The sequence below is a fragment of the Schistosoma haematobium genome, chromosome 4 (assembly GCF_000699445.3).
Source record: "Schistosoma haematobium chromosome 4, whole genome shotgun sequence".
In the NCBI taxonomy this organism is placed as follows: domain Eukaryota; kingdom Metazoa; phylum Platyhelminthes; class Trematoda; order Strigeidida; family Schistosomatidae; genus Schistosoma; species Schistosoma haematobium.
In genome coordinates, this window is record NC_067199.1 from 22,714,756 (window position 1) to 22,842,081 (window position 127,326).

General features: G+C 32.7%; 3 protein-coding genes across 7 annotated transcripts; 2 read left to right on the plus strand and 1 right to left on the minus strand.

The window, feature by feature from the left end:
• Window positions 1-51,207: 51,207 nt before the first annotated feature.
• MS3_00007676 (uncharacterized protein) lies at window positions 51,208-91,908 on the minus strand (the record flags this gene model as incomplete). The annotated part of the gene is made up of 3 exons (XM_012940520.3): window positions 91,129-91,908; window positions 53,802-54,386; window positions 51,208-52,236 (listed from the first exon to the last, which is right to left on the minus strand). Exons 1-3 carry the CDS (start codon window positions 91,639-91,641, stop codon window positions 51,208-51,210), a joined length of 2,127 nt encoding a protein of 708 aa, XP_012795974.3. The 5' UTR covers window positions 91,642-91,908.
• Window positions 62,216-68,180, plus strand: MS3_00007677 (uncharacterized protein; the record flags this gene model as incomplete). Its single annotated transcript, XM_035729822.1, has 3 exons — window positions 62,216-62,247; window positions 67,371-67,607; window positions 68,120-68,180. 3 exons carry the CDS (start codon window positions 62,216-62,218, stop codon window positions 68,178-68,180), a joined length of 330 nt encoding a protein of 109 aa, XP_035585307.1.
• Window positions 91,909-103,978: 12,070 nt separating the features above from the next.
• On the plus strand, window positions 103,979-110,796 carry NDUFS8_1 (NADH dehydrogenase Fe-S protein subunit 8 ndufs8). 5 transcript variants are annotated; one of them, XM_051215992.1, is made up of 6 exons: window positions 103,979-104,053; window positions 104,094-104,301; window positions 104,340-104,429; window positions 104,466-104,641; window positions 107,620-107,891; window positions 110,659-110,796. In XM_051215992.1, exons 1-5 carry the CDS (start codon window positions 104,027-104,029, stop codon window positions 107,749-107,751), a joined length of 633 nt encoding a protein of 210 aa, XP_051066539.1. In that variant the 5' UTR covers window positions 103,979-104,026; the 3' UTR covers window positions 107,752-107,891; window positions 110,659-110,796. The 5 variants fall into 5 exon arrangements, with proteins under 5 accessions (XP_051066539.1, XP_051066538.1, XP_051066542.1 ...); XM_051215991.1 differs by having other exon boundaries at window positions 104,340-104,641; window positions 110,206-110,796; XM_051215995.1 differs by lacking the exons at window positions 103,979-104,053; window positions 110,659-110,796 and having other exon boundaries at window positions 104,088-104,301; window positions 107,620-107,752; window positions 107,796-107,934.
• The last annotated feature ends 16,530 nt before the right edge of the window (window positions 110,797-127,326 follow it).

A 127,326-nucleotide genomic window follows, 5' to 3' on the forward strand; every position in this document is an offset into this window, starting at 1 on the left:
TACCATAGAACAAGTAATAATGTTAATAATAATGATAATAATAATAGTAATCATCATAGTTACTATTATCTAAATAACGGTAGTAAATAAAGTTCATGAAATAATATTCATTGCTTTCCATCTTTTTATATGACAAATATGTCCTTAAAAAACTTATAGAAATTAAAAGGATAAGAACATACTTGTAATGGATTAAAATTTCATAAAACAAGAAGAGTTCATTTAACATATTATTGGTGTTTGTATATAAGAGTTTTTGTTTTTCTTTAGTGTTGATTTTAGGAACTAAATTTGATCAATATCTGCTGGTATATATCCTATATAAGTATATTAGCTCGATATTTCAGTATGTTACAAGTCTTGATAAAATTGATTGTTAGCTATCATTAGGATTGTGAACACTGGTCTTATCTGGTTTAGGACTCGTTAGTTTAATTTACTTGAATCCAGGAGTTAGTGTTCACATAGGGATTCGTGATAATTTTTAGATTTTTTTCAATGACAAGTACTAACTGATATCAAATCTCTGAAAATGAACAAAAGAATTTTTATTATTACTACCACTAGTTTACTACATGTCCAACTGTACTAACCGACATAAAAATTTTGTGTTATAATAAGTTTGTAAAGAATTTATGAAATTTGTTCTTGTGCTCGTTGTCACTGATGTGGAGAGCCAAGCAGCAATAGAAAAATGTCGATTGATGGCAACCAGAAGTAATCTAAACATCAAGTGAGTTTTATCGGGGTCAACAGCTCGATTTCCTAAGGATAGAGTGGTAGATATATGAATGAGTATTCGCGCATTTCATTCGGTAGTCCAATACACTTTCTCACTAAATCTAGTGTTGTCGCTCAAGTAGTCAGGTGGGGCGTTAGCATACCAGATTTCGGACACTGCACGTCACAACAGCTACCTATCAGTAAACGATGTATTCAATTTTGGTTCTACTGATGGCGTTTATAGGACTCGAATTCCTATTCAGAAGTGTCAGGTTCATGAAAATTATCACACAGATAGTTCATAAATGATCTGTTGAAAAGAGAGATTTAAACTTTTTAGTTACTGAGTAGTGACCAGTATTATGCAGTCGTTTGTAGAGCTGAGCAAACTCTATCCAATAGATTAAAATAAGGTCAGTCGTCCGAGTGACGCAATATCAGTTCAATTCGTTGAATAAAAACGACAATATTTAAATATCAATAAGCCTTGGATGTAGGTGTTTTGTTAAGTTGCGCTCATCAGCAAGGTATTTTTACATTTATAAGGTCATTGGTGTTCTGCATAATAGTTAAGCCCAAATCAATTTCCAAACACGTTCCCTTGGCTATCCTTACCACCTAGTAGAAGTAAGAACCTTATATATTTACAAATTTCTACCTAATGAATAATGAATAGGACAATAATACTTCAAAAATTGGCTCATGAGAGACAAACTGTCTAGTTTTTGCTTTAAAAAATGATAATTTTTAAAAACGTACAAACCTTCAAAGTACTATGCATAAGAGTTCTATTAAATGTTTAGTTATTTAACTGTATTTACCATGAACAATAACGCAATAACATAAATAAGATCAAAACTTACACCTTACAATCATGAAATAAGCTCGATCACCATAAAGCATTGAATTGAAATTTAATAACCAAACAATCTGAAATTTAAATAAACATATTTCCATTAAAAATATTATTAATCAATAGATTTATACAAGTCATGTAAACTATCTCTTTTTCTATGTAGAACAATTTTTTTGTTTTCTATATTTAACAAACTAATAAATCATACTAGTTGTCCTTCTATTAGTTTGACTATTTTCAAAATATCTCTTTGTTATCCTATGATAAACAATTTTTTTTCAATTATAATAGATACTTTTATACGAATATTCGTCAAGATTAGAACGAATAGTTTGATAGAAATTGGGCGCCGAGTAAAGACAAGTCATTATATGTGAAAATTATATTTGAAATAATCTCACCGATTGAAATTTAAGTAATCCCAACGTTTCGTCCAGTTAACTTGTCTGGACTTCTTCAGGGTAATAATCAACATCAAAATCATCGAAGAAATACATAGCTTTTAACAATCAGAACTATACTGTGTTACAGCAATCAAATTTGGATGTTGATTTTTGTAAAATAGGATAATATGAGTCAGTTAACTACAATTTACGTGAAAAAATTAACTGAATAGAAATAATTAACTGTATGATTAACTGTATGTTTGTGAGTGTGTAGGTATGTACGTATGTGTGAGGTTAATTATTGATGTTCCGTGTTATGTTATATATGAAGGAATAAATAAATAAATAAAAGTGCAATTCAAGGATGATAAAATTGTTAATGAATCATCTTTGTACATGTCAAACAAATACCTAAATTGTATTGCTAAAAACTCATTGAAATCAATCAAAAATAACGATGAGGTTCAAATTACTTGTCATAATGAAATTTGCCAGGTAGTAGCTAGTTGAATACCATCTTTTCGGTTCAGGCTGTTCTTGTTCGCCCATATATACAGAACTTCTGTTGTCAATCTTTCTTTATGGGTGTTAAAACATTTCTGAAGTATTTTGGTCCCTTCAAAATCAATCCTACGTCCTGTTTCTAACGCATGTAACGCTATCTCAGACTTATTCTCAAGTTTCTTCAAATCAACCGAGGATTTGGGAACATTTTTCAAACATTGTTTGTGTTCCTTCAGTTGCTGAGATTATTTCAAATATAATTTTCACATATAATAGATACTTTTTTCTATAATCTATTTTTTTATTTTTTATTATCTTTTGATAACCATTAACAAATATATGTTTATAAATAGAATGATGTAAACTACCTAATTTATTAAATGTTGATGATAATTTGATCTGATAATTTATGAGCTGAAAATGATTTCGGACATTTTATTTTTAAAATAAAAAAATAATTAAAAAGTATTTCAATAGTTGAGATCATGAGTCAATTGAAGCTAGACCACCATGGAAAGCCTGGAAGCACTGGACAGCCGTTTCGTCCTATTGTGGGACTCCTCATCAGTGCACATCCACGACCCCGCCCCGCGGGATTCGAACCCAGGACCCATCAGCTTCGCTCCAGGCGCTTAACCAACTAGACCACTTGGCCGGCTGGCATCCAACCGTGGTAATGTCTAATTTCAACTAATCCACGAAATATTTTCTAAATTTATTTTAAAACTTTTTTAATTATTAAATCAGTAGTATCTTCTATAATTGATGTATATATCATTATTCCTTTGATAGTTTCATAAAGTTATGAAATATAAATTGATTAGATATTATTGCATAGTTTATTGTTATTTAGTGTACAAGTATTCTATTTGAGAAGTATAATATAAAGCACTACAATCATTTGAACATTGTTTAAAACAATAAATGATAATAATTAAACAAATTAATAACTCAATGAAATACTATTTTACCTTTTATACTGACATACTTAAAAATTAATTTAAAAAACTGAAAAATATGAATTTGTGTTTTAAAAAGGTAACTAATTATTAAGCAAAGATGCATAGTGGTTAGCAGTGGAATCCAGGATGCGCGTTTCGTTCTGTTTGGGACTCATCAGTTGGATGTACTTGTATCCCAGAGTTAGCTACTGAGTCCATCTTTGCTTAAAAAGCTTGTGACTTAAGGCTATATCTAGGCAATCCTCATGAAATGCACATATGCCAACAAGAGACTGATCAATTACAGTCCTAAATAACAATGAGAAGATACAAGTAAAACAACACCAAGCGAATGTAAAAAATTATTTATTATCACTGATCCCGTCCCGCGATTTTCGAATCCAGGACCAATCGTGAATACAAACTGCTGAGCAGTCACATATTAAGATGAAACGGCTGTTCAGTGCTTCCAGATTTTCCATGGTGATCTAACTTCAATTGACTCATGAATTCAATTATTAAATAATTATTTACACTAAAATATTTTTTTTCTTGAACTTCAGAATGATAAACATGGTCTATCTGAATAGTTCCAGATGTTCAGTGAATAAATAAGTAAACAATTGATTGTCATTTCAAGAAATAATTTAATTTATTAAATTAATTAATTGTTAATAAATGATATTTTTATGCAGAATAAATTTTGGAATATTTCATCTTTTTTATTGTGTTTTATGAATAACCACACGTTCCCTCACTCTATGCCTGTTGACCATTTTCATATCATTCTTTTTATTCACTCTATTATAATGTTGAACATAAAATATTTTAAACTGAACATATTTAAATGAAATGTTTGTTTATATGAAGTGATGTTTAAAGTTCAGTATTGTTAGTTCTTTTCTATATTCATTTTATTTATTCAAGTGATGATACATTATTGTTCAGCTATTTGATATTGTTTAACTTTAACTCTTGTCTTTCTTATTCTGTTTACTTCTTTTTACAATGAAAGAAAAAACTGTTTTCCTTCGTTTGTTTGCTTGTTCATTTGTTTATTTATCTATCAATTCAAATGTCAATGAAACAATGTAGCTGATATGATTGTTTCTGTTTGACCGAATGAGAATTCTTTTAAAACTTCATTTATTCATCCATATATACATCCTATTCTCATATATATATATATATATATATATATATATATATATATATATATATATATATATATATATATAAACGTGAAAATGCAAAGATTCAGTGGATATAGAAGCTTAGTTTTCCTATCGTTAAAATAAAATTTATCAAGATTAAGTTTAAATGAGGATTATTCTTCTTCTACCCTAATTACCACAAAAAATTCTTGGTCGATTATTTTAATAAGCAATAAACTCTAGAACATTGCATAGTAATTTTTTTCCTTTTTTTACAGTGTATCCTTATATACAGAAACCAAAATTAATCTATACTAATAAGTGTGCAATTAATGTAGAATCTTAGTTTAAAAAATTTTTGCCATTTTTAAAAAAATTTATTGATCCAATAAAAACTATATAATGTTAACCTTACTTACTTACGCCTGTTACTCCTAATGGAGCATAGGCCGCCGACCAGCATTCACCAACCCACTCTGTCCTGAGCCTTCATTTCTAGTTCAATCCAATTCTTGTTCATGTTCATGTTAACCTGCAATATATGTATTTGGAATAAAGGTATTAACCAAGCAACTAAATCAAGATAGATTAAACCCTTAGTTTGATTGTCAAAAGTAAACTGTTTTGATCGTTAGACTAACATCGTCCATCATAAACATATTTTATAAATCGATTTCATCATAAACTAATTACTTTATATCGTTCTAAGATGAATGCGTTAATTGTAAATAGAATGTGACAAACTGTTCATACAAACCATAGTAACAATAATAGTTTTCTTTTTACCAGATTTGTACAGAAATGAATTAAGATTATTTCATTAAATGTAAAAATCATTCAGATGATGGGCAACTATTTTAATAATAAAATTGAAAAATGGTTGTTTTTTTTAAATTTAACAAATTTCAAAGATTATTGACATAAGTAACCAATAAAAACAAAAAAAATCATTTCTTTTTCCTCATTATATAAACATCACTATGTAAGTTGATATAATCATAATTTAGAACAACATATATAAGCGAACAATATTGTTTTCGATTAGATCCTCATCAGGCTTTACTCTAATATACAGTAATATTTACATACATATACGAAAATATTAAACCAATCAAGGTAGTTTATGAGTTAATGATAACAATGAAAAAGATTACATAATAAGTGAAAAGTACAAATTGATAGTATGATGACAGGTGTACTAATTATGATAGGAATAATAAAGGCTTAAATCGATGTTACATACACGGAAATAGGTCAATGATTAGAAAAATATAGACAATGAGATAACATTTATAAAATTATAAGATTATATTATAAGCAGTGTTCAGATAATTAGGACGTGAGGCGTATCTTTGAGAGAAAAAAAGGGTGGGAGGATGTGAAAAAAATAAACGAACAAAGAGTACGGAAAATAATAATAACTTAATTCATTTATTAATGCCAAGGGAGAGATAAAGGTGTTATAAATTTCTTATGAACACAAAGACTTGGATTGTTGGCTGGAATTCCTATAGCTTCTGCTATATGTAAGAGACGAGATCGAACACCGTAAGGAAAACTAGTAGGAACACGATAAATAACCTTAAATGACTTGTTTCTGTCCACTATATGACCGTTATCGATCAAGAGTGATAGAACTGAGCTGCATATTGTCTTGTCCTAACCACGAAGGGAGGTGTTCACTAACTCTTTGGTTTTAAAACATGATATTATTACATAATAGCTGAATAAATATAGAAAACTGGACTTCATTAATATCTCTGTATAAATGACTTTAAGATATTCGTATTATGAATATAAATATATATATTTTCGTCCCTAAGACAAACCATATCATATATGATATTTTGTTATATGCTTCCAACAACTAGTAACTTATTGAATATCAATTAGATCTATGAAATAATTTTGTTCTAGTTGATGACTTTTTTTAGTAAATTCTAAACTTTCTAAAATTAATAAAGTAATTATATGGGAATGTATACTACTGATAAATATGAAAAAGTAGAACTGTTTTTAAAAAAAAACAACAGTCAATCATTATTTCTTGATTCTTAATACTTTATGAAGTGAGAATAATGAATGTTAAACATTTTGCTTATAATTATAGCTAATATTTACAAACCTGTCAACTGAATAAAAGTTATTTACATGTTTTGTACATTATGTTCATTCAATAGAGTGATTTATATTAAATGAATTTTTTTTCTCTTTATCTTTTAGAACAAAACCAAATGTGTTTTTCTTTTCTAAGGTGACTTGAAAATACAATCTGTAAATTAATTTGTTATTCATTGTATGTTTATTTTATTGATGTAAATTAACACATAAAAAATATTGTAAATTAAAATGTTAAATTGACAAAATTCTTTAAAACAATTATGTTAATATTTTTTTCACAGATTGAAATCACGAGTCAATTGAGGCTAGACCACCATGGAAAAGCCGTCCAGTGCTTGCACGTTTTCCATGGTGGTCTAGTTTCAATTGACTCATGATTTCAATCAGTGAAATTTCTAAAATCTCCACAAACCCCTTCTGATAATAATATTTTTTTGTTCAGTCCAAATTATTATTATTTATACGAATAGTTACATTTTAGGTTCTCCCTATACTTCAATCTAAATTATATTGTGGTGCGTGCTACTTATATTGACAGAAGTGAAGGACAACATGGTTAAGAAAATGTAGGAGGGAGGCAGTAAGGAACGTGGAAAAGAAACACATATCAGACAAATAGAAGGCGCAAGAACAGAGGAGAACGTGGAAACTTTTTGCAGTGGGGGACCTAGTAAAGAGTAGAGAACGGAAAAGTAACATAGTAGAGGGATCAGGGTCGGGAAAGCTGATCCCAAAGTGGGAAGAACCGTACGTTATCATGGAGAGACGTGGCTCGGTTTACACGGTCCGGAGAGAAGACAAGCAGAAGCGCGTAAATACCAGTCAATTGCAGAGATGGTTTCAAGATCATTGTGAATGTGACTCACGAACAGCACCAAAGAAGACAGCTGTACGACGACCAGAAAGACTACGACGACAAGTTATTAAAAGGGGGGACGAGTGTGGTGCGTACTACTTATATTGACATAAGTAGTACATAACGCGAGTCAGGAATGTAATGTCTGGCAGTAGAAGATTAGAGAGATCAAGAAAGGATGAACGGAAATAGAAAGCAATTAGTATAGAAATGCAAGAACAATGAAGTCCGAGACAATTATTGAGCATTTCGCAAATTAGGTATTATAGTATGGTTTTCCGATTTTACCAAGTAACTCGGTAATGTTATATAATTCGGTTGTCATCACCTGTGTTCTCCTTCACTACAATATAATTATAATAACCTATTGTGTTATTGAATAGAAATAGAGAGAATTCAGAGAAGAAAATTGTTTTTTTTTCGACGAGATCAATTCATTAAGCTGTACGTTCGTATTTATAGTTACATGGAAAATATATGTCTATAGAAGGATAAAAAAGATTGCATCATAAATTGATTTGAGACTAAATATCAAATGAGGATACGCAATGCCTCTGCTTCTAAGGTGAATTGAATTGAGGGATGACAATTATTGAAACTAGTCAAAATTTCATTGAGGTCTATGTCTTCTTCACAAATAATGAACGTATCATCACCTCTTATATAAATGAGATCTTTCAATCTTTCAATTAGATTAGCTATAAAACAATTAGTCAAGAGGGGACACAATGAAGAACCCATCGCAACTCCATCTGTTTGTTTATAGAAATCATTATTAAATCTAAGTTGCACGTTGAGAGTACATCGTAGGAGTAGCTCTTTTAGATAATGTTTCGGGATACACACATAAAAAAACATATAGTTCCTGTCAGAGGAACGTTTGTAAAAAGAGAAGTAACATCCAATGAGATCATTTTTTTATCATTTACATTTATATTTCTAATTGAATCGACAAAGTCAAAGGAATCAAGAGAGTTGTATTTATTGATATGATTTTTAACGGGTTGTAAAATATCAGCTAACTATTTAGCAATGAAGTGATACGGAGAGTTGTTGATATCAAGTATAGAACGTAAATGGACATTATTCTTATGAACTTTTAGGAGTCTATATAGTCTTGGTATAACGGAAACTGATGGTTTAAGATGTCCATAGACGTCACATTCGATAATAAACTCATCGTTCATCTTCTTTAGGATTTTCATTAGCATTTCTTCCAATTTTTTCACTTGCGTCTTTCTCAACGGTTTCTGTGGAGAATTTGATAAGATCAGATAATATCGAAGAAAATTTGGTGACATAATGTGGTGTTTGAACGAACTAATAATACCTTTGTACTTGTTGAATGCTCGATTTCGAATTCCAAATACAATACATTCGTTTGTGCTAGTGTCTCACTTCTTAATTCAATTGCGTTATTTCTGGGACTCTTAGTTCATAATATAATTCAAATAATTCAAAACATTATATTGGCGTCGCGATGGAGCCTACAATGTAAAAGTTAGATATTCATTCAACTTCTGAAGCTTTTGAAGATTACTTTGAAAGGTTCGAAATCTGGGCTATGACCAAGGAAGATGATGAGGATGTTAATGTTGTGGCACACTTCCTCACATTCATCGGAAAAGAAGCGTACAGCTTATTAAGAATTCTGACTATGCCGGAAAAGCCTATCTCGCTTCCTTATACAACTCTCAAGGAACCGCTGCTAGACTATGTTAATTATACAAATTTCGAATGCGGTAAAGGAGGAAGATCTCGTAAAATGATTCATGAGGATATAAAAAACACCACTACATTACTACGTCATCTCAACCCAGTGCATACTCAAAGTTATGCAGACAATTCATTGAGTTTGGATACAGTTCACGAGGATGGGGACAAGTTTGGTCAGTGTTTGTCCTGTTGCAAGTTCCACTCTTCTAATTCATGTCAATTTCGTAATTCTAAGTGCTTCAAATGTCGTGATATTGGACAAGTTCAGTCAGTTTGTAATGCTAATGTTCATCTTACTGCAACTAATATTAAGTCTTGTAATTCTGATTCTACTGAGTCGAGTATTCATGATGATCATTTATCTTTATCAACGATTTCAAAAGACAGTGCAGAGTCATATGGCAGTTCAGAGTTAAATGAAATCCAGAATTCTTGTGAGACAACAGTTCCTAATCAACCGATTTATCAGAATTCTCATGCTATTGTACCAGGTATGACTTTTCCTAATGATTCACATATTTCTAATGAAATTACTTGCAATTCTGAGGAAAATATGTTAAATGAACCTAATTATGATCGAAAACCTGATGTGGTTTGGATAGATGCTGATTTTTCTAAAGATCCTACGCTCTGCAATGACAGTCCTAATGAATTTCATGAGAATATTTCAGAAGAATCAAATCTTGATGTCATATCATATATTACCTATCCTCATAATGCATTTGATCCTTGTGAAAAACCTGCTCAATGCGAAGCACGAGTACTAAGTGACCTCGAGTTTGATTACATTTCGGATGATTTCATATCAACTGCTGTTTACCCTTATCACAAAAACAGTTCTAATGTTTACTCTAAACAATGTGAGAAATATGTTTTAAATGAAGCCACATTGTTCATAACTTGGGGATATAAAGATCCAACATTATTTCGTGGGGGAGGATAGTGTTGAAAAATCTATGGTTCGAATTCTAGATATTAATGATTTCATTACAAAACCGACATGCTGATTGTATACAATTCCAGGTGAGTCTGTTCCGATTTCGTTTGTTAATCCCAATACTAATGAGCACTTTCTAGATACTACAAAGTTTTTATCTTATACAATGTCGGACAGACTCAGGATGAACTTAACAAGAAGACGTACAACCGATTACAAACACTTACACTTCTATTTAAGCTGTGGCGGATGTGGTGTTTGAACGAACTAATAATACCTTTGTACTTGTTGAATGCTCGATTTCGAATTCCAAATACAATACATTCGTTTGTGCTAGTGTCTCACTTCTTAATTCAATTGCGTTATTTCTGGGACTCTTAGTTCATACTACAATTCAAATAATTCGAAACATCATACATAATCAAGCCATATAATAAATAGCAGAAAAAATCATTTGTCGATGAGCATTTAAGTTGGTGAACATTGGGAAACTTGATTATTAATGCAAACCTAATAGTTATAAGTTATTAAAATACTCTACATCATATTTATGGATCTATAAATTATTTAAAATGGCACCCAAATTGTAATTAAATAAATAATTTAAAGCATATACCGAACAAGCAGGTTTTTTTGGTTCATCTCACTAAATTAAATGAAAAAGTGAACTTTCAAAAAAAGCCTCTATAAAGCTTTTTTACAATCCTATGCAGTACAATGGTTTTTGGTTTCTTTTATAAATTAGAAAAGACAACTCATACTGTGCATATGCCATTCATAGATGAGCATAGAAATCATTCAGTAAGTTAATTTTATCTACGTAATAATTCGGCGATTCTAATTATTTGAAACATCTAGATAAAAAGCAATATTGTGAGAAATATATTTATCTATCATCCTAATGCATGCACATTTTTGGCTTTTCTGGAAAGAAATATCCACCGTATTCGAGTAAATCTTACCCGCATACATTCTTATCTACATCGACTGATATGTAATGTTTTCATTTGCAATTTTCAGGAAATAGGCTTTTGGTTGACATTATTGTCGGATTATTTATAACTTGACATAGGTTTAAAACGTTTTTATGAGTAATTAACCTTGCCGTACACTCAAACATTTAAAAAACGAAAGTAAACATTAGTATGATATATTTACGTTATTTATTATCCTATACAATAACCTAGATAGTCAAAGTACTTTAAATGTCTAAAATTAACAAACAGTTATATCTCCTTTTACTGCTATGTACAATTTGAAATAAAAATTTGATTGTAATGCTACATTCCATGCTGTATGTGGGCATGTGGTGTGTTAAAATGTTGTGTTTAAAAATATTGAAAAAGATAATAGGCATCTCAAATTTTATTAATTCAACAGGATTATCTCATATATATATATCAGCTGTTTACAACTGAAATATGTTTTGCATTACACTACATTATTAGCAAGTTAATGTTTATGATGAACGGATATACAATTAAGTGCAAAATGACAACTTCAAATCATTATAGATTAGAAACTTAATATGTAATGAAAAATGATATAATCATAACATTCCTGCTATTTTTTTCGGTATTACTATTCTGACTAGCAAAATCAAATACGTCATAGATAGATTAAATTCAACTAGCTAACTGACTTTAGTTTGACAGTTATGAAAAACCAGAAACCATTGAACAGCTATTTCTTCATAGTATGAGATCGTGCGCATTTCACTTTGGCCAGTACTGATTTCAATTAAAACATGAACTTATCCTGTTCATTATTATTTTCATATTGGTTTAAAAAATGATATTTACTTTTAATGTAAAAATATTTAGTCGTGTGTTAATGATAATCTTTATTGTTTAGTAAACAAGTAAAATAATGTTAGTAGCTGCATATAAATAGTAAGTAGCTACAGATTTAATGACTACTAAATAAAATTCTATAATACATGATAGTCGAGGCAGCAAGAGAAATGTATGATCTTGTTCAAAAATTTTAAATCTGGTATTCACAGAACCTAAATGAATAAATGTGTGATTCAATACTCTGTTTATCAATGACATACAAACAGAGAGGCATTAGTGATTATTTACTGGTTGTCGAAATATTTAGAAAAAGAATTGCAAAGTACAATTTTCATTAGTTATTAATAGTTTGACGAATAAATATCATTACGAACTTGATTCTAATGATAAATAAAACTCATACATACACCATCGTAGAAGATAAATCATTTTTATACTACGTCATTTATAGTGTAGGCGAGATATCCGTCTATCAACCAAAGGACGTGTTTACTGCGCAGCAGTTTTTTCCGTCTTAATTTACGAAAGTGAAATATGGCCGGTAAGAGTAGAGAATATTCGTAGGTTACTAGTATTTGATCATAGGTGTCTTCGAAACATTACTCGTATATCCTGGGACCATCGAGTAAGTAATGCAGTTGTTAGGATACAGGTACTAGGTAAGGATGGCAAATCAATTGATGAAGTAGTGAAACTTCATCAGTTGAGATGGCTGGGACACGTGTTACGTATGCCCAACCACCGACTGCCTCGATGTGCGATGTTTTGTTGTATAGGAGTAGATTGGAAGAAAGCTAGGGGCGGCCAGACCAAAACATGGCACAAGTCCATGAAGTCACTGACAAGTGGACTGAACTATGTTGTTAAGCGTAGACTACCTGGTTGGGGACCGCGAGATGATAGCAACTGATGGTTAGAGACCCTTAATGACATGGCTCAAAATCGTTTGCAATGGCCCAGGTGCATCCACTGTTTGTGTTCTCCCAAATTTCAATTTCTTGAATCCTCCTTGACTCTTTTTCTCTATTTCCAAAATTTATTTCACTGGATTATACTCCTTGATTAAGATCTTCAAACCCTAATCATTCCGAATACTGCTTATACTCTTACTACCTCTGTCACTACGGGATTTGAATCGACAATTGTAACTGTGTGCTAATGTGGTATGGCAACTCGAATTGATGTACGTATGTACGAAGTTCCACGTTGTTACTGACTGACTGACTGAAACTACGAAATTCCACTGTATTCAAAGAAGTCTAGGGTCTAACGAGTTTAATATCACTTATAAGCATCACGACTAATTTTGAAATGGGTAACGTTCTGAGAACTTTAAAACTATTTTTACTAAAATGTAAAGCATCTCAAACAATCTGAAAGAACTAGAATCTCGAAGTATATTGAGAAAACAAATTTCATGGTCAATTACCTAATTTTGTTAACGTCTGAATCATTTGTTATATAAAGGATGTGTCGTTTTTCAATAATAAGTCTTTAAGTCACCTTACTTACTTACTTACGCCTGTTACTCCTCGTGAAGGAGCATAGGCCGCTCACCAGCATTCTCCATCCAACCCTGTCCTGGGCAATCCTTTCTAGCTCCTTCCAGTTGTTATTCATCCTTTTCATATCTGCTTCTATTTCCCGAAGCAATGTGTTCTTTGGCCTTCCTCTTTTCCGCTTCCCTTCAGGATTCCAAGTTAGGGCTTGTCTCGTGATGCAGTTTGACGATTTGCGTAATGTATGTCCTATTCATTTCCATCGTCTTTTCATAATTTCTTCTTCAGCTGGAAGTTGGTTTGTTCTCTCCCACAGAAGGCTATTTCTGATGGTATCCGGCCAATGGATGTTGAGTATCATGCGTAGACAGCTATTTATAAGTACTTGTACTTCCTTGATTGTGGTTGTTGTAGTTCTCCAAGTTTCAGCTCCATACAGTAGAACTACCTTGACGTTCGTATTGAAGATTCTCACTTTGATATTGGTTGAAAGTTGTTTTGAGTTCCATATGTTCTTCAATTTAAGTCACCTATGTGACATGATATATCTGTGTTACTCACTTACGATCCTCACCTCTCGTGAAGGATCTTAGGCCGCACACCAGCATTCTCCAACCAACTCTGTCCTGGGAAATCCTTTCCAGTTACTATTCATCATTTTCATGTCTGCTTCCGATTCCCAACGAAGTCTATTGTTTGTTCTTCCACTTTACCATTTCCCTTCAAGATCCCAAGTTAACGCTTGCCTCGTGATGCAGTTTGATGATTTCCGTAATATATGTCCTATCCACTTTGAACGTCTTTTCCGGATTTTCTCCTCAGCTAGAAGCTGGTTTGTTCCCACCCACACTAGGATGTTGTTGATGGTATCCGGCAAACGGACATTGAATATCTTGCATATATTTATGTAGTTGATGTAAAACAAGCTGCACTTATAAGCAAAAATGGATGGTGGCTAGCAGTGGAATCCAGGACACGCGTTTCATGCTATTTAGTACTTGTCAGCCGGATGTACCTGCATCTCAGTGTTGATGTTCACTCCGAGACAAAATGGACTAAGATGATAACGTTGCGTCATTTGAGGCGAACGGTGCATGGTTCGAGTCCTAAAGTGAACATCAACTCTTAGATGCCGGTACATTCAGCTGACGATTCTCAAATAGGAAGAAACACGCGTCATGGATTCCATTGCTAGCCACTAACCATTTTTGCTTATAATGATTCCGAATTAAGATAATATCGAGGCAATCCGTACAGTATGTACACATCCCGATAAGAGACTGATCAATTGCAAACCATAACAACAATGTGAAGATATAAGCAAATGATATCAAGTGAATTTAAACTCCACTTATATTTTGTTAAAAGTCCTTAAACTTTCATAATTTTACGTATATAGTTTTACAAATATTTATTTAATGTGCTTCTTCAGGGAATGAAAAACTGATGAAAATCTTTTTCCAAGTAATTTATAATAAATGAAATAATAACTTGATTATATAAACATAATCCAGTGATTAATCACTTATCATTTTCTATCAATATTATAATACTTTTAAATACTGTCAGGTATAAAACACAAGTAATTCGATCTTATATATAATCCATTAGCGATTGTGTAAAAATATAATCCCTTTAATTTACTGTAATTTAAAACCAAATTAATAATCAACCTCATAACTTTTATTTTGCTCTTTATCTGGAATGATTTATAAATACAATCCATATATTTGAAGTGAGATTATTTGGCGGAAGTTATTGCTGAATCTTTACTAAATATTAGGAAATATTCAACAGTTCCTATACAGTAGTTCTGGATTCATCTTAAGTGAAATCAGTAATGAATGTTGTGTGTGCTACTGATGTCGACAGATAAAAGTATTATATTTCATCATTCGAAAGGGAGATACTTGTAAGCAGAAGGTTAAGAAGATCGAAGAAAAGAAAAGGAAAATAGGGAATGATTGGTGTGGGAACGAAGGAACAATGAAGTCTTAGACAATTGACTAATATTTTGCAAATGAAGTACTTTATGTATGGTTCTCAGATTTTACTAAGTGATTCTGTAATTTTGTGTCCAAATACATTCGATTGTTCCCACATGTGTTCTCGTTCGCTAGAATGAACATTGTTGTGGAGTTTTAAACTATGTGGATACAAAGATAAACCCATCAATCGTCACATTTTTATGGTTTGATGTAATTCTCATTATATTTGGGTAAGTAAATAAAAGGATATCTCACTGCCTCATTCTGAGAATGAGAACTATTAAGTTCTATTGAAAATATGGTCTGTCATCAAAATTAACTCGAACATTCAGTAATAAAGTATTAAACAACTGAGATTGAAAATTTTGGATATTCAATATCCCTAATTAATAAGAACCTTGTTGATCGCGTGCTTTGGAACATGTGACAGCAAACCTCCTGGTAAAAGTATAATTTATAGACACTGAATAGATTTCCACAAAATAGCTACATATTATTCACAGATACTTACAAACACGTAAAGGCAGGAAACCGTTGAAAAATTAATATAGTAGATCAAGTCAAAGTCAGCAATATTAACGTAACACACATAGTTCAACTTTTCCACAATAAAACAACGGCGATAAAATTACAAGGGTATTGAAAAAGTAAACAAAATAAGATATATCATTCAGCATGACATACAAATTTAGGAAAAATAACAAAAGAATCTTCATTGACTTACAAATCAGATCGGTTGATATTGTATTTAGCTATGCTTTCAACGGATCATGAATTGTATATACTATTTGTTGTAAATATGAAAAAAAAGAAGAATTTACAACACACGGTTTTGCACTGAGTGATTTTTTAACAATAATTTTAATATCTAAGATACAACTACTGCATCTTAAGTAGTTAAACAGAACTAAATATTCCCAAAATAACAAACAAGTGTTTGTCCTCAATTTTTATTCACATTGTTTCAGTTATTCTATAATTATTTGGTATGATAGTTTGTACTAATCTATAAAATCTGGCCCACATTAAAAGCAGTTTGTTTTAATAACGGGAAAAGTAAACATCTGTCATCTGTTGCAATGATTTCAACAAAAAAACGTTTTTTTCAACATAATGTTAAATAAAAATGTTTATTGAAATTTACATTACCAAAATTCTTTTTTTATCTATCAGTTAATACATATAAATAAGGTATACAAACAGATAGTAAATCGAAGAATTTCATTTTGAGGTTTCGTAGCCATGACAGTCCTGCTCAAAAATAACTTAGAATAATATTATCTTTATTTTTAGCAATTAATAATATATGGAAACATGAACGTGTCAAACTTTAAAGATCACAATCTTAAGGAGAACCTTCAAAAGCATGTATGTAAGTCACTTTCTCAACAAGTGAACCACTACTCTTAAAGTTTCAAGTTTCTCAGCCTATTTATATAACTTAAAAATTATTACCATCACATACTGAGCTTAAGTTTTGTTGTAAGGAGATGTTGGAATCAGTAGAGTCAAATAATTCGAAAGTATGACACTAAACTAAACATGAATTTTTTTTATAAGTAAAGTATAATATTCTCTGTTTAATATCTTAATCATGTACATTGTACTCAGGAAATCAAAATATTTGATGTTCATTAAAAAAGCTTAATATAAGGAATTCATTCATTTGATTATTTATATATCCATTCTACCTCATATTCTTAAGCTAAAACTAAACAGTTTTCTAGCTTATGATCAAACAACTTTCTTAAAATATATATGTATTGTCAACAATTAATAAACTAGTATACTGTAAAGTTCAGTTTCCTTGACTAGACTATGAATATTTGTTCATAGACCAAAGTATTTTTTCAATGAAGTATGATTTATATATGCATTTTATGTATGTATGGATGGATGGATTTTAGCTAAGCATCATTGTTTCTAACTTTTTAAATGATACATCATTTCACAATAAGAATAGTTATTCATATAATCTATTGAATTATATTATGATTATTATTGTATTGTTATATTAAGGAAATATAACCATGCATAAACATTCAATGAAAATTAGTGTAACTTATATGTTTGAATGGATTAATTGCGGAAAATTTATCTTGATAATTATGACCTTATTGATAATAATAATAATATATAAATGAATCTAATGAATCAAGGTCAAGTTTCAAAATAACACAAATAATTTAGTCTCGATTAAAATAAGAGCGTTAACAAAATAAAACAAATTAAATGATGATTGATTATTATCAATGAATATCAGGTCAAATAAAGTTTAATTGTTACGAAATGTTATATAGACATTATATTCATTAACTTTGTTAACGGTATCAATAAAGTTAAATTATTTGAAGTATTAATTTTATGAATGGATCATTCTAAACTCACTCTTTCTGTTTGATGTGGTAAATATAAATTAAACATATCACATATATCTTTGATTATTTCAATGAAATAATTGCATAATTTTCAGTAAAGGGTTGTGGGGATTGTTCAATTTTATTGATATTACAAAATCGAAAACTGACAATTGTCATTTGACCACAAGAAACTAGCTTTGAGAGGAAACTATCAGAGTTCTAGTAGGGAGGCGTGATCAATGTAGTTTAAACCTGTCAGGTGTAAGGAAGGTAACCACTGAAGACAATGAAAGATAGCTAGACAATATCATGAAAAGATAAAAGTTATATTAATACACCCTTGAATCCCAGCTCAATTCTTTGGAAGTTAAGAATTTCTTCATGCGGCTGAAAGTCCTATTTTCGATTCCCAGTTGCATGATTTTAGATGTTTACTAATGAGGAATTCCACATTAGAACGGAACATCCATTCAGTGCTTTCAAGTTTCTAGTGGCTGCTTAACTGAGATCGGTTTGAGATATTATTAAAATTATATAACTGTTCTAATGACTTTTCCAGGGCATTGAATAAAAAGCCAACATGGAAAATGATTTTCCTTTGATTAACTTGTTCAAACAAAAATGCTATAATTAGTGGAACTACATCTATTTGTCCGCTACGATAATCGGTAAAATTAACAACTTGATAGTGATAGTTTATGATGTTTAGTCACAGTTCCCTAATGAAATACTAAAGCCGGAATGTCACTGAAAACAAAATGACTAAGAAAGAAACACAAAGACTACTCAAATATTTGACAACCCGGGTTTAAGAAATAGCGTATTTGTTTATGGAAAAAATAAAAAGAATATACGACATTTAGTGGACAGTATGGTGTTTTACAAACTGTTTGTCCATAGATAGAGCTCAAATCAACTAACTCTGCATATTTATTCAGAGTGAGTGTAGCGACCGAACAACCAATAGTCGGTTAGAACAACGGACTGACGAACCCAAAATCTATTCGATTAGACCAGACCACGTTCCTCTGTATAGCTCGCAACGCGTTTTTGAGATGCTCGTATTATATTATATCAAAACAGAAACTCTGTGCTCAATATAAACGGTTCTAATTTTGAGAACAGAACAAATTACATCAAATATGCAAAATACCTCAAACGGTACAGCCTGTGCTATACAGTCAGAAGTTTCTCTGACACGAAGTAGCGCGCTAAGCAATAAAAGAAACAGTTAATACTAAAGGGTTCGATACCTGAGAATCAATACAAATATTCCCAACAAGATGGGATCAAAGACCTATCTGCAGGGATTCCAGCAATCCTCCCAAGCAAACAGTCAGAAGGTTAACAGTCACACACTGAACCACGCAATGACCTTGAGCTTAGTCAAACACGTCCTTACTGTCAATAGCCCGTCAACATGCAATAGAAAATTAGGTAACAAAAGATAAGTCTTTAATCAAAATCACATAATAAAGGCTCAGACGAGGAAGACTGAAGAACAAAAGGTGTGGTATAACGAGATCTGAACAAACGTTGAGATACACGACAAGGAGAAGAAACAGATAAATGACAGTACTGTCCAAAAAAAGCTGTGGAGGGATTTTCATAGTTCTCTTTCCGTTACAGTGAGGTTTAAAAAAGGTTTCCCCTACTAAAAATTTTCCTTGATCCCTGAAAACATTAATTGTTTGTTCTACATTAATGAAACCTATTTAGCTTTCGAATCACTTTAGTGTGTATAACTAAGCAATTTCATTTCTTTCTAACATTTTTGACCCAAACGTTTCACCATTTAATTTTCATTGTAGGGTAATGTTTAGTGTAGAGATGTTACTACCTGTAGCTTAGGCAGAAATCACATGATGAATAGATAAGTATATTGGGATGTAATAATGAAAGATAACTAGACACTCAAAGATATAAAATGTTCGTCAAAGAAACAAACTGGTTTGATGATATGATTTTATAATGTGTTTCATTAATAAAATATATACCCAATAGACCAATCAATAGAAGGAATTTATAATAAACTAAAAATAATTAACATTTAATAGTTGAGTTCATGAGTCAATTGAAGTTAGACCGCCATAGAAAACCTAGAAGCACTGGATGACCGTTTCGTCTCAGTATAGGACTCCTCAGCAGTGCGCATCCACGATCCAGCCTCTCAAGATTCGAGCCCTAGACCTATTAGTCTCGCACGCGAGCGTTTAACATCTAGATCAACTGACTCATGAACTCAACTATTAAATTACTATAATATACACAAAACTCCTATCTGATTATAATTAAAATTGTCGATCAAAGAAAATACACTCTAAAATACCTAGTGAAGTGAAAGAGAAATGTTTACGAAAATTGTCTTTCTCTTATTGTTTGATGAGAACTGGTTGTAATTCTTTATTTTCAATTAATTAAATACTATTACAAAGGTCACATAAAACACTAAACTTTTATTACTGAACACCTTGATAATATGCATCACAATAAATTAGAATTTCTTTGAATGATAAATGAAAGTTAGTTAATTATCATTTTTTAAAAATAAGACCATGTAATGATAATGATAATAAGAATAATGAATGTAAAACAAATATATATCATTAATTTTCTTTATGGATATTTTTTTCACTCTAGATAAATCATTTATCACTATAGATTTCATTCACTTTACCATTGACTTTGTCATTATCATTGCTTACTTACTTACTTGCCTACGCTTGTTACTCCTAATGGAGCATAGGCCGCCGAAAATCATTCTCCAACCCACTCTGTCCTGGGCCTTCTTTTCTAGTTCCATTCAATTCTTGTTCATTTTTTCTCATGTCTATCTCCATTTCCCAGCGTAATGTGTTCTTTGGTCTTCCTCTCCTCCTTCGGCCTTGAGGATTCCATGTGAGGGCTTGTCTTGTGACACAGTTCGGTGCTTTCCTCAATGTGTGTCCTATCCACTTCCAGTGCTTCTTCCTAATTTCTTCCTCCGCTGGGATCTGGTTTGTTCTTTCTCACAGTAGGTTGTTGCTAATAGTGTCCGTCCAACGGATCCAAAGTATTTTGCGTAGACAACTGTTAATAAACACCTGTATTTTCTGGATGATGGATTTCGTAGTTCTCCAGGTTTCCGCCCCATACAGTAGGACTGTCTTGTCATTTGTATTGAAAATTCTGACCTTGGTGTTGGTTGACAATTGTTTTGAGTTTCAGATGTTCTTCAGTTGTAAATATACTGCTCTTGCTTTGCCGATCCGCTCTTTCACATCTGCATCAGATCCACCATGTTCATCAATGATGCTGCTCAGATATGTAAAGGTTTATACATCTTCCAAATCATTATCATTAACATATTGTTATATTACTGATAATAATCAGTATTATATTAATAGTAAACAATATTCTTTATTAAAACTTTAAAAGTTTAATGAATGACTGAAGAAAACATAATATTATGAGTATATTCATGTGTTATGTAAAGAATAAGAATATTTGAGAATAATAAGAATAGTTGATTTAATTTGTTCTTTATTTAACTATAATCTATACATCATTCTAGTTACACAATGGCTGATTTATTACTTAAATTTTTCAAATAAGTTAAGTTAATAATGAATAAATAATTCAAAGAATCAAAACAAAATTTCATATTCATCGGTATATCTTATGTAATAGTTAATTCAATAGATTAGAGAAAACTTGCACCATGTCAATAAAGGATTATAAACCATTTTGATGTTTACTAATAGTACACTAAATTTAAATACTTAAATTGATTATTTAAATTACTTGATTGTAAATTTGAACCCTTATGAAAATATTGATATTAAGTTATTTTCTTTAGTTAAAATGGTTTTGTATATTTTGATCAATCTCCTATCCTTCAAAATATCCTCCCCCCCCATTATTTAACTTTGTTTACAAGCAGTATTTTTACAGTCCCATTGACTAATAACATTTAGCTTTAATCGTTCTAAACCCACAGATATAGAATGTTTAATATAGCTATTTTTCGTTCAGTTGCATTTTGAATTAGTGACAAAAAATTGTATGGTTATGTTTCTGCAACTAAATGTTTCATGTTCACTTGGTGTTGTTTTACTAGTATCTTCTCATTGTTATTTAGGACTGCAATTGATCAGTCTCATCAACTCTCGGATGCAGGTACATCCAGCTGACGAGTCTCAAATAGGAAGAAACGCGCATCCTGGATTCCACTGCTAGCAACTATCCATCTTTGCTTATATGTTTTATGGTTTTGATCCTTTGGGGATTCGTTGATGTGCACTGGTGAGATGTCTTAAACAAGAGTTTTTAAAAATACCTGTCTAGTCATCTTTCGTTTTGGTTCACTTAACAATTAAAAGTAGTTTCTAATAAAAAAAATCTCCAAACTTCAAAACGTTTTCATAAACTGGATGTGTAAATTCTGTAAAGAATTGGTGAAATTTTTCTCGCGATATTCATTATACTTACTTCACAATTTCGTAGGATTTTATGTACAATAACTGTAATTATGTTTAGATATTCTGTAGAATCATAATACAATTTCTTATTTTCATTTCTGACTGAAAAACAATTTCTGTTTCTAGAAGTGTCTATAATATCTGCAGAGCTCTCCATATACTTTTTAAGAGGGATTATTTATCTTAGATTGATAGGTACTTCTTACTGATGTGTGATAGGAATCATGAAATATGGATCCAGAGATACCGTCAGATTCCAGAAAAACCAAACATCATAATTTTGTATACCGTGATTAACAAACTTTTGTTAAACATTATCTACTACGTAACCACCAGTCAGCATGATTATCTCAATCTAACAGGAATTGTGTCATTTCCTGAATAACTCACTGTTAACCTCTCTGAGTAAGAAGGCAATAATCAATCAAGAATGGCCCTACACCTTCTTGAGTAGTGGCACGTAATTCTAAATCACATTCTCCGTAGTCTACATCTACCTAACACAATGTTGGTGCATTATTTACCGTTTGGTAAGGTCACAATACCTGCGAAATTGGTAGAATTTTAGTTGTCAAACACATTCTAATCTGATACCGTTGTGAAAGATTGTCACACTGAGTTACTGATTAAAAACGTTTTACTCCTATTACAAACACAAAATTGACTATCATTCTTTCTGTTTCCCTCTAGCTAACAATAATATTTGTTGCATACACATTCTACATAAACAGAAGGCGGTAATTAATACAGCTATATGGAGTGTGTATGTGTTTAATTTCTCTTAAAGCTTTCTACGGAATGACTACAAATACAAACCTACTAAACCAATTATTCTTTACTAAATTTGTATTTAGATTTTATACTAAAGCATTAGTAATTATGAAATAAAAGTTGCCATCATATTATATATTGTCATACATATTGAGATGCACTTCTATTCATAACTTTTCTCTTTGAATATTTAAGTACTTTATATAAGTAACGGTTTTGTTTATATCTCTAACTACAATTATCGATCTCATTTTTTGATTATTAATTTACTTTCTTCTATTAACATTAAGAGATAAAATAAAAACTCATCATTCACCCATTAATACAATTACATTTGACATAATAAACTAGAAAAGAGGTTGAATAAAATTTGCATCTTAATTAAACTTTTGGACATGCAAATAATGTTATTCCCTCCCACTTTATATATATGGAATAACAAAATAGTAGAAATGATGAAGAAACTGATGAAATCCCAATAATTTGATGGTCGAAAATTGAACTGTAAGCTTTCATTGCATGTCCATCTTTGTCATGCAATTATATTCCATCATCTTAAAAATTCTCCAATTATGTATATTTAACCTACCTCTTCAAAGGTCATCTAGTATACAAACATTTCAGACTAATACTTTTGAGTATGACCTAAGATTTATGTTTTAAGTGCAGATAACTCAACATTAGTGTTTATTCTCTTAAAATGTCATCAAAATTGCCATATAATAAACGTATTTACAATTGACTTATCACTGGATAGTGATCAATGTCACGTGAGTCAGGTTCTTCTTACTGCATATCGAATCTTATCGACCAAGTTTCTATGTAACCAGTAGTCTAGCAGACTTGACATTGTGTGCACTATGTTGAAACAAGATGGTGGTTGGAGGTAGTCAACAGGAAACCCTGTCGATCACTTCCAACCAATATCTCATAATAGATATATTAAGTGAATATTTTACCTGAGGTTTTAGAAAAAACATTTTACAATGACATAAGTTGAAAATAAAATAATTCACAAGCAAAATACAAATATATGATTATTCCTATAGCAGAAGAATGATAGATTACAGTACATTTGAACAATAACATTGTTCACATTTTCGTAAATTTGAAGTAACATAAACTTGCTTTAGTTAAGTGTCAGATTAATTCTTCAAAGTGTATATTCAAACGTCTAGTGATTGTTCAATACTAAAATGTAATTTTTTATTGAACTACAATAGTCTTATTTACACAAATACAGGATTAGTTGAAATTTGACTGTCAATAAAAATGGAGAGTACCCGGTTACTTCTTTAAACAGAATAAATGGAAAACAGTTGCTCTGTTCTAATTTAAAAGTTTTAAGTATTGATTATCCATGAGTTCAGCAGAGATTGGAATAAAAATCACCAAAATCTTCACCAAAATTAATTCATTTAAATCACTGAATCAGAGTCCATTTTTTGATCGAATCCATTTAATGATAGGTGTGTTCTAAACCAGTAGTATCTTAAAATAAAACTTGTCCATTGTTGTCTACTTTTTGGACATCAGTGATTCAACTACCGATTTCATCTTATAACAAAGGTTATTTACAAATGATATTTATTCTACCTATTCAAATTTACATTATTCTTTTTCTTTAAAAAATCGGTTTCTAAAAAGAAATTTAAGGTCATATTTGAATGTTAAAACATTTGATATGTGAAAGAAAGACAAATGTTATTAGTATTTTCAAACAAAAGGAATAATAAAAAGTCAAATAAAAATTAATTCATATCAAAATATGCTCACTAGTGACTGGCTTTAAAAGGCATTTCCTGGAGTTTTGGTGAGAAACAATGACCAATGGAGTTCAACCGGGTCTGTTATGAGATGTGTAGCTAAATTTCGTGGATTAATTAAAGTTAGACATTGGATGCCGGCTCAGTGGTCTAGTGGTTAAGCACTACCGCGCGTGACTGATAGGTCCTGGGTTCGAATCTCGCCAGGCGGGATCGTGGATGCGCACTGCTGAGGAGTCCCACAATGGGACGAAACGGCCTTCCAGTACTTCCAGGTTTTCATGATGGTCTAGCTTCAATTGCCTCATGATCTCAACCATTAAAAATTAATTATTTATTTTTATTGCAAAACTTAAATTATTTGTATTATTATTTATCAGATAATTTTCACTAAACTTTTATCAGTAAATACTATTGTCAGGTTATTTTTGTTTTGTTTATTGTTCAACTTCTGTTGAATACTGATTTTAGAGAAAAATATTTTCATAACTATGAAAAAAAACAGTAAATGTCATTTGATTTAAGTACAATTTGAGAACAAATAAAACAATTAAATATGTTATTTAGTATCAAAAGGGGCTTTCGTGGATATCATAGTAATTTCAGTAGTTGAGATCATGAGTCAATTGAAGTTAGACTACCATGGAAAACCTGAAAGTAATGGAAGGCCGTTTCGTCCTATTGTGGGACTCCTCAGCAGTGCGCATCGACGATCTCACCTCGCAAGTTTCGAACCCTAGACCTACCAGTCTCCCACGCGATCGCTTAGCCACTAAATCACTGCAAAAGGAAAAAAATCGAAAAACTTAAGAAAAGTGTTGATAAAAGGAAATGAAGATAAAGAAAGAACTGAAGAAATGCATTAACAATTAATTCAACTGAATGGTCACTTACACATATTTGGAAAATTACCTAACATAACAGAAAATTTATTTAAACGTATTTTATTTAGTTCAGTTTAACTAAATAAAATAAAAATGTCCTGAGTTTGATTTTTAACGAGTTTGTGGATGGACACCTCTTATGAATCCTGTAATAAAATGAAACATTAGTCAAGTATTTTTTCGATTTTCAATGGTTGTCTAACTAACATCAGTCCGTAGCGTGAAAACATAAAAAATATCGAGTAGTCATATAGCTGGATGAACTAGGAAAACACTGGCATTGACCATTTTTGATTTTATCTTTTATGTCACGTAACGGCTAGTACACCATCTAAAAATTCCCAATATGTGTTGAATTCATATGTTTTAACTCAAGCAATTAGATCAAATAATTTAAGTTTCGTGTGTGTTTTTAACTGACAGTTTTGATATCCATATATAACTACATAAATATTGCAAATTCATATACTATGCGACTCTTTAAATATACAGAAAGTTTTATTTACAGATAAATTGGAAGGAAACTGGATATTTCGACATATATATCAGTGTACAGTCAAAAGCTATCAATCCCGAAAAAATGTTCAAAATAATAGGAAAGTGAGATTATGTGCCTTTAATTATTAACGGTTCACCTTAGAATTCATTGAATTAATAAAGTAAATTTCTAAGTTCGTGTGTTTTCGAATCGACCTAAATTTACTCACATATATTTAAAACATAGTCAAAGAGATATAATGATAATATAATATATATATAATGTAGAAAACAGATATGTGATATAAGATTGTTTTAAGTTTATTAGTTCACAAATTGTTTAGGTAGTACATTTATGACATGTACTGCAGCAATGAAATGCGTCTACTGGGTACATTTGATTCTTCTTAAGTGAACATCCTGTTTATGCATGGACGGTTCATTTAAGGTCATTTCTTGTGCCATAATGAACCGATTATAACCATCTATAATTAGAGAAAATAAAGTTGAAACAGAGAGCATCGAACAAAAAGGGCAACAATTATTACGATAGGTTAGTTTAGTCTGTCATAGTACATATGTCAAGTTATTTTCTGATCTACTATTCGTGTTATATATTATTTGATTTAGTTAGGGTTGCCAGGGTTAGTGTTAATGTAAAGTAACAGCAGGTAGGTGCTTTCACTTGATACATTCAGTAGTAAGAATAGCTATACAAAGTTCCTATAATCTCACTAGCGGAATAAGATACACAGGTGCTAGAACATTTAGTGCATTTCCAAAGGAGCAATAAGCATCAATGCAGAGAACAAACAATGGGAGTGATTTTATCGTACGGATAGATTGTGGTAGATCATTCCAGAGTCTGGAAAATTTACAGGGAAAGTAATTCATATAAAGAGATGATTTAGAATCGGTTTGTTTCACTAATGATAAGAAATTACGAATGTCGTAATTAGAAGTTTCTGCACATTGAATTATCTAAATGCATGTAGAGGATCGATTATTAAGTATTTTGAAGAAAAAGATTAGATTCAGTTTGAGTCTTCCCATCTATAAAAGGTCGAGCCCAAGTTTATGACATCTGGACTTATAATTCAAAGTAAAATCAGTTCCAAGAATCCGAAGTGCAAATCTTCTCTATACGGATTCCAAACTTAATATATCTTTTATGTGCACACTACCAAGAATAAACGTGCAGTATTCTAGGAGTGGTTGGATTCATACTTTATACATCAAAATATGTGACTCGTTGTTATAGGGGTTTTAAATTATGTAACCCATAAAACGTTGAGACTTGAAGATCTGTTTCAATAACTGTTCTGTAAACGACAAATCGTAGGAGTACGTAAGTCCCAAAACTACTGCTGTAAGTAACTTGTATAACACCTTACCATTTATGGTAAGATCCAGGTTTAGTGATGTATTACCGAAGCACATCCATTCATATTTAGCCGAGTTAAGCTCCAGCTGCCATTTCGAGCACCACTGCGCTACCTTGTTAAGCTCCATACTGATGCGATTTCGCATATTGTTCAGCTCATGAGAAAATGAATGCACTACTTTAAGATCATCTGCATACAGAAGGGATTTACCCGAACAAAAGCAATCGCAAATATCAATAACATAAACCAGAAAGAGCAACGGGTTTAATACACTACCTTGTATTACACTACTTCTTATAGGAACAGCGTTCGACAAGGAAAAGAGATAATTTTGACTATTTGTGTCGGTGGCTGAGGAAGGAACTGAACCAGGCAAGCAGAGGGTTTTGGACCTCTTAAGATGAGACTTTATCTATAAGAAGCTGGTGGTTAACCATGTCAAAGGCTTTAGAAATGTCAAAGTATAGCACTAAAACCAGATATCCTTGGTTGCGTTTGGAAAAAAACTAAATTAAAGTCAAAGTGGCATGTCATACAAGATCGATTTTTTAAGAAATCCATATCGATAATCATTAATAAATGTTTCGGCGAGTAAATAGTTGGAGAGTTCGTCACTTACAATCTTTTTCCATAATCCTAAAGATAACTGGAGTAATATTTATGAGCCGATAACTGTTCATGTTAGTATTATCTCCAGATCTGTAACGTGGTATGATATATGCTAGTTCGCAACAGTAAGGGTAAGTATCTGTTTACCTGTTTACCTGGTATAAATGGTTTGTTAGGTTTACTAAACCTGTACGCTGTAAGAAGTGTGCAGGTATCTAAACAGGAGTTAGCGATTACGTAGAATGTGTCCCAGTCAGTATGCTTATAGTCACGATATTGACAGGTCTTTTGTAGGGGTTGGTTATATGAGGGATTGTTAGGGAGAGTACAAACCACTATTTTATGGGATCTGCTCTCAAATTCATTGTATACTTGTACAGTTAGTGAAATGATATATCTACCAGATATTAGATCATGTATATTGTCACCCCTCTTTGGGGTACAAACCCGCTAAAACTAACAGTGCATGTTAATGGTTACCGAGAATTCATTATTACATGACTGAAAATAACCGGTATTCCAGTTTGTTCCAGGGTAATTGAAATCTCCTGTAATAACTTTAGCATTGTGGTTTAGAGCATGTGCATGTATAAATGCATGATAAGTATTATGGACAATGAATCATAGACGATGTAATAATAAACTGAAGTATTTGTGTTCGTGTGGTCGATAGCCTGGATTGACCTTAAAAGTGTGACCGACCTGTAATTACAAATGAAAACAGAATTACTTATGCAAATCTCAATAAATGAATATGAAGAAACCAAATAGGTCACCAGTGAAAACAATCATTTTACATGTTGAAGCAACACAAAATATTGTACATCAAAATAAAAATAACTACAATTTATTAAAGATTTAGATCACCAGAAGATAAGGATTCCATTGGTCATTCTCCAGTTTACGATGATGCGGTCTAAAAATTAGATTCAATTTCTGTTTCCTACATAAGTTAAAATATGCACGCTACTTCATAGATATGATAGATTAGCGTAGGGCGATTCATGAAGATTAAAGAATTTTCTCAGTTTAAATCAGAAACTGATCTGAGCTAGACAGTATCAAAACTATAAAGCACCGGACATATGTCTTACCCTACTATGGGGTCCTTCACCGGTCCCTTTCTAGAACATCACCACAGGAGTGAGGCTCGAGACATTCGATCTCGTGGTTCAGCGCTTAGCCCCCAAACTTTTGTGTAGCTAAATAATGGTTTGCATATGAAAATTCAATAAATTCACGATATTGGGTAACCATTTTTCATTGCCTGCGGTAGGCTACTGTCTCACATGCGATTTAATTGAATTTCCCTGACCATAACCTCTTACTGGACATCCAGGAATTGCGTCTTGAATCAAGTCTTCATTAAAGAAGCAATTGAAGATGGTCCAGTAGTGAAGTGAATTGGTTGGATCTAAACATGTAGTTTCCGAACATCAGCTTAGTGGTCAAAACGTTAGGCGTTTGCGCGCGAAGCCGAAGGTCCTGTGTTTGATCTCATACGATAAGGTCATGTATGTGCATTAGTGAAGGGTCGCATACTAGGATGAAACAGCTTTGCAGTGCTTTTTAGTTTTAATGGTGGGCATTCGATATATATATTCGATAAATATGTAATGCGTAGATGTTGTAATTAATAATAGTTATTTGTTTTTTTTTCTTGACGTTTAAGCATGTTTCTAACTATACTGAAAATAATAAATGTCAAGTCAGCTAACAATAATGAAAACTAAACTACTGAACCAGTTATGGCTACAAAATGTACTTTAATAAATTACACAAACATTGACAAAACGAGTATTCGATCATATTTATGCGTGTAACAACTAAGAAAACTAAGTCTTTCAATAAATTTTATTAAAATGAACAGTACAACGAATTATTATATTACAGATAAATATCTCTAGTTATAACCATTAGTTATTCATTAAACAAATATTTTAATAAATAATGTGTTATGCTACGTCAGACACATTCATTTCCAGAAACGATTACATAATATTAATGTGCATTACAAAAAGTTTCACTAGAATCTAAAAATAAACAGTATGCTTGATGTGTTTCATACAGTAATTGTCTATTCTGTATTTAAATTTTGTGTACTTTTTAGTCTCTAAAAATGTTATACTCATGGAAGCTTCATTATTGAATTTTATCGTTTCTGACACACTACAACCTAACCGATACAACTCGATCTGCATTAAGAAGGACCTGCGATACATGATAATGGTCACTACCCGTTGGTCAAACAATTATAAATAAAGTCAAATAATAATGTAAGATATGTTTATTTATAGACCACTTACTTTGTTTCACTTCTATACTGCTGTTACCCAGATGTATGTTTTACATCTTTCTATCTACACTTGTGTCTGTATATGTTTATTGTTTATGTGTTTTCCACTTATTATATATATATATATATATATATATATATATATATATATATATATATATATATATATATATATATATATAAGTGGAAAACACATAAACAATAAACATATACAGACACAAGTGTAGATAGAAAGATGTAAAACATACATCTGGGTAACAGCTCAGTACCCTAATTAATAGTGAATTGACTTTTAAATGAAGGTAGCTGGGTTGGAGTTTTAATGTGATTATAAACAATGAGTTGGAAATACATCTTCTGACTTGTCCAAAATAAGACGAAATGTTCTTCCTCGACTCCATTTGTACCCATGAGTCGCTTATCCTAAAGTGATGTGAATATGTGAACGTAACACTTCTGATTACATTATTTTACCAGTCATACACTGAAAAAATTTGCATATTTACTTTCATCTGTTAAATATGTATTGTTCAAACTTAGTATTTATTTAAGGTATGCTACATAAATACAGGATCACTTACTGTTATAGTATAACAAATAGTAATGCAAGTTCAAAATATAAGAAAATTCTATTCCTCTGTCATTAATATATAAACATTCTGCAGTAATCTGGCTGTTTCATTTCTTTACATCTTGTCAATCATACAAGAACTTGAAATGAAAAAAGGTTACTGATATTTCACTAAGAATAGCTTTGATTGTTTAAATGTATCAATCAGATTAAAATCTTAGAAAACGGTCTTCCTATCTAAGTACGTTAATTACAGTGAATGTACAAGAAAAATTCGTGTTTCTATTCAATATGAAACGAAATATAAGATTATTTTGTGATTTGAAAATTGTGTGTAAATGACTACCATAGAAATAAGATATATGTAAGTGTAGTTTTTTTTGTAATTAACTGATTTCATCCTTTTATTTATTTATTTTAACACATAGATATTGGTACAAGGAGGCACCAAATACATATGCGCCACACAAATCTCACTTGATATGTGTGAGGGCTGTGATACTGCCTGGGTGCCCAAACCGAAGCAGGTGGTTTTCTTAGGGGGCCACACTCGGAGCCATCGACATGAAGTTGTGATCCACAAGACAGTGGGGCAACGTAAGGAGATGCAGTCCCATGGTAGCTGGTGACCAACGATTGGTTCATACGCCATTTGTTCCCGCAGGATACTGGAGCCCATGTGCACCATTGGTTTGGAATCAGGGTTTTCCAACTCCCCTAGGTGGAATCTCCATGCCTACCAACCCGGTTAAAGCTCCGGACATTCGCTTTTCGTCCTCTCAATTTTGTAAACAACACTCCCACCACAAGAAGGCAGTGAGTAGGACTTCCCTGGCAGAGGCTATATACGTGTGGCCATGTGAGAGCATTTCGAGAGGGAGAGCGGACTCGCCCCACTCTCAACCGTACCAGGGCATTTGGGGTTACACATCGTGGAGAATACTTATCTTACAAAAGTCTAAGAGTAGTAATCATCACTGACATTGCACAGAATACATATCAGATTGACAGATTACGAGATGCCAAGTAATGATTGTGAACAATTTCATTAGTCACCAGCGTACCTTTTCCCCATCTAACTAAAATATTATAAATAGTTTATAACAGACGCGTTGTAGTACTTTAAGTGTTCAAACAATTTATAAATTATATTCATAATATGTTATATCTAATGATTAACTCTGTATGCTGCACTTATAAACCAGGCCATAATAAACGAATTTGGATAAAACAGTGAGAAGACAAAGATTATCAGAATTACGTGATATATTTGCGCGTATATATATTTTGAATAATCTAATCACACATTTACTCGTTAAGAAATTCGATTAAAAATAAAAGGTCAACCAAACAAATCAAAAGATAAGAGGAACAAAGATAATAATGAAGTACATAAAAACAATGTGAAAACTATACTGGATTATAAATCCGTATTATCAGAGTAGATTACGGGTAACAATTGTTTTGAACACACTAAGGCAGTTTCAGTTTTCAGGTAGCCAAAGATTCAATAAACATTGACACACGCCCTTGAATAATTTTGAACAAAATTACAAAGATTGAGTTGATTTCAACCTAATGAGTAGTCTCAACCAAATAGTTCTGGGTGGGGGGGGGAAGATATTTGTCTATCTTGTGAGCTTATTTGATCATTGAAATTCATTTGTTTTTACAGTCATCTAGGCATGTGTTCAGCAACCCTTATTTGCTGCTCACGCTTGTTCCCCACTACATATGGGTTTCTGCACATACATCTAAATTGCTAGATGCAATGGGATGTGACACAATCATACACATCCTGTTTGAGTTTTTGGTGAAATATAGACCTTGACTTTTCCATAACTACGAGTTAAGTTGAATAAAATGCCCCACTGATAGCTAGCTTAAGTCTTCGTTTCAACGTGAAACTATTCGATTCAACCCTGATTGACAGAGTAATATAGGCTCGTTTTCGGGTGGCAAACAAGTCGTAGGTCTTATAGTACTGCTATCTTTCGGATGATCCACAAACTTCAATAAATAACCGTTATTCATTAGTTTTTCAGGTTAAAAGCTTTGTTTCTCCCCTAAAAGTATCGCTAGTACAAAGACGATTGATCTTATTGAATGACCTCTTTATTAATCCGCGTTTGTACTGGATTGGACAGCGACTATAGAAACTAAGGTATTGCCCTGTCTATGTTGGCTTTCTATATACAAAACGTTTGATAGAACCAACGTCTCTTATTAATCAGTATGTCTGGAATAGGGAAATGGTTATTCATCACTTCTTCGTATTAAAAAAAATGTGTTTTTGAGTTGTGTCGAGTTCTTTTAATAAGCGGTTCACGTCTTCACATTTACCACCCATGACTATGATATCATCCATGTACCGCTTATACAGATACATCTTTTGAATTGAGTCTTCAGAGAAATTTTTCGCGTATCCCATAAATATATCAGCCAGCAATGGTCCTAAAGGACAACTGATAGCTATTCCATCAAACTGCCAAAAATGTTCAACCTGAAAAGTGAATTTCACATTATTAGTACATAATCATAATAATAAATTTCTAAAAGTTTTTACGGGGGATGGCAATGGGAGGTTATCCAGTGAGATCACATAAAATACCAATACTCTTCCTAAAAGGTACATTCATAAATAAAGTGTTAGCATCAAAGGAGCACGTTATCTTAGTTTTTATATTAATATCTATTGAGTACCCAATTAATTCAAATGAGTCTTTCAAACAATACTTACAAAATTGGTTTCCGATAGAGTTTAGTGCTTTTGGCAACCATTTTGCGAGATTATTTGTAGGCGACTGACACAATGATAGAACTGGACGTAAGAGGTTACCAGAGTTATGAACATTCGATAGTCCTTAGAAATTAGGATACAGCGAACCTTAAAGGTTCTAATAAATTAAATTCCTTTTTGTTAACAGCATTGATTTTAGGCAATTTCATTAGATTCGAGTTGATTTTCCTTTCTAATTTACATAGTCCATCAGAGTCAACGTCAGCCATAAATTTGCTTTCGTCATTGAGAATGGATTCCATTTCATTTTTGTAATCGGACTTATTCATAATAACAACACCTGATTCTTCATCAAGCTTAATCATAATAACATCAGCCTTCATTCACAATTCTTTTAATGATTTTATATGCTTCTCTTCATTAGTCCAGCAAACTGAAATGAAAAGTAACTTGTTAGTAAGGACATACTATTGAAGTACTAAACTTAATAACGATGACGTAATCTATGATTTATCTATTTACTAAGTGGTGAAATGTAATGTTTTCCTTTTCTTTTTTTTTTTTAAATCGTCAACTAAACTTGTTGATAACTAAAATGAACACTATCATTAGCTTATTTAAAGATTAAGTGAAACAGTAATAAGTTAGATGTTTACTAAAATTAAGCAACACAGTGTTAGTATTTCATATTCATAAGCTAATTTATTATCTTTAAAAATAGTCTTGAAAAAGTGAATTGCTAATTTTATGAAATACAAACTATCACGTTAATTTGTCTAAAAGCCCCTTCTAATATTAAATCTATTTCCCTGACCGGTGTTTACGCCTATAATGCATGCCTTAATACAATTGATTTAAATAAATCTAGCTCGATTATTCTTTTTTTTTTGTCTAATATGATAAATTTATTGGGTGTTATCACATTTTGTTTATCTACATAATATGCTAATAGGTTTAAATGACAAAGTCTTTTTAATAAATATTAAAAGAACTGAAAATAAAAACAGTGAATTATTGATCAGTAAATAGAGAGAATTATATAAGAATAAAAAAGATTCTACTGTTAGCGATTATCCATCTTTGCTTAAAAAGCTTGTGACTTAAGGCTATATCGAGGTAATCCGCATTGGATGCACATATGCCAACAAGAGACTGATCAATTACAGTCCTAAATAACATTCGAAAGATATAGGTAAAACAACATCAAGTGAATTTTGACTTCACCTCATTTCACAAGCAGATGGCTATCAGGACTCAGTAGCTAAGTGGATGGTGAGGTAACGTTTAAAGCGAACGGTACTGAGTTCGAGTACTAGTGTGAACATCAACTTTGAGGTGCACGTACACCCAGCTAACGAGTCCTGAATTCCACTGCTAGCCACTATATATCTTTACTTATAATGCTTTTGACTTAAGACTATATCGAGGCAATACGCACAGTATGCACATGTGCTAATAAGAGACTGATCAATTACAGTCCTAAATAATTATGAGAAGATACAAGTAAAACAACACCAAGTGAATTTTAAGATTCTAATATAATTTGAACTAACTCAATACTAAAGCTATTTTCTGTGTGTTATTAGTTCAAAGTTTAAGTTCTGAAACAACTAAATATATTTTTATGACTAAAAATATTACTTATAATTTATATAGCTGAGAGTTTTAAAATATACTCATTATATTGTGGTTATAGTTATAATGGACAAAAATCCAGTTATCCTTTTTCTCCATTCTTGTCGATTATTAATTACTCATCCATTATAGCTACTTAGCTTACGTTTTAGCTTACCAACTGTTACGGCTTTCGTCAATATAGTAACACTAATAAAGTACAATTTACTGACTGCTTCTGAAGTTATCTTAAATAGTTCTGTCCAAAAACGTTAACCAACTATACAAATTTTAAGCACTATCCTAATTTAAGAGACAGATTCTCTAGAATATACGTAATAAAATATATAAATAACCTTATTCGTGAGTGAAAATGCTCAATGTTTAAATAAGTAATATTGTATGATGATGCTGACATTTGGCAAACTAAATTCTAGCTATACTAAAAGCAGAAGATATGATTCATTAATTTATAGAAATATGTATTGAAAATTTTTGATGGAGTTTTGTTCTCTGAGCTGGATGGTTTGGTCGTGGAGCTTTCATCGTTCTTCTGAACGACATCATCAGCACAAACTTTAGATAGAAGTGAAGTGTTTTCGAATTTCTCCATATGCGTTTCACAGCTTGTTCTGTACACCTCGACGTTGATTGGTTCTTATTGACCTTAAATTTGTCATTGTTTACTTCTTTGTTTTGGTTATGTCTCCTATTGGTTTGATTATGATTCCTGTATTTGTGCATAATTTTCCTCATTGGTTGAAAATACTAAAAAATACTAAAAAATGTGTGGAAATGAAACAGATATTTTTTTGAAGCAATTAGTCCCTTTTATAAATTTCGATAGAACAATGAGAAAACGGAGTTGATCATGTCTTCATTAGTAAGAAGGGGTTTGTGGAGATTTCAGAAATTTCACAGATTGAAATCATGAGTCAATTGAAGCTAGACCACCATGGAAAACCTGGAAGCACTGGACAGCCCTTTCGTCCTAGTATGGGACTCCTTCTTCTGATAATAATCAACTGCTCACTAGTGACTGAATTCAAGAGATACTCATGGAGTTCTAGTGAGAAGCCGTTACCAGTGGAGTTCAATCACGTCTGTTGTGAGATATCAACTCACTGAACATAATGGTATACGGTGGCGCAACTTTTTGGATTGGTTGAAGTTAGACATTAAAACCGTTGGATGCCGGCCGTCTCAGTGATCTAGTTGGTTGAGCGCTTGGCGCGAGACTGATAGGTCCTGGGTTTGAATCTCGCGGGGTGCAGTATCGTGAATGCGCACTGCTGCGGAGTCCCATACTAAGACGAAACGGCCGTTTAATGCTTCTGGGTTTTCCATGGTGGTCTAGCTTCAATTGACTCATGATTATTAGTAAGAGTTTAATATTCAGGTCAGTCTTTGTTGACATACATCCATTCTATATCAGTTGCCTAAGTATATTCATTTCGTCACAAGTTATTTAGAAAAGGTGGATTATGGGTCATAGTCCCACACTAGAATCCAGGTACATTTAGCGGATAAGTCCTAAATAAGATAAATCATGTGTTCTTGATTCCACTACTGTCCATAATGTATCTATCCTAAATTGCTTTTTCATTCATGTTGAAACAGAGAATTAAAATAGCTAACTTATACATTTACATTTACTAACACTATTATACAAGTTGTTAAATGGATAGAAAGAAATATTGTAAACAAGTTCTCAAAACGTTATTTGTACTTCGTTAACATAAATGTGCAGTTATTCACTAGTTAATTATTTTCAGTGATTCAGTGATCCCCATCACTCACTTGGAATAAAATTGAATAAATTTCATTATTAAATAAACAGAAAACAGTTATTGTAACGAATTAAAATCATCTTGAAAAAATATGTTGAAAGTCTAAAAAATAATAAAATGGATTGTAATGTTAATCCAGCTTTGTACTAATGAAAACATTTAAAATCGAGCTGGAAACTTTTAGATCTAGTTACTAACATGATAACCTTAAATAAACTCTGTCCACGAACTAGTTTGACTCCTAAGTGACATCATCGGTGATGACTGTGTCACATTTAACTTAGTTAACTATGTAAATTTTGACTCACTACTATGACGTTGACAAATCCATTTAGAAGAAAATACAGCTTAACTGCTTCATCTGATACTTTATTGAAGCTGGAAAAATTTTCTCTGATGGACATTTAATAGCAAAAAAATTAATCAACTTCCCTAATTGTAGCTATCGATCCCCATTTTGTTCAATATAGTTTTTATCAGGGACTGATCTAAATTTAAGAGCAGTTGAAAATCAGTAAACGCTAAACAACTGTTTCATTCTAGTTTTGGTTCCTTAACGGTTCTCATACGACTAAACATGGAATTAGGCTGGTTTTCTTAAAAATAAAACATAACAGGTTAAATTCAAGAATTCAGAACCCAGTCGTCAAGTAGTCAATGTTTCAGTATCCTAAGACAATCATCCGAAATCGTTGATTATTGTCACAAATATAGAAATATTATTATCTGAGAAACGAATAGTTTATAATGTGGCAAAGATTTTTATATTATAAGTAAATTGCTATTATGTGAAACAGATGGCTATAAACCAGCTAATTTTTAAAAAATACTCCCTGAATCCTAATTATTAGTTTCTCCACATAGTATCTAATTACTAGTATTCGCAAAAGACCCATCTCACTAAGTTATTCAACTAAGAAATTGAGAATGAAATAGATTAAAACTGTGAACCTAAGTTTTGTGCTTGCTGAGACTTGTCAGAAAGACATATGTTCAGTCTCAAGATTATTAATATTCATAGAAAGGTTCAAACACACTTCATCTAGTTTAAAAATACCTGAGGTTACCACTGAGCCATTTGGACTGCAACTAACCTCCAGAGCATTATGATATCTATACTGATTGATCGTTAACTAATGGTTCCAGGTACCAATTTCTGATTCGTACCAAATTACCTGAAACCTAAGCCCAAAGTTTTCTCGTTGCTACTCCCAACTATCTAACTTCTAAATACAGTACAAGCGATATTCAATCATTCAGACTGCTGGCCACATTGTGACTTGATAGATGGTCTTCTGTCAGTGTCTAGGACTACATAAAATGACGATGATTACTATTTAGTAAACAACCAATGTAAATTAGAAAAAACGATGAAAATTTTCGTTTAACGTTTTTATTTTTTTCTTCTACTTTTTCTCTCATTCCATGTTTATATCAATTTTTTATTAAAAATCGATTAGATGTTTACCGATGATACAAATATTGTCGACTGGTTTATTTATCCTCTATAGAAAACTTTATTTGTATACACAATTGAATTCTTAAAGAAATATAACTAGGACATATATAATAAACAAGAGAACTGTTGTATAAAAAAATGATCAAGGTCACTAAAAAAGAAAAGAATTCAGGTCATTAAAGTAAGAAAAGTGGTAAGCTTCTATAGATCAAATGACATTAAGGTGAACGGATCATAAACAGTTAAAAGTAGAGAAAAGTACAACAATTATAGAATTAGTTCTCAGTGATTTATCAATGTCAAACTTTTCATGGTAGCTCAAAATAAGAGGAAATAATTACATTTTCATTTAAATATATGAGTTCCACAATTTTAAGTTCACAACGTTTATACACATAACAACTATAAATTCATACATATAGATCATATGTTGAGAAGGTGAGATGACTGTATAAATGGGTTTGATACATAAAAGTCAGATGTTTTTTACTTTGTTAATCCATTATTCAAAGTTAAATAGTCACGTATAAATTGCCAATATTTGGAACTGTGTATTGCTTGCACACAGTGTTGACTCAAATTATGCAACATAAAATGAGTATTAAATTAGTTCAAGAATTCGTGAAAACTTACAAACTGATTGGGTTTACACTTGATATCTATACTACTTCACGGTAAACATTTATTGCACGGCCATTTTTGTATTTTTTTTTCGAGTGAAATTTTTTTTCATCCCCATCTTCCAATAATTTTCATTCTGTTTCGTCCAATCAAATAACTAGTTTTGAGTTCGTTATAATTGGTCGTTTATTTCATAAAATCGATATAAAATATGAGGATTCGACGACAGAGCACATTTTCCTACAATTATGGGTGGTAGTAACATGCGGAGCGCGAGCCCCGTCGTTCCTCATGTTGTCACAGAAACCGATAACCTGTTCGTTCTTGAGCACATTGTATCTCGTAACGTCTCAATCACTTGACGAGCTCCATAAGAACTTATGAAACAGCTGCGTACTGTCATTATGTGGTGAGAGATTCGTATACCGTGAACACTCAATGTCCTTCCTTCATATTTTGTAAGTTACGGACTATCAAAATAACGTCAATATGGATACAACGTTAAGCAATGAAGAGGAAGAAATTGTTTCGATTAGCTCAGAGGAGTTCACAGAACGAGACAACGACAATGATTTTTTGTCCATGCGAAGCCATGCTTCATTTATTTTGTGCCTACGACCCATCAACACACGTCCATGGAATCCACTGTCCCGCATGAAACTCAAATTCTTTTATAGGAAATGTCATCTAATGAACACTCATCTATCTAAGAATAGTACATGCAAAACTTATTCAGAATGTTTCAGTGTTGTGTCATATAGTTAGGATAGGCGAATGTAGTACTACCAGTTCACTAGTACAACGACATCATTTCTATAGGAAAGGTCAACTGAACCAACATTGATGAATTCGAATTATCGAAGTATTTCCATTAGTTTTTAACGATCGGTACGGTCTGAGGAAATAAATGTCAATCTTAATTACACATCTTAATACGAACAAAGTCAGTTGTATCAAATGACATTTGGGTATACGTACGTTTAATGTTAATGTAATAAATAAAAGTCTACATTTATTTACCAAACTTCAAAAAGATCAATTTCACTATATTGAAACATGGTGCTCTATCTTCAATTCACTCATGATATAGACATTTTATAAAACGTATAAATGTATCACTTTGTTCGTATTAAGCTGTGTAATTAAGATTGACATTTATTTCCTCAGACCGTAGGCTTGTACTTTTACACTTAATGTAACTAATATTTCAAATCCTTGTCAAAACTTGTTATTCAACAATATAGAATATTATATGGAGATTTTTTAAACTGCAAATATGCTGTTGACATTACATGCAAAACTTGTTAAGCCCAATTGACGAGCACAATAATCGATTCACATGACTACTTACATAGACAAGTACTTTTTGTCATAATTTTAAACTGCTCAACTACAAAGAATGTACAGTTAAAAACAATTAACGCTTTTAATTGAATTAGCAAAATAACACAATTGACAATCTTGCATTTATTTATGACACCATTATTCAGATAAAACTAAACAACTCTTTTGTACTAAGAATTACTGTTTGAAAAAATACCCAATGACAAATATTGTTTGCTATTTTCTGAGAGAAGTTATTACTATTTTGCTTCATTTACCGATCGTTAACGGTTAGCGTGATTTACGCATACCCTATTCATTATTTTATCATGATGATTTATGGATATGTTGCTACGCATATAACGTTTATTAAAATAACATACGATGTGTTAAGTAAAAAACTAATGGAAATACTTCGATGAATAATTTCTTTACTAATTGTGTATTAAACATTTGACCACCTTTCAACGTCAGTTATTACTATCATCAACTATTAAAACCAGTTATAAGTTTTTTCCAAAATTCCCTTTTAATGATCTAATCCACGAAATTTCTATAAATCTCCATTGATTATATTGCTTAATCACTAAGGCTTAATTCGAATTCATCAATGTTGGTTCAGTTGACCTTTCCTATAGAAATGATGTCGTTGTACTAGTGAACTGGTAGTACTACATTCGCCTATCCTAACTATATGACACAACACTGAAACATTCTGAATAAGTTTTGCATGTACTATTCTTAGATAGATGAGTGTTCATTAGATGACATTTCCTATACGAAATCGTTTACTTAAACCCTATATTTGAGAAAGCTTAAAAACGTTTACGAATACGTAGGCGCTAATCACATAATGACTATTAATCTTAAATGAATTTTGATGGTTTGATCACTTGACCTTTGCTATGGAAATAAGGAATTGAAACAAAAGAATTTAAATCAAATTGTGGGTGGCCCTGAAAAGGGCCTTTACTCGTTCTCTTAACAGTTCCGAGTTTCATGAACAAAGGCGTTGCTATTATTCCATTATAGCTGCGTACACGGGACAGTGGATTCCATGGACGTGTGTTGATGGGTCGTAGGCACAAAATAAATGAAGCATGGCTTCGCATGGACAAAAAATCAAGGTACTTCCATCAGCAGTTTCATGTAAGATTGCAAATATCATGAAGTCTGTTGTCATACGCGTCTTCGTCATTGTCGTTGTCTCGTTCTGTGAACTCCTCTGAGCTAATCGAAACAATTTCTTCCTCTTCATTGCTTAACGTTGTATCCATATTGACGTTATTTTGATAGTCCGTAACTTACAAAATATGAAGGAAGGACATTGAGTGTTCACGGTAGTCCTTAATGAAAAATTATAATAACACAAATCAAATTACCTCGTTCGTCTACTCGGCTGTGAAGAACCGCTAGGTGTTCCACGACCATTTCTCCAACATACGAATCTAATATACGGCTTCCGATCTCTATGTAAATGAGAATCCCTCACCACATAATGACAGTACGCAGCTGTTTCATAAGTTCTTATGGAGCTCGTCAAGTGATTGAGACGTTACGAGATACAATGTGCTCAAGAACGAACAGGTTATCGGTTTCTGTGACAACATGAGGAACGACGGGGCTCGCGCTCCGCATGTTACTACCACCCATAATTGTAGGAAAATGTGCTCTGTCGTCGAATCCTCATATTTTATATCGATTTTATGAAATAAACGACCAATTATAACGAACTCAAAACTAGTTATTTGATTGGACGAAACAGAATGAAAATTATTGGAAGATGGGGATGAAAAAAAATTTCACTCGAAAAAAAAATACAAAAATGGCCGTGCAATAAATGTTTACCCTACTTCACAGTCTATTCTAAAATGAACAGAGAAGTGGGTTATGTATCATAGTGCCCGGCTGCACGTATTCCTTTATAATTGGTATTATTGTGCTTGCTTGACGGTTTCTCACCCTCTGGAAATGCTCCTTTGCGTTGAGCGATCATAAATTCCAAGTATCTGTCAAGTATATTTACGGAAGTGCTACTTACCCAATCTTCCTTGATACTATATCCCCTGTTGTATTTTCGCTTTCGCACTACTGTTTCATTTATTTCCACAATACTTCGAACTCCGAATGATTCGTGTAGACGTGTCACTTTAAGTGCATATATATCACGAAAATACTCATACCACTGGACGGCTGAAGTTTCAGTAACATCTGCAAACGCTGCAGCCAGTGTTACTGGTGCCTTTATAATCCGATTTGCAACTATTATCATGATTTGCCTCAGTCTCAGTCGCGATCGAGCGAAGAAAGTTCCGGTTCGACTTTTTTCTCTAACATAAAGAACAACGAAATACAATCTCATCATGATAGTCTGCACACCGTACTGCAGTCATTTGATTACCGCAATCACAAGTACAGGAACTTCTTAGTAGTCGCATCACTTGTAGCCGCTCAATAATCACCTCTTCTTTAAAATCTGCTGTACACCGGTCGTATATGAGCATCAGGTGTTGAACTTGGCGCTTTGGCCTTGAAGCTCCTCGAACGCTTCTGATTGGCTCGCCCATAAATTAGAGTCTCGCCGTACACTTGTTCTGTCTGCTCATGAAAGAAAGTGAAAAACATTAAGCATCGTACATAACAGACTCACAATCTATGTATGAAATACATCACTTAATCTGTTGCAAATAAATGAATTTATGAATATTTTGAAAGTTTAATGTCAAAATCACGAGACGTTATACAGTCAAATATATAACTGCATATTGAAGAATCGTAATACGCAAACATCATACTATGTAGATTACGAAATTTTAGTTGTGGAATTTAAATTTTATGAACTTAATTCCTAGCTTCTTCATGAATGCACAATGATAAAAAGTCGTAAAAACTAAAATAAAACGACTTTTCAGTACATGTTGGCTTTTAATAGCTACAAAGTTGAAATCAGTTCGTGATGTAAACTACCGTCAAATAGCAGAATCTGCAAAAACTCCTATTTAAAAATTTCCATTTTTCTCAGTAACACATTCCGCTTAATCAGTAAAAAAACATGGTTAAAACGTAGATGATAAACAACATTGGTCATTTCCTAAAGTATAGACATATTGTAGTGAACAAAATCTCAGTTAGGGAGGACCAATTAATAGGTTGATGCAAAATTACAAAGTGTCATCGTAAAATATGAAAACGATAAATTAAATACATTATTTGCACCTCAACCTTCAGTTGTCGTTTACATACTTCATGATTTTTCCAATCCTGTTTTCATTTCAATTACTCTCTGCTTCCTTTACTGTTCTCTTCAATTCCATCTTATACTGGTACATTCCACCTCCGACTGCTGCTACATACTACTTATATCTGTTAGCATAAGTAGCATCCATCGCAATACTACTTACAGAAAATATTTATCTACGCAAAAACTAGTTAAGAAATCGTCACTGTTTTCCTATCAAAATTGTTAATTTATCATCCCAATGAGAAAAGAAACTTGAAATTTCTTTTCACTATCACACCCAACTCTAAACATGATTTTAAAAAAGTGTGTCATGTAATTAATTGTTTTTTGAGACTGGCAAAAACTGTATCCATCCGGGCCGAGCCTTTTTACATCAATATTGACATCAAAAATTTAATAAAATCTCCCTATGATAATGGATCACATTATTAACTGTTAAACTGATGTTAATTCATCTTATCATTACATGTTTATACAAGTCAGTACATTTATGTGACATGTATGTCATGATGCTATGTATGTAGTGGCTGGCACTACTATGTCAAGCCCACATAGGCTAATCTTAATTCTGGACAGACTAATCCATTCCCTCTTTTCAAGCTATATTTTAACCTTGTCATTTATTCTCTTATTAACCCTGTTTTTATTTGAGTGTGTGTTAATTACTTACCCTATTAATTATGTATGTGTAATTTATTTTTGCCTGAATATAAATATTGAGTCACGCTTTGTCAAATTGAGTTGACTCACTCGCCTTCTCCACTGCATACCATTTTGGTTCGCTCTCTCCGCTTCGTCTGCCTAATTGTCTGTTCAGATCAACGATTTTATGAAATATATGTATTTAAAAATCCATTCTCGTATTTGGCTTATTCAATTCCGCTATTCACTACTGCGATTTAAGTCGATATTTATACTAGGGTCGGTGACATGTACATTTCGATAACAATCAGCGGACGATTTCACTGGAGTCAGATACAATGGCCATTTAATTTATATATATCGATTTACACACAAAAATAGTTCATTGAAAAAAGTTTGTACTTTTTGTGACAGTTTTATTACTAAGCTGTGTTGCGTATTCTATTCGTTTATCTCATTAACATTAAATTAATCATATCAAAATGACTTTTAAAAAATGTTTGTTCTACTAAGGTCACTATTTTTGTTGAAGTAATTCACATATAACTCCGCCTGTAGCTCTTATAGGGTTGCTGCCGGTCCCAAGCCCGGGTAAAGGAGGAGGGTTGGGCATGGGGTTAGCGTCCCCATCCCGTAGAAAACTAACTCGCTAAAAAAAACGCTTACCAGAAAAAATAATCCAAACCATTTTAACTCTGCCCTGGGAGTTAGAAGGTCTTCATTTAGAAGAATTATGACGCTTCATGGTGAAAGCCGAGTTCCTTCGGAAGCCACGAGGCCGATGCCCCTTCTAACAACCAGAGCAAAAATTTTTATAGGTACATGGAACGTTCGAACAATGTGGGAAACCGGGAAGACCAGTCAAATATCAATAGAAATGAGGAGATACAACTTAGCAGTACTGGGAATCAGCGAAACCCACTGGACCCAAGCTGGACAGAAAAGGCTAGCTACGGGAGAGATGCTGCTATACTCCGGTCACGAAGAGGAAAATGCTCCACACACTCAGGGAGTTGCTCTTATGCTGTCCAAAGTAGCACGAAATGCACTTGTAGGATGGGAATCTCTTGGACATAGGATCATCAAAGCATCATTCAAAACAAAGAAGGAGGGGATCTTAATGAATATTATCCAATGTTATGCACCCACCAATGATAGCAACGACGACATTAAAGATCAGTTCTACGAGCGGCTGCAGTCAATCATTGAGAAATGCCCAAGGAAGGACCTAACTATTCTGATGGGAGATCTAAATGCCAAAGTCGGAATAGACAACACTGGATATGAAGATATTATGGGACGACATGGACTGGGAGAAAGAAACGAAAATGGAGAAAGATTTGCAAATCTATGTGCATTCAACAAATTGGTCATAGGAGGCATAATATTTCCACACAAGCGTATACATAAGGCTACATGGATCTCACCGGACCACACTACAGAGAACCAAATAGATCATATTTGCATTAACAAAAAATTCCGAAGGACAATGGAAGATGTGAGAACCAGGAGAGGTGCTGACGTAGCTTCAGATCACCACCTAGTTGTAGCCAATTTGAAACTGAAGCTAAAAAAGAACTGGACAAGTGGACAAACAGCAATACAAAGGTTCAAAACAGCCTTCCTTCGAGATACTGTCAAACTCAATGAATTCAAGATATCTCTCAACAACAGGTTCCAAGCCTTACAAGATCTACTGAAAGAAGAAGAAACTACTATGGAGGACAACTGGAAAAGCATCAAGGAAGCATTAACTTCAACGTGTCAAGAGGTTCTGGGTCTAAAGAAATACCATCATAAGGAATGGATCTCTACAGAAACATTGGACAAGATCAAAGAAAGGAAGAACAAGAAGGCAGTGATAAACAACAGCCTAACACGAGCAGAGAAAGTCCAAGCACAAGCTGAATACATAGAAGCAAACAAACAAGTGAAGATGAGCATTAGAGCCGACAAGAAGAAATACGTGGAAGAACTAGCAACGACGGCGGAAAAAGCTGCTAGAGAAGGAAATATGAAACAGCTTCACGATACAACGAAGAAACTAGCAGGGAAATACAGTAAACCAGAGAGGCCGGTCAAAGACAAAGAAGGCAGGAAAATCACTGAAATTCAACAACAGCGTAACAGATGGGTAGAATACTTCGAGGAACTCCTGAGTAGGCCGGCTTCAATGAATCCACCGAACATCGAAGCAGCACACATAGATCTTCCTATAGATGTCAATCCACCAACTACGGAAGAAATTAGAATGGCCGTCAGACAAATTAAGAACGGGAAAGCAGCGGGACCCGACAACATACCAGCTGAAGCACTGAAATCAGACATCGAAGCAACCGCAAGCATGCTTTATCTTCTATTCAAAAAGATTTGGGAGGAGGAACAAGTGCTGATGGACTGGAAAGAAGGACACCTCGTCAAGATTCCAAAGAAAGATCTGAGCAAATGTGAAAACTACAGAGGCATAACACTACTGTCAATACCAGGGAAAGTCTTCAACAGATTGTTGCTGAACCGGATGAAGGATGCAGTAGACGCCCAACTTCGAGATCAACAAGCTGGATTCCGTAAGGATCGGTCGTGCACAGACCAAATTGCAACACTACGGATCATCGTCGAACAATCAGTTGAGTGGAACTCATCACTATACATCAACTTCATTGATTATGAAAAGGCATTCGACAGTGTAGATAGGAAGACATTATGGAAACTTCTTCGACACTACGGAGTTCCTGAGAAGATTGTCAATATTATCCAGAACTCATACGACGGACCACAGTGCAAAGTAGTGCATGGAGGACAGCTGACAGATGAATTCCAAGTAAGGACCGGAGTCAGCCAGGCTGTTTACTCTCTCCCTTCCTCTTTCTTCTGGTGGTCGACTGGATTATGAAGACCTCAACATCTGAAGGAAAACACGGAATACAATGGACAGCTCAGAACCAATTAGACTATTTGGACTTCGCAGATGACCTAGCCCTCCTATCACGTACACACGAACAGATGCAGATAAAGACAGCCAGTGTAGCAGCAGTCTCTGCATCAGTAGGCCTCAGCATACACAAAGGGAAAACTAAGGTCCTCAAATTCAAAGCGGAGAACAGCAATCCAATCACACTTGATGGCGAAACTCTGGAAGATGTAGAGTCCTTCATATACCTGGGAAGCATCATCGATGAACAAGGAGGATCCGATGCAGACGTAAAGGCGAGGATCGGCAAAGCAAGGGCCGCATTCCTACAATTGAAGAACATATGGAACTCAAAACAACTTTCAACCAATATCAAAGTGAGAATCTTCAATACGAACGTCAAGGTAGTTCTACTGTATGGAGCTGAAACTTGGAGAACTACAACAACCACAATCAAGAAAGTACAAGTACTTATAAATAGCTGTCTACGCATGATACTCAACATCCATTGGCCGGATACCATCAGCAATAGCCTTCTGTGGGAGAGAACAAACCAACTTCCAGCTGAAGAAGAAATTATGAAAAGACGATGGAAATGGATAGGACATACATTACGCAAATCGTCAAACTGCATCACGAGGCAAGCCCTAACTTGGAATCCTGAAGGGAAGCGAAAAAGAGGAAGGCCAAAGAACACATTGCGTCGGATAATAGAAGCAGATATGAAAAGGATGAATTACAACTGGACGGAGCTAGAAAGGATTGCCCAGGACAGGGTTGGATGGAGAATGCTGGTGAGCGGCCTATGCTCCTTCACGAGGAGTAACAGGCGTAAGTAAGTAAGTAAGTAATTCACATATATCTAAGTTGACTTTTATTTTAGTAAAATGTATTGATTAAGACTATTATTTATTATAGTGAATATGCTTATTTTTCTCCATGTTTTACTTTACCGTTTTATTAAACCTTTCCTGTTCTTAAAATATTTCATTTCATTGAAATTTAGTTAGATTGTTTAAATTACTTACATTATTTTCAAATATGTGAACTTTTGACTTGTACTTTAGTTTACAAACGATTTTAGTGTTTTAGGTTATGAAATGAAATTTTATAAATTAAAAATTTCCCTCTATCACGACATTTATTCGTTTACACGGATTTTAGGTGCTTTTAAACTGTGTCCTTAAAACTTCTTGATATCATAAAATACGTTGTTACTTTAAATGACATTCATACTGCACTATCAAATCTAAGTTTTTTCTTTCAAATTTGATGTATATAGTGAACTAATTTGTTTTATTGAAGTCTTAGTGTCTCTCTTACTATGCCTACATGTATCACCATCAGATATACTGATAAAAAATTTCATTCATATAATTATCGTGCTTTTTAAACAGAATAACAAGTCGGCTGTTTCTGTATCTCCTGATAATTGATGGAAAAGAGTAGTAAGTATGAGTTTGAAATGACTCCCAATATATTATTCAGTTTTCACTTAAATAAGCAATGGCATATGGCGTAACTTAACAATTAACGCCTAAAATGCAAAGACTGAGAATGTAGACATACTGGTAGAATATTTCTACTCGTTATCTATTTATAATCCCCAAATGACAGTGTTGTGTATGGTTGTGGACAGGTAGTTCAACGTTTCGACAGACACAGTATGGTATTTATTTATTTATTATTAATGGCTTTATTCAATATTAGATTTTGGTACAATATAGAAATTCTCAGAACAGGGTATTTCAACAAGTTTCTTACACAAAAAACAGAAACAAAGACAAAAAAAGGTTTTAAAAAAATCTGAAGAACTGTACAACTTTTCAAATTAGAGACATGTTAAGAATGCAGCTTATTAACTAGGTTAACTCTAACAACCTGTTCGTCACAAAGTATATTTGCTAGGTAAGGTATTATATAACTTTTATACTTTTGCTTGCGTGCATGGATTTTAATGTAATTACGTCTCGTTCTACCAGAAGATATACAAGGAGAAAGATAAGAGTGAAGGGGATGGTTAGTATCTGGTAAAATAACACCTGCCAGGAGTTTGCATAACCTTAAATGTCTATCCACAACCATATTAATTATGACCCCGAACGATTCACCACACACCTTGCTTACTGCCTTCAGCACTCTCCGCAATACAGCAAAGTCTTTTCTCAAAAGCCCGAGTAATCCCAAGAGTATGCAATCTCTTTATGTAGTAAGTCAGATGGAGAACCTTCTTCGATAACAATTAAACGTGAGAAGACCAAGAGAGATCAGAGGAAAAGGTGACACCAAGATAATTGACCTTCAACACTGTTTATCAGTCTCCAATGGCACAAGCATTATGGGATCTCAAAATGGTGTTTAGATGCCGTTCATTTCTCATGCTAAAGTTAATAGCTTGACATTTAGACGACTTAAGTATAAGGCCATTACCAACAGACCAACAATCAATACGAGACAAAAACTCATTCATTTCTATGAGATGTAAAGAGGAAGAGATAGGCATACATACAGTGAGATCATGCACATATTTCACAAAAGTGTTTTCTGTGGAAGATAGAAGATCATGCAGAAAAAAAGAGAAAAGAAGAGGTAAAAGAACAGCTCCTTGTGGTACACCTTCATGAGACAACAGAAACTCTGAGCACCTCCTTCTAGAGAGGTAGGAACATAGCCAGTTGGTTATCGAACACGTATTGTAATTATGGTTTTGTATTAAAGCAGCTAATCAGTACACTTTCAAATTTGTGTTAATATTTAATTCAACATGACAACTGTAAAGCGTTATTTTCAATTTCAGTGTAGTTCACACAGTTTTTTTATAATGGTCTTAGGATTTTTGACAAATGAATTCAACTATCACATTAACAATTCTATTCCCTATGGCTGCTTATAATTTTGAATATATATATATATATATACGGAAAATACTCACTGAATGCGCATAACCTGATTTCCTATCGTTGGATTATGTAATGTATATTTATCTTAAAACAATTAGTCCGTGCATTTTATAGCATCATTGTTTCTGTACTCGGTTAAAACAATATGTTGATGAATTTTTTTACTGATTGTTTGATTAAGCATATAAAAACAATGAACAATTCAATAACTCCTAATTTTATAGATGATAAACTTTAGTGTAAAATCATTAGTTTATTTACACATCTGATTACAACTAAATGAATATTGAAAAATGAAAAATGTACAATTCTTGCTGATATGTATTACTATTCTCTTCTCTTGTTTTTTTTTCTCATTTTTACACAAACAATAATAATGTTGATAACATTATTATTATTGAAAAATATTTTATTCACTCATATTCATCATTTTAATTGTTCAATTGTCAATTTTGTATTTGTATATTTTAATAAACATTCATTAAGAGGAAAATACTGATGTCAATATATCTCTTCTTCATTTAGTTATTACATTTGAAACTTATCTGATGATTAAATCAGAGAAAAAGAATAATAATAATAGAGGAAAATGAAGATAAGAAAACTAATCGATTATTGGATTCATGTTTAGTTAATGGATAATCACAGATTTTTTAATAATAAAATATAAATAAATAAATAAAAAAGAAGAAACAGAGAAATTGAATAGAACAATCACAGTAACAATAAGTCATATTAACATACCTAAATAATTGAAAAATTACCATAAAAGTAATTTCATTAATAGTTTTTTTTTTACTATACATGAAATAATTTCTATTTATCATTTTGTTGTAGAAAGAGTGATATAAAAGTGAAAAAGAAGAAAAAGGAAAAAAGAACAATAAAGAACTAAACACTTGGATTCAGTTTATAAGTTTTCTATATCTGGATTACTTGACATTTCTTCTAAACTTTGAAGGTAGATTAAAGAGGATTTTTTAAGATTATTATTATTATTATAACTACTTTTGATGGGAATATTTTTATTTTTATCTACATTTGTGTTATTAGTGTTATTACTATTAATATTAGTTGTACAAGTTTTGGATTTTGTCTCGTAATCCATATCAATTTTATGATCACATTGTCTAGTTTTATCAAATCTAAAATCACTGATAGACTTTTTCTTCTGTATTAACTTTAAATGCTTATCATTTAAATTGTTATCTGTAAGAACTAGAAAGCTTACAGAAGAATGAGATGAATTAGATCCACGATAAGGTAATGTATATGAACTAGATTTTAAATTTTTATTGTTAGTATTATTGGAACAAGTAATGTCTCCCAACAAGTTATGACTGTTCGATTTAATATCATCAATTATTTTACAATCACTAAGTAGTACCTTTTTTGATAATAATCCTTTATCTACAGGTATTGGTTTTAATTCAGAGGATATACTTGAGGCTTTGGTTCGTTTTCGTCTCATATGAAATATAGGTCTGAATATGTGAGAAAAAAGTTTTTGTGATTCACAGCTTTCTCTAATATTTGATGGAAGACTAGGCCTCGAACGAGAACTGGAACTATTATTACGATAAATACTTAAACGGTAGTTTGAATAATTTCTTAAATTTGTTCTAGGATTATAGCCATATTGTGTTGCTGTTCCAGCTAATTCAGAGTCTTCATCATCATTATTATTCAAAGACCTTGTAGCCCATTCCGGAATGTAGATGCAATGTAATCCGTTATCTCGAACACATCGATAAGGCCAAAATGTTCGGACAAAATGTCGACGAAATCTGCGGCTGAATATGTAGTAAGGTAGGAGATTTATCGCTGAATTGACAATGATCAGTAAATTTCCGACTTCATTTAAAAGAAACCATGACATTTTTTTACTAGATTCTATTGTGATAAGGCCCCAGGCTATATGACTCACAGCAGCTGGAAGCTAATGGAAGAATAAACAAAGTTTCAATAATCAAAAATAATCATTCACAATAAAACTTAGTATATATCAACTTATTATATCCAAAAGTTTCATCACTATATCTTTAGTGCTTTTTCCAAAAACCAATATTTCTAAATCGAGATCTGTTAATGTACTTTTTTTACGGTACGATATCATGATTCTAAACAAGTTACGTATATGCTAACCGTGAAAGAAGAAATATATGCAACCACTCCTCCACCCCTGGCCAACATCAAGGCCAATTAATCAATCGTAATCCTATCTACTAAATGACCTAATTTGAGTAGGACCTTTTGAGGTCAATTGTAATTGTCTCTGTTATCTTTCGATAATGCAATGAGAAGACGAAGATTATCAGAACTATGTGATATATTAGCGCAATACATTTCTGTTATCTTTATTCATAAATCTTTGTATTATTATTCGTATTATTGGTTAAACATCAATATTATTCTCCTCTATACATGATTCATTCACTTCGCATTCATCTCTCCTTATTACGTCTTGTTAATTTGATCAAATTGTAATTGCACTATTTTTTCTCTTTCACTATATTTCACCCATATTTATTCTGATCATGGATCTTAAAATTTCATTTAACATATACGCAGATTCAAGTTAACATTCTATATGAGTCATATCAACAATTTTATTTTATTTTGTTTATCACAATCCTAAATATCACATGCTTTAAACGATGTACTTTGCCCTTAACCTGGCCATTTTTCAAATTATTAATTTGGATATATAATGGAATATATAGTGACTGACTTCGAGAGAAACTCCTGGAGTTCTAGTGAGAAGCCGTTACCAGTGGAGTTCAACCACGTCTGTTGTGAGATACCAACTCACTGAACACAATGGTGTACGGTGGTGCAACTTTGTGGATTGGTTGAAGTTAGACATTAAAACCGTTGGATGCCGGCCGGCTCAGTGGTCTAGTTGGTTGAGCGCTTGGCGCGAGACTGATAGGTCCTGGGTTCTAATCCCGCGGGATGCGAGATCGTGAATGCGCACTGTTGAGGAATCCCATACTAAGACGAAACGGCCGTTTAATGCTTCTGGGTTTTCCATGGTGGTCTAGCTTCAATTGACCCATGATTTCAATCAGCGAAATTTCTAACAATCTCCACATAACCCCTTCTGATATATAATTAATCGTTCCTTCGAAAATGATAGCAGTTACATATAATTATGTAGGTTATTATCAACACTAGAGTTCAATAGACAAAACGATCTCTTGAAAGCTGCTTTAAGCTTTAGTTAACTAAATTTTCAGCCACTTTCAAGTAAAATATATTGTTTCTTGATTTTCCTACATCATCATCAGTTTGTTAGAGAGATTACTATTCGAATGACACAACTTTATTTAACTTAAACATTGTATTTACTAATAACATATTGTTTTTCTCTCACTTTCCCTCGCTTAATCAGAGTTGGAACAACATGCTATGAATGAATGAAGTAGAATGTACTATATAAATATTTTGATTTGTATTATTATTTAATAAGAAGATCATGAGACAGTGTTTCATCATTCTTACCTGGCATATAAAAAATATAATTATTACTCCGATAAGCATAATGTTTGTATCCTGTCGTCGATATTCTGATCGTTTGGTTTGATCAACACACTTTCGACTTGATTTACGTACTTCCAAAATAAGAAATGTATTCATGATAGCAATCAGAGTGAATGGTATCCCAACAACTAATAAAACCCATGACCATAGATGATAAGCTTTACGAAATTGAGCTGATTCACCGAAACTGGTTAACTGATACCAAACTATTGAGATGCTAGTCATCGAATCACTGGCAAAACCATCACCAATCATACCGTTATCGGAAATTACAGATGTAAAAGTTGATAAATTCTGTACAGATAAACTACTAGGTGTGAGATCACCGTATTGGAACTCTAATAAAGTAGGATTTAGTGGTAGATACATTTCAAAAACTTTGTATTCAAAATAACGTGGGATTCCATAAATTACACTGAATAAATAAATTAAAATAATTATAATTTTGGCAAGTTTCAAAGTACACCATCGTTTGGCCCAGAACGGGTGGCATATCATTAGATAGCGATCTGCAGCAAACGCAACTGTTAACCATACAGATGTGACCTAATATAAAAAATAAAACAATCGAATGAAAGTTACCGAACAATTTGTAAATATTTTTACTAGTTCAACAAACTGCTGTACAATTACAGCAAATTAATCGAAATTCATTTTTTTTTACTTACTTATCCATTACAATTGACTTACATTCATAATACCGAAAACTGTTGAATAATAAACAGATTACATGAAGACGAAATCAATTATTCTAACCGCATATTTACAAAAACGAGTACGCCCAAATCGATTTGCATGTAACTGAATACAGTTTTATGGCACCAGAAAACTTGCTATGTATACCTTACAATTTATATATACATATTTATTAAGTGAGAAATGACCAATACTATGAATGACTTTATAACAGAATGATTAAATCTTGTAATTAAGTAAGAATAAAACTGTACAGATCTAAACAGCTGTTCGGCTAGAAATCTGGACAGGTTCTGAATAACGTTCACTGAAAAATAACCTTACGTTCTATAATGAATATTGTGCCTTCAACTATCGTTTAAGCTCGCAGAAAAGAGCTTCACTAATCATTTGAGAAAAACTATTGCAATCGATTTAATTCTAAACAAAAATATAGTGGAAATTAGCCAGAAAATTTATTTAAATTTTCAGTTGATGTAATTTAACAAGTGACATACTCCACAAAAAGGAGTTGTTGACCTTGAACTAATTACTTAATTTTCGGGCTATCATAAATCAATTGTTCATAATAAATACAAAGTACAAATTGTTATTATACCAAGAAAATGACACTTAACATTTTTTTAAACTGAGCTGGTTTTCGGTTCATTTTATTCATCAATTAATAGGACAAAAACAAAGCGATTCGATTCTGCTATCAATATTAACTAGTAGTTTGTACACAAAGCTCTAGGACAAACATACTACTGTGACATAGTTTTATGGAAAATATAATGTAATTCTATCAAAAACCACCTAAATGAATGAATCACTATGTGAAAATAGCTATTTGTAAAATCAAATACCTTTACTAAGAGTGGTATTCGAATGAATTTCTGTAAGACAAAAACTTCGCTTTTTCACCCAAACAACTGCAATAATCCATTCCTTTGTGTTTGTAAATACTATTTCTTAAGGAAATTTTTTCTCCCAATATATTTGTTGGTACTAGTCATTTTTTAACTCCTCCTAAAGCCCTTCTAGAAATGCTGCCGGTCCCGAGCTCTGGTAAAAGAATATGGTTGGACATGATGTTATCAACACCATCTCTCTAGAAAGACTAACCACTAAACATTGTTTAAACCACTTAAAACTAATCATTTTGGTCGCAAAATTAATGATACTTTCTATTTTTATTACTTTACCTAAAAGAAAATCATGTTAACATCTTTAGATAATTAAGAACATAAATTATAAGACATTTTATCTAAATATAAAATTCATTTAAGTCAAATCAAGCACAAACAATTTATCATATTTAATAGGTAATCAAAAATATTTTGGAAGTCAAATTTTAAAATTCAATTTCATATCATCAACTGAATGTTACAGAGCTTAATGATTAAAATGGGGGGCTTTTTGGCTCTCTAAATTTCCTTATTACAAAAAGACTTGAATGTAATTATGCTAATAAACTTTTAGCTGTATTTAAAAAAAAACACCAAAATATTTTTTCATTGAAATCATGAGTCAATTGAAGCTAGACCACCATGGAAAACCCAGAAGCATTAAACGGCCGTTTCGTCCTACTATGGGACTCCTCAACAGTGCGCATTCACGATCTCGCATCCCGCGAGATTTGAACCCAGGACCTATCAGTCTCGCGCCAAGCGCTTAACCAACTAGACCACTGAGCCGGCCGGCATCCAACGGTTTTTATGTCTAACCTCAACCAATCCACGAAACCAAAATAGTCACAAAGTGAAAAGAACTTAAACATCAACAAGTTAATTTTTCAACAAAAAAACAAGAGATGAAAGTTTTAACAAGATTTGTTGATCGGAATTTTTGTAATTTTGTGTTATAGCAATTATTTTGTTAAACGTTTAAAAATTATCATGAAATAATAATACTCATTTCATTTTACTAATTAGGTATTTGAGAAAAAGAACTGATAGTTCAAGAACGTTAAAGGTGTCTGTGTAAATACGGTAGAATTTCAAAAAATAACTTTAGCTAAAATCACCCTGATTATTTAGATCAAACGACCGACTTTAATCAGGTAACCAAGATTGTGTATATTCTCTTGCTGTTTTTAGAATCTATAAGGTTTGAACACTGCCCAATTTCAACCCTAGATATCATGTTTGAAAAGTCTGACCTTTGATTTGAAAACTGAACATAACAAAATTATACAGATGTTTTGATACAAATGTGAGATTATATAAATAAAACACTCGGACTAAAAACCGAAGACTATTCTTCCGTTTTCATATCAAATTATCTAATTTTCTTTGCGCTGAATATATAAATGTATATTTTGAACATCCTATGCTGAAAACATATAGGTTTGCTTGTAATCTCTTTATCAAAAATTGAATTTACTCAGTTGTAAACATTAGGGCGTCAAGAAAATATCAGACGATTACATCGTGAATATCTTTACCAAAACATCTACATTATTGCATTGAACAAGTCAAGGTCATACCATACTTCTAAATACCATAATTTATTCACATGAAATTCATTTTCATATTATTACAATAAAAACGTCCTGATTTGTGATTAGTTTATTTTTTGTAATGTTTTCTTCTTAATCAAAAATGTTTCCCCAAACTATTTATTGTGGAGATGATTTAAATCACGATGAGAGTTACCTCCCATAACGGGGTGAGTCGTTAAGAAATATCCCATTAGTATATCCACCATTTAAACATCCTGAAGAAATATCTGATAAAATTTTCTCTTTCCTCATCAATACATATGATCATTTATTCAAAAAATATGAACATCAATTATCCTTTCAGTGGTTACCAGACTACTACTGAAGTAAAACACAGGTTGAAAACAACTTTCAAGGATTCTTTTCAGTATTATAGCAAATTTTTTATAGTAAACTGTTTTAGTTTTTATGATAAAATAATATGTACTCCCCTTATTTCATGCTTTCGTTTCTAGTTGTAAAAAGATCATATTGTCTTTTTCAGTGGAATGTTTAAAATGCCGAAACAATAATTTAAAAACAGTATTTTGATATTTTGGTAAATAAAATGTATTCAGTGTCAAAATAAAAATTTTAATAACTGGATCAACCATAATATTAGATTTTGTGATACTTTAACTATGCTAGTGGGAATAAACTAATCAAGTTGTTAAACTAACAGAAAATAGTAACTCTTGGCAACGAAAGTTTACTTAAAGTAGTGACAATGACCAAATATATATGCCGTCTAAATAAACGGATTTTATTGCAAAGTTTGTTAGGCAGTGTAGAATGTTAATCTTTTCACTTTCATAACTTATATGAATGTAATTCAGAAAAAGCACATATACCTTAATTTAGGACATATGAATGAACTTTTAACTAACATTTAATCTCAAAAAAAGTATGTCTTTCATTTTTTAAAATCTACAACAGAATAAAATAATTAAACTAATATTTAAACGGTTTTAGTAAGAGTATAAAAATTTATCTCAATTGTCATTCAAGAAAATAATTAATCAGTCTTTATTGACATATCCAAATCCTGAGTGGATTACCGGATTATAGTGTCATGTTACAAGTCATAGTATATTTGGTAGTGTAGTCTAGAACAAATGTGACTGAACTCCAATGTTGATCTTCTCAATGGAACTTAAACACAGTGCCTTTCATTTTAAATTTTAAAGTGTTACCACTGAATTACTAAGTTCACATAACCAATAAAAGGTGTAAAAGAATTCATAAACGTTTATAAATATATTTTGCTGATATTCAGGACTGAAACTATTGTTACATATGCATTCTATATGGATTACTGTGGTGCATGCTACTTATATTGATGTAAGTAGTATATGACGCGAGTCAAAAACGTAATGTCTGGCAGCAGAAGATGGGGGAAGATCAAGAAAGGAAGAGCGGGAACACAATGCAATTTGTAAGAAAACGCATGAACAATGAAATGTGAGACAATGGATTAATGATTGCAACATGAACAGTCCGGTTTGGTATGATGGATTGATATATTGTAAAATAACGATTTACTATATGGTCGTTCTATTTTACGAAGAAACTCTGTAATTTTGTGTGTTGGTTTGTAAATAACAGTTGGATGTACATCGTTGTGCAGAATTAAAAATGAAATGACGAAATTTATCAATATTTTTATTGTCGAATGACACAAGTAGTCTTGTGATGTAGTATATGAAAATTAAATAAAGAAAAATAAATTATTTGGTATAGTAAAAATATATCTCTTGTTTGTTTAAGTTAACGTAGAATTTTAAGGAAATTTAATATTTATTTTAAAGCGATTTCAAAAGTTTAAAAGACATTTCAATTTCCTTAATTCATTCGAATGATTTTAATTATGATTTAAATACCAGATAATGTTTGCCATATACATGCTCATACTGAGTATACTAGATTTCTGAAATGTTTAAGTCGATCAAACGTTTTTTTAATGATAGACATTTAAACTATTGTGGAATGTATCAATTTCCAAAAAATGCTGTCTGTCAAAATTGACTGTTGTGAGTTTTGAGTGAATGATATATGAAGAATTTAAATGCTAGGAAACATTCACATAATTATTATTATCATTAGTAGTAGTAGGATAAATTTATAGAACACACAAGTTCGCCTAAAAATAGTTATAGTAAAGATGTAGAGACTAGAAGTCTTGGACTGTGATCAACATTTGTTACATTTTTATCTCTTTCAAATGTCATTTACCTTTTATGTCACTGTCGGTGATAGTAAACAATTTATATATGTATGCTGTCGACCTTTTGGTATCATTAAACTATTCAAGTCGAGTTCCCCTAACATACTTCCCAGTTAATCTCTCATTTTTACTGATAATAGTGAGAATCTCCACCTTCTAACTAGGATTAAATGAGGGTTATAAATTAGTGTGGGTAATTAGGATTAGGATTTACACTTGAACATCAGGATTAGGAATTAAGTTTAGGGTTTTCGTCACAAACTAGCATCAGCTATATTGCCAAAATGCTATTTAGCCAAATGGTGAATGAATTTCGCACTCAAATCCAATACCTGCTATCTTAATTCCAAGTGCTTTGTCCATAAATTATAGTCTCGCCACGATATCTCTGTCGTTTGAAGGATATTAAAAGGTTTTTGGTACCTTAAAGATATACTTATCTGTTTTTAATTACTTCTCAGTTTGATTATCATCCTTAGGGTTTTGTGAAATAGCAGTGGAGAGAAAAAGTTTTTTAGACCTCGGACCTTTATTCGAAAGTGCAAGCGACGACATATACGTCAACAGTTGCTTGAAAATTTTGCAAATGTACTATTACTACCGATTACTTCCACTGGTATCTGCATAACACCATTTTCCTCTTTAATTTTTACCAGTTCGTAACAAAACTTACTTAATAATTCAGCTACTCGTTTTCTACATCTTTATCCAAGTCAGTTTTTTTATGTCGTCTAAAATCAAAATTTAAGTTATGCGTTTCATTTTAAACAGTATGTTTTATCCCAATTTTTTTTAAAAAGTTACTTGAGTCACATAAAATGTTCGTATAAGTTTTATAATTCACAGCATATTAGTAATCTTTTAGAGATTTCAGGAGTAAATTATAAGTCTTTGATTTACTTTTTTCAGTTGTTCACTTATCAGTAATTGATTTTCACACGTCTATATTACACTTTAAGTTAAGAAAAATGCATTGGAGAGGATAAAATTGTGATTAAAATCAAGTTACCAGTATATGGTTGTAAAGATTGTTGAGTCTTTATTAAGATCACGTACCGATCAATGTTGACAGTTTTTCATTGGTGGTCTAACCTTGATCGGCTAATGATTTCAATTTTTAGAAAATCAAATCAATTATTACATAATATCATTTAAATATAATGAAATATTACTAAGCTTATAAGTGATAAGTGGAATGGCACAGAATTGTTTTCATATTTATAACACAAGTAAGATATGTTTATCATATGACTCAAAATATCTCATGATGATAAGTATTGAATGATCTACTTATATGTCATCAGAATAATAATATATCAAATATTTTGGCATAAATTACCATGATATTTCATTAAATAATAATCGAGTTGTAACTTCCAGTTTATTTTTTTCTAATATGTCATTTTTACCAGAATAATAATAAGAATATATTTCGTATTTCAATAAAATAATTAATCTTTGACCTATAGTAAAATAATATGATTAAATTGTAATTGTCCTCTGATAATATAATGAAATTCTTAAAAATCTATAGAAAATTAGGTTTATCATAGCAATTCTATTTGTTTAAACTTGATAAGAAAAATAAAATAAATAAAACAAAGACATCCAATAATGAAAATATGAAAAATACAATTGTCCTTCCAGGTTTTCCATGGTGGTCTAGTTTCAATTGACTCATGATTTCAACTTGTGAAATTTCTAAAATCTCCACAAAACCCCTTCTGATAATAATCATCTGCTCATTAGTGACTGACTTCAAGAGATACTCCTGGAGTTCTAGTGAGAAGCCGTTACCAGTGGAGTTCAACCAGGTTTGTTGTGAGATATCAACTCACTGAACACAATGGTGTACGGTGGTGCAACTTTGTGGATTGGTTGAAGTTACATATTAACACCATTGAATGTCGGCTCAGTGGTCTAGTTGGTTAAGCGGCTGGTGTGAGACTGATAGGTCCTGGGTTCTAATCTCGCGGGATGCGAGATCGTGGATGCGCACTGCTGAGGAATCCCATACTAGGACGAAACGGTCGTTTAATGCTTCCAGGTTTTCCATGGTGGTTTAGCTTCAATCGGCTCATGATTTCAATCAGTGAAAAGAAAATTAATCATTTTACTTACAATAAATGTTTTTTTTAAATCTACATTATTTTGTTATGATTAAGAAAATCATTCTTAAGTTTAATTTTCATAAATGAAAGATCAAATAAAATTATCATAAACCAACACTAAATTTTTGTTAAAATTAAACAAACAAATAATTAGAAAATTATCTTAATTAATTTTTAATGAATTCATTTTAATTTGGTCAACAACAAAAAATAGAGGAGGGGGGATTTTTTTTCTATGTTGAAATGTTAGTTTATTGTAATTTGTGATAATGAATGTAAATAAATAAATATTTAAAAAAAACAACTCGGTAAGTAAAGATTTTAATTAACACTAAAATGAGAATATAAATTCAATAGATAGAACTTTAGGTTATTTACCTTGTTATTCTAGAATAGTAAATAAGCACCTGTTAATTTCTTTTTTAACAAACAAAATTATCTTCAGAATTACGGTAATTAAAAATTTGTTTTTCATGTTGTTGTTGTGAATTTATTTTAATTTGTTTAGTTCACTAGCTTTTTGTGATGAAGAAGAAGAAGGAGAAGAAAAAATACGAAGATCTTATTGCCAACAGTTGTTTAAAACTGCATAATTTTTTTAAAACATATCCTTAGCGTTCCTATGATTCGATTATTTTCAATCGAATTAAGTAAACTATAATTGTTTCATTTTTTTATTTGTGATAAAATCAATAATGTTTTCAATTTCTCTAGGTTTATTGTTATTATTTTTTATTGATAATCATATGAATTTAGTGTAAGCATAAACTTAACAGAGTTCGTTTATTTTCTTCACATTTAGAATATGTGTAAACATTGCTATGAAAGCAAATACATTATACTATAGGAATAAAACTAACATTCATTACTGAAAATCAAAATAATGCCAGAAATGAGCACAAATAAAGATAAAAAGTATTCTAATATTTGATAAATAGATATTTGTACATAACTGTGCTCATAATGTACATTGTAATGCAATTGATCGATCAATAATAGATCATCCTTTAATAGTTTACATCGTAAAAAAAGAACTAACCAGAAACTAAAACGCTACACATACATAAGTTGACTTCATCTTCTATTATTATATAAAATAAATTATTATTATACCATAAATAACTTTTAGAAATATAGACTATTCAAGAAGTGCATTTCAAAATCTAATCCCATTTAAAAATAGTATTAATTTAAATTAATTTTAAGCTACCTGATTTTATCTTATGTATAAAGTGTAGAACTTCTAAAATTCGAGTAACCATTTCGTTGAACTATAAGAATAAATACAAAATCTGAGTCGAAATATCGAATATATATTTTCTGATAAAATCATAATTATCTTAGGTGTACTGTCGCTGTGATTATTCTCTTTTTTAACTTTATTAATCATAACAGTACATATTAAATCATGGAACTTGCATATACAATGTCATTACGTCTGTTATATTAATATGAATAACTTATTAACATTTCTGATTTTCATTTTATGTATATGAAACTAATTTACTATGAAATAAAGTGATTCAAAAGTATTCACCTACCATACCTCTGACATAAGCCATCCAAAGTAAGTAATTTCTGTAAATTTTCTAATGATATACGAGTATGATTAAAGACAAGTTCCATACATACAAATAATCGTGAAATAGTCATTATTCTACATGATATCACTGACAATCAACTTGATAAAATGATTTAAATAAATAGAAATGTATTATTTCATGTTGTTTTTAATAAATTATTAGTTGGTTACCAGCTCTACATATGGCAAAACGTGCATATTTCTTTTGAAGTCCACCACGTTTTAATATTTCGATATTAAAAGATCTGTTAACACTGTTACTTTTTCACTTAGTGGATTCCTGATAGTGAGGATTTATAGCAAGTTGTGATTAGCGTAATTCAGTCATGTTCAGAGAGATACAACCACTACTACTAGTATTGGATGATCATCGCATCATAGCGCTAATAGATTGACATTAAGAATCTGTGTCATGAGATTTTAACTCAGAAATCTAAATACACTCGTAGATCACGAGTTAGATCGTGTGCGTGCATTGCTGCGATATTTAGTACTAGGGTAAAAAAAAGTCATCAATTGACTCGTGGTTTTTAATGACACTCCTAGTCAATATTGATCAGTAACAAATGCCACATAAATTAAGTCTTGGTTTGATAGGGATAAAACTTTTACATTAATTACCTCATAAGTCATGTATTTACTAACTTTCAAAAAGCTATGCTTTCGCTTCATATCTAATGACAAACAGGAATAATCGATTTGTAAAAAACAGTTTGAAGACAAACAAATTTTCATTCCAAAGAATTAATAAACATACATTTTTAGGATCTTATAATAAAAAGAGATAGAACTAAGTGTTTTGAATAATATATGGTTTTTTGTTATTCACTGAAAAGATTTTTTTAACGATGAATAGAAAATAAATATATTCCGTGATTCTTAAACCGCCCTAATACTTAAAAAACTATTTCCTTTAATTGAAGGTTAGTCTTATGTGTAGTAAGTTTATTAAATATGCTAAAAAGACTCTTAAATAATTAGCGAGTTGTTGTTTTCTGACCTGGTTGCCAAGTATCGGTAAACATTTATTGCACGGCCATTTTTGTATTTTTTTTTCGAGTGAAATTTTTTTTCATCCCCATCTTCCAATAATTTTCATTCTGTTTCGTCCAATCAAATAACTAGTTTTGAGTTCGTTATAATTGGTCGTTTATTTCATAAAATCGATATAAAATATGAGGATTCGACGACAGAGCACATTTTCCTACAATTATGGGTGGTAGTAACATGCGGAGCGCGAGCCCCGTCGTTCCTCATGTTGTCACAGAAACCGATAACCTGTTCGTTCTTGAGCACATTGTATCTCGTAACGTCTCAATCACTTGACGAGCTCCATAAGAACTTATGAAACAGCTGCGTACTGTCATTATGTGGTGAGGGATTCTCATTTACATAGAGATCGGAAGCCGTATATTAGATTCGTATGTTGGAGAAATGGTCGTGGAACACCTAGCGGTTCTTCACAGCCGAGTAGACGAACGAGGTAATTTGATTTGTGTTATTATAATTTTTCATTAAGGACTACCGTGAACACTCAATGTCCTTCCTTCATATTTTGTAAGTTACGGACTATCAAAATAACGTCAATATGGATACAACGTTAAGCAATGAAGAGGAAGAAATTGTTTCGATTAGCTCAGAGGAGTTCACAGAACGAGACAACGACAATGACGAAGACGCGTATGACAACAGACTTCATGATATTTGCAATCTTGCGCAACCGCCACATGAAACTGCTGATGGAAGTACCTTGATTTTTTGTCCATGCGAAGCCATGCTTCATTTATTTTGTGCCTACGACCCATCAACACACGTCCATGGAATCCACTGTCCCGTGTACGCAGCTATAATGGAATAATAGCAACGCCTTTGTTCATGAAACTCGGAACTGTTAAGAAACCATCAAAATTCATTTAAGATTAATAGTCATTATGTGATTAGCGCCTACGTATTCGTAAACGTTTTTTAAGCTTTCTCAAATATAGGGTTTAAGTAAACGATTTCGTATAGGAAATGTCATCTAATGAACACTCATCTATCTAAGAATAGTACATGCAAAACTTATTCAGAATGTTTCAGTGTTGTGTCATATAGTTAGGATAGGCGAATGTAGTACTACCAGTTCACTAGTACAACGACATCATTTCTATAGGAAAGGTCAACTGAACCAACATTGATGAATTCGAATTAAGCCTTAGTGATTAAGCAATATAATCAATGGAGATTTATAGAAATTTCGTGGATTAGATCATTAAAAGAGAATTTTGGAAAAAACTTATAACTGGTTTTAATAGTTGATGATAGTAATAACTGACGTTGAAAGGTGGTCAAATGTTTAATACACAATTAGTAAAGAAATTATTCATCGAAGTATTTCCATTAGTTTTTACTTAACACATCGTATGTTATTTTAATAAACGTTATATGCGTAGCAACATATCCAATTGGGTATTTTTCCAAACAGTAATTCTTAGTACAAAGAGTTGTTTAGTTTTATCTGAATAATGGTGTCATAAATAAATGCAAGATTGTCAATTGTGTTATTTTGCTAATTCAATTAAAAGCGTTAATTGTTTTTAACTGTACATTCTTTGTAGTTGAGCAGTTTAAAATTATGACAAAAAGTACTTGTCTATGTAAGTAGTCATGTGAATCGATTATTGTGCTCGTCAATTGGGCTTAACAAGTTTTGCATGTAATGTCAACAGCATATTTGCAGTTTAAAAAATCTCCATATAATATTCTATATTGTTGAATAACAAGTTTTGACAAGGATTTGAAATATTAGTTACATTAAGTGTAAAAGTACAAGCCTACGGTCTGAGGAAATAAATGTCAATCTTAATTACACAGCTTAATACGAACAAAGTCAGTTGTATCAAATGACATTTAATAACACAAATCAAATTACCTCGTTCGTCTACTCGGCTGTGAAGAACCGCTAGGTGTTCCACGACCATTTCTCCAACATACGAATCTAATATACGGCTTCCGATCTCTATGTAAATGAGAATCCCTCACCACATAATGACAGTACGCAGCTGTTTCATAAGTTCTTATGGAGCTCGTCAAGTGATTGAGACGTTACGAGATACAATGTGCTCAAGAACGAACAGGTTATCGGTTTCTGTGACAACATGAGGAACGACGGGGGTCGCGCTCCGCATGTTACTACCACCCATAATTGTAGGAAAATGTGCTCTGTCGTCGAATCCTCATATTTTATATCGACTTTATGAAATAAACGACCAATTATAACGAACTCAAAACTAGTTATTTGATTGGACGAAACAGAATGAAAATTATTGGAAGATGGGGATGAAAAAAAATTTCACTCGAAAAAAAATACAAAAATGGCCGTGCAATAAATGTTTACCCCAAGTATCTATTGAAATATGGGAATAGTAAAATATCATTTAGTCCATGAGGATTCTGTTCCCATTATCATATTACGTTAAACAGTAGTATTTCTAACAATTTAACCTCAATTGGAACCTCCAAGCTATAAATATATTTTTACAAACAGCAGTTTACATTTTGGTTAATTATTAAGGGTGGTATCTTTTTTATGTTAATGAACTTTAAGTTAGATAATCTTTTGAGGCTGTTTAAAGTGAACTTCCTACATTGGAGTGTTCTATGCACTTAAGAGGTGAATTTTTGGCGCACTTATTGGTTTCATTTCTTTACATTATCATATGATCCGATGGAAATTTACATGTATTGTGCAAATCTACAAATAACCAATCAAATCATCGTGTAAAATGGTAACATGTCAACAACTGATTTTGTATACCATTGTAATTAGCTATTAAGCAAAATTAATCTCATGCATACTAGGTAAATAATTTGTTGCTTCCTGACAACACTGATTACAATAGATGTAAATGGCATAAAATTTGAAATGTATATAGATTATATCTCACAAATGTTGAAAGTCGTGGACTTATTGCCAAAAAACACATTAAACGTATGATTAAGTAGACTAATCATTATGAATCGACACACCCGATTATAGATATTTATCAGTGAGATTAATTTTAACGTAAGAACAACATTTTTACAACGGTTAACCCAGTGACCGACTTGCAAATTTACCATATTACAAGCTTGTAAAGCATAGATATCATAAGACTTTCGAACTAAACACCCCAATATATATATATATATATATATATATATATATATATATATACCAGTCAGATTACTAGTGAGACGTTTTAAAATTCCATATTTACAACATGACCGACTATTTATTCACAGCAAAAGACAATAATGACCAAAACTTATTTGCAATTGCAATTTTTTACCAAACGTTCAAATGTGGTGATGAAAATCTTTTTATCATAGAGCAACAAAATAATTTATTTTCTATGAATCATTCTTGTAGTTCATCAAAATGTAAATAAAAAATTGAATTCCTTATTGGTTGGTTATTTAGATAAACGTTTTTAAGATTGACACAACTCAAGATCTCAAGGGAAGTGAAGAGAATAAATACAACGGCTGCACTTCCACGTGCATTGCGTTGCATCACTCAATATATTAAAATTAAAGACTATTTAATGGTCCCAACCAGAAGGTCTGCACTTTCCTGGATGGCTCAGACTAATGTGAATTCGCTTCGTGAACTGACTTATTTCTTTAGATCTGCACCCATTTATCTTTTAACTTTATCAAGGAGTTTAGTAAAGTAAGTCAAACTTGTGATCGTCTATTTTTTATCAGCGTGAACGATAAACAAACATAATCACTAAACGTAATTCAGTTGAAGATCATAGAAACTAAAGGTAGGGTATAAAGAAGTCTAATCAGTTATGAACTACTATTTCATTTTAGAATTCCTAATATTTCATTTAAAAGTAACCCGTAAACACTATGATAAACAACTGATCATTTATAGCAAGTATTGAAGCTTCATCATACATAAAAATTTGTGTTGAATTTTAACTATTTTGATGATTAGCATATTCAGAACTAAGTGTGAGATAGTTTCTTAGCAGAAAAATCTAGAAAATTTATCTGTAATTTTTATGCAAAGATCCAAATGTATTTAAGACTGAAAAAATAATTCAGTTGTTTGTTTCAAACAACAAAAAATGCATAAAATTATTTCAGTTTATTAAATTACTTCCCAATACCTCTAATACTACGAATTTCCAAGTTAGAAACCATGATAATATTCTTTTAAATTATAAAATAAAGGAAGAATAATTTAAAGGAAGATTCAGCTCGTAATTTTATGCAGCCTAAAGACATTATATAAAAGTTCACGCCTTCGACTCCTTGAAAACCCTTTAAAAAACATGTGACTCCTATAACTAATTACGTTATACTCCTTAAATGATTTCAAATGGAGTTTATTTATAAATTTCCAATGAACCAATGAACATCACATTGAGGAAAAGCTTATTTGAGTTCAAAACAAGTTTACATTTCGAAGAAGTTCCCAATCTTCGGTTAGCATATAAAAGCAATAACTAATGAAATTAAGTGAAGCAACTAGTAAAAATGATTAGGAAATATCTTTGTATGTGAAGTTATCATGATGAACTCTATCTTTACAGCTAACATATTAAGTGATCATAAATTATTATGATCTTCAGTTTGAATGTTTAATTCGGTGAACATTTTACGTGTTATTTCCTACATTAGTTTCATGCTGAGGAGTCCCATGCAAGGACAAAACGGCCGTCCAGTGCTTACAAGTTTTTAGTGATGGTCTAACATTGATCGGCCTACGATTTCAATAAAATTCAGCCATCTCCACATTATTTATTTATTTATTTAAACTCATAAAAATTGGTACAAGGAGGCACCAAATACATATGCGCCACACAAATCTCACTTGATATGTGTGAGGGCAGTGATACTGCCTGGGTGCCCAGACCGAAGCAGGTGGTTTTCTTAGGGGACCACACTCGGAGCTATCGACATGAAGTTGTGATCCACAAGACAGTGGGGCAACGTAAGGAGATGCAGTCCCATGGTAGCCAGTGACTAGCGATTGGTATATATGCCACTTGTTCCTTCAGGATACTGGAGCTCATATACACCATAGGTTTGGAATCAGGGTTTTCCAACTCCCCTATATAGATCCTCCATATCCACCAACCCTGTTAAGGCGCTGAACATTCGCTTTTCGTCCTCTCAATTTCGTAAACAACACCCCCACCACAAGAAGGCAGTGAGTTGAACTTCCCTGGCAGTGGTTGTATGCACGTGACCATGTGAGAGCATTTCGAGAGGGGGGCTTGCTCTCCCCACTCTCGGCCGTACCAGATCATTTGGAGGCAATCTTCACAACTCTATACTGAAGATAAACTTTTATCTCGTAACGTAATATCTTATCGTTGACTAGATGTATAGCAGGTGCTAGCTGACAATCTCCGACTCATCCGTTTTTAAGCATAAAACTATAAAACGACCTCAGTAAAAAGACTTTATGACTTCAATAAAATAAAAAGTCAACTAGAATATCAATTTTTTACCTGAAAACTATTGAAAACTAAGTGAATACTGTGAGAAAGTCAGATGTAAAAAAGTAAAGAGGGATATATAGTGCTGTCAGTCTAGATAAATATATTTTGTAGCACTTAATTAAAAATAGATTATTTCTATCTAATTACCATACTTTTTGAATAATTTCCAAAATAACACACAATGACTAGAATCGTTTTGATCTGTTAATAATACATTTTTAACGTTTGTTCAATTCAGTATAATTTATTTAAAACATGAAATCATAAATTTTAAAGTAAACAGAATTTCGATAAGAATGGGTAAACCAGTAAAATAATACTTTGAACTTACAAAAACATCTTAATATCTACGTTATGCAAAGAAATTTACAGCTGACAACATTTCAGACCTTTTTTTTAAACTATTTTTAGTGATGCGTTATATATATAACACTTTTGATGGCAAGATTTTTTGACAAAACATTTCAGGGTTTTATTGTAATTAGTTTTATTTTATTCACTTAATGGTTAATATATCCGTTAAACAGTTCTACTTGTTGTATTCCCTCGGATTTAAAAAACAAAGCATAATACAAAGCAAAATGATGGAAATAAAATTAAATATACTGATAATCCTAAAACGAAAATCGATACTACAGAACAATCAACTGATGAAAACTGTTCTTGATCATAACGATTAAATTTTTAGAACTGTTTCTCTTAACATTTAAAGTGCGATCTTTCTAGGAATTATTTTTGAAGACCTTAACATGGATAAGGACGCACCATTGTTTTGCTATTTTTATTAGTGAGAAACAACGATATAATTGATAGTCCGTCTCCATTATTTCCTAACTAGTAATTATCCATAAAATGTTTAAGAGAGAAGTAAACACTTTACTAATGACAACTACACTTTAAACCATAATTCACTATACAGAGTATATTTGAAACTTGGTGAATGTATGTATAGATGTACGATAAATTAATAAATGCGTCACACCTACTCTATGTATTTTTATCAATCTTATTGTCATGGTACCAATTTAAGTCAGATGACAAAAATGATAAACTTAAGAGAAACTCGTAACTGTGAAATGTTACTACAAAAAACTTCCATTAATTGAAGCAAAACATTATTTCGTGGTCAGTTGACACAATAACTATGTTCTAGGTATTCGGGGAAATAACATCATTGTCCAACATAAAACTATAAATGAAGTTTGTATATCGCTTAAACTATAAGACTAGTGTTTAGGATGCGGAAATTCATTACACTTGCATTGTTTTTTCCTTCAAATTTTTTCTGCTAAAATTCAAAATAAAAGGCCAGTAGAAAGCGCCTAACATGTTTTTGTCAACCATCTTTTTCTGTACAATCATATTTATGCCAGGATCAAACTAATCTGCTAATAACAGCATTATGATATCACTTTTTCTCCCATAGCCGATTAATGACAAAAACTAGGTTACACTAAATATCTTCAAAATATCGATGACAGCATTCACTATGCTAGTGACATTCAAGTTATTGATTCATTTCAAACGTCGATACTAAGTTTTATTTGAAAGTATTTCCGATTGTCCATGAATAAAACTACATTATAGAAATAGTGGTCAAATTATGCTAGCGAATTGAACTATTCTGATCTTGTTAACCTTATCAATAGGATAATTTATCAAAACTACCATCATTTTCTCCTAAATAAAAATTCAACCAATTCTTCAAAAAATAAATTCAGTCAAACCGATATCAAAAAAACACTTTTTGCTAGTCGTTTACATCATTTACATGATCATTACATATTATGCCAAAAATTCACATGACTGAATTAAGTAATACTAATATTAAGTTAAACTGTTCAATACACAAATAGGATTTCCGCACATATTTCTTATTTAATTTTTTAAAAATGCTTATTGATTCTCATATAATAAGAATATATAGTGATCATTTCAAAATAGATGTGCTAAATGAAGTCATTAAACAAGTGATTCAACGTATCATATGTGACTACTGTATCACTAAGATATTTCAACAGAATATATACCACTGTTTTACTGGGATATTACAAATGTATTATAACAAATATCTACTCAATTTTAAAATCAATATACAATTGCGTGGCGTGCTGTATTACTATGGTTTAAGTGTTTCCTACCATTGATATTTGATCATGTGAGTTTAAATGAAGTTTTCATAACAAATAGGTTTATTTGATGGATGTTGCTATACAGATATTAGTTTGATAACATAAATTTTGTTATGAAATAATTCAATATATCACACTTTGTTTATAAATATCATCAAAAGTGAATCGGGATCAACAATCAATGAGCAAAACTAATAAATTCATAAAGCTATTGTTTTTTATCATTGGTTGGTACAGACAACTTTCAATTCAACATATTGTAATTGAGGAAATTCGAAAACGTTATCGATCTAATTTACTAATAAATGTATAAATGTCAACTGTTTACTATACAAATACCTTACTTTTGCATTCTACTAGTAATTATATCAGCGACTAGTTCAAAATACTGAAACCCAGTCTTTAAAAACAATTTCGAGACTTGAATAACTATTAAAAAAATCCAACTGGAAAACATTCATTATAAAGAGATTATAAAATTGTAAATAAGAGAAAAGTGAAGAATTAAATTTTATGAAGATTATATTCCCTGAATAAAAAATAGAGCTGATCGTAATTATACTTTACAGCTTCTACTGGGTTTAATTCACATATACGACTTAACATGTGCCTTTTGAAATGTTGTGCATTATTGGTATCAATACCAAGGTTGAACTTGATGGTTTAAAAAATAAATTGAGCATTCGGTAGAGAGTTCATAATAAATATATTTTTTATATCCCACTAAGTAGAAAAATTGTATTCCTGAATTTTCGTGACTTAACGTAAGCCGCTTCGTCAGAGTAAATAAGTACTCTGTTATACTTTATTGTTTGGGCTCAGCTAGCTGAATATGATTTATATGGATTTAAATGGTGTACAAAGTAATCGGTGTAAAAGTTTGGCCTTTCAACTGGATTTAGAAAATTTTAGAAAATGTACAGAATAGTACCTCATAATAGTTTGTTTTCATGATCTGAAAAATTATTTAATCTAATAAATAATATCTTTGCTAATGCATGATTGTTTAGTAATTCCTTAACAATTAGGTTGTGTTATTGGAGGTGGTCTATTTTTAGCCGTGTTAGATTGAGAAAATATATGATAAAATGTTATTTGATTTGATAATGATAAATATTCTAATACAGGTATCTAATTATTTGTTTTCATAAATGTGTCTTTGTGTAGAGATCGGAACTCTTATTTTAAGTTCTGGTGATTGACTTGATGTAGTCTGAGCAAGAAGCCATCGACAACATATAGAACCCTTTTAACATGTCTTATATTCGGTATACTTGATAGACGCTTTGTTGACTTCCAAGTAGGATGATAATTTAAATTTTTTTGAAACTAGAATATCTGATAATAGCAAGTACAGCGGCTGGTTATGAGAATATATTCCTTACTTTTTGAAGTTGCATGTCAGTCAGTCAGTTACAACTTAGGACCAAGCACATACATGCATCGGTCCAGGTTGCTATACCTCATTAGCACAACAAAGTGAACACCGGATTCATAGAAGCAGTTAACTCAATGGTGTAATATATAAAGGAAAGATTTTATGTAAAGATATAATACAGAAAGAAAGAATTAGTTCGTAGAAAGAATGATGTGAAATAATTTTAATCTTATAGTTTAAGGGAAGACGGAGAGTGTATACACCGACGCCATTGTGATCGATTCTGAGCCATGTCACCAAGAGTCTCCAACCATTGGTTACGATAGACACGCGGACTCCAACCAAGTAGTCTGCATCTACCAACATGGCTCAGACTACAAGTTAGTGACTTCAAGCACTGATGCCACGTTTTGGTTTGGCTGTCCCTAACTTTCTTCCAACCATCCCGAACACCGGTTAGCATCGCACGTCGTGGTAATCGGTGTTCGGGCATACGTAACACATGGCCCAACCATCTCGGTCGATGAAGATTCACAACCTCACCAACCGATTTACCATCATTCCCTAGTACCCTGTGTCTAACATCACTATTACTTACCTGATGATCCCAGCAGATGCCAGCAATATTTCTAAGGCATCTGTGGTCAAATACTAGTAGCTTACGAGTGTCTTCTACTCTTAATGGCCATGTTTCGCTGCCGTAAATTAAAACAGAACGGACTGCCGCGCACTATATTCGTCCTTTTATTGATAGACGGATATCTCGTCTTCGCCACAGGTGACGTAAGTTGGCAAAAGCCAATCGAGCTTTTCGAATCCGTGCTGAGATTTCGTCAGACAACAACTCATTTGGGCTGATTAGCCTTCCAAGATAAGTGAAGTTTTCAACGTGTTCGACTACTTCACTCCCTATCCTTAGTTCAGGTGTTGACGCAGACCAGTCCTGAAGCAACAACTTGCATTTAGAGGGAGAGAAGCGCATTCCAAACATTCTGGCATTGTTGCTCAGTGCTACCAAAAGACTGCATTTTATCAGCGTCTCCACCAAACAGGACTATGTCATCTGCGTATTCTAAGTCGATAAGTGGACCTCCTGGAAGGAGATCAATACCCGAGAATGTTATTTCCATCAATAAGTCTATGATGAAGTTGAACAAAAATGGAGAAAGTGGACAGCCTTGACGGACACCACTTGAGGTTGCAAAAGTAGATGACAGTTCGCCATAAGCTCTGACTCGACTGGTAGTGTTCGAGTAAAGAGCCTTCACAAGGTTTATGTACTTCTGGGGTACGCCTTTCAATGACAGACACTGCCACAGAATCTTGCGGTCTACCGAGTCAAATGCTGCTTTCAAGTCAAGAAAGACCACCATTGTCGGACGTCGATAAGCACGCCTGTGTTCTAGGACCTGACGAATGGTGAATATATGGTCGATGCAGCCACGACCAGGTCTAAAGCCAGCTTGGCTCTCTCGTGTTTGCAGTTCACGAGTCTTAGTTAGGCGTCTGACAATTATCGAGGCTAGTATTTTAGATACTATATTAGTTAAACTAATCCCTCTATGGTTGTCACAGGATGATTTTAACCCTCTCTTATATATTGGGACGATAAATGATTGTGACCAGTCAGATGGAATAACATCTAACTCCCAGGTCTTAGCTAAAATATTAGTCAACCTAATCGCTAAAATTGGACCACCATCCTTAAAGACCTCTAGAGCCAGTCCATCTGGACCAGATGCCCTTCCTCGTTTCAGATTAACTATAGCCTTTTGAACTTCAGCAAGAGTTGGGGGACCTACTTCAATGTTCCATTCACACTGTCTGGGAATGGAGGGTAGTTGTAGAGTAGCTGAAGGCCAGTTGAACTGTTCTCTGAAATGTTCCGCCCATCGTTCTAAACGTCTGGACTGGGAGCAGATGAGAGTATCGTCTTTTTCCGATATAATCTCACTTACACTTGACTTATTAATTCCAGTTTCTTTTATTAGTCTGTAAAGCTGTCTTGTGTTCCCTATAGTCGCTGCCTTTTCCATCTCTTTTGCTTTCATTGCCCACCACTGCTCACGGTCGTTCCTTAGACTTTTTCTTAACCTAGATCTGATTTGTTGTCGCTCTTCATCATGTTCGGAACCTGATGGGACGAGTTTGCGAGAATCCATCAGTGTGATAGACTTTGAAGAAATCCATTGGTTCTTTGTAACCCTGTGGTTTAATCATTGATAGATGTCACTGCTGTTTCCACAGCTGCTTGTATATCTTTCCAAGCAACATCTGGGTCAACCTCGTTTTCAGAACTACCTAATTGTGACCTCAGTTGTTGCTGCAACCTACTTTTGGATTTCTCATTACTCAATTCAATTCTAATGGGACTTTTTAGTGTGGCTTCTTTGCGTCCAGTGAGGCGCAAGCAGATGCGTGCCCGTATTACGACATGGCCGGAGTCCAAGCAGGTACTCCATAATGAGCAACAATCTTCTATCGACCCTCTCCAACGATGACTGATGGCAATATGGTCTATTTGAGTCCATCGTTGGTTTGGTGTAGGGGGTCGCCATGTTATACAATGTCTCTCCTTATGCTTAAAATTTGTGTTTGCTAAAAATAAACGATTGTCTGAGCACAGTTGCAGCAGACGATCACCATTATCTGTTCGCTGTGCCGGTATACTAAAATACCCACCTAAATGCCTTTCTGTTTGGTTTAAACTACCTATCTGTGCATTAAAGTCACCTGCTACGAGTACTATGTCTGAACGTCTAGCTTTCTGAGGAAGTTCAGATAGCTTTTTGTAAAATTCATCTTTCACTTCATCTGAGCTGCAGTCGGTGGGAGCGTAGGCAGAAACGACGAAAAGGCAACGACGTGTGTCCCTATCCCTTCGATTTCTTACAGAGCCGTTTAGCCGAACAGCACATAGACGACTGTTAACGAGGATCCACTCTAACAGTGCTTGTTCGGCCCTCATGCTTAGTGCTATGCCTACTCCTGCTAGTTCACGAGAGCTGACCATCGGGTCACCAGATACACGGAGGGTGTATCTCGTTGGCTCTCCGTTTTGCCGAGGTGAGGTCAAGTGAATGACCACACTGGGATCCTGTATGCGTGTTTCGGAGACACAGCATACATCAATGGTACGAGATTCTAGGGTTCTAGCCAAGGAAGCCTGTTGACCGATTTGACATAGGATGCGTACGTTGAAGGCTCCAATGTGTAGTTTGCAGCGAGGTTCCAGTAGACCTGGGACAGTGTTTTGAGCACTAGAATAATTGGCTATGGTGACACTTGAGGGGGGGCCGAAAAAGGAAGTTTAGAGATGGAATTCGATGTAGGAGGAATAATAGGAAGTGAAGACGGTGGTCGATTATGAATACAGTGGTCTTGAGTGCTGTTAGAGGTATGAGGGCGGTTATCACTTCCTAGTTGCCCACACCGTGGAAGGGTGGTTCTCAAGGTATCTGAAAAGAAAATTGGATTAGAGGTGGTCTTAGTGACCTGGGAGCGTGACTGCGGTGCCTAAGGGACAACTGCTTGGTGTTAGCTCCGTACTTGTTGAGACCTTACCGCCGGAGACGGAAATCCGTGGGATAAGGCGAGGTGTGTATTTTTAGGGTCAGGTGTTTCTAACCCCACCGCTCCTTGTGGGAAGGCAGCATCGCTGCCATGCTGGTTGTCTAAAGGAAACACCTTACTGCTGCCACACCTCTGTACAGTCAGCAGTACGACTTCGCCTTCGGACCTTGGGTTTGTTGCTTTTAATCTTACCGCTCTTCAACCGACCTGTCTGACATGGTAGGACCTTTAGGAACGGTTGTTCCAGCCAGTATAGCTCGGTTGCTTCATCACGATCGGCCAGCCCGACCACCACGTCAAGGTAGCAACAACGGTCGGGTAGAAAAGTGGTAAAAATAAGTAAGTTACCTAAGTATTATTTAGATATTTAGACGATTTATCAAAGTAAATGATGAGAAAGGAAAATCATAAGTTACAAACAAAGAAATAAAAATTGACCATAAGTCTAGTCATTGGTCAGCAATTTTTGAAGATTTAAATGTTTCGAGCTCTTAACTTCTATAGGTCACATCTCCAAACATAGTCTTTTTAGATAAATGACTCGAGTATCAATAACTCTATGATTCATGAGCTCTACCATTGAATCAGCTATTCACTTATAGGGTGTACACAAACAACTAAGTATGAAATGCATTTACAATTGTACTCGATCTAAAATATGCAAATAATAACACTTGGAAATACCCCTGTAAATACATTTATTCATCTCAACAAAATATTTTTTTCTGCTACCATACAAAAACTGGATAAACTGTTCCGCTAGTTTTACGTCAGTCAGCGATTTTCCTATAGTTCACAAAATAGACATATCACGGTAAAATGAACCATTATTATGATTACTCATTTCGTTGAAGAATCAATATGAAGAAATGAGGGGGAATAGATATGTCCAAATTTACCGGTACATTATAAATAAAATTTGTTTTATTTATGCAAGTTTACTATTTGAAAATATCATTTCTTCAATTTATGACTTTTAAAATGTAAAAAACAACATAACTTATGCATTAAAATAGTTTATGCCTTTTTACCTTAAAGCAGCGGAATGGGTAGCGAATAAATTTATTGGAAAGTAATCACTAAGGTGGACAATGAAGTATTAAAAACTTTTTAATGTTCGAATAGTTTTTAAGGAAAATGTCATAAAAAATTTTATTTTAGAAATTACAAAACTATTGGTATGCAAAACATAATTGAACTGATATGTGATATACTATGGTGGTATGTACGGTAATTAAACGGGATTAAAATTACGTATTTTAAATCGCAGCAGTTTAAATGCAAACAGCTTATATTTTCAAATAATTTGTACATATATTTCTGTGTTTTGAAGTTTATACTCATCTATGCAAAATCAAATTATTAAAGTAAATTACTTTACATTGTATTGACTGAGTGTGAGTGAAAACTCTAGACTTACTGCTGTTACCCCTCATGTCCGGGGGGTTCAGTGGAACTGGTCTATTCAAGAGTTCCTTGGAGTGTTTTACACAACTGTTTCTCTGTCTTTGAATTTCATTGATTGGCTTGCCGTCTACATCCTTAACTGGTCTTTCCGCTTTGCTATACTTCCTTGAAGATTCGTTCTTGAACTCGGATGGCAGGGTTAAAATGGTTTAATTTGTCTAATCTGGTTGGTGTTGTTTTAGCAGGGTTGATTTCTGCGGAATGAGGTTGCTGACCTTATGCCCAACCCCCTCCTTTACCAGAACTTGGTACGTGCAGTAACCCTGGAAGAGCAACAGGCTGAGTAAAAATATACTCTAGATTTATTAAGCCATTTTTCTGATTTTGTTTTTTAAACCTACCACAATCAGATATAATAGTGAATTTAAATGCACAATATAGCATTTTTGACATTGCTACAGTTTTACAGAAATTTAAATTCAAAACATGAAGCGATGAAAGTTTGCAAAAACACCAAATCATTCAAGTTATTTTTTCTTGGCTTTTTACCAGAACCCAAATGACTATGGTCTTACGAATAATAAAATTTGGAGTGTATGCAGTTTATCAGAAAGGAAATTCTGATTAAATTATGTAAATGAAGTTTTATTTTAAATTATAACGTACATACTTCAATTTTTCATAACATAATACAATATTTATTTATTTATTTATATTTCGAAGCTGACCAAATAAACTTCTAAAGATTCAAATGATTTCATCAATCTTGTTTCAAATTCACTATAGCTTAGCTAATTACAAGAAAGTGAAGCAGAAATTAAATGTGTTTTTTGAAGAGATTTATTTAAATCAGAGGAAAACAAAATTACATATAAAATTTAACATTCAACTAGGAATAAACAACATAAAATAATAAATGATGCAGAATTCCAACGTTTATTGTGTATAAATATAATATTACTTAGTTCATACTTCTTTAGCTAATCATCTGTGATGAATATCAACTGTTGAAATACTAGAAATTATTCAAAGTTTTTGTTTCATTGGTATACTATCTTCGTAAATATACTAATTTTTGTAGAACATCTTGTTTATAAAATAATACTTTATGTCGATGAACCTTGATTTCGTTACTATATTTCATTTAAGCCATAAAAATTACGTATGTATAATTTTTGCTTTTTAAACTGTAGTATAGAAATGTTTAAACTAATGAGTTATATCTGCTATCCAATTATAAAAATGTTTCATCAATAAATTTGTAGTGTTAATTAATAATTGTAATAATTAACTCTGCCATTTACTTCCGTAATTTTTAAAAAAAATTTCACATTATATCACTGCTGTAAATTATCCAGAACTCAAAAAGCGACAGTGAAGTTGACATATTTTGCCTTGTCCATTTTTAAAGGTAAAAATTTATGCACATAAAGCGAAATATAAATTCTCTACAATAGTTTAGCTATACGATTAAATTATTTGTAAGGATAAAAAGTCATAAAATTTTACGGATGAAGATAAACAGATGTTGATTGTCAGTGTAAAGATATTTTGTTATAAGTGAGTTGTAGAGATATTTAGAAATTTAACCTAATATTTTATACCTTCTACAGAGAATTCTTTATTGTATTTAAACTCATAGTAGTTAGCAAAGATGGATAGTGGCTAGCAGTGGAATCCAGGACGCGCGTTTCGTCCTGGATTCCACTGCTAGCCACTATCCATCTTTGCTTATAATGCTTGTAAATTAAGGCAATATCGAAGCATACGCACAGTATGCACATATGCCAATAAGAGGCTGATCAATTTCAGTCCAAAAACATCAATGGGAAGATTCAAGTAAAACAATATCAAGTGAATCATAGTAGTTAGTATAGTGGTTATGATTATTGCATTCAGATGTGGTTTTGTAATTTCTGAATAAAAAGACTATGTGGAATTATTTGAATACTTTACTAACAGTACTTTAAAATTTATGATTGAATTGGATAATTGCATTTTTATAAACGAGTTTAGTTAATTTATTACTATCTTTATGTCTATTTGTGATATATTTAGCCCATTAAGTGAAAATATTACAGAACAGACATATGACAAAAACAACAAAAGAATAAAGTTAACAAAAATGTCAAAATTAACTGTACTTTTATCACCTATTCTTATATTGACTTGAAAATATTGATTCTTTTAAATAGATTACTGTCCAGTAGATTAAGAGAAATTCAATAAAAAAATAAGATGAAGACAGAGAATAGACAAAACAACAACTCGTTTAAATGGTTGTGAAATTTCATAAAAAAACAGCGATGAAATGATTTATCGAAAACTTTGTGTTTATTTGAGATGAACAAATATTTCAATAAACGTTGTTCACCATTTGGCGATTCTTGTGTAGAAACCAATGTTTAAATTTTAGTAATATTTTATACTTATTAAGTAACAAGCATATACCATAGTTATTAATTTAATAAAATATGGTGATAAACATCCGTTTACTGACTAATTCCAATGAAAGCTTTAGTGATCATAAAAACTTGACGTTTGATATAACACGCTATCTAATTTTTCCTACAAAAATAATAAATTAGTAATAGTCGTTTTATTGAGAGGTGATGTAATGCGTTATCATGTAAATCGTGCTTTTTCAGTAATAATATACTTAAAACCCTGATTTTTCAAATATCAAGAATAGTTTAACATTAAATCTGTCAAAGCAACAAGCTTGAATAATGTTAGTAGAAATGTTGCAAAGACAAACATAAAGGTAACCTAACATGAAAATAGATGGAAATGAAATAAAGACAACTGAATAGATTGATAACACTAAAACAAAACAGATAAAATCAAAAATGTGATAACTAATAAACCTGAAAACTGAATGTCATTAAAACTAATTATTTTGAAAGGACGGATTAGTGATTTTGCTTTCAAAACCTTATCAATATTTATTTTGGCTTCAGTAACTAACCAACCATTTAATTAGATTTTTGAATTTTAATAGCTTAAACTTATTTCACTTAAATATATCCTTATTCACCACATTCAAAATGATACTTTGTTATCTAGAATTCCGGTTACTTAAGTTAAAATACTCAGCTTAAGTAAAGACCACTATAAAGCATATATCGACTATTGCACGAAAAAGCTTGTTGAATTATTAATAAGTAACGGTAGATAAAAAGTTCCTATAACAAGAATCAGAAGAAAACTGATTATATGATTTTAAATATCCAAGTTAAAGAACAAAACGACTTTCAAATCTTCAAAAGCTTTTTTTTAATTTGATAATTATTATCTTCATGCTAAAATTTCACTTTATTATTTAACATTTGAAATTTCGTAAACAAAAGTGACAACAAGTAACTGATTTGAAAGGAAACTTGTTATGTTGAACAAGAAAGAATCCCATATACAATATGGTTCGAAATAGCCAAAATGTAGTTTTTTTACTAGGTGATTAAAATTAAATTATTTACCAATATTTACGTCACAAAGAAGTCAAAGCATCAGTATAAACAAAATGCCAATTTTTGACATAATAATCAAATCTAAAATAAAAAGTTACATAAAATTTTATCATTTCATTTGTAAAAAATATGTGTTTGCGGGAAATAATCTGTCATTAAATAACATTAAAATATCATTATTAATATTGTGACAATCTATTATCGAAATGTTTTCTAAACAATTCACCAACTATCACTTCCTGCCATATAAATAAAGGCAGGCAGCCAAAAAAACATCTTTATCAAAATATCATCAGATTATTAATTACTCAATATCTAGCTTGATTCGTATTTATACAGTTAACATGTTTTATTAACATTTATTTCCATCTAATAACATATTCATTCACTTATTTACGATTTTGTTAACTTAATAATAATTATTTTTAGTTCCACTGATTGTATTTCAGTTTTTTCTTCCATCTACTTCGATTATTTTATGTTCATAGTATAATGTGATTTGAAAACATTCAAGAATGATGTTTACGTAGATTTATGACAACCTTTTATTTATTTAATGACAACATATTTTCATAATAAATCGAACCAGTTAAGTCGAGCTTTTCTTTTCGTTCTTACCATTTACATTAATTTTTTTTAATTCAACATATATATTTTTAACTCCATCTTTATTAAATTTAGTAATATACACATTTTAATATTATATTTCCTATATAATTAAATTAATATCATTATTATTAAATTAATAGTATGTCCAAAAATGGTATAAATATATATATATGGTGAAATCAAAAAGAATAATTTTTTAACGTTGTACCAGTAAAATAACACAACAAAAATAATTTATTATTTTTAATGGAAAAAAAGAATCAATCAAATTTTTTGACAAGTTAGAAAATTATATATTTTTCTTCATAATAGATTTTTTCTACTTTTAGTGTACTGTCCATATGATGCTTTATTTAATATGTAAAATAAAGCATCAGAAGCCAATATCTTAATTAATGAAAAAATAATGTGATTATATATATATGGATGAATATTTCTATAGGGTAAAAGTCCATCATGATTACCATTTATAATACTTACTATTAACTATTTTAAAGTATACGGATTTCGAGATAAACTTTCAAAATGAACAAGTTAAAATACCTGACTTACACTCATGAAAAAGAAATAACATAAAGTGAAACTTTCTAAGAGAGAAAAATTAAATATATGAATATATGTGGTTGTGAATGAAATTGATTTCTGTCATGTGTTTCCTAAGCATTTGATGTATTACAAACTATTGGCAATCACCATAAGCTTGTAATGTAAATATCATTTGATTTTATCCCCTTTATGAACATGAGAATTAGTTTTTATAATGAATAGTAACCTTTTTTTTATTAGATACACAAATTAGAAATCTATTGATAAGTTACATATAAGTATACTTTAGAGTAAACATACAAAATTTATTAGATATTTTTAGCTATTTTATACTAATGTTAAAAAAAGTATTTTCTTTATTGTATTTTTATCCTTAGCCTATAGGTAAACATTACAGTCGATTTAAATAAAATGGGGAAATAAACCGAATAAATTAAAACGAAAAAATGTGGTGTGATTCTTATTCATCCACAACATACTTTGAACCACAATAAAACAATTTATACAATTTCAAACTTTAGGCAAGTTCATTTTACACTAAGTTCAATTAGAAGTCTTTAACGTATCTGAATTGCAAATCTTACAGTACTTATTAAAATATAAAAAAACCCTATGTAGTCAACCCCAAAGAAAATTTTCTGGACAAAACACTCAGTTAATTAGCTCCATAGAAGCAGGTGAACTGATATATGGCCATTGAATGGGTCAGTTATTATAACCTATCGTCTATACAGACATGTGAAAGTAAAAGACTAAGGTGAAGTAAACAAAGTTTTTCTGAGTGAAAATTCTATTGAATTGACTTCTCTAGATATTTTTCAAGTATACTATTAGCAATATCTCTCTTGAAATGAAAATTCCTAAAGACATTTTTAAGTAAGCACGCATTCAATCTATAAAGGCTGTTTTTCCCTAATATTTCCCTCAGGAAATGTTAATGTCCATTATATATTTTTTTCAGAGATCTTTTCTTGACATTAATACTTATATACATAAAACCGACCGAAAATATTTTCAATCAGTAATAAAAGCATAAAACAACAAAAGGTTAACAAAACATAAATCATAAGATTGAATAATCAACAAATATTTCCTGTTACATTTATATTATTTATTAGTTCATGTTCCTCATATTTTCTGCTATTATTGTTTTTTTATTATTTTTTTTACTATTCACTTTAAAAACTGATGAAATATTTGCCAAAAATCGATTGAATTCTGTACATCGATTTCAAAAAAGAACACTGTTTCTTGACATTATTTGCCTACAACATATAAAGGTAATTATATGCACTTATTTAACTTTGGAAATCAAAACTCGTCTAGTTGTTATAACGAAAAAATACAGTTGTATGAGTCATCTATTCGGCTGAGGTTGATTTTCATACAAGTAAGCTAACGCTTAAATATTTATTCTAGTCATGTCATTCTGAAGTGCACTTACGGTTTGGTACATTTAACTGAAATTAAAACATGAATGTTTATTTCATTCACAACGATTAATTCATTAATTAAATTAAAGTGTCTTGGCTTAAGTCAGTTTCTTCAAGCTTCTGAAGAAATTTAAAAAAAAATTAAAACATCGTATAACATAGTTTTATGTTAAGTAGGCTGAGGTAAATTCCGTTGGTAAACTGACTTTTGTAAATATTCGGTGGTTGAATTCACGTAGGAAAGCACCGTTAAACTTGAACCATTTACTCGGTCAGTCAGTATGAGCAGCATAGAACATGAATCATCAAATCAATCTATCATACCAGATCAGCTTAGCAAGGTGTCAGAGTAATATAGGTAGTTGCTGTATTAGGGGTTGCACAAAAGACCAGGCAAAGAAGATACAATGTGAGAAGAAACTGTAAATTCGTCGAGTAAAAAACTTGTAAGATTTAAAGATATGAAGAAAGACAAAAATTCAGTGCACCTGAGCCGTCAAAAATGACTCTTAGTCATGTCACCCGACATTTCTGAACACCAGTTGCGAAAGTTGCTCTAATCCCGTTCAGGTAGTCTGCACATACATACACAACTCATTCCAACAGTCAGCTTCTTTACGGACTGACCGTACGTCTTAGTTTGGCTTCTATAGCTTTAATACAACCTACTTTTTCATCACCCATTAACCCAGGTAGACGTAAGGGGTGGTTAGGAACACGAAATTTATGTTCTAACTACTTCAACTGATATAGATTCAATTCCAAAGCATATTTTTTCGTTTTTAATTAAGATAAACATAGAGTTATTGCAAATATCTAATTGTAAAGAAACCTTCCTTTGATCTTCATAGTCTTTTTTGAATTTGTAAATGAGATTTTTATATAAGGGAGACTTTTAAGTTGTCATGTATACTTTATATAAAACGCTTTGATTTTAAATATGTAGTTTAGTTAGTGAATGGTTTATAGTGAAACGTTTATTCGAAACGTGAAAACAAGTAACGTTGACAACCTTTAACTGCTGGTCTAAATTTCTTTTGGAAATGGTGTTTTTTTTTCACAAATTAAGGAGATAAATTATTACTTTATTCTTAATACTTTTACAGAAATTCAAGCCTTTATTAAACAGAAAAGTTGTATGATAGGGTTAATAAGTCTCTGAAAATCATGAACACTATACGCATTATTCAAAATTAAAAACTTTTTGTATATATATATATATATATATATATATATATATATATATATATATATATATTAAGTAACTAGCTCATAAATCTTGTGATGAAATGCACTTAATGAAACTTACAAATCTAGTTAGTTGCAGCTTACCGACGCCACATATTAAATTATTTGTTTAGTTGCAGGATTGTATTGATAGTTTATCATTAGATTGCATAAAATAACAACAATCTACTAAAATCATACTTTTCATTTATCATGACAAGATTTATCAAGCAATGTAGGATAAATAAATATAGATAATTTTTTAAAAGATTAATGTGTTCGATGTGGAGCACATTGATTATTTTCTGTAAATATATAATGTCAATAAAATTAAGTGGTTATTAAAACTAAGTATCAACTCTTTCTACTAATAATAATTTATCAATAAAAAAAACTAACATTTAACAATGTCAAGCCATGAAGTTATTAGAAAATGCTTTGAATTCTGAACAAAGCAAATACATTCAAATACTTGATACAAATGAAGCTTAAGCTCAAATTGGCCTAAATATTTCTTATTTAGGTTTACTAGATTTATCAAAATAATTTAAATAATAATGGTTCCATGTGATAGTTTTCTGTCCATCTTTAGTGACATATCTTTTATCTAATTTCATTTGAATAACAGTATCCTGACTAATTAACGCCGCCTGTACCTCTTCTCGAGTTACTATTGATCTCAAATCCGGGTAAAGAAGGCGGATCAGGCATGAGGTCGGCAACCTAATTCCGCAGAAAACAACCCTGCTAAAACAACGCTAACCAGATTAAAAAAATCAAACCACTTTAACTCCGCCATCCAAGTTGAAGGAACAATTATGACACCTCATGATGAAAGCCGATATTCTTCGGAAGTCACGGGACCAATGCCCATTCTAACAACCACAGCAACAACTTATATAAGTACATGAAATGTCCGGTCAATGTGGGACACCGGAAGGGTCAGTCAAATAGCCACGGAAATGAGGAGACTCAACTTGACGGTGCTCGGAATCAGCGAAACCCATTGGACTCAAGCTGAAAGAGAGATGATGCTATAATCTGGTCACGAGGAAGAAGAAGCTCCACACACTCAGGGAGTTGCTCTGATGCTGTCCAAAGAAGCACGTTAAGCACTTATTTGGTGGGAATCTCATGGATTTAGAATCATCAAAGCATCCTCTAAAACAAAGAACGGGAGGAATCACAATGAATGTTATCCAACGTTATGCACCGACCAATGATAGCAACGACGACGACAAAGATCGTTTTGACAAGATGCTGAAGTCAATCACAGCAAAGTGGCCAGGAAAGCACCTGGCAATCGTGATGGGAGACTTAAACGCCAAAGGCGGAAAGGAAAACACCAGATATGAAGATATCATGGGACGGCATGGACTGACTGGGAGAAAGGGATGGGAATAGTGACATATTTGCGAATTCATGTGCCTTCAACAAAATTGTTATAGGCAGAACAATATTTTCACACAAATGCATACACAAAGCCACATGAGCCTCCTTGGGTCACACTACAGAGAATCATGTTTTTATCACTACGAGATTCAGAAGGTCAATTGAAGACGTGAGAACGAGGAGAGGAGCTGACATGGCTTCAGATGAGAACCCGGTTTCGGCCAGTATGAAAGTGAAACTAAAGAAACACCAGACAACTGGGTGAACAGCATTATAAAGGTCAGATACAGCTTGCCTTTAAGTTACTAACAAACCCAACGAATTCAAGATAACTCTCAATGTTAGGTTCCAAACCTTACAGGATCTACTGAAAGAAGATGAAACTACTATGGAAGACAACTGAATAGGGATCAGAAAAGCACCAACTTCGACGTGTCAGGAGGTGCTGGACATCATGAGGCATCATCATAGAGAGTGAATCTCTATGGAAACCCTGCAAAAGATTCAAGAAACGAAGAACAAGTAGCTAGCAATTAACAAAGGTCAAATAAGAATAGAGAAAGTCCAAGCACAAGCTGAATACACTAAAGCAAAAAAGTGAGTCAAGAACGGTATTGGAGCGGACGAGCATAAATATGTGAAAATCCAACAACGACAGTGGAAAAAGCTCTAAGTGAAGGAAATATCAAACAACTAAATGACACTACGAAGGAACTGTCAGGGAAATGTGGTAAACCAGAAAGACCAGTCAAGAACGTAGAAGGCAATTCAATCACTGAAATTCAAGAACAGAGAAACAGTTGGGTAGAACACTCCGAGGAACTCTTGAATAGACCAGCTCCATTGAACCCACCGAACAACGAAGCAACACCTACCGAGATTCCTATAGATGTCCCTCCACCAACGGTCGAAAAAATCAGGATGGCTCTCAGACAAATGGAGAATGGGAGAGCAGCATGATTTGACAATATACCAGCTGAAGCACACTGTTGTCAGTACAAGGAAAGGTTTTCAACACAGTGCTGACGAACCAGATGAAAGATTCAGTAGTCGTTCGGCGTTGAGATCAACAGACCGGTTTCCGTAAGGATCAGTCGTGCACAGACCAAATCGTGACACCACGGGTAATTGCTGAATAATCAAATGAATGGAACTCGTCACTACGCATCAATTTCCTTGACTATGAGAAAGCGTTTGACGGTGTGAATCGGAGGACTGCATAGAAACCTATTCGATACTATGTAGTGGGTAGCTGAGATTTTCAATATCATCTGAAATTCATACGATGCAAAGTCGTGCATGGAGAATGGGTGACAGATGCGTTTTAGTGAGGATCGGAGTCAGAAATGGCTCCTCAAATACAACACAGAGGACACCAACTCAGTCACACTTGATGGATAAGCTATTGAATGGGTGGAATCTTTCACATACCTGGACCGCATCATGGATGAACGTGGAGGATATGATGAAGATGTGAAGGCGAGGATTGGCAAACTGATGGCAGCATTTCTACAATTGAAGAACACCTGGAACTCAAAACAACTGTCAAACAATATCAAAGCCACAATCTTCGATACGAACGTCAAGACGGTTCAAGTATTTATGAACAGTTGTCTACGCAAGATATTCAATGTCCGTTGTCCGGAAACCATCAGCAACAGCCTACTGTGGGAGAGAAGAAACCAGCTTCTAGCTGAAGAGGAAATTAGGAAAAGACGTTGGAAGTGGATAGGAGACACTGAGGAAGTCGCCAAACTGCATCACGAGACAAGCGCTTAGCTGTAATTCTGAAGGTAAACAAAACAGAGGTTGGCCGAAGAACACACTATGTCGATAATTGGGAGCAGATGTGAAAAGGATGGATAGCAAATGGAAAAGAGTGGAAAAGATTGCTTAGTACATAGTTTGATGTAGAATGGTTGTGGGCGATCTTTAGTCGTTCACGAAGAGCAACGTGCGTAAGTAATTAATCATAACTGGTTATTTCTATTAGTGAAGAATTAAAAATTCTTGGTAACTAAGAAAAATCAATGCAAAATCAACGAAAGATAATTTACAAAATCAATACTCCTCAACGTATATTGGGCTTTCGATATGTAAACCTTAACTTGAATGAGAGTAATAATGATGAACATTTTTCAGAACTAAGTAACTATGCAATAGAAAATAATAAAAAGTAAATAGGCTTTTTGAAATTAAAATATCGACGCCTTATCTAGAGTGTGACATAACAGTTAAAAATGTGATATTTTCACCAACAATGATATATTATATATAATCAAATAGTTACCAAGTTTGGTTTACTGAATATCAAGATAACTAACGGTGGTTGGAAACTTCGTAAAGTGTTACGTTAGTTAAACAAAGTGTACGAATAAAAACAATGATATTTATAAAGTTACACCATAAAAACAGAACACCTATTTCTTAATCTAAGACTAATAAATTGCTTATTGGTTTTTGGGTTCCTCAATATACTGATTCTTGAGGTGAAATATGGTGATCTGTCATCACAATTGTGATCAAAGCTTGTGGTTTACTCATTCATCTAACAGTTTTTTAGATCAGTCACCATTTTCTCCTGTTAGACTCAATTACACATAATTTTAAGACATTTTTAAATGAATTGATTTGAGACACATAAATGGATTCACTCCATAAAGGTCATTTTCGCTTCTAAATAAAGACGTCGTAATTATTTTCATTGAAATCAAATATAGGATGCCGGATTTGATTTAAAAACATCCACTGCTTGAGACAAATGTCCTTAGGCTGATGCGGATATATATTTCTACATTTTTCAAAGTTTTAGAGTTAGAGGCAAGTGTATCAATCTTTGATATGGTTAAATATGAAAGTTAGTTGCATCGCATTTAAAGCTATTGCGGAAAATCTGGGAAAACTATTTGGATTTGGATTAAAACTGCGACTGATTCAAATGCTTTCGCAAATATTTCAGTAATACAGTTATAAGTTTACATTTAACGAATTTACTTAAAATGTATTCATAAAATCATGCAACCACTATAATCCAACGCCATATGAATTCTAGAAAGTAGTTAGGTATAAAACAATTCCATAGTCATGTTTCAAATTATTCTCTAAAGTTTCTGTATCATCAAACTAGGTAAGCCAAAATATAAATAAGAGGAATATTAAGCGCTTGGTAAATAAGGCAAATAATTTATTCAACCTTCACTCATTTGTTGCCCAAATATATCTTTTGGACATAATCTTTTTCTAATGAAATGCGAAATTCATTAAAATTGAACAAATATGATTGACAGAACTAAAAGTAATCAAAGTGGAACAAGTCAGGCTAATCTCTGGACAGAGAATGTATGGCCACAAAATTTAAGCTAAATTCACTGTAATGCTTTCCAAAATATGACAAAACTTCTTCTTGGAAAGTTTTGTCTTTTTTAATTTTTCAGTCATAATCAAGTTCCTCAAATATAAAGTCTCCAGCCCATTCGAAAAACCACTTGTTTGTAATTGCAACTTGCTTTACTGCCTTAAATTCTTAAATTAAGAACTGTGTATGTTAACTTCATGCGTGTAAAAAAATAGTCCACAACCTCCTGTGATGCCTAATACAGAAAACTTTAACCCTAAGCATCACAGTGGGTGATATATCCATGTTTTGGAGAGACGACTGAGTATTTATGTGCAGTTCACATATGAAATATCTGTTATTTCACATGCAATGTCTTGTTGAGAAAAAACATCGCGAAGTCGTACAGATAAAGGTGAACTTTAATTAGTTCTGTTAAAAAAAATACATATCACTGAATAATTACAAGTTACACTGATATAAAATTCAAACTCGTGTTATTACTGTTGAATTATTCGTTATAATCAAACATGGGACATATAACAAATGATCGTAAGTGCAAATAGTTGATTCACAGCCCTCCTATTGAATATGGATGGAGGAATATTTAATATTTAATAGTTTTTAGAATAAACACACTCTCGGTTCTAACCAGAAAATGAATTTTTTGTTCAATGAAGACGTTTTAGCTTGTTTCACTTTCGTATTTTAGTGATGGGTTCCATTTACTCTTTACTGATACGCACAACCTCCGTATTATTAAAGGTACTTTTTCCAAATCCCACTGAACTGTGTACCAAGTATCTTATTATGCACTTACTCTTGAAGGTTCACTAATTTGTCAGCTAAGATCATTATATATAAACAGTGAGGTCATGGAAAATGTAACCATATAATTAAGGATATTTCATGCTAAAATCGTAAGACTCGTAAACACAGACACCTTTAACCAATTTTTGCTCTACTATGTGTGCCGTCATTTTTTTCTTGTAAATACTTGAGTTATAAAAAATTAACGCCGTTTATTGAAATGTTTATAATCAACATCCTTTTATTAACAAAGAGTATAAAACAAAAATCTAAACCCATATACTTGCGTGAAGAAGAGAACCTTCTGAAAAATTGCAAATAACACGGATGGTTACTCACCATCAGGAACCAAAATAGCTCCAAAGTCTTAAATGAACTTAAGTAGTAGAATTATTAAACTTAACGAAATTAAAATTACACTTACTTGAAACAATATCGCTGTGGCATGACAGAATGGGTAAGCTCGTGGAACAATAGGTGCATCCTGCCAAACTAACCAGGACATTCTACCGGCTACAGGTTTTCGGGAATCTTTAACGGCGGTTAGTATCGTCGCAATAAGCACAAACATGTCGGCTATTGCTAAGGAAATGAGGTAAGTGTTGGTGGTTGAGGCCCCGATGGCTCGCCTTGTCAATACAATCAGAGATAAAAAGTTTCCAACGAGGCCAATGCAGCAAACACTTATCATTGATACACCTACAATATAGTAGCTAATAAGTTCTTTTTCCCAATCGTTAAGTGACGAAATGACTAACGGAATCTCGGACAAGCCATCTGGGTTAGAACTATTAGGTAGCATTGACCCAACGTATTCTGTAGAAATTGGCGTGTAAACGGTGTTTTTGAGGGTCATTTCGACTAAATATCTTCTCGCTGTATCCCGAAATCGTGAATAATTTGTTATACCAAAAGAACTCGAAGAGGCTACGGCCATGACATTGTTGAAGGGTGCATGTAATTACATCAAGTAGCCGAATTTTTTTCTCAATCAGTCATTATAAAATATCCACATTTTAACTCAAAAATCCAACGATTTTGAAAATTCGACATATTCCAGAATGAAACCGGATTACGAATTTTTGCAGTGACTTGCAAAGCTTTTATTCTGGTATTTTGAACTTTGATTCCATGCAAACATGAGTGGTTACTTTGTATAATAAATCACATTCACAATGGATACACGGAATATAAACATGAATTTAACGACCCCCCTTGCAAACTGCCTGCAAATGTTAATATTTGTTTGGTGTAATAAAACAAAATATTTTATGCGATCTTTCACAATTAGCGTCAATCGATTTAGGTTATAAACCGATTGCTTATTACGCAGCCATGTTATGAGGGAATATTTTTAGCTATTTAAATATATGAATATATGTTAGCATCAAGAAAAGCGGCTTATTCCACATAATAAACACCAAAGAACATAAAAGATCGTGGTAGCTAATGGCGCGTACATCTTAAAGAGAGAAGAGTGATCATTTTATCATGAAGCCAGTACTTTTACCTCTCAAGATCAAGAGAAATGAAGTCTTGTTAATCCGTTAGGTTCTGTAATGAAGTTGTAATGGTGAATATATCCACAATGTAAATTGTTATAAAAGCCTTTGAAATTGATACTGACCCCCTTAGTTTATCAAGCACACTCCAAATGAGGACAGTTGGTCGCTCATCCGCACCAGATCACAAGTGGGCATGCTGTGCTACGCATCACATGAAACTACGAGCACACATGTTTTTGTGTTTATATACAATGAATGCTATTAAAGGTTATCATTTAGTCTTATCTAAACATTCAAAGTAGACAATAACATTAGGGTGACATATCAGTCTCGTTTTCAGATTCATTCACACAAGGATGGATATTCTTAGGGGTGTAGCAGGAGTATTTGCTAAGAATGTAAGACTCCGGGAAACTCAGCCTATTGAGATAATCCCCCGCAACTGGTCCTCATCAGTTTTGTTTTAGCACATCCATGGAGAACATGACAAACCTTTGTAAGATTGTGTACAGAAAAAGCAAACATTTTGTGGAACATATGAAGTAAGTATTCCCTTATCGTGCATTGCTCTTATCAACCCCCGCCCCATTTTTTTCGACTATAATCAACCTCCAACAAGAATGCTGAGTCCGTATTAATAACTTCAAGCATAGATAGCGCTTATAACTCATTGTGACTATTGTTCAAGACTACTCGCCTTTTTAATTCAATATAATGAAAACTCAGTGTAATATTTGCTTTAATTTAAGAGTGACACTTTACTCATAATAACTTTGGTTTATTTCAGCGTGATGTTTATTCAAAATATGATATTCTTTATGTTGAACTAATGTGAATAGCATTCAGTATGACATTTTATGTAAAATTATGTCATAATTTTATTTAATTAGTAATCAACTAGGTGTAAAAATCAATACATGAATTAATGTATTTTCAACCAGGGGTTTCATAATTTTTGGGATAAATGAATCTTAATTTGTATCGGTCTTTTGTTTTCTTACTTCGCGTCATGAGGATATGAGTGTTCCCTCGTTTTCAAGCGTAAGTAATCGGCGACGAGGACATAACATAATGACAGACAGAATTCAAGTGCAATAGAAACGAATAGATACCAGACTGAGCTGAAGTGGTAAGATGTTATGTGGACGGCTGCATTTCCACCCCTCAACTCGTTTACGCTCCGACTAAAAAAACGCTAGTATGTTATAATGGAGCAACAGTCAACAGTCACCGCAAATCACCACTGAAGCTGTACAAAAACTGACTCAGAAGATTCACATTTGCCTTTGAATACTTGGTGGAAGTTAGTGAAGGTCAGTAACGCTGCGACATTATTGTCAAGATTGCATGACTCAGTTGTGTAGGCGTGGTCATCATTTTATACTATACACATATTATACTGTCAATAGCGTGGATGTGTCTTCAAAAGTTTGTTGTCAACGCTACCTCCGACTGTCACTGCTGGTCAGTGATCTGACAATGATGTAAGATAACATAGATTTAACATTCGCAAAATATTATGTTTTAATAGTTCAGGTAGCGTGGCTAACTGCCCGAATACCGACCGTCTAGTGAGGAAAATTCAAACAAATGTGCAAACTGTATCTACGCTTATTGTTGGTCTCTAGACAGTCGTAATTAGCATTGCCGCTGAAGAACATTTATTGTATTAGTGACTAAAACTTGCGATCGGTCTCAACTCTATCTAGTTTCTAACTCTGACCGCTACCAAATTGAGTTTTGGCTCTGGTTTTCACACTGAGTAGTAGCTGGGTTGTCATGATGTGACTACATATTCTATAAGATCTTATGTGGAAGTCACATCATTGTCTATTCTGACTCATATCATGACAATCAAGAATATGATTCTTAGCACTTCTGAATAACACATTTGGACCGTGTATAGAATAATATATTTAATGTAAATAGTAGTAAGTTACACAAGCATGATTACGCTTACAAGGCCGAGCCACGCCTTAACGAACAATTGTTCCTGCCTTCACCATTACCGATATCCTACAATTATTACATACGAAGTGACAATCTCAGTGATTACATGTTCAGCTTCGGGAATCGTGCGGTTAGGAATTAATATCACTACAAACCTTTGTATCTGTTACAGTATAACTACATTAGAACTTCTTCATTTGTAGAGTAAAAATGTCAGTTATCAAGGGGTTGTAATTATTCGTTGTAAGGTGTCAAGTTATAATTAACATGATAGTGATAAAATGAATCGTCTGCATAAAATGCATAGTTGCAGAATTTTATCTCATTAACTGAGATATCAATCATAAATTTGTGTGAATATAATGTGCAACGAGAGGGGTAATTGAAATAGAAAATTCATGTGAGTTCAGAATGATGAATTTGTACATCAACAAACATACAAACACCAATAGAACTGAGGGAATAAGACTTTTAAAATACGCAGCTTAGATAATTAATGATCCAGTGGGCCGGGGTAAACACAGAAGCTTAACATACACCTTTTCGTATGCAGAAGTTAGGCTTTCTGAAATTAATCCAGATGACTTGAGTTATGCAGACGAGTTGTAATATAACTCATTTAAGTAGGCTGTTCGGAACTTGGTACGTACAGAAAGCCACATTAGTTTCAACGTGATATTAACCATCCTCCAAATAAGAAAAGATTACGTTGTTAATATATTTCAAGGCTCATTTTCGCATCCATGCCGATACATGTTTGGGAGCACACATAGATAAAGCCTTCTGAGTTTGGCCTATGTAGCTAGCTCCACAGGAGTGGTTCAGCCGATATGCACATATGGATTAGCTCATCATCAGTGGCCTATCCTTGAATCGCTGTTCAAAAAATAGTTAAGTAGAGAACATTACATGTAACTTGGGGACGTGAAATATCCTTTCAACAGATCTTTTGGTTCCACCTGTTAAAATGTTACCCGCCTTATCCCATTCAAAACTAAGTAGCAGATAAGTGGTTTTCTTGTTGACTGTGTCGCAGTCCGTGATATTTTTCTGTTCTGAAAGATGTTTTCTGACGAAACTATCTGGAGAGCATTTTTTGGTTTATCTCAACTGTCATGAAAATGCAATAGCTTTATTCAGTTGCTAAGACACTTAACCAGATTTATTTTGTTCTGAAGGGTTATAAAGTCATGAAAGTGAGTGTAACAACCAGTTCATTTATTCTTTTTGAACCAATATCTTTGTATGAATCCGTCTATCCTTCCAGAAGGCAAGACATCTGGGAAAGTCGAGCTTCTTTGTCGCGCTCCTCATTGATGAATTTAGTAGCTGGGTGGACATCGTCGAAATTGTTCAGCAGCTCTTGTTTGTTGATACTTTTGTTACACGACATTAGTAATCCAGATTATTCAGGGTGTCATTCGACGGCCCATATAACAGTTTGACTAGGAAAATACTAACAATTACTGGGGCTCCGAGAGACCTCATTTCTACTCTACCTAATTATCTTTAAAGTTCGTCAAACACGTAGGGATATTCATTGTGCAGTTCAACAGTAACCCCTTCGTTTTACATATTGTAATAGGTTTATGTATTTTTTTCTAGCAGTTGTCCATTTATGTAATCGGTTATTTCCGTCAGTGGAACGTTAGTAAACAAAGATGTTATGTCTAGTGATAACATGGTTTCGCCTTTTACATTCATAATTTTTATTATATTCACAAATTCAAATACGTCTTTAACTCTGTACTCAACTAAGTCTTGGTGTAATGGTTCTTGTAAGTTGGCAAACTATTCTGCCGTTGAATGATATGGTTATTTTGACATGTTTAGAATTGGACGTAAAACAACCTCTGGTTTATGAACCCTAATTAAGTTAGAGAGTAAAAAGATGTATATTCTTGAAGACTTGAGCCCGTTACAAATATACTCAAAAATGTTTTGGTGTTGTTTCGAAAGTCTTATTGCCGTAGTTAATTGATGTTCAGTCTTTCCAATGAAATCTTTACATCACCCAAGCTTTCCGAATATACTTTGATCACTCAGTGAGAAGTTAATCTTATGTGTCTTATCCGTCTTATCTAGAATCAGTATCGAATTATACTGAAACAAAGATTCAGTAAAACATTTATGGTCACAAATAAAGCATTTGAGGCGAAATATATTTCCAACAATCTTATCACACATATAGTTGTTATGAACACTTATATATGAAAAATAAAAAGGTTAACCAGACGAGTGGAAAATAAGAAAAAACAGAAATAACTAGAAAAATGTGGTCCAAAAGTGAGAAAATCGCTGTGTTTGATGATAAAACTATACTTCCAGGGTACGTTTAGGGTAAGAACAAACTGTTTTGGAACTCGCAAAGAGGGGTTTCCATTTTCGTACGCTCAAGGCTCCATTAAGCCCCATTATGCACCCCTGAACAACTTTGTACAAAGCCACAAAACTCAAGTCAACATCAATTTTGTGACCTGTTTCAACTGTTTAGCAATAGATGACGACGGATTTTTATCATCTACTCTTACTGAGTCATTTGATTCCATCTGTTTTTCAGGCCATTTAAAATCATGCTCAAAATCTCCAACCTGCAAATTACAATTGATCCTATCTGTGTATGTGGCCTCACACGCATGTAGAATATTAAAAACAGTGGGATTTAGTCAAAATTACATTCCATCTCAGCTTTCGGTGAAGCGTTGATTGACTTCTGAATGGTAGGTGATGTAGACAGGCTTTCTCGATACCAAAAGCGTGGTAGGGCTCACTGCAATGTGACTTTTCCATCGACTTATGAATTTTATAAAATAACTATTCCCCATCGGCGTTTTGTTAAATGACTCCATTCCTTCATCAGTTGTATTGCATGCACGAATGCTGATTTAGGAATTGAAGGAGGTCATGTCGTTATAGTCAGTCTCTTAGCATATAAGGATACTTTGATGTCTACGAATTTGAGAAATAATCATTCTATATCAGTTCCGGGGGTAGAGTTTAAACGCTTACCCACATAACTTCAGTGGTATCTAGAATAACGGGAAAAGTAGTGGAGACGGAGGTAGTCCAACATCTAGTTACTAATAGCCTGATCTCGATCTCACAGCATGGATTTCTTAGGTCTAGATCATGCGGTACTTGCCTAGTAGACTACCTGAGTGATATAACTCTGAAACGAGACAAAGGACTCCTTGTATCAGTCCTATTCTTAGACCTTAAGAAAGCCTTTGTTAAGGTCCCACACAAAAGGCTTTTCTTCAAACTAAAGTCGTTCGGAATAAACAACCCACTATACTCATGCCGTTATCTCCAACGCCTTTTGAAACGAAGATCCTAAAGCCAGTTCAGCCATGATTTGAGAGTGAGGGGACTTGAAGAAATCTTTTAAAAATTGTCTTTTGGTCAAGAAGTATATGATCAAAATTAACTAGATTTTGTAAGAGATACATAACATGGTGCACCCAAACCTGGTCTGGTGCGAATGCTTGCCCAGGTGACTTAAGCTATGGTGTGTCCAGTAAAACTAGTGAGGTCAGCACGAATGTCGAAGACCCACAGAACTCTTTGGATCGGGGATTTATTTGACGCTCCAGTTGCATCTTATTAAGTAATTGAATGTAAGATATTTATGGTTGATAGAAATTGGACCTTTTTATTAATCTCAATGGGAGTTCGGTGTCAGACTTGTCGACTGGCTATCGAGTGAGTGGGTAACTTGTCTCACATAAAAAATATAATGAAATGGGATGAAAACCTGTTTGTGGGCATTTAGTGAAGTGGGTAGTCTACCTTAAACGAAGTGGATATAAGTGCAGCAGTAAAACTCGTCCGACTACGTCAGCTGGAGATAAATGGATGTGTTCTTTATTGGTAAAGTGGAATGAACTGACAGAGCCACACTGCATTTTGTGAGATATATATCACTTATCTCAAACACAGAAACTGGATTCCTCACTAAGTAATCAGTATCACACTCCTACCCAGGCTCCTACTCCTAGTAAGACTGGCAAGAAAAAAATGAACGAGGGGAAATGATATCATAAACTGCTCGTGGTGCTGACTACAACAGAAAAAAGCACGAAAACGACCATTGTGTCATATGCTAGTCGCTCGTTAGAACCAGAAGCCCAGCATCTGAGTGTAATTTCAGTAGTGTCTGGGTTCACTGTCGCTGTGATGCAACTGTACCAAGGCAGCACTATGGATTTGTGTTAAGTCACTCCTGTCTGTAGCTTTGGTGGTTTTTCTGCAGCGTAGAAAAAAATAAACAAACGAGACAACTAAAGAGAAAAATAGGACCTCATAAGAAATAACCACAACCATTCATACCAGTATGCCAAATTCGTGCAAGACGGGCTCAGCTTAACATACAACAATGACAGACACGACCCAAGATACGAAAACAACAAAATTACCAGTATTTACGAATACTCCAGTATCTGTTAATAGTAGGGGGCAGTGCATGAGCGTTGGGAAGGGAATTAGCGAAAGTGTAGCTTTCAAAATGCTAAAAATAGGGGGCAATGACGGTAAACAAAACTCCCTGATTTCTTTTAGTGTCCCAGTGTCAGAAAGTAGCTTATTAGAGCAAGAATGACCTTCAATAAAGAGCGGAGGCACAAAAGCTACATCACTTTATTCGAATTGTGTCGCTTCTTTAAGGGACAGAACGTTGGAAATCCGAATTACATGCGAAAACCTATGAACCGTAAGACATGCCTTTAGAAGACCAACAAACGCCCAAGAACCAACCTGCATGGTGGTTTATAGACCCAGAGCTGGCAAGTGGTAGTCTGTATGAAGTCCACAAACCCAATATCGAGCGGTGGCGTTAGCGTAACACGGACTCTCGCACCATCACGATAGCTTTACCTCACTACCCCACCCGTTAAGATTCATAAACATTAAGTTTCTGCGTCTGGTGGCAGTGAACTTCAGAAGCCGGCAAGACTCCGCTAAGGTTCTTCAGGCCTTGTACTTTGGTGTCGGTTACTATGGTAAGCCCACATAACTTATTCTAGCTTCTGGACAAGTTAGTTTACCCATTCTTCTTCAGCCACATTTGACCTTGATAATTATTTACTTATCAACCCTGACCGTTTTGATATGAGTGTATGTGTGTACATCATATCCTACTCACCACATATCTGAAGCTTATTTTTGATTAACGCTTGGTTAAATGGAGTTGTCCCACACGCCACCTCTACTGCGCGTCATGTTGCTTAGTTCTCCTCGCTTCGCCAATCCGCTTCGCTCTTCCTTCTTTATTTCGTCTCCTTGATTGCCTGTTGAAACCAATGAATGCCTGAAATATACATAATCGAAACCCGTTGTCGTATTGGACTTATTTAATTCCGTTAAACACCATCGCCATTTAAGTCGATGATATTATGCGAGGATTGACGATATATATATATTTCGACAGCAATCATTAATACGATTTAATTGGAGTCATATCTCGGGCAACAAAAGTGGTGAGCCCGTCGACAACATCATGCGGTCAAATTGACGTCGAAATGCAGGGCCTTATTAAAGTACAGCTAAGAACATCGACACCTCCAGTCACATTGGATGTTGCGAAGGCCTACCCAGATAGGCAAAACAACAACAAGAAAGTCCAAAAGACACACCTTGGCACAACTCACGGTTGAGAACAGAGACAAGCTACTTACAAAACAGAAGACCGATGTTACTGTAGAACAGCATCAGATGATGAAACAAACCATCAAGTGCCTCTATAGCAACCTAAGACTGCCAAGAAGCAGGCTGGAGAAAATCAGAAACATATGCTTTATGTTACACCTGGATATCATAGTCCTCACTGAAACACAGCTATCACCCGACGTCATGGATCAAGAAGTGCAGAATTATGGTTTATCTTGTTGTTCCTACTTCTCTAATAATAGACTTAATCCCAAAATTGCTTATTTGTTATGTGACTATCTAATCTATATAATTTTACGTGGAAGTCACATAATTGCCTATTCTGAATGTCGTATCGTACCGTGATATAGCTTTAGGCGTTTGCAAAGAACACATTTGGGCTGGAGATAGAACAACATATTTAATATTAATAAAAGCGGTAAGTTGCACAAGAATGACCACTCATGCAAGGCTGAGTCATGTCATCTAAATGATGAATCAATGTTCACGCGTTCATCATTCTTATCTCTCTAACATTGTTACATGTTGAAAGCGGATCTCCTCAGTAATTCTATGTTCAGCTTTAAAGGTCGTGTACTTAGGAACCGATACCACTGCAGAAGTGGGCTTGCAAGACGTGACACTTTGCAGATACGATAGGGTACATAGACAGAAGGTGGGGTGGGGGAATACATTAACAGTCACTTCAAAGCCTTAGTTACACACAGTACCGAATTAACTGGGGAGAAAGAAAAATGCTGGTGTTGCTTAAGTTTAAGCGGTACAAAGTACTTGAATAGAGGATTATACCGGCTGCACACGGGTTCTAACACCCAATAACGAAAGATAATACAGGAGATACTAAAGCTGCCTCAGCTAGAGTTTGTCCAAATACTACTAGCTGGAGGTTACAACAACTAGCGATTCCAGAAACCCATAGAAACGTAAGCCAGAATTTTGTCGTTATTCGCTACTCAACTACATGGAACAGATTACCAGTGAACCTCTGTTGCAGCGAAACTACAACCCGGTTCAAAAGTGCCCTTGATGATTTTCTTTCCAAAAGTGGATTTTGTCACTTTTTGAATATCAATGTGTTTAATAATGATTTATACAAACAAGGTCCGTTATCCATCTAATTGATTAAAAAGCACAATGTGCCCTTTGAAACTTTTCACGTCTATTTTATTCTATTTCTATTCATCTTAATATATGAAGTCCGCTCATGTTTGTATCTATAATTATTACTGTTACTGATATCGTTATTGGTACCTCGACACATTAGATATTCTATTCATCTCTTCTTACCCTTCTAAACATGTATTGTTCCTAAACATCCAAAGTCTATAACTAAAAACAAATTACCTCAAGGTACACATAAATAAATTAACTTCTCAGATTCATTTTATCTTCAACTATATATATATCATTACATAAATCTATATGTGTTTATCCGAGCGCAGTAAAGGATTTTTTATCTTATTCTATTTTTTTCAAATTGCTAGTTTACTTCAGAGGTCGATATTCATTACACAATTATTATTATCATGGTTGAACCCCTTAGCTAGGTGTTCATTTTTTTCCCATCTAAATAAATATTATTCTTAAGTTTACGAAGTTTGTAATTAAGACAATAACTTGTGTTACACGTAAATTAACTCATCAGACTCGTTTCATCTTCACTATGTATATATGACTCATACATATTGATATTTCATTATCCTTTTCACTTAAATGAGACTTTCATAGCATCAATCCAGATCATGACTGCACAAACATTTATTCTAGCGTCATATCTTATTGCAATAATAAGTCATTTTTTTCATAATTATTTTCTGTTTTATTTTTGCTACTAATTTGACGACACATACATAGTCGTTTATTCTTGTTCTGTGTTCATTAACCCTCCTATTAAACTATTTGCATATTTCACGTCTCCTTTATTTGAATTCCCTTATTTTCTTCCTTTCCTTCTTTAAACTCAATTCAATATCCTTCTCAATTACACAGAACCTGATTTATTATTATTGTTCTATTATTATTACTCCCTTTTTCAAATATAATGCTAGCATTATTTAAACTTGTGTATTATTGCATTGTTGAGGAAACCCGAAATGGTTTCTTTACAACACTTATGTACTCATAAGAGGTTTGTGAATAATAATAATAACACTCCATCCCTAAGGCTCAGCTGCGAGGATACAACCCCTACAAAGTGGTTCCATAAGTGGCTTTCCATAGCCATTAGAAGTTCAGGACTGACAGCATGTGTGTGGCGACACGAAATGGGACAGCAACAGAAAACACTCAAACTTAGATTATTTACTGATAAGTGATCAGCTTCTGGTTGAGGATGTCCATGTCCACGCACCAAGAGGAATTAGTGACTATGGTGCGGTCATGTTTAACATGGCCACAAACAAGATACCTCGATGGAACGAGAATGTCTTCTACCTTAGTTACGCCAGAGCACACTATATGATGAAAAGGGTGCATCTTCAACACGCCCCATGGCCATGAGAGTGGTGAAGGATAACAGTAGGTGACCTATGAGGGATATCATTCAGCACAGTATCCAACACTATGTACCTTATAGTAAGCGCACACCCGGAAAGCGAAGATTTTGGATCAGGCGAAGCACAGAACGCTCGCTACAGTTCAAGTAGAGAGCCTGGCACATTTAGAAAATCTCATTGGCAGAATCTGATCGCTTCTCTTACCTGCCACTGAGAAACATGAAATATCAAAGTTAAAAGCAACGGGAGATGTTTTCAGGTCAAGCTATCAGTCTAAGTGCAAGTTAATTCCAAGTATCTCCACACATTCATGACCAGGAGATAGCTTGAAAACCAGGGTATGTGTACTCCAAAAGTGCCAAAAAGTAAGAATTTCACTAATTAAAAATGGCAGACCGACTAAATCAGGATCCTGAAAGTGTGACACACCTCTCTACCCTAGTGCTAGTTAAGGGTCCTGAAGATACCCAGCCGACTTCCGGGTTAGTGTTAAAAAGAATCAAATCCCTGTGCCCCGAGGGGTCAACAGCATGTGACAAAATCCCACCTATAATCTTGAAACAGTGCTCAAAAGTCAACAGTGCACAGGTGCACAACCCATTCAGGCACTTATTAGATTCTCACCAACTGCCAAGCAAAAGTAAACAGGTCACTCTTCCTCCAATCGTCAAAACGAGCGATAGAAAACACCTAGTCTGTCACAGACTAACCTCACTGTCAGGGGTGATGGAAGGACCAGCTAGTGAACAAATGTGGGAATACATGGGTAAAAAACATCCTCCACCAAGCCCAACGTGCGTTCAGGAAGGATAGGTCGTGGGCATCCAATTCGCTCATAGCATGGGAAAGCTTGACAACCTGATGGATCCATAAGGTACCAGTTCATGTAACATTCCGCGACTTCACAAAAGCCTTCAACAACACCTCATGTACTTCCCATAATGAAAGTTGAGAAGATGGGTTTCACGGACCCACTTTTATCCTGACACTGGAATACCTGGTGAACATGGCGGTTCGTAGCAAAGAAAATAGAGTGCAGGCGAGTAAGATCTCAACAGTAGGAATTAGTTTCACCTAGCCTACTCAATACGAGGATATTGCCAGAATATCATCACCACGCTCCTCAAGGCAACCCTCCAAAGATCTTACGTGAAAGAGCCAAAAAACGTGCATACATTTACTTTCCGCATTACGGGATGCAGCCATTTAAAATGCTTTTCCGGCCGAAGTGAATTCAACCCCCTCAGTGGACAGCTTCACGAGAAGACCTGACAAACACTTACTCATGGATTACCAAATCCATTTTGGACTAGCTTTCTGATTTATATCTCATAAATTACCACGGCTATCACTTACGCATACCAGCAACTACTTCGTATCATCTCAGTTTCCCCTCTTATTCTTTCAGTCCCATCTTTTTACACATCAACTAATCAACTTATTTATTATTGTTGTAACAGTTAACTTCTTCTGGCAATCGAATTGTCACTTTATTATTTTCACATTAAAATCAAACAACCTTCTTACTGGTAATGTGTTGACTGCTGGTATCCAGAAACCCTATTGCCATGAAACAAACGCACTCAACTAAAAGATATACAAATCCACAAATAACTACAACACCGGTAAGGGTTAGTGCAGTCAATTGGTTGCGTCATCACCTACTGGAACCGTACCGAGATCATAAGAAGCAAGTGCTAAACAATCAATGGGTTTATACAACCACATGACAAAGGTATTGGATATTGGACTCCAACTGGATATTTGACATTTAGGCGGTTATTTGTGGAGAACTAATGACCTTGTTTATACGGAGATGTGTTTTCAATCTTTCTCCCCTAGTTGAGGTTTCAGCTGCACAACTGCATTTGGGACACTACAATTCAAAATATAAACTAGTTGTTGATCCTCATAAAGAGGATACTATTAAAAGTGGTTTTGAGAATGTGACGAGATGGCTTATAGTAGCAGATATATTGAGAGGTACTAAATTTACTGATAAACGGTATTGATTATCACAGGTCTACGGTTAACCCTTGGTATGGTGTTTAAGGAGCCTGCAACTTTAAACTACCCTTTCGAGAAGGGTCCTCTCAGTCCAAGATTTCGTGGTGAGCATGCTTTACGTAGGTACCCTAGTGGTGAAGAACGGTGTATCGCTTGCAAACTTTGCGAAGCTATATGTCCAGCTCAAGCAATCACTATTGAGGCTGAGCCAAGAGCTGATGGGAGTAGAAGGACAACTAGATATGATATTGATATGACCAAGTGCATCTACTGCGGATTTTGCCAGGAAGCGTGTCCAGTAGACGCCATCGTAGAGGTGACCAATTTGTTCTTTTAAAGTGCTTACTATACTCGTAGTAATAAAGATCATTTGTCTAATTTTCTAGGCTGCATACCGAGCTTTCATTAACGTAACTTTCAGTTGATACTATTACTGTTCATTTCACAACAGCAAAATCCAAATCTACTAGGAAATAATTGGTAATACTTTGTGAAGGTTTTAAGTGAAGGACTATTAGTTGACTTGTGGAATCTCCCTTGTGAGTTGACTTTCATAATGAGGGAAATGTGTTTATTCAGTGGCTGACCTAGCAAAACTTTTGCTGAATTTTACTGTTCGTTTAGTAAGCCCTGGTATTTTCAAAGCGTCGTGTTCATATCCAAATTTTGAGTTTAACAACATGATGTAGACCTTTCAAGAGCTATATCTATAACGTCTCGGGCGGTATATGAACGCTTACTAGTGTATTACTCGGAATGATGGAATTTCCACCCTACCCTTTAGTAATTTTAAAGCATTAGGAAATTTACACACAAAACAACGTATGGCTAGTTTAATAGAACTTTTGACCCTGCGAATCGGCCACTAGACTCGTACAGATTACATCACACATTCATTTTCACCTTTTCTGACTTCGTGAATTATCCACTTATGATCCTATTTGTTACATCTTTATTTCACATTCGTTTGGCAGGTGACTAAAGTGCTATTGTCAGTTTCACATTCAACTTAGATACCAAGTGAACCGCATCCATCTGTCATATCCTTGATCTCAAAAGTAAAATTGTCAAGATATCAGCTTATTCAATGTGTTTGGGAAAAACTTTATGTACTCGGAGATTCTTTGTTAGATTAAAGCAGAAGACTAGGTAATTTTAAGGGCAGACATCAGGTTCCTATCTAATCGGTGTTTTTTTGGCAGAGATAATCAGTGAAAGCGAATGTGTTTAAACTATCATCCACTCACTTATGATCACTTTAAGGTTTAGCGAGTTTCAAATACCTGATACCTTGACAATTTTATTTTTGAGATCAAGGATATGACAGATGGATGCGGTTCACTTGGTATCTAAGTTGAATGTGAAACTGACAATAGCACTTTAGTCACCTGCCAAACGAATGTGAAATAAAGATGTAACAAATGGGATCATAAGTGGATAAATCACCATCCAGACTATCGCTTATCTCTAAAACTGATCGCCTAACGTTTCTCTCATTTTAACACTGGTATCTGATCGGCAAGTAAATTTTATATGGTTTGGGTGTGTGTTAACAGTTAAACGACATCTTTCGAAAGATTTCAAATGTATATTTAACCTTTGAGTCTTCAGATCTTAGGAGCTATATGTAAGATCAATAAAAGTCAGCTTTTACACACTTTTCAGTTCAAATAGTTACTAAACGTTGAAAATGAAGTCGGACAGTTCTATGAAAAACGTATGTGGTTCATCCTAATTACTAGCAAAATAGCACTTTTATATCAATCACATGGTAATTAAGCGTAATATGATTTTGTATGTTAAAAATAAGGTTGTTCGCGTTATATGTAAAGCCGTTCGTATACCTATCGAGTTCACAAACACCCAGCTAATCATCTGTTTAAGGAAAATGTTAATCCCTTACATTCCACTCTGATTATCGGAATTACATTGCCATGGGATGGGAAGAGTCACCTCTCTCTCGAAGTGCTCTCATATGGCTAAATGTATCCAGTCAATACCTTCTCGCAGTAACCCTGACTCCAAACCAATGGTGCACATAGGCTACAGGATCCTGAGGGAACAAATGGCGTATGAGTCAATTATTGGTCACCGGTTACAATGGAACTGCACCTTCTAACGTTGTGCCATTGCCTTGTGGATTAGACCTGTAGGTCAAAGGCTCGAAATATGAATCCCTAAGAAAACCACATGCTTCTGTTTGGACGCCCGGGCAGTATTCCGGTCTTCACAAATCGAATGGTCTGTGTGGCACACCAATATTTGGTACCTCCTTGTACCAATGTTTATGTATTTAAATAAATAAATAATATATCAGAATCACATCTTTCCTAGCACCCATCACAACGCTTTTTGTCTTGTTACTTGCTCAGACCGCTTACATTTATAAGTTCTCAAACAAGGAATACTTCATTTAGGCCTATATAAAAACAAGGTTGAGTTTTGTTTTGTTTTAGTTAAAAATCCTTACTCATAAGTTTTCACCCACTTTAAATGCATCAGCAGGAATTCAAGATTTGGTTCGTCAGTATCTTCATTCCACAGATCGTTTTGTCTTGTTACTTTAAAGTTGGTCGGTTAGTTTAAATCATTAGGTAGAAAAGTCTAACAAGAAAAAGTAACTAGACAAGCCTCAGTAGTTATAAATCTTATGGTTCATTTGCACATTTTAATTTCATCATTACATCAGCATAACTGTATTGTGAAGTCTAAAACAGTAGTTTTAATATTAAAAGATATGATTTTAAAAAATACAATTCCTCTTTAAGCTCGATGGGGTGTCAAAAATGAGTAGTTTTAGATTTCAGGAATTGCAAGTCTAAAACACGAGTTTAGGTGTTTTATACTCTTGCATTTATTTTATCAAATGTAGCAAATTAGACTAATGCGTTACTGTGAAAGCTATTACTCTGTTCAGTCTAACTTCCTCTGTAAAATTAATGGATTTTTACTAGAAGGATATGATTTTTTGACAGGTTATGTCAATTTAACTGTAATCTTAACAACTGTTCGTGTGTTAAAGATGGAACAGTTCTAAGCACACTTCTCTGGTAGATAGATAAATAAGTTGTATAAACCACCAGACTACAGCTTAGTCATAGAGGCTCTTCGGTGTCTCGAAGAAAATCGATGTCACGAGAGAAGTCACTACCTTTTAAAATGAGTTGTAAGCTTAATTTTTCTAACCTCCCACTTCCAAAACCCTTTTGTGGTCTATGGATGGCGTTGTTACTTTCGATTAATTTCCAACTAAGATAACTAATTTTCTAGTTTGTTTTCTCTTCTGAATTTCAGGGACCGAACTTCGAATATTCTACTGAAACACATGAAGAATTACTGTATAATAAAGAAAAATTGCTGCAAAATGGTGATAGATGGGAAGTCGAAATCTCAGAAAACCTAAAAGCAGATTATGTGTATCGATGAAGTATCATTTCGTTCATTTGGTTTGTAAATGATTTAATTCACAGGATCTATGCACTACTAATTTCATATTTAAACAACCAATATCAACTTTTCTCATATGTTAGATTGTTAACGAATTCAAGACAGCTGGTTATTCCTAGGTACATTGATTTAGAATAAAATAGAGCTTTTGGCTTTGTCCTAGTTTCTCTTGTTTTTGTACGTATATATCAGTCAGTCGTCTACAACTTAGGACCAGGCACATATATGCATCGGTGCAAGTTGCCGTGCCTCATTAGCACAACAAGATGAATACCGAATTCATAGAAGCAGTTACTTCAATGGTAGTAGTATATATAAAAAAGATGGCATCTAGAAATATGATACAGTGAAGAATCAGTTCATAGAAAGGTGTACAGTAATCTTTATCTCCCGGTTTCACGGAAGGCAAAGAGTGTATACACCTACGCCATTGTGATCGATTCTGAGCCATGTCACCAAGAATCTTCAACCGTTGATTACGATAGTCGCACGAACCCCAACCAAGTAGTCTGCATCTACCAACATGGCTCAGACCAGGAGTTAGTGACTTCAAGCACTGATGCCACGTTTTGGTTTGGCCGCCCCTAACTTCCTACCATTCATCTCCGAAACTAGTCAGCATTGCGCGTCGAGGTAATCGGTGTTAAGGCATACGTAATACGTGGCCCAACCATCTCGGTCGATGAAGATTCACAATCTCATTAACTGATTTACCATCATCCCCTAGTACCCTGTGTCTAACCTCACTATTACTTACCTGATGATCCCAGCAATATTTCTAAGACATCTGTGATCAATTAATAGTAACCTACGAGTATCCTCTACACTTCGCAGCCGTGAAGTAGAACAGAACGAACTGCCACGCAGTATACTCGTCCCTTAATTGATAGACGGATATCTCGCCTTCGCCATCGGTAATGTAAGTTGGCAAAAGCCAAACGAGCTTTTTGAATCCGTGCAGAGATTTCGTCAAACACCAACTCATTAAGGTTGATTAAACTTCCAAGATAAGTGAAATTGTCGACGCATCCGACTACACTTACTGCGCATATATATATATATATATATATATATATATATATATATATATATCATCCTAAACTCATTAGCAAGTATAGGGAAGTAAGACAAGCTAACTTAAAAATATATACTACCTAACACTGGATACTACCCATTTCGAAAAATCCATGGCGACTGTAAATTAGATTACACTTATATTGTTGAAATTAACGAAGTTAATTTTCATTTGTCTCCTTAGACTCATTCATAGTAAGATGAGGTTAAATACTACCAATTACGCAATCAGTATTCAACATGTTCTTGACAGGCCCTTACTCACTGAAAATTTTTAAGAGGAATTAGTCATTCCAAAGTTCAAAAAGTAGGGACCAATAAAGTCAAAATCGTCGGTTTTATTAGTTGCATTACCAGTTCGATGCTGTTACGAGAAGTATATTTCTGGAGGGTTGTCTAGGAAATCCTCATTCGTCATAAATAATGGGGAAAGCTCACTTGCACGTGAAGTAGATACTAATAATGACCAGAGCAACAATGAATGTTTCCTAATTACAGCTATTCTATAGGTCATAACAAAACATCCACCTGAGTTTTAAGCCTTCTCCATCACTACTATTCTTACAATTTGTGTTGTATGGAGTTCTAAGTGGGTTGAGACTTCTCGAATAAACTATCCCCGACAAGTGGGCTCGTCACTTTGAAGCGGCACTTCCCAAATCTATTTTGCTATCTATCTAGACCACTTTACTGACTAGTCAACATGCATACTTTTGCAATTACTCTAGAAGGTGGCTTATAGAAATTTTACTTTGGTTAATTTTGCAGCGGTGACGATTGTAATGACTTGGTGTAGTAGGTCACGATTGTTGTTCACAGGACAGTCTAATTATCTCTCGTAATTCAGTGATAATATTTCAGTATTACCACAACAACACGTACGTCTATCTACACTTGAAAGAAGCACCTGTATTGGAAGGACGATTTACATCACTACATTGAATTAGTTGAAAGGTATTCTGAATTTACTGAGGAAGATTGTTCATTCATCTAACTATTTAATTTTGTGCCTAACGAAGTCGTGATATTCAGTTATTAGTCTTGTATGTATTAACTACTTGCTAAGATTTAAGTAGCCAAGTGATTTGTAGAAGTAGTAAGCAGAAAAACTCGTATTCATAAAATTATCTGACAGAGGAATACTAAACAGGCGATTAGGGTTTCATTAAAATTATTCCCTGTTAGTGAGTGCTGTAAATTAAGAAGATACTCTGAAACTTCCTTTCATCGCACAATATATTTGTTTTAATTGTTAAACGCATATTTTTTAACATCATACTTTGTGTGTCATGTTTATATTCAATTAAGGTTACAAACTAAAAATATCATTCTATACTTTGCTTATGCTCATTTGTTAAGTGAAGAAATACAGTGAATATGGACAAATTTCTTTTATTCAAATATTGATTGAGTGATTTGGCTTTAGGCTAGATTCTCAAAGTTTTGATGATGAAGTTCAACGAAGTCGAAATCGAGATACCCGCTCACTAATGACATTAAATGATGATCGCACCGTGTTTCAAATTGAAGAAAAATTAAATTGTGAATCATTGACTTGTGACCTGTCTGGTTAAGTATGTTTTCCTGGTCGGAAAGATTAAACGCCCTTAGTTCCATCTCATTTGGGGTCATAAGTGTGCATCAGTAAGAAGTCTCAAAGTATGACTAGATACTTACCTTCTACTACATGGTTCTCGGTAGTTTTTATTTGGGCTAAAAACGAACTGACTAACTATTTAGTCATCTCTTTATTTTGCTCATCATTGTTTCTTGATAATGTTCTCTTTTCTAATCATCACATCACAATAACAGATAGAAAGTGAAAATCAGCAACCAAAGTAAACATATTTGCTTCTTTCATTTTTTTGACAAATGACATATGCCTAGTATGCGTGACTGTCGAGCTGTCTTCATCATTATAAAATTTATTATTACTGTGTAAAGCTTGTGTACATTAAAAACTAAAAGGAGGAAAGATTTAAACGTGAAAAAATTTAATTATAATCAAAAATTTTTCCAATCAAATCAAAGAAAAAAGAGAATAGGGGATAAATACATCAAATATTCAACTGGAGTATAACATTTAGCGCAAAATTGACTGTTGGTTAGTAATTTAATCTACACGCGAATGTATATGTATGTATTTATAATCAGATAATTGTTTAGAGATTAAATTGAAGACAACAGAGTAAAAGCAGAAAATCTAACTACTGCTATCTGTCTACGCGAATGCTTCTCATCATTATCGGTCATCAGTTCTACAATAATATATGTGTACTCATTTGGTTTAAATAATCAAAGAAACTTGTAGAACAAAATAGGAAACAAACAACTGATTATCAAAGTGAGATTCATCTCTTAAATAAAAGAAGACCCAGTAATGTATATGTAACTGAATAATTTCTAACTAGAGTAATGATTATTTACTTCAATGTAGAAAAAAAAACAATTCATATTCCCACCTTTTCTTCTGGTTTTCAAAAGACTATCTAGATAATTTTGTTGTTACTGTACATTCATCTATGTGTACTAATTTTATGCGTGTATACTCAAGTTGACAAGTTCATTTGATTTGTTTTCTAACTAAAAGAAAATATATGTATGTTTCTTTCTTAAAATAGAACGTTTTCTTTAAATAAAACTTACTTTTCTCCATAGTTTCATATCATCATCATCATGTCAAAATAGGTAATAAAACACGCACATAAAGAATGCCAAATAAAATGAAATATTGAATGATATATGATATGATAAAGACCGAGAGAGAGGGAGAGAGATGTCATAAATGAAATAAATTATTTTCAATTGATTTGTCATCACATTTGCTAGTTGCGTGTAGTTTGTTTACAAGTAATTTTACAGATTTTCTACTTCATTACTATCAATTTTACTATTATTATTATTATTATTATTATTCAGTAACTAGTCATAAATTAAAGTATTTCAACACAAATATGTATTAACTAAGTATAGAAGTATGAAAGTGAAAAGTGGTTTATTTTTTCTGATTACTTTATAGTGTATTGTGTACAGACAGATAAGATGTTGTTATCTTTCGATTTTCTTTTTCTCCATTTTTTTCCGAATTTGTATTAAAATATAAATTTCATACTATAAATGTAATTATTTTGATGACAAGTTGAAAGGAGGGGAAAATGTTCTGGAGAATACTTATCATCAAATATATGTATGTCATTAGAAAAATCTGAGTGTGTGTGTACGTTCGCTTAATTGTAAGTATCTATTTAGTTGTTTAAACAACTAACTTTATAAGTAAGCAAATGTTATTTTTTAAAGGATCAATTTAATTTGTAAATTCTCTATAGTGTAATGAAACAACACTGTTGATTCAAAAAGTATGTATTTAATTGGGTTTTTTCTGTGTTACAAATACTTGGGTAAAACTTTCAGGAAATCAAACATTAAGTGCTGTTTAGAGAGATAGCATATTTTTATGACAAGGTATTTTCAAATGAACCGTAAAAACTCGATGAGCGATACTAGAGGACATGTTGGTTTTCTCTAGTGGTGACGGTATTCAACATGGGTGGTCGATTATAATTTTCATTAAATGGTTTTGATGATTGTTGATGAACTGGATTTAAGAAGTCATCAGTTTACGCGATTCTAACGAATTATATAACGGCGAGGCATCTTAGAAAACCGGTTTCTGTGGAATTCAAAGGGAAATTAGCTAGTACAGATAGGGGAGATTTTGAAGGGAATAAGATTAAAGTAACCAAAACTTAGAAACATGACGCTTTATAATCTCACTTTCCTAGTTTATTGGGTATAGTAGTGAACTTCCAAAAACTACATATTCACTCTTAACATTACCCTACATTAAAGCGACACAATATAAAAATTAACTGTTAATTATATAAATTACAGTAAACAATAACAAATTTTGTCACAAAATTATAACATTTAAAATGATTTAAAGAATATTCGGACTAACTTCAGGATGAATATAACGAAATTGTATTTGAACATATGTAGCGAGATTGAAATTTCCGATGGGTAACTATTCTAGAAACCTAAGAATGTATATTGGACAGTTTCAACAAAAAGAGACGAAATGTACTTATTGGTTAATTTCATGACTCGTTCCTATTAAATAATTGATGATGCATGAGCATTGTTGTAATGTGTAAATAAAACTATTAAAACAAAAGTTATTTGTCGTTAAGACATAATACACAATCATTTCATTATTGTAACAGTGTTCGATAGTTTAGATTCTTTAAACTCATTTTGTATTGAACTTACGAAATTTATGTTTAAATAAAAAATATACGAAATTCCAAATAGATTGATGTATTTTGTTCGATTACGTTACAGACCAACCTTAGTAAGAGAACCAGGAAGCATTCAAGTTGTTTCGTAATCGTATGGGACTCCCCAAAAGTACACCTATGATCTTATCAGGGATCGAGTCCAGAACTTATAAACCTCTGGGGTAGGTAATTTCCCTTCAAACCACTAAGTTGGTATTGAATGGTTTTAACTAATAACTTCACTCAACTCATGATAGCATAGCATTCATCTATTACCACTGGATACGTTTATTTAACGTTGAAAATCGTCGAATACAACTTGTTACGGCTTCGCACCAAAACCCCTATACTAAAGAACTGTTGTATACTGAAAACGTCACTAATAAATAACATCATTTCTCATGTTATTCATATGATAGGTAGTTATAACGATTTTATCGATTATATGGAGCATCAATTATAGCAAAAATAATTTGGTTTATAGTTTTTACACGAAATCGACTTTTAGAGTTCAGAAGTCACAATCACTATCAAGAACTACAACAGTTCTTTATATCCAAACTCCTCAGTCAAAAGAGTATGACACTGCAGACAAGAAATGGCTAAAAATAGATCATAAAACAGACAATCCTTTAATTCTATCTACTATATCACAAAATACCACTTTTGTTAGAACGCTTTAGATTTCACTTTCCTGAATAAAATAATAATTAAACTGAAAAGGTGAGTTAATATATTAAAGATTTCAATTTTTCCAGCTATATTTTTCAGTGGTTGTTGGGCTAATTATGGAGGATAAAAAAATCATATTTACATCCCACAATCACTGTGAGCTACCGATATAAATCCCCATCAAGAATTATTTGTCCACGACTTAGTAGGATCTAGATCACTAGATTGGTATACGATACAGTGTGTTTGAGTTGTCGTTTAGCGAAATCGTATATACATAGGAGAATATGGCTTGTAATTTGCTATTTTAAACATTTAATAATGGTTCTGTGAAGTGGTTTGTGGTTTACACCATGCGTATATATAACACAAATAAAATACTTGACTTTGTCATCAAATTAGGAGTAATTTCCTTTGGAACTTAAACACTCCATTAAGCGAGAGATAAAACCATAAGGGCTTGCTATAGTGACTATGATTATACGAATCATTCAATAATTGAAGCCTGTGGTTATTCTAATATTGGATAATGTAGTGTTCATATCAACTCATGGAAATAATACTCTATCTTAAGAGCCTCAATAAGTACGAGCTAACTTTTTGGCTGAAAGATTTTGAAATGACTTTAAGGGACAGCGATCAAGTGCAATAGTTTCGCTGTGAAATAACCTTGGAGACAGGTTGTTTGTGATAGCGCTTCAAGTTGACCAGTAAACTTCTATCAAAATCAATTACATATACGAGTTTGGTATTAACTGAATCGACGTTGTGTTGATATAAAGGAAAAACTTTTTTAAAATGTGCCTATGAAGATTATTTAAATTAATCCTTACTTTCAGGGAATTAAGTTATGCAAATACATATTCACCATTTCAAAAACAAAATCATTCAGTTATTGTGTATATAATCCGGGGTATGTTTATCTTCACCATAACAATCTGTCAAATTGGATATCGTTAAGTTAGTAGTTCCTGAGGAATGACAAAAGATGAAGGTAGCCTACATTATTAGTTAGTAACTCATCAATATTATCCACTTGTGACCTTATATTATTATTAACATTATTATTGGCTTTATTCAATATTATACTTTTGGTACAATATAGAATTCTCAGAACAAAGTATTTCAACAAGTTTCCTTTCTTTATTTCTTGATTGACCTTTGCGATAAATATTTAGTGGTCGCCAGTCAGATGTTAGCAGTTCAGGAATCGACATCTGAACAATGTATGTTCTTTTCGATGCATATTGCCAGCAACCACGATGCCTCTGATTGGGCTCTTTTGTATCTTGTACAGAGAAATGTCGTAAACTTTTCACAAACACTCCTGAATAGGTTATGAGACTAATAGGTATAATGGTGTGTTAAAACAAACAAGAAAACAGATAACTTGTTGAAATATCCAGATGGCAGGAACACGTAGCACAGATATTCAAGCAGCCCTCCTTGCTCTGGTGCTGTCCAAAAAAGTATACTAAAACGAACTCTGGATTTAAGTGTCTCGTAATAGTCACTATAATTCTAAATTACTGAGTTAAAATTCAGTGGTTTAAGTTTTATCATCAAATACTATAGATATCGATGGAGTTTGGTTCTCTGAGCTGTATGATGTCGCTCAGAAGAACGATGAAAGCCCCACGACCAAACCATCCGACTCAGAGAGCAAAACTTCATCAAAATTATCCACCTGAGCTACAAATTTTCACCACCATCTCAAAACCATAAATATCACTTGTTTCATTATTAACATGATAATGAATTGAACTGTTAAATAATTTATTGGATCAGCATCATTTATTATCGAATCGCTAACACTAATTTTAATTGCATAAATTTATATTTATTAAAAGTAAAATTGTTAGCCATTAACTGTTTATTTGATATTCACAAAAATTCTTTCCTAAATATTACTATTATTTCATCATTCAGTTTATTCTCTTTATACATTTTAGTGTGTTAGTTTCTTTTTTCAGCTTCCCTTGTCATATTATTTTTATTGTCATTCTTATTTTGTTTCACATGAGAACGTGTGTATTTTGTCTATGAATACAAAATACTCGTGTAAATAACTTTCGAGTAAATATATCTGATTTTCATGCTTTATTCAGGGAGAAAATAAGTAGATTAATAGTAGTCGTATTAATTATGTGCAATTTTCTACGCATAACTGTACATATAGAGAGAAAAAGTAAGATAAAACGAAAAAATCATAACAAAAATCAAAGTAATATGTATATATTCACGTTTATTTCGAGTACTTACTTTAGATTGCATATACAGAATGTATATTAATATTTTATAATTAGTTGTTATATACCTTCATGTATTCGACAATGACTCGTTTTTTTTTCTCTCTCTACTTCTGTATATCTAGTACATACGTTATATATATACCCATACTTGTGTACACCTTGTCAAATTACAGAATAATCTATTCATTATCATAATTGAGTCTGTCGAATAAATCATTAAAGGGATAATGTACACTTTTATTTGGAGATGTTATTAACACATGCATATATATTACATAGATATAAATATGTGTGTATGTGAATGCAACTACAAACTTTAGAGTTAACATATTATCCAGTTTATACGATTACGTTCTACAAACAGACAATCAATTTATTCATGAATAACTAAATATTAATAAACATACATTCATATTTTTGTATTATAATATTCGGTGGATATTATGATTTATGACCACTCTATGTTTTAATGATTTTGCTGTAGGTAGAATAATCAGGGTAGGTGGCAGAATTTAGTGATTTGAATATCATAAATTCTCTACACTGATTTACTAGTCACTCTATATATATTTGTTGATTAAACACCTTGACAAACAGAAATAATTGACTTAATAAAATTTGCTATCATTATTATCATCCACTCGGGAAAAATTCAGTCTCAGAATAGAATGAAAACAAATTTAAAAGGGAAAACAAGTAGTCACATTATCTATTACAAATGAATTCTATGTATATGTTCTTATAGAGTAATGCAAGGTCCAGCATGCATATATATGTATAATCATGACTGTTGATATTGTACATTTGTGACCTTTTTAATATTTATTTGGTGTCTTATCATGTTTAGACTGTTCAGTTTCATAGTAATGGTAATTATATAACATTAATTATACATGAATTATCAGTTCGTTTAGATATTATATATACATATTATATATTCGAGCTAAAAAAATTTCACTGAATTATAGTCTGTCTGATTAAATAATTAATAATATATTCATATGATTTGCATCGTACAAATACAAATGATCTACTATTGCAATTAAGACATAATTTCCTAGTTTACATGCTACCTAATACTTATTAGCTATTTGAGAAGAATTATTGAGTTCGTTTGGGTGTTATACATTAATCGTACTGATAATTTATATTAAGACTAAATTTTTAGATTGATTTAGTGCAATAACATGATGAACTTATAAAACATGTGATAAATATATGTGGGGACAAAGCACTCCGAACAAGCTAATCATCTATTAAGTTCTCAAGAGGTTTATATGAGACCGAACTTTATTCATAATAGGCATTAATATTTCTCGAGCCATTATCAATATTATCACGATAAGTGTATAATGTAAGTACAAATTGTTTATGAATCCACTAGACTGGTTTAAATTTTTACATGGTTTAAATTTCAATGAGTCAAATGATTTGGCCTTTACCAATGGTGCAAACATCTTTTGAAATAAGCCTGAAACTCATCTTTTAGAAATAAAGAGAAATGAATATTTATTATTTGTTCTTATTGAAGTACAAGAGTTTATTTGTTTTCTTCAAACATTTAAGTATATATTCATTGATTATTATGTAAATTTTGATTCCACAGTAATTTTCATCATTAATTATTGTAAATCAAATGACACTGGCTAGTTAATTTCTGATGAAAATTACTTTCAAATTATAATGAAATTTTTTTGATTGAGATCATGAACTGATTGATGTTAGACCACCATTGAAAACCTGGAAGCACTGGACGGCCGTTTCGTCCTATTGTGGGATTTTCTCAGCAGTGCGCATCCACGAATTCGCCCCCTGCGAGATTTGAACCCGGGGCCTTCAATCTCGCGCTCGAACGCTTAACCTACTGGGCCACTGAGCTGGCATCCAATGGTGTTAATGTCTAACCTCAACCAATTCACTAAATGCTTTTTCATGATCTCAATCAAAAACTTAACAATCTCCACAACCCCTAAACTATAATGAAATCATTATACAATCAATTTAATCAGTAGTTCATTGTTGTTACAAATATAAGTTCTATGTAAAATGGTTGATTAGTTTGAAAATCTATTTCAATTACATTGGAAACAATGTTTACGTAAAATAAGTGTAAATAAATTCTCGAGATAAAAAATTATTATTATTATTATTATACTTGTATACATATTATTGAGATAGATATATGCATAAATTAATCAATCTCTAGTTTCTAATGTAGATCAAGTTCTGCATGATATGTCCAGTAAACTAAATGCTTTTTTACTATAGTGTAAATTAAATTAACGTTAGGTGGTTAGAAGCAATAGACCTAAATTTTGTATTAGATGGTACATCTTTTGAGGAAATATCTATTTTCCTCGAGGCGTGGGGTCACTAGTACTCTTCATTATTATCTTTGCGAATCTATTTACAAATCATTGTACTAGTTTGATTAGAGTTTTAAAATTTTCTTACTTTTATTTATCAATGTCAATTAACAAACAGACAAATAAATTAGACCATTTAACTGAATCACACAGTAATTTATCACAACGTTTATTTCAATTCTAATACTTAAATTTGAGTAAAAATGATTATTTGTTGTATCGTGTACACTTTCATTTCAATATTTTATTATCCATACATTTTCAAGAAATAATCATACAAGTTAATGTAGTCAGTTACAAAAGACAAGAGCATGCAACTTAAAAATATATAAGGAGTGATTCTTTTTAACTTCAACGTATTTTAATTCTTGACAATAAAATGAAAACTAATGAAAATTGACATTGACGAAAACTCCAATGAAACAATAGGTTACTACACTCAATAATACAACCATCTATAACTGTAATAATAATAATTTCAATGTATTTTTTTCATAAACCGAACCATAAGTGCTCGCGCGCGAAACCAGTAGGTCCTGGGTTCGAATCTCGCAGGGGGCGAGGCCGTGGATGAGCACTACTGAGGAGTCCTACAATAGGACGAAACGACCGTCCAGGTTTTCCATGGTAGTCTAGCTTCAACTGACTCATGATCTTAACCACTGAACCATAAAAGTTGACTTTTTTAAAAAACAACCAACTAAAATGTGTAGATTCACTTGGTGTTGTTTTACTTGTATTTTCCCATTGTTATTTAGGACTGCAACTGCTCAGTCTTATATCAGCATATGTGTAGAGCATTTCAATATTTATATATTAAGTTCAAAAAAGAAACTAGAACAAAATAATTTTACTGAATGGTTGTGTTTACTTGATCTTCGATCATTTCAATGAAATACAAATAAAATTAAATAATTATCAATAATAAAGAATAATGATTCAACTAATGATCATTTATTAGTAGGTTCCAAAGATTTTTCGTTAATTCTTAGGAAGATATCAAAATGTTATTCATGATTTAGAGTTTATTAATTAGAATATTTTTTAAAACGATACTGATGAGTTAAAACCATTTTTTTAGATATTTTACTTACTTCATTCCATACGCTATGTAAACATCTAATTTATTCCTGATTGTGCAGTACTAATATTAATAATATGTAATGGAAATAGACTATTTGGTTGTTTATTATATTTGATTATATTGTATTTGTGTCTGCGTACAAATTGAAGATTGATAAATTTTGTTCATTTGAATTTGATTAACAGCTGGTCACTTTTTTAGATAAAACTTGGATCACTAATGCTACTACTCATTAACTCAGTCTTCCTATCAGTAAATTACTACCACACAAATATATAGTTACTGGTTCCAGTGATAAAACATGGCCACATCAGTCCAAATATATCGGTGAATGATGAACATCGTCAACGATATTAAATAATAGTTATGCTATATATCAGAAAGTGACTATAAATCAAAATTTGAATTATTAAATGTGAATTCATTGTCCTACTCGCTACAAAACTAGAAGATCCTGAATTTAATTCTGTGTGTAGAATTTTGTATGTATATTGACCAAGATTCTGATACTAATAATCAGAAGTATTGACCAGTTTATCATGGTTTACATCAGTTTTTCAGCTGATATAACTTAATAAGGAAAACAATAAAACATTAGATTCCTAGTCACTATTTATCGTCTAATTTATTAATTTCGAATCATTATTGTCGTCATTATCACCGAAAATTAATTTAAAATATTCGCTTAGTAAAATAATTTATAATGAATATTTCACTGATGAAAACGTCATTTGGTAAACAAGCTCTACCTAATTGCATGTACATGTATCCAAAATAAAAAAATAAATTATATCAGACATCTGCAAATCATTTGAGACTACTAGTTAAGTGTATAAAAGTAGTATTCGCATATACAGACTTGTACATTTATATATTACAAATTATTTACGTCTCTTAATTTTCATTATATATAAGTCATATATTTTGATAAAAGTTAATTTAATTTACCAGCTGTGAATAATTTTATCTGTTAAATATGAATCGACCTACTGAAAAATTATTTTATTTCTTATAACAACGTAAAAAAGATATTTATAACACACATAATTTTCTCAACTAAACCAGTACTCACACAATTAATCAAGGATAGGTTACCGAAGATGTGTATACCAATTCAACTGTTCCTGTGGAGCTAGTTACATAGGTCGTACTCTGAGGGCTTTATCCTTGCATGTCCGTGAACATATACCAGCATGGTTTGGAAAATGAGTTACTAAATCGATTAACAGCACTATTCTTTCTCACTTGGTACATAGTGAACATCATAGCAAAATAGAGGAAACTTTCTCTTTTATATCAATTTCTAAAACATCTACCTCATAGAGCTAGATTACGGTTGCTCTACATAGCCATCTCGATCAACTCCAGAAAAGCAAACTTATGTATCCAGAAAAGGTATATCCAGCCTCTATGTTTACCTTGGCCTATGACTGGGTCACCGGATACCTAAACTGAATATTATAAACATCTTACCCTCTTCCTTTTTTTATTACCTCTATCTTAATCTTCACATCCATAATTCCCAATTCATTTATCGTAATTACCTTGATAATACCCCCCTGATTACATATTATATTCATATGACAATATTATTATTATCTCAGTTGACAAGATGAAATTCTCCTACTATGCATTTTATTCACACAATTTTTTTTTGCATTTTCATTTTTGCTATAATACTATCCTGCTTATTGTAACTAGACACTTTACTCCAAACCATTCTGATCTTTCTAATTTGCAAATAACACAATTTTAAAGTATATATGTCACATTAGATGCAAACGTTCATTATTTTATTTTAGCTCATAACATTGTCAAATTCATTAATAAATGCCTTATTTTTGGCCTTTGTAAAATATTATAATTATGGATTTAGAACTGTAGTGCTTGATGATGTTGTTACTGAAAACGATTGTTCGCTCAAATATTCTTCGTTTTATGAATATTATAGCAATAACTTGAAAATATGAATAAATATGTATCTATACAATCTAAACGTTAACTAGTTATGCGATAGTAACCTCATTTATGGCATCTAATCCTTGGTATCTATCACATCTTATCGGTTTAATCATCAACTTTTTTGACTAAAATAAATGATTAAACAAATAACTTGTAGATTATTTTAAACTCTTAGTCAGCTGTGGCCAATAATCACTCATATTGAAATAACATATTAATTTGTGTCCAAGTCATCAAAAGATTAAGTGTTATCATTGATTTTAATATAAAATTTATTAGGTTGATGTTTCTTATAAAATAACATTATATGAATAACCATTAAAAACTATATGGTTCTAATTACAGGTTTTTTTAAGTCTAATTGCATTAAAATATTATTTTTTTTTCCAATTTTCTACTCTCACTGGGGACTAGTTAACAGATAGATTTTCTGTAATTCTACTTGAAAACAATAACTAGTAGAGTCAAACAAGTTTGAATCACTAAAACTGACTGCTCACTGATAGCATCACAAATTGACTGGGTTTGTAAACTGTAGTTCTAAATCAGTTATCGAATGTCACAGAGTTTACCGTGAGACCCAAAAAGAGTAGGATTCAATATTTTTAGAGTCAGGAGTACTCATTTCACAGAAGTTACAAACTTAAATGGTAACTGATGTTAGTTTATTACTTAACCACCTGTGAACTATACAAATCTTTCCACAAAACACTTTATCAACTTATAAACTATTTATTATGTTATTCAATCAATGCTCTTTACTATTTAGAACTTTATTGTGTACCTATCTGCATTTCATTCATTACTGATTTGTAAGAAGTCAACTCATCAGTTTATGTTTGGATTTGATTTTCTTGAGTGAATCTCTTGAAATAGCCTATATTCAGTAAAATTAGCAATATTTCTAAATACAGTCTTTGGTGGTTTTTAGTTTGTTTTCGTTTTTATGAATCCATATGTAAAAGATGATTAGATCTTGAGATTAATATAGAACAGTTGTTGATTACTATCCATTTTTTCGGGACAAATCAAACTGACTAATGTCAATTCATGATGTGAACTATCTTGGAAGTCATTATATTCACTTTTGAGATAGTTACAATACTACAGTAACGATAATGTTAATAATCCTTATCACTCAACATGTTCAAAATATTTATTAAAATGTCAAACTAAGGAAAAATGTTTCATACTAATCATTTCATATTATGAATTATCAATATAAATAATATATATATGCTCAATGCGGATATATATTCCTACTTTTATAACTTATAATTGACGAAAATAAGATAGTCAGTTCAGACATATGTTAATGTTTTTACTTCCTTCAACGTTTCTCGCTTAACTAATCTAATTTATTAGCGAATATTAAGCACTTGTTTATTTCCCACATTTCCTATCCCCCTCCACCCGCTCTGTTTTCTTTCTCTCGATTCGGAAGCATCATGAATTCCATCTAATCTACATATGTCGTAATGTATATGTCAATCAATTTATTCGTAATATACTTATCTTATGAAGTGGAAGAGTTGACGTTAAAATACAAAGATAACAGTTTCTTGTGATGAATGCTACTTTTGTAAGTGGTAGTAGTAGTAGTAGTAATATATGAGGATATTTAGTTACTTTATATGAATGTTCACGTGTTTTTATGAGTTTGTTAGTGTGTGCGATTTTTGATGATGCTTTGTAAGGTATATCAATAATAAAAAATAATAACATTATTACATTATATAGTAAACACAGATAAAATAAAGAACTAACTGGATATGTAAAAGAAAATTATTTCTTTTCTTCTTTTTTTACCAAATATTATTTCTATTGTTAAATGAATACATCCTTTTTTCAAGCTGAACTATTCAAAATATGAGAAAAATAAAGGAATGAATTGAAGAATTTTTAAGCACCTCTTCACTGATGAATGCCTAACTATGAACATCTAAAAAAAATTATTCTACTTTATTCATTCGTGTTACTTGATGTAGACACTTAGTTTTCTAGCTACACATAAAACTAGTACATACAAATATTTATTAATAGAAGTGTATAAATGATGAGGAGGAATAACTGTTAATTGGATTTATCATGAATAATTAGTTTACTCTTTGATTTAAATATACAGAAATAGTTGTAACAGCTAGTCAATAAATAGACAGTATGCAAAATATACTATGAAATGGTTATATATACATATAAACATTTAACATCGTTGCCTATTAGATTAAGCATATTCAAACACTTAAAAAGTAATAACGTGAGATATAACGTGAAAATTTTTTTGAGTAAAGAGATTTAGTAGTTTATAAGAAAGAATAAAAACGTCATTACGTCTTAACTTAGAGCATGAGTATATTTATATAGCAATGCATATAAATTAATGTTCACTGCATGCCTAATTTATGGGTGTTTACTTGCTCTGTCATTTTATATGTGTTCTTCTTATTGTTTAAATGAAGCATCAGATCTTTGTTAAAGTAACTTAGCTGTCATTCAGAATTACTACCATTATCTGAACTTAATTTGCTTGCAAAATGTAAATTGGTCAGTGATAAGACTGAAATATTAACTTGAGGTAAATTTAGATACCAAAATCAAGGATTATTTATTTGATTAATGTTGTAGTTGCAGAAAATCATGAATCAGATGATGCGAGTAACAGAATGAAGACGATAAATTAGGATTTATTTGACATTCAAAACAAACTAGAGTGACACCTGAAGACACCAATTTTTATAAAGTTTACACTGATAAACAGTCAGATTAGTATACATTAAACTTAGTAGCACTTTTTAATAAGAAACGATGGATGGTAAGTAACAGTGGAATCCAGGACACACATTTCTTTCTTTTTTGAACTTGTCGGCTGAATGTACCTGCAACCCAGAGTTAATGTTCACTCCGAAACAGCCACCATCGATCTTGTGAATTACTTCGAATATCAAGGCAACCCGCACATATGCCAAAAGAGACTGACCAATTGATCTTAAATGTCAATGGAAAGATCCGAACAACCAACACAACATGAATTGAGTAGCACTTTGCATTAATTAATAGATAACTTACTATAGGAAAATAACGTTACACTATCTATAACCAACAAATGTAACTAATATGATTACTCCTTGAAATGTAATTAAATATCGTAAACAATTGAGAAAAGAAATCAATTTCATAAGCCACTTCAACTCAAATCAGTTCAGTCTTTCCTCACTATATTAGTTATAAGTAACCTAAAAATCTAGGAAATTTCTGAAATTATATGTTCATATTGGTCATGATTTTATAAGTCTAGCAGTATCCAATATTATAAAGCATGAAAAACATGAAGTCATGGAACTTATAGGAGGCATTGTCCAGTAAAGTATATTACAACCATCTCTTAGCTTGTTTGGAGCTTCATGAATAAACATTGTAGCTTTTTTTGCAATTATAACAGAATGGTCCTGAAACTCAATTTAAAAAGTAAAGATGATAAAGCATATATATTTTTTAAATTTAGTTAAATCTCAGTACGTCTATTCAATATTCAATCAGTTTTGAAGGAAATATCACTATTAACAAGATGAAGGTGATAATGACTATTCTAAACACTTTGTATTGTTTGTTTAAATTATTCGATTTGTGCTTATAATTATTGTGAGCAGTTTTGAAACGTTCATTATAAAATTTCATGGAAAGTAATTCGTATGAATCACATAAAAGTATTCATGAAGGTAGTAACTTCATTCTTTTTGATTCTAGATTTATTTTCCAATGACAGTTTTATCCTGCTGCTTCGCATCACGAACTGGCTTCGTCAAGGCGATCATCGAAAAGTAGAAATTACTGCACAGTTATTTCACCTTTGTATGAAAATTATCAACAATCCACATCCACGAAACCACTTGGCATTATACTCAGGATCTACGTGCCTTGAGGTGAACTCGTAAGTTAGAGACCAGTGGATTGGTATTCAGTTATTCGTATTTGGAATGTCATCCAATTCGCAATATTATGCAACTCTCATCCACTGTCGTCGATGGTAATTATCTCATACTCAAAATAGTTGAGCTTCATTAACCATGGCTTCTCACTAAAATTATAGTGATCATCTCTTAAAATTAGTCACTAGTAAACCTATGATCAGATTTTAGTATAAGAGGTTGTGATAATCGGTAATTTTATCATTATTTCATCACAAACGCACATTAATTAGACAACCATAAAAAAAACAGGAAACAAAGTAGCGAATGGACTGAAGTTAAAAATGTAAGTTTTTGGATAACAATCAAATGATCTAAAAATTAAGTGTTTACTACAAGTTCAAGAAATCCTACTTTCGAAATTTGGTTCAGTCAATGATCCCTTCTGCTGAATAATCTCCTGTTAGGACGAAACAGGTGTTCACTGTTGCTTGTTTGTCAATCGCTATATAACTAAAGTTTGTTCATCACGAAGAAATAAGCAATCTACGCAGCTCTTTGTATTAAAAGATACGGTGTTATCGTTTCCTATTAAGATAGTTATCTATTGCCCAAAAAATGTGTCTAACCTATTAAATAATTTGCTGAAATATAAAAAAATATCATATAAGAAAGAACTAACAGCCTTAACTGTTTTTTTTATTTCAGTGGTTGAGATCATGAGTCAATTGAAGCTAGACCACCATGAAAAACCTGAAAGCACTAGACGGCCGTTTCGTCTTATTGTGGGACTTCTCAGCAGTGCGTATCCAGGATCCTGCCTCTCGAGATCCGAACCCAAAACCTATCAGTCTCGCGCGTGCGTGCTTAAGCAATAGACCACTGAGCCGGCATCCAACGGTGTTAATGTCTAACTTCAACTAATCCACGAATTTTTTTATTATTTAAAGAAAATTTAAAAATCATATGTTTTGCAGAAATTCAATTTATTTTTACACTAGTCATTATACTTAATTGAATCATTAAATGAATTTCTATCAAACGATAGATTAAAACTGCATCTAGATAATCTAAAAGCTGTAACCGGAAATTTTCCTGTAATTTGTCTTCTTTTTCAGTCACAATCACTGTTCAAATGTTACCGCTGCTGATTTTCCTTAGTTGCCTCATGGATTATTACATGAAAAGTATTAACTAAAACATCAAAATAATATTATGACTACTAGTCAGTAGTAGAATTGAAAAACATGTAACTTTTTCATTATTTACAATTCTACTTTATCAGAAAGGGGTTTTGTGGATATTATAGTAATTTTATAGTTGAGTTCATGTGTCAATTGAAGCTAGACCACCATGGAAAACCTGGAAGTACTGGATGGCCGTTTTGTCTTAGTGTAAGACTCCTCAGCAGTGTGCATCCACGATCCCGCCCAGTGGGATTCGAACTCGGGACTGGAGGCCAAACGCTCATGCATAAGACCGATAGGTCCAGGTTTTGAATCCCGCGGGACGGGATCGTAGATGCGCACTGCTGAGGAGTCCTACACTAAGACAAAACGGCCATCCAGTACTTCCAGGTTTTCCTTGGTGGTCTAGCTTCAATTGACACATGAACTCAATTATTGAGTTCTATTTTATGTAATAAACTGGCTCTTTCTCAATCCCTCTCTTATTTAAGTCTTGAAATTGTAAAAAAACTTTTGACGATCCCTTTTTTATAACACTTTGATAGTGTATTAATATCTATTGCATGTTCTGTACATTAATAATCATTATAACAACTTGGTTCGCTGGCTTATTTAATCAGTGACAGTCTTTTTACCCTCAAATTTTATTTGTTATCTAATTCACTAACTTATTCATAAAAATAAGTAGAGAAAACAGAATTCTCTGTTACTCAATAATAATAAAAGCAAATATTATCTCTTTAAACACTTATAGTTTTAACACAAATAACCTCTA

Coding starts and splice junctions, on each gene's coding strand:
- NDUFS8_1 (XM_051215991.1), top strand. CDS start 104,027: ATGGGTTTATACAACCACATGACAAAG. Junction 104,054..104,093: donor TATACAACCACATGACAAAG/GTATTGGATATT, acceptor TTTGACATTTAG/GCGGTTATTTGTGGAGAACT. Junction 104,302..104,339: donor AGTAGCAGATATATTGAGAG/GTACTAAATTTA, acceptor TGATTATCACAG/GTCTACGGTTAACCCTTGGT.